Below are 144179 nucleotides of genomic sequence, written 5' to 3'. Positions count from 1 at the left end.
AAGGCGTCCTGTCTTTTATGGTTGAAGCCGAAGGGATGAAACAAGCCCTGGTCTCCTGTAGCGCTCCCAGGCTTATTAGGTGGAGGAAAATTCCCGCCTAATAAATTTGGTCAGACAGGTTACCTGCTCTCAAACCCTGTTTCCTGATAAGATGTTATCAATGACAATGCGTGCCCGAAATTTCATTAGCAATTTTAATTTCACCTCACCTGGTGGTCCTGTGATCTCACCCTGCCTCCATTTGCTTTGTGATATTTTATTACCTTGTGAAGTATACGATCTCTGTGACCCACACCCTATTCGTGCACTCCCTCCCCTTTTGAAAATTGCTAATAAAAACTTGCTGGTTTTACGGCTCAGGGAACATCACGGATCCTGCCGATATGTGATGTCTCCCCCAGACACCCAGCTTTAAATTTCTCTCTCTTGTGCTCTTTCCCTTTATTTCTGAACTCAGCTGAGACACTTAGGAAATAGAAAAGAACCCACATTAAACATTGGGAGCAGGTTTTCCCGATACACATGGACTAATGGGCACATCTGATACCATTGCTGAGCCTCCGACCATTGGAGCTAAAGTGTTAGAAGGATCAGGGAGATGCCCAAAGGAAGTAGAAAGTCTCCTAGCAAGTGGAGGCACCAGAAATATATAATATCTCTCTCCCTGCACGAGCATGGCCTCTGCCTTTCTGGATGTAGATGGGGCCCTGATGCATCTGGGGGTGTTTGAAGGACTTTGTGTCTGCCCATAGCAATCAGGTTGACACAAAACCAACCCTCTCCCTCGCACGTGTTAGTAGTCCCTGCATCAGCAAGTATGGAGAGGCCACTCCAGCAAAAATCCAGCCTGTCATCTCCTAGCCCAGCCCACAGGCATTCATAACAAGGCTTTGCTTAGCAGCCCTCATGGGCATTGGCACCACCCCACCACCACCACACCTGACTGGTGCACAGGCAGGACACTGCAGTGCTCTGGAGGGAACTGCAGTCAAGCACTCACACCCCCAAAATCCAGGCCAGACATGGACAGTCACAAAACTGTACTCTCAGCCTTGTGTTTCCAGTCTGATGCCTCCTTATTGGTCCTCAGCAGAAGACCCTCCCTTCCCAGCATGAGCCTTTGCTTCTGGGCTCCTCCCAGTGAGATTGACCCTCCTCCAATGCCTATATGTGCTGTATCCACCTCACCCTCACCTAAACCTTTCAGTAGGGGAAAGGCAGAACCCTGGAGAGCCAGAGTGCTATAGTTTGGATGCTTGTCCCCTCCAAGACTCATGTTGGGATTGGATCCCCAAGTATACAGGTGAGGCCTGATGTCCCATGTCTGGGTCATGGAGGCCAACCCCTCATGAATCACTTAGTGACCTCCCTGGTCAGGGATGAGTTCTTCTCTTAGTTCCTAGCAAGAGCTGGTGGTTGAAAAGAGTCTGGGCCCTCCCTCTTGCTCTCTCTTGCTTCCTCCCTCGCCATGTGACCTATGCCCAAGCCAGCTCCCCATCCCCTTCTGCCAGGAGTACAAGCAGCCTGAGGCCCGCAGAGGAAGCTGAGCAGATGCCTGCACCATGCTCCTATGCAGCCTGCAAAGTCACAACCCAAATCAACCACTATCTTCATGAGCAACCTAGCCCCAGCTATTCCTTTCCAGCCACACTAAAAGGCAAAGACCTGGCGCTTTTGTCTTCTCCCTCTGCTTGTGCTGCCTCGGGGAACAAAGGTGTGACCCTTATTTCACTTTGGCCCATTGTCCTCTCTGACCTCCTCAAAACCTGGCAATGTGGTAAAGACTCATGCAGTTTCCTAGGAGCGAGCTAAGGAGATACCAGAAATATAGGAAAGACTGAAAACGCTCTGAGTGAGAAGATTGGAACATATTAAGATCTCGCTTCCTGAGCAAAATCTACCCCAAGAGAGGAAACCCAAAGTCTTGGAGACTCACCTGAGCAGATGACACCAGCGTCTTCACCATGGCCACAGTTGTGGGAGAGCCAGCCTCTGTGGGGACAGTTCCACAGGTAGGACTCATTCCCCGAGCAGCGCACATCATCCAGGACAATGGGTCCTGAGCCCTGGCCAAACCGGGCATTTCCTGGGGCTGATGTGGCCCAGCCACAGCCCAGCTGCCTGCAGACCACATTGGCATCATTGGTGTCCCAGCTGTCATCACACACGGTGCCCCAGGAGCCTCGGTATAGGACCTCCACACGGCCCTGACACCTGTCACCTCCATTGACCAGCCTCAGGGCCAAACTGGATTCAGGTCCTACAGGGGAACACAAGAACTCTTCATCAATCCCTATCAGGAGGTCAAGGATCTAAGGAATGTTCCACACTCAAGGCACATCCTAATGGCTAAAGTTACCTGAGCAGGCAGTCACCTTTGAATATGACTGCAACCAGAGATTCAGCTTCATCAAAGTCAAAGGAGCAGTGACACCCTTTTCTGTCTGGGTTCATGAAGGCTCAAGTTTTGGGGAAGCACCTGTGATCCCACTGGAGTTAAAAGGAATTGATATTCCATTCCCTAACTTGGGCACACCCAGGACAGAGCTACACAGCTACAGTTGGCAGGCAAGACCCTCCCCATGCTCAGGAGCTTGGTGGCTATTCTATGGTCCTGTCTGCCTTCTGAAAATTTCACAGGTATGACAAGGCCTTGGCCAGACAGGTGCAGGGACAGTTATTTTCACTGACTCTTCACACCTCTGCAATGCATGGGCTGAGGGACAGGAATGAGGTCTTAGCAGGATTAGGGAATCCTCCAGGGCTTTTCCTCAGCAACTGGATGAGGATCTTTCCTGACCAGTTGGAACAGGATTCCACAGGAGACAAGTCGCCAGCAACCTTCAGCCTCCAACATCAGACCCAGAGCTTGGTCCCCACAGACTCTACCTTCCTCCCCCGCAACCCACAGGGACATGAAAAAGAGAGGGGCCCTCCTTGACCCTCATCATATAATTTTCAGACAAAACATTTGTCCAGAGGTAGAGAGCAAGCCCTAGGGAGGAGTGAGAGGACTATTTACCTACTGTCGATGCAGGTAAGGTGGTGGTCGGCAACGCGTCTGTAAATTGCAACAAAGACAAAGGCTAGAGTTAAACCTGAGGGTGAAAAGCCCCAAAAGGAAAGGTCTCTGGACAAGGCAAGCATCATGAAAACTACCCCATTTCTGGTTCCTGCCACTTGTTCCCTATGTGTCTGCCCAAGTCTTCAGCTCAGCAGGCTTGGCAAGGGACATAGGCCTCACGGAAGACTAGTTTGATCCCTCCTATCTCTGAAGTGTGGGATGTCCTCTTCTCAGTCACAAAGGGTTAGCCTGTTCCATGAACTGACACATGGACTGACAGGCACATTTGACACCGTTGCTAAGACTCTACTAGTTTGAGCTAAAATGTTAGGGGAACCAAGGAGCTGACCGAAGGGGTATCAAGTTTCCTGGTAAGTGGAATCACCAGAAATATTTATTATCCCTCTCCCTGCCCGAGCATGACCTATGCCTCTTCTGGATGTAGATGTGGCCCTGCAGAATCTGGGGTGTTTGAAGGAGTGAGGAATGGAGGTATCAGGCCTGCACTGACATTGCTTGCCCATGGCAGAAGTCATGTTTAAGGCTTTAGCTGATATTGGCTTCCCAGGAGACTTTGACAATCACTCTCAATTCTCAGGAAGGTCATATCAGCTCTGAATAGAAAAGGACCAAAGCTAATTAAATATGAGGCCACTTTCTAAACCTCTAAGGGTTGGCCATTGGGACAATATGAAACTGCTTCCTGAAAGCTGAGATAAATGGAACAGAAGACAGAAGCCTCCTGAACCCTATGTCTGGTTTAGAAGTGCCATGCTGGGGTCTCAGTTACAGAGCAAGGGAAAATCATATGCCCTGAAGTATCCACTCTGAGAAGAATGAGGGCTCTGTGGAGTGCAGAAAGGGATAATTGTGCAGAAAGAAAAGGGACATCCCAAGGAAGGACACTGGGGAATCACCTGACTTGGGCGTTGACCAGGAATGGGCAGCTGTGAGAAAGAGGAGGTCAGATCAAGTGCACTACGAAGCTGGCAAAACCAGAACAAACATGGAAGGAACTAAAGAGGCCATGCCTTCAGTCCACCCTAGGTCTCCATCACAGAGGGAGGGGCATTGCCATGCACATCCCCACAGAGATGCTCCTTGGAAGGTGTCTAGGCAGATCCTGTCCACTATTGCCAACTCCAAAGTGATTAACTTTGTGTCTGTCAATAGTAATCAGGTTGACACAAAACCAATACTCTCCCTTGCATGTCTTAGCAGTCCCTGAGTCAAAAAACGTGAGGAGGACACTCCAGCCAAAGTCCTGCTTGTGATCTTCCAGCCCAGCCCACAGGCATTCATAATAAGGCTTTGCCTAGCAGACCTCATGGGAACTGCACACTCCACACCAGACCGGTGCACAGGCACAACACTGCGGTGCTCTGGAGGGAGTTGTGGTCAAGGACTCACAGTGCCCAAATCCCAGACCAGACACGGACAGACACAGATCTGCACTCCTAGCCTTGTGTCTCTATTAAGACACCACCTTATTGGGCCTAAGCAGAAGACTGCACTTCCTCTCAGGAGCCTTTGGTTGTGGGCTCCTTCCAGTGAGACAGTCCCTCCCCTATCCCCTATATGTGCTTCATCCACGTAACCCTTATGCAAAATCTTTCAGTAGGGGAAAGTTGGAACCCTGGAGGGCCAGGGTGCTATACTTTGGAGGCTTGTCACGTCCAAGTGTCATATTGCAATTGGATCCCCAAGTTTAGAGTTGAGGCCTGATGCACCATGTCTGGGTCATGGAGGCCCACCCTTCATGAATAACTTACTGCGCTCCCTGGTCAGGGATGAGTTCTTCTCTTAGTTCTTAGCAAGAGCTGGTGGTTGAAAAGAGCCTGGGCCTTCCCTCTTGCTCTCTCTTGCTTCCTCCCTCACCATGTGACCTCTGCCCAGGCCAGTTCCCCATCCTCTTCTGCCAGGAGTACAGGTAGCCCGAGGCTCTCAGCAGAAGCTGAGCCGAACAAACCGGCCCAAGCTATTCCTTTCCAGCCACACTAAAAGGCAGAGACCTGGCTCTTTCGTCTTCTCCCTCTGCTTGTGCTGCCTCGGTGAACAAAGGTGTGACCCTTATTTCACTTTGGCCATTGTCCTGCCTGACCTCCTCAAAACCTGACAATGAACACTCATGCTGTTTCCTAGCAGAGAGCTAAGGAGATATTAGAAATATAGGAAAGGTTGAAAAAGCTCTGTGTGAGGAGATCAGAGCATAATGAGACCTCGCTTCCTGAGCAAACTCTACTCCAAGAGAGGGAGCCCAAGGTCTTGGAGACCCACCTGAGCAGATGACACCAGCGTCTTCACTGTGCTGACAGTTGTGGGAGAGCCAGCCACTGTGGGGGCAGCTCCACAGGTAGGACTCGTGTCCTGAGCAGCGCACGTCATCCAGGACAATGGGTCCTGAGCCCTGGCCAAACCGGGCATTTCCTGGGGCTGATGTGGCCCAGCCACAGCCCAACTGCCTGCAGACCACATTGGCATCACTGGTGTCCCAGCTGTCATCACACACGGTGCCCCAGGAGCCTCGGTATAGGACCTCCACTCGGCCCTGACACCTGTTACCTCCATTCACCAGCCTCAGGGCCAAACTGGATTCAGATCCTACAGGGGAACACAAGAACCCTTCATTCATCTCTATGATGAGGTCAAGGATAAGGCATGTACAACACTCAGAGCAGTAGGCAAAGTAGTCAAGTTTGAATACAAATGCCAACGTCACCAGGACATGCAGTCACGACTGAAGATTACTGTACCCAGAGGTTAAGCTTTGTCATAGTGGAAAAAGTGATGCCCTATTCTACTCAAGTCTATAAAAGCTCAAGTTATGGGTAAGCATGTATGACATCCCAGAGGAGGGGCCAGGAATGGACACCCCACTCCCCACTCTGCGGGCAGACAGGATGGAGCTGCACAGCTACAAATGGCAGGCCTAGACCCCTAACAATCTAGGGCAAGTTCCACACTCAGGGCATTTCCTAATGAACTAAGTCACCCAGACAGGCAGTCACCTTTGCATAATGAAGCCAGAGATTAGGCTTAATTACAGTGAAAGTAGCACTGATATCCTACTCTGCCCAGGTCTATGGATGCTCAACTTTTGGGGAAGCACCTGTGACCCCACTGGAGGTGATAGGAATGGATATCCCACTATCTAGTTGAGTACACAGAGGATGGAGCTGCTCAGCTCCAGATGGCAGGCCCAGACCCCTCCCTTATTCAGGAGCATGGTCCTGTCTGGCTGACTGAGAAAGTACCAGAGATGGCAGGGATGAGGTCCCCGTAGGATTAGGGAGACCCCCAGGGCTTGTCCTGAGCACACAGATGAGGATCTTTCCTGACCACTTGGAACAGGATCCCACAGGAGACAGGTCACCAGCACCCTCCACTCTCCAACATCACATCTAGTTCTGGGTCTTCAGAGACCCCAGCTTCCTCCCTACCCAACCCACAGAAACATGAAGAAGCAAGGGCCCACCTTGAGCCTCATCCTATCGCGAGTCTAATGAATACTAATGAACTTCTGGGAGGTCCTACTCCTGTTCCTAGTGCCGAGCTCACTGTTGAGCCAACTGTTTATCACCTGCTGCCATCCTCCCACCCTTAGCCTACTTCCCCACCTCTCTTCATGGCAATCATAAGTGAACTATGAAATCCGAAGTGTATCCAGAGGTAGAAAGTGAGCCCCAGGGAGTGTTGAGAGGATTCTTTACCTTCTGTGGGTACAGGTGATATCCTGACAGGCCAACTGTCTGTAAACAGCAACAAAGAGAAAGGATACAATTGGATTTGAAGGGAAAAAGGTAAAAAACAAGCAGTTCTCTGGACCAGGCAGCACACGTCATCCAGGACAATGGGTCCTGAGCCCTGGCCAAACCAGGCATTTCCTAGGACCTGGTTGTGAAAACAATTCCACTCCCAGGTCTACCCACTTGCTCCCCATGTGTCTGCCCAGGTCTCCTGCCCACAGAACTCATTCAGGGACAAAGGACACCATGCAGGCCCTTCCACCTCTCTCTGAGACAGGGATGACCTTTACTCAGTTAGGAAACCTTTACCACCTCCATCCCCCACCATCCGCTGACACATGGACTGTCTGACTCATCTGACACCACTGCCAAGACTTGACACTTACAGCTAAAATGTTCAGGGGACTAGCGGGCCCACCCAGGGGAAATCAGGTTTCCTGGTAAGTGAAGGTACCAGAAACATTTCTTAGCCTCTCTCTCCCCTGAGCATGGCCTCTGCCTCTTCTGAATGCAGACATGGCCCTGCAGAATCTGGGGGTCTTTCAAGGGTCTTTCGTGTAGTGAGAGATGGGGGTATCAGGCCTGTACTGACCTTGCCTTCAAAAGAACATTAGAGGGTCTCACCCTCAATTCTCAGAAAGGTTATGTCAGCCCTGAACATAAAGGGGCCAAAGCTCATTAAACAGGTGGCTTCTTTCTGAACCTGTAAGGGTTTTCCATTGGGACAGCATGGAACGATATGATGAAAGCTGAGATGGATTGAAGAGAAGGCAGAAGCTGAATCCTATGTGTGCTTAAGAAGCACCATGTTAGGGTCTCAGTTACAGAGCTGGGGGGAAAATAACATGCCCCAGAGTATCTGCAGAGAAGCAGGAGGGCTCTGTGGACTGGGGAAAGGGTAACCAAGCAGAAAGAGAAGGCGTATCCCGAGGAAGGATTCTGGGGACTCACCTGGCCTGAGCGTCGACTGAGGCTGGGCAGCTGTGAGAAAAAATAGCAACATTAGACACCAAACACTCAGTGACTCCAATTAGAGTTAAGGTTGAAGTGACTTGGGGTAGCCACACCCTCAGGTGACGCCCATCACATGACCACCAAGTGGGCCCTGCCAGTGCCCACCGTGAAGCCATCAGTCCCTCAGGGACCCCACAGCCCCTGGCATTGCCTCCCTCTCTGTGCCTGTGGCTCACTCTCCAGGGATATGAAGGTCACTTCGGTGCCTGGGACCAGCCACAACAACCTCAGTATCAACACCCAGGGAGCAGCAAACAGCCACCCTAAGCAATGAGTAGATGAAGACCCTAACTCTCCACCCTTGAACTGCAGTGAGTCTGAGGTTTGATGTGGATTCTTGGTGATCCTCTGGGAGGTCCCCTCGCTCCCCATGCTGAGCTCGCATGTGAGCCCACCGTTTGTGACTCACTGCCATCCTCCCACCCTTACCCCATTTCCCTGCCTCTCTTCACAGCAATCATAAGTGAACTATTTACAAATGTGTCCTTCCCTCTGAGTCAGTGGCTGACAGCACTCAAGGTAATACAGTGTTCAAGGGGAGGGGAGGTTTCACCAACCAGATCCCTGAAATATGCCATCCCTGAGTAGAAGCATCAGGGAAAATGGGGGTATGAGTTATGCGGATGTTCCTAGAGCAGAATAAAAAGCTCGTTATTTCTAATGTCAGCATGCTGGACCCTGTGTCTGAACACCGGTGCCTCAGTCACCCCCAAACTAATGTTGGGGCACTGCTTGCAGCTTGGGGATCCGTGCTGACCATGGCATTGTACCCACAGGCCAGTTGCCCCAACTAAAGTCCAGAGCCACCAGATAACCAGGAAAGTCTTGGGAGGGGGCCCTGGAGTGAGAAACCTGTTTGTCACTATATTCTCTGATTACAGTCTGTCCCCAGAATGGGCCCAAGTGATTTTCCTTTTTTAATAGAGACGGGGTTTGCCATCTTGCCCAGAGCTGGTCTTGAACACCTGAGCTCAAGCAATCTGCCTGCCTCATCCTCCCAAAGTGCTGGGATTACAGTTGTGAGCCACCACACCTGACCCTCCAGAGATCTTTGATGCCTACCTGTGCAGATAACACCAGCATCTTCACTATGGCCACAGTTATGGGAGAGCCAGCCATTGTGGGGGCAGCTCCACAGGTAGGACTCGTACCCTGAGCAGCGCACGTCATCCAGGACAATGGATCCTGAGCCCTGGCCAAACCGGGCATTTCCTGGAGCTGACGTGGCCCAGCCACAACCCAGCTGCCTGCAGACCACATTGGCATCATTGGTGTCCCAGCTGTCATCACACACGGTGCCCCAGGAGCCTTGATACAGGACCTCCACACGGCCCTGACACCTGTCACCTCCATTCACCAGCCTCAGGGCCAAACCATAATCAGATCCTAGAGGAAGGCACAGAATTTCTCTTGTACACTCCTACTGAGAGACAAGGTCTCAGGGCCTGCAGGGCATTCGGGGTCTTTCCCATAGGCAAATATCTTTGAGAGAATCTCTAACTAGGCTGGGCTCTAACATGCCTTAAGGTTAGAGTTCTTCGTGGGGAAGAGGACAGTGACTGCTTGGCCCAAACCCAAGTCTTAGAGCTTCTGCTGGAGGAGAATAAAAGGCTCCTCCTAATCTGCATCCTGGAAGGGGCCTAGAGATACACAAGATCCTTCTCTAAGCAGACCATGGGCTCTGCCTGATTCACTCAGACAGGGGACACATAACATCCCACACTGAAGAGCAGCGTCATGACATCAGGATGTGCTGGAAGGAGCTCTGATGTGTATCTGCAGCTCTAAGGTTGGCTTGGAGCACATTTTGCACGTGATCTTCCTGGCCTTATAGCCTTCCTCAGGACCAGGATGGCTGGGGTCAGCACAGAGCTGTGGAGATGGGGGAGCTGGGCTGTCACTCTGGACTGGAGACTGATCTCACTGGTCTCTGCTTCCAAAGCACAAAGGCTCTTGGAGATGCCACATTCTGACTGATTTCTCCCTACCCCCAGGAACATGGGCAATGAAGGAATCTTCACTCTAGCTGACCTCTGGGATCTAGCACTGTCTACTCACAACATTCCGTCCCATCCCATTCCCTAAAATGTTTCCTGAATAACAGTAAAGCCCATGGATATAGTTGGCACCATGACATACAGAAACAGACTCAAAATTACCGATTACCTGTCACAACAGTAGACTCGGTATTTGTGATGGTAGTCTCTGCATTTGCCAATTGTAGAAGATGAAAAACAAAACAAAACAAAACAAAATAAAAAACCAGAAAATATAAAATTAGATCTCCTTTGAGGACACTCATGGGCTGAAAGTGAACTAGGATCTGCTGAGAAGCCATCACTCCTGATCTGGATATTGTCTTGCTGTGTAACTTTGGGAAAGTCAAGAAACCTGTCTAGCACTGAGTTCTTCAATTCTAAAGGGCTGCTTGTGGAGGAAATATTTCTGTACCAACATACTCACTCTGATTCTGATATGCCTACATGTAACCTATATAGAACTCCAGGAGAGAGATGCAAAAATAACTTTTCCCATTATTATGCCTCTAATTGATTTCTCTTCTCTAATTGCATTGGCTACTATCTCCAGTATGACATTGAACAGCAGTGGGGATGGAGGGCATACTTGCCTTGTTTTTCACACTAGTGGAAATGCTTCTAATATTCCCCTTTAAGTAAGATACTGGCTTGGAATCTCTGTTTTTTAATTGCTCCAGAGCCCTGGAATTTGTCCAGGGCACCTACAAGAACTGACTGAGTGCTAGGACTTGGAGAGGAAGGGACCTGAGAGTTACCCTTAACCCACTGCAGCCACAACACTCAGCTTCTGTCTGAGCTCTCCACTGGGCTTCTACATGAGGTCTCTGGATCTAGAAGAAATGTGACTCCCACCTGACACTGGAGTTCCTGTTAAGAGCAACTCCGAGTAAGTCCTATCTGCAGTCCTGTGTGACAGGCAGATCAGTCAAATCCCTCCACCCCCTTGCTCCCATCCCTGGCCGGACCAGTTATACCAAAGGGCTTGTCAGGCCGAGGTGTGGTCCTTAACATGTAACAGGGTCCTCAGGGGAAACCACTCCAGAGGAAGGAACAGATTCTCCTCTTATAGCTGCTGCAAATAACAAAATGTGGGAATCTTGGTTAAGGGACATGGCTAAGTCAGAATAAAGCCAGTCTCACCCTCATTCCTAGTGTCTTCTCTGTCCTTCATCATAGGAAAGAGAAAGAGGTTAAGTCAGGCCTCACCCCATGGGCCAGAGGGAGAGGAAAGCAGATGATCTGAGGAATGGGAGGGCCTGATGCATGTACCATCAGCATTCCCAACTGCTGCATGCTAACCGTGGGCAGGGCAGAGGCTTTGGTGAGAATGTTGTCCTTGAGCTTCTCCTAGGGCCAAGGTTTCCCATGGGAAATGGAAAGTGACTTCCCTTCCCAAAGCCCAGACTGCCAGCATCCCAGGCTGTACTGACTATGTCTCCCAGATTTCTCACTGGAGGTACCCAAGGGGGAAGTACCTGACCTCTGATGTCCATGAGTTGAAGGATTGTGATTTCTCTCTGTTAAGAAGAAACAAGGGTGGCCTAACATGGGCTTAAAGAAAGGGCAAGGGCAAGGATGCTGTCCTAGCAATTTGGCTACGTTAGCAGGTAGGCACCTGCGTCTCAAGGCCCTGTAGCCAGAGATCCAGCACCATAGGCTGGCCAGAGATGAGCACAGCTGGGTGAGGAACATAGGAGTGAGCAACAAGCAAGGATAACAGAATCTCTAGAGACAGAACAAGAGGCTCCACTGAGAACTCCTTGGAGATGTATCTTCAAGTTGATTCCTCCTCAGTCTCAGACACGATCGATGCAAGAGATACCTGTTCAGACCTGAGGCCTTATGTGGAAGGGCCCCTCTTGGGAACTAAGCACCCTACTTTCTAGGCCCTCTACACCTCATCTGAATCAGAGATGAACCTATGGGTGCAGAGTGGTAACGAGCCCACAGGGATCCCTCATAGTTGACGTTACCTTCCGCTACAGTTGACTCCAGGGGCGCCTCTGAGGGAAACACAGAACCTGCAGGGTGGAGAAAGGAGGAGCTCATTAATGGTAGCCCTCACTTGGGGAGGGTTGGTCCATGGCTTCCTCAGCTCTGAAGCAAGGGCTGGAAACACAGGGCCGAAGGGCACGCTCCATTGCTAAAAGCCAACCATGTGCCAATCGCTCTCTCATTGTACTGGTCCCAGGCTGGCTAGGATGCCACATGAGCATACTTTACTCTTATTACCCTATCCCCACCTCCTCAAATGACAAAACACACCCTCAAATGACAAATATTCACCATGACTGGAATATTCCTGAGAAGGTGGTTCAACTAGAAAAAAGGTAGTTTCGAAAGCAAACCAACCTTTCCAGAATGCAACACTAAGCCACTCACAAAGCGGCTGCATGGAGGACGATGCCCCCTTGGGGAGCCCAGTCCCACTTGGTAGTTGGATTATCAAGGGCACACCCCAGGCATGGTAACCCGGGCTCAGTCCAGCCCACACTCCAAATGCCAGAGTTGCTCTCAAAGTAGACAGTTTAACCAGAAACTCCTCTTTGGGGAACACACGATGGGACAGTGCCCTTGTAGGTTTCTTTGTGGATTAAAAAACCCCTCCATCCTCCTCAGCCTTTAAAAGAGGAGAAACTGCCACTTAGGAAGATATATATTTGGTATCCTAGGCCAGGGGTGGTCGCGATGCTGCTCATCAGAACCAGCCTACGAGGTGATTGTATCAGCAGACTCCGGGGGGCTGAGACTGAAGCCTGCTTCCATCACATTCAGCTTCAGAAAGACAGGCAGATGATCCATTGACCTGCACTATCTATGAAAAGGGGCGGTACCACCTGCCCTCCAACATCAATTAAGACATGACTTACATCAAAGCAAGTAAACTATAGAGCACACTCATAAATATACACATGAGCTCATGTGTGGTGATATTGACTCAGAGTTGCACATACACAGTGTAAGGTGACATCCACACTACCTGAGCACATGACACCAGCACACTACTTTCTATGCCCTCTGCACCTGTTCTGGATCAGAGATGAACCTAGGGGTGCAGTGGGGTAATGAGCCCACAGGGATCCCCCATAGTAGATGTTACCTTCTGCTACAGTTGACTCCAGGGGTGTCTCCGAGGGAAACACAGAACCTGCAGGGTAGAGAAAGGAGGAGCTCATTAATGGTAGCCCTCGCTTGGGGAGGGTTGGTCCATGGCTTCCTCAGCTCTGAAGCAAGGGCTGGAAACACGGGGCCTAAGGGCACCCTCCATTGCTAAAAGCCAACCATGTGCCAATCGCTCTGTCATTGTACTGGTCCCAGACTGGGCTAGGATGCCACACGAGCATCCTTTACTATTATTACCCTACCCCACCTCCTCTGCTGCCACAGCCTCTATTCAAGAGGTTACCCAGTCCATTCACAACCCCAGGCTAGTCACAAGATTGAATGTCAAAAGACATCTGACTGTGTCTATGGCTCAAACACACCCTCAAATGACAAATATTCACCATGACTGGAATATTCCTGAGAAGTGGTTCAACTAGAAAAAAGGTGGTTTCGAAAGCAAACCAACCTTTCCAGAATGCAACACTAAGCCACTCACAAAGCGGCTGCATGGAGGACGATGCCCCCTTGGGGAGCCCAGTCCCACTTGGTAGTTGGATTATCAAGGGCACACCCCAGGCATGGTAACCCGGGCTCAGTCCAGCCCACACTCCAAATGCCAGAGTTGCTCTCAAAGTAGACAGTTTAACCAGAAACTCCTCTTTGGGGAACACACGATGGGACAGTGCCCTTGTAGGTTTCTTTGTGGATTAAAAAACCCCTCCATCCTCCTCAGCCTTTAAAAGAGGAGAAACTGCCACTTAGGAAGATATATATTTGGTATCCTAGGCCAGGGGTGGTCGCGATGCTGCTCATCAGAACCAGCCTACGAGGTGATTGTATCAGCAGACTCCGGGGGGCTGAGACTGAAGCCTGCTTCCATCACATTCAGCTTCAGAAAGACAGGCAGATGATCCATTGACCTGCACTATCTATGAAAAGGGGCGGTACCACCTGCCCTCCAACATCAATTAAGACATGACTTACATCAAAGCAAGTAAACTATAGAGCACACTCATAAATATACACATGAGCTCATGTGTGGTGATATTGACTCAGAGTTGCACATACACAGTGTAAGGTGACATCCACACTACCTGAGCACATGACACCAGCACACTACTTTCTATGCCCTCTGCACCTGTTCTGGATCAGAGATGAACCTAGGGGTGCAGTGGGGTAATGAGCCCACAGGGATCCCCCATAGTAGATGTTACCTTCTGCTACAGTTGACTCCAGGGTTGTCTCCGAGGGAAACACAGAACCTGCAGGGTAGAGAAAGGAGGAGCTCATTAATGGTAGCCCTCGCTTGGGGAGGGTTGGTCCATGGCTTCCTCAGCTCTGAAGCAAGGGCTGGAAACACGGGGCCTAAGGGCACCCTCCATTGCTAAAAGCCAACCATGTGCCAATCGCTCTGTCATTGTACTGGTCCCAGACTGGGCTAGGATGCCACACGAGCATCCTTTACTATTATTACCCTACCCCACCTCCTCTGCTGCCACAGCCTCTATTCAAGAGGTTACCCAGTCCATTCACAACCCCAGGCTAGTCACAAGATTGAATGTCAAAAGACATCTGACTGTGTCTATGGCTCAAACACACCCTCAAATGACAAATATTCACCATGACTGGAATATTCCTGAGAAGTGGTTCAACTAGAAAAAAGGTGGTTTCGAAAGCAAACCAACCTTTCCAGAATGCAACACTAAGCCACTCACAAAGCGGCTGCATGGAGGACGATGCCCCCTTGGGGAGCCCAGTCCCACTTGGTAGCTGGATTATCAAGGGCACACCCCAGGCATGGTAACCCGGGCTCAGTCCAGCCCACACTCCAAATGCCAGAGTTGCTCTCAAAGTAGACAGTTTAACCAGAAACTCCTCTTTGGGGAACACACGATGGGACAGTGCCCTTGTAGGTTTCTTTGTGGATTAAAAAACCCCTCCATCCTCCTCAGCCTTTAAAAGAGGAGAAACTGCCACTTAGGAAGATATATATTTGGTATCCTAGGCCAGGGGTGGTCGCGATGCTGCTCATCAGAACCAGCCTACGAGGTGATTGTATCAGCAGACTCCGGGGGGCTGAGACTGAAGCCTGCTTCCATCACATTCAGCTTCAGAAAGACAGGCAGATGATCCATTGACCTGCACTATCTATGAAAAGGGGCGGTACCACCTGCCCTCCAACATCAATTAAGACATGACTTACATCAAAGCAAGTAAACTATAGAGCACACTCATAAATATACACATGAGCTCATGTGTGGTGATATTGACTCAGAGTTGCACATACACAGTGTAAGGTGACATCCACACTACCTGAGCACATGACACCAGCACACTACTTTCTATGCCCTCTGCACCTGTTCTGGATCAGAGATGAACCTAGGGGTGCAGTGGGGTAATGAGCCCACAGGGATCCCCCATAGTAGATGTTACCTTCTGCTACAGTTGACCCCAGGGGTGTCTCCGAGGGAAACACAGAACCTGCAGGGTAGAGAAAGGAGGAGCTCATTAATGGTAGCCCTCGCTTGGGGAGGGTTGGTCCATGGCTTCCTCAGCTCTGAAGCAAGGGCTGGAAACACGGGGCCTAAGGGCACCCTCCATTGCTAAAAGCAACCATGTGCCAATCGCTCTGTCATTGTACTGGTCCCAGACTGGGCTAGGATGCCACACGAGCATCCTTTACTATTATTACCCTACCCCACCTCCTCTGCTGCCACAGCCTCTATTCAAGAGGTTACCCAGTCCATTCACAACCCCAGGCTAGTCACAAGATTGAATGTCAAAAGACATCTGACTGTGTCTATGGCTCAAACACACCCTCAAATGACAAATATTCACCATGACTGGAATATTCCTGAGAAGTGGTTCAACTAGAAAAAAGGTGGTTTCGAAAGCAAACCAACCTTTCCAGAATGCAACACTAAGCCACTCACAAAGCGGCTGCATGGAGGACGATGCCCCCTTGGGGAGCCCAGTCCCACTTGGTAGCTGGATTATCAAGGGCACACCCCAGGCATGGTAACCCGGGCTCAGTCCAGCCCACACTCCAAATGCCAGAGTTGCTCTCAAAGTAGACAGTTTAACCAGAAACTCCTCTTTGGGGAACACACGATGGGACAGTGCCCTTGTAGGTTTCTTTGTGGATTAAAAAACCCCTCCATCCTCCTCAGCCTTTAAAAGAGGAGAAACTGCCACTTAGGAAGATATATATTTGGTATCCTAGGCCAGGGGTGGTCGCGATGCTGCTCATCAGAACCAGCCTACGAGGTGATTGTATCAGCAGACTCCGGGGGGCTGAGACTGAAGCCTGCTTCCATCACATTCAGCTTCAGAAAGACAGGCAGATGATCCATTGACCTGCACTATCTATGAAAAGGGGCGGTACCACCTGCCCTCCAACATCAATTAAGACATGACTTACATCAAAGCAAGTAAACTATAGAGCACACTCATAAATATACACATGAGCTCATGTGTGGTGATATTGACTCAGAGTTGCACATACACAGTGTAAGGTGACATCCACACTACCTGAGCACATGACACCAGCACACTACTTTCTATGCCCTCTGCACCTGTTCTGGATCAGAGATGAACCTAGGGGTGCAGTGGGGTAATGAGCCCACAGGGATCCCCCATAGTAGATGTTACCTTCTGCTACAGTTGACCCCAGGGGTGTCTCCGAGGGAAACACAGAACCTGCAGGGTAGAGAAAGGAGGAGCTCATTAATGGTAGCCCTCGCTTGGGGAGGGTTGGTCCATGGCTTCCTCAGCTCTGAAGCAAGGGCTGGAAACACGGGGCCTAAGGGCACCCTCCATTGCTAAAAGCAACCATGTGCCAATCGCTCTGTCATTGTACTGGTCCCAGACTGGGCTAGGATGCCACACGAGCATCCTTTACTATTATTACCCTACCCCACCTCCTCTGCTGCCACAGCCTCTATTCAAGAGGTTACCCAGTCCATTCACAACCCCAGGCTAGTCACAAGATTGAATGTCAAAAGACATCTGACTGTGTCTATGGCTCAAACACACCCTCAAATGACAAATATTCACCATGACTGGAATATTCCTGAGAAGTGGTTCAACTAGAAAAAAGGTGGTTTCGAAAGCAAACCAACCTTTCCAGAATGCAACACTAAGCCACTCACAAAGCGGCTGCATGGAGGACGATGCCCCCTTGGGGAGCCCAGTCCCACTTGGTAGTTGGATTATCAAGGGCACACCCCAGGCATGGTAACCCGGGCTCAGTCCAGCCCACACTCCAAATGCCAGAGTTGCTCTCAAAGTAGACAGTTTAACCAGAAACTCCTCTTTGGGGAACACACGATGGGACAGTGCCCTTGTAGGTTTCTTTGTGGATTAAAAAACCCCTCCATCCTCCTCAGCCTTTAAAAGAGGAGAAACTGCCACTTAGGAAGATATATATTTGGTATCCTAGGCCAGGGGTGGTCGCGATGCTGCTCATCAGAACCAGCCTACGAGGTGATTGTATCAGCAGACTCCGGGGGGCTGAGACTGAAGCCTGCTTCCATCACATTCAGCTTCAGAAAGACAGGCAGATGATCCATTGACCTGCACTATCTATGAAAAGGGGCGGTACCACCTGCCCTCCAACATCAATTAAGACATGACTTACATCAAAGCAAGTAAACTATAGAGCACACTCATAAATATACACATGAGCTCATGTGTGGTGATATTGACTCAGAGTTGCACATACACAGTGTAAGGTGACATCCACACTACCTGAGCACATGACACCAGCACACTACTTTCTATGCCCTCTGCACCTGTTCTGGATCAGAGATGAACCTAGGGGTGCAGTGGGGTAATGAGCCCACAGGGATCCCCCATAGTAGATGTTACCTTCTGCTACAGTTGACCCCAGGGGTGTCTCCGAGGGAAACACAGAACCTGCAGGGTAGAGAAAGGAGGAGCTCATTAATGGTAGCCCTCGCTTGGGGAGGGTTGGTCCATGGCTTCCTCAGCTCTGAAGCAAGGGCTGGAAACACGGGGCCTAAGGGCACCCTCCATTGCTAAAAGCCAACCATGTGCCAATCGCTCTGTCATTGTACTGGTCCCAGACTGGGCTAGGATGCCACACGAGCATCCTTTACTATTATTACCCTACCCCACCTCCTCTGCTGCCACAGCCTCTATTCAAGAGGTTACCCAGTCCATTCACAACCCCAGGCTAGTCACAAGATTGAATGTCAAAAGACATCTGACTGTGTCTATGGCTCAAACACACCCTCAAATGACAAATATTCACCATGACTGGAATATTCCTGAGAAGTGGTTCAACTAGAAAAAAGGTGGTTTCGAAAGCAAACCAACCTTTCCAGAATGCAACACTAAGCCACTCACAAAGTGGCTGCATGGAGGACGATGCCCCCTTGGGGAGCCCAGTCCCACTTGGTAGCTGGATTATCAAGGGCACACCCCAGGCATGGTAACCCGGGCTCAGTCCAGCCCACACTCCAAATGCCAGAGTTGCTCTCAAAGTAGACAGTTTAACCAGAAACTCCTCTTTGGGGAACACACGATGGGACAGTGCCCTTGTAGGTTTCTTTGTGGATTAAAAAACCCCTCCATCCTCCTCAGCCTTTAAAAGAGGAGAAACTGCCACTTAGGAAGATATATATTTGGTATCCTAGGCCAGGGGTGGTCGCGATGCTGCTCATCAGAACCAGCCTACGAGGTGATTGTATCAGCAGACTCCGGGGGGCTGAGACTGAAGCCTGCTTCCATCACATTCAGCTTCAGAAAGACAGGCAGATGATCCATTGACCTGCACTATCTATGAAAAGGGGCGGTACCACCTGCCCTCCAACATCAATTAAGACATGACTTACATCAAAGCAAGTAAACTATAGAGCACACTCATAAATATACACATGAGCTCATGTGTGGTGATATTGACTCAGAGTTGCACATACACAGTGTAAGGTGACATCCACACTACCTGAGCACATGACACCAGCACACTACTTTCTATGCCCTCTGCACCTGTTCTGGATCAGAGATGAACCTAGGGGTGCAGTGGGGTAATGAGCCCACAGGGATCCCCCATAGTAGATGTTACCTTCTGCTACAGTTGACCCCAGGGGTGTCTCCGAGGGAAACACAGAACCTGCAGGGTAGAGAAAGGAGGAGCTCATTAATGGTAGCCCTCGCTTGGGGAGGGTTGGTCCATGGCTTCCTCAGCTCTGAAGCAAGGGCTGGAAACACGGGGCCTAAGGGCACCCTCCATTGCTAAAAGCAACCATGTGCCAATCGCTCTGTCATTGTACTGGTCCCAGACTGGGCTAGGATGCCACACGAGCATCCTTTACTATTATTACCCTACCCCACCTCCTCTGCTGCCACAGCCTCTATTCAAGAGGTTACCCAGTCCATTCACAACCCCAGGCTAGTCACAAGATTGAATGTCAAAAGACATCTGACTGTGTCTATGGCTCAAACACACCCTCAAATGACAAATATTCACCATGACTGGAATATTCCTGAGAAGGTGGTTCAACTAGAAAAAAGGTGGTTTTGAAAGCAAACCAACCTTTCCAGAATGCAACACTAAGCCACTCACAAAGCGGCTGCATGGAGGACAATGCCCCCTTGGGGAGCCCAGTCCCACTTGGTAGTTGGATTATCAAGGGCACATCCCAGGCGTGGTAGCCTGGGCTCAGTCCAGCCCACACTCCAAATGCCAGAGTTGCTCTCAAAGTAGACAGTTTAACCAGAAACTCCTCTTTGGGGATCACACCATGGGACAGTGTCCTTGTAGGTTTCTTTGTGGATTAAAAAACCCCTTGGTGTCTGCACACATCCTGGCACTGTGTGGACAAAGGAAATCAAAACTGGGATTTGCTGGGTCGCGTCCAGGAGAAGTTCTCTTTTCCATTGAGAATATTAAGTATCTTTTATTTGTCATTTAATTCCCAACAAAGAGAATGGCTTGGGTTACTCCTCATTTTGATGTTGGTATACATTTCTGTCTTAAGGACCAGCAGCTCCCCCATCCTCCTTAGCCTTTGAAAGAGGAGAAACTTCCCCCTAGGAAGGTATTTATTTGTATCCCAGGACAGGGATGGTCGTGATGCTTCTCATCAGAACTAGTCCACGAAGTGATTGCATCAGCAGACTCTGAGGGGCTGAGACTGAAGACTGCCTGTACCACATCCAGCTTCAGAAGGACAGGCAGATGATCCCTTGACCTTCGTTGTCTATGAAAAGGGGCAGTATCACCTACCCTCCAACATCAATTAAGATACGACTTACATCAAAGCAAGTAACCGCAGAGCACACACATATGAAACCACACGTGCTCATGTGTGGTGATATTGACTCAGAGTTGCACAGACACAGTGTAAGGTGACATCCACACTACCTGAGCACACGACACCAGCACCCTACCTTCTATGCCCTCTGGACCTTGTCTGAATCACAGACAAACCTAGGGGTACAGTGGGGTAAGGAGCCCACAGGGATCCCCCACAGTAGTCATTACCTTCTAATACTCTAGTTGACCCCAGGGGCGCCTCCGAGGGAAATGGAGAAACTGCTGGGTGGAAAAGGAGGAGCTCATTGATGGTATCCCTCTCTTTGGGAGGGTTGGCCCATGGCTTCCTCAGCTCTCAAGCAAGGGCTGGAAGCACAGGGCCTAACCACACCCTCCATTGCTAAAAGCCAACAAAGTACCAATCACTCTGTCACCATAATGGCCCCAGGCTGGGCTAGGATGCCACACAAGTGTCCTTTGCTCTTATTACACTTCCCCCACCTCCTCTACTGCCACGACCTCTATTCAAAAAGCCACCCAGTCTATTCACAGCCCCATGCTAGTCACAAGATTGAATGTCAAATAACATCAGGGTATTTCTTCTTTTTTTTTGAGACAGAGTCTTGCTTTGTCGCCCAGGCTGGAGTGCAGTGGCGCGATCTCTGCTCACTGCAAGCTCTGCCCCACCGGGATTCACGCCATTCTCCTACCTCAGCCTCCTGAGTAGCTGGGACTACAGGTGCCCGCCACCACACCCGGTTAATTTTTTTGTATTTTTAGTAGAGATGGGGTTTCACCGTGTTTGCCAGGATGGTCTCGATCTCCTGACCTCATGATCCGCCTGCCTCGGCCTCCCAAAGTGCTGAGATTATAGGCATGAGCCACCCCATACAGGCTTTTTTCTTTTTTCTTTCTTTTTTTTTTTTTTTTTTTTTTTTTTGTGAGACGGAGTCTTGCTCTGTCGCCCAGGCTGGAGTGCAGTGGCACGATCTCAGCTCACTGCAACCTTCACCCCTGCAGGTTTAAGCAATTCTCTGCCTCAGCCTCCAGAGCAGCTGGGATTACAGGTGCGTGCCACCACGCCCAGCTAATTTTTTTGTATTTTTAGTAGAGACAGGGTTTCACCATCTTGGCCAGGCTGATCTTGAACTCCTGACCTCATGATCCACCTGCCTCAGCCTCCCAAAGTGCTAGGATTACAGGCGTGAGCCACCATGAATATCAGGCTATTTCTATACCTCAAACACACCCTGAAATGACAAATACTCACTATCACTGAAATATTCCTGAGAAGGTGGTTCATCTAGAAAAAAAGGTGGTTTTGAAGGAAAACCAACCTTCCCAGAATGCAAAACTAAGCCACTCACAAACTGGCTGCAAGGAGGACGATGCCCCCTTGGGGAGCCCAGTCCCACTTGGTAGTTGGATTATCAAGGGCACATCCCAGCCATGGTAGCCTGGTAGCATGGTAGCATGAGCATGGGCTCAATCCAGCCCACACACTAAATGCCAGAGTTGCTCTAGAAGTGGACAGTTTAGCTAGAAACTCCTCTTTGGGGATCACGCCATGGGACAGTGTCCTTGTAGGTTTCTTTGAGGATTAAAAATCCCCTTGGTGTCCACACACATCCTGGCTCTATGTGAACAAAGGAAATCAGAACTGGGATTTGCTGGGTTGGGTCCAGGAGAAGTTCTCTTTTCCACTGAGGATGTTAAGTATCTTTTATTTGTCATTTAATTCCTAATAAAGAGAATGCTATAGTTTACTCCTCAATTTGATGTTGGGATATATTTATATCTTAAGGACTAGCAGTTCCCCCATCCTCCTCAGCCTATAAAAAAAGGAGAAACTGCCACTTAGGAAGATATATGTTTGGTATCGCAGGACAGGGGTGGTCCTGATGCTGCTCATCAGAACTAGTCCACGAGGTGATTGCATCAGCAGGCTCTGAGGGGCTGAGACTGAAGCCTGCCTCCACCACATCCAGCTTCAGAAAAACAGGCAGATAATCCCTTGACCTTCATTGTCTATGAAAAGGGGGCAGTGCCACCTACCCTCCAACATCAACTAAGACATCACTTACAGCAAAGCAAGTAACTGCAGAGCACACACAAGTGTACAAACACGTGCTCATATGTGGTGATATTGACTCAGAGTTGCACATACACAGTGCAAGGTGACATCCACACTACCGGAGCACATGATGCCAGCACCCTACCTTCTATGCCCTCTGCACCTCTTCTGGATCAGAGATGAACCTAGGGGTGCAGTGGGGAAATGACCCCACAGGGATGCCCCATAGTAGACATTACCTTCTTCTGATGTTACCTCCAGGGACGCCTCCAAGGGAATCAGAGAACCTGCAGGGTGGAGAAAGGAAGAGCTCATTGATGGTAGCCCTCACTTGGGAAGGGCTGGTCCATAGCTTCCTCAGCTCTCAAGCAAAGACTGGAAGCACAGGGCCTAAGGGCAGGCTCCATTACTAAGAGCCAATCAACTGCCAATCCCTCTGTCACCGTAATGGTCCCAGGCTGGGCTAGGATGCTGCACGAGCATCCTTTGCTCTTGTTACCCTCCCCCAACCTGCTCTGCTGCCACAGCCTCTATTCAAAAAGTCACCCAGTCCATTCACAGCCCCATCCTAGTCACAAGATTGGATGACAAATAACACCTGGCCGTTTCTATAGCTCAAACACACCCTCAAATGACAAATATTCACCATCACTGAAGCATTCCTGAGGACGTGATTCAACCAGAAAAAAGGTGGTTTCCAAAGAAAACCAACCTTTTCTGAATGCAAAACTAAACCACTCACAAAGTGGCTGCATATAGGACCATGCCCCCTCGGGGAGCCCAGTCCTACATGGTGGTTGGATTATCAAGGGTACATCCCATGCACAGAGGCATGGGCTCAGGCCAGTCCACACAGCAAATGCCACGGTTCCTCTAGAAGTAGACAGTTTAACCCAAAACTCCTCTTTGAGGAGCACGCCATTGGCCAGTGTCCTTGGAGGTTTATTTGTGGATCAAAGAACCCCTTGGTCTCTGTGCACATCCTGGCACTATGTGAACAAAGGACATCAGCACTGGGATTTGCTGGGTTGGGTCCAGGAGAAGTTCTCTTTTCCATTGAGGATTTTAAGTATCTTTTATTTAATTCCCTATAAAGAGAATGCTTTGGGTTACTCCTCAATTTCATGTTGGTATACATTTATGTCTTAAGGACCAGCAGTTCCCCCATCCTCCTCAGCCTTTAAAGGAGGAGAAACTGCCACTTAGGAAGATATTTATTTGGTATCTGAGGCCAGGGGTGGTCATGATGCTGCTCATCAGAACCAGTCCATGAGGTGATTGCATCAGCAGGCTCTGGGGGCCTGAGACTGAAGCCTGCCTCCACCACGTCCAGTTTCAGGACAGGCCGATGATTCCTTGACCTTCCTTGTCTATGAAGTGGGCCAGTAACCACCTGCCCTCCAATATCAATTAAGACATGACTTACTGCAAAGCAAGTAAGCTTCAGAGCACACACATACATACACACATGTGCTCACGTGTGTTGATATTGGCTCAGAGTTGCACATACACAGAGCAAGGTGATATCCATACTACCAGAGCATATGACACCAGCATCTTCCCTGTGGCCACATTCGTGGTTATACCATCCGCTGTAGGGACAGCTTGACAGGTAGGGCTCCCTTCCCGAGCAATGCACGTCACCCAAGAGAATGTTTCCCAAGCCCTGACCAAAGTGGGCCCCGCCCAGGGCTGACACGGAATAGCCACAGCCAAGCTGCCTGCAGACAACATCTGCATCCTGGGCATCCCAGCTGTCATCACACACAGTGCCCCAGTAGCCTTGGTACAGGACCTCCACCCGGCCCTGACACAGGTCACCTCCATTCACCAGTCTCAGAGGTAGACCTGCAGTGACACAGCGAGAAGCCCTTATCCTGGTGCTCTTGGCTGCCTTGACTTGCATCCCTACCCACCTCCCTCCCCCTTCTTCCTCTCACCACCCTGCCTATTTATAGTCCTTCTCCCCACAGGACCTTAAATATCCTTGTTCTTCCACGTTCTGTCTTTGCCCTCCTCTCATTCTGTATTTTCCCCCTGGAGAACCTCATGTACTTGAGAACTTTCCAGAAGACCCCCAAATCCACCTCTCTGATCCTGACTCAGCCCTGACAGCCCAGCCCTGAGCTCTAGACCAGCATTTTCAGTGGCCTCCTGGCCATCCCATCCCCCACATCATCCCAAACTCAACACAGCCTCTTCCCTCCATTTGAATTAAGGATGTCATCATGCTCCACATCAACCATGCTGGGAATGAGGGCATCATATTCGACTCCTCCTCCTCCTCACGTCCTACATCTAACATCACCAAGGTCATTCTTTCCTTGTCATTCCCACTGCCATTTCACCGGGATAAGCCTTCATCCCCTTGAACCTGGCCTCCTCCCAGCTGAATCCTCAGTCTCTGGTCTTCCTTTCTCTAGTCCATCCACATTCATTGATTCAACCAGCATTGATGGAGTGCTTACTCTGTGCCCATTTCTGTGCTAAGAGGATTCATCAGTCTCCAGGTGGTCTTCAAGTTTTATCTTTACAAAGTACAAATATATTCAATTCAATTCCTTGCTCAAAATGCTTCAATATACTCTCCAGTCCCATCAGGATCAAGTCCAAGAGCAAGCTTTGACCTACTTTTCCAGCTTCCTATCCTGGGAGGGGCTGAAACAGCCTGCTTCCCACCGTGGAGCTGGCCATGCTGGGAAGTCAGTAAGTACCATGTTCCTGCCTGACACAATGCCACTAGACCACCCACTGGGGTAAGCTGCATTGATGGTGTGAGGAAAAGAGGCACAGGTCCTGAGGGGTGCAGCCCACCATCCTGAGAGTACGAACCAGATCCTGGGTGTGGCTTTTCAATGGTGCGTTTGAGATTATGAGAAACTTGTGGTCACAGAGAGGCTGGAATGGGATGCAAGGGTAGGGGGCAGGTTGCTTTTTCTCCCAGAGGGAGGAAAGGCCAGCTGCACCATCTTCAGGGCATCCCCAAAATACATTCAGGACCTCGCATGCTCTGCCCCTCCCCAGATTCAGGGACATAATCCATGGAGAAGATGCCTGTTCAGACCTGAGGCCTTATTCGGAAGGGCCCCTCTTAGGAGCTAAACACGCTACCTTCTATGCTATCTGCATCTCTTCTGGTGCAGAGATGAACCTAGAGGTGCAGCGGGGCAATGCGCCCCCTCCTGGTCACCCTGTGAATGGTCCTTCCAGAAAAGTGCTCAGTCTCCCTGCCTCAGACTTTCCCTTGCTGGGTGTTGGTCAGAAAGCTGCCTTTCCCAGGCCATTTCTGGATCTCTCAAGTCATGTCTTGGAAAGGGAGGGACTGACCTCACAGGGCCAAGGGCCCAGGAGTAGAGTCATCCCAAGTGAACACATAGAAGACCCTGAAAAATCAAACTTAGGCACAAAGGTCTGCACACTCTCACTGGAGAGGCAAGGACATTTAGCCAAAGTCAAAGACCAGGGCAGGGGTAGGAAGAGGCACCCATCCTAGGCTCAAATCTCTGCCCTGCTACTCACCAGACACATAATCTTAGACATAGAAATATTGACAAATTAGCTAACTATGCCCTGGTTTTCCCATCTGCAAAATGGGCATAATCATATTACTTACCTCAAAGTGTTCTTGGGAAGATTTCATGACAATAGCACTCACTATGTGCATTAGTTGGGCACTTACTGTGTGCCAGGTGGTATTTTAAGTATTTTTTAAATATATCAATTCATTTCATACATGAAAATCATTTTACGAATGGTATATAGCAAGTACTTGGTAGAGTTTAGTGATCTTCAAGATACCTGTCATTATTAGTGAAAAGAAAGGTGGGCTGGGCGCAGTGACTCACGCCTGTAATCCCAGCACTTTGGGAATCCGAGGTGGGTGGATCACAAGATCAAGAGATCGAGACCATCCTGGCCAACATGGTGAAACCCCATCTCTACTAAAAATACAAAAATTAGCTGGGCGTGGTGGCGCGTGCCTGTAGTCCCAGCTACTCTGGAGGCTGAGGCAGGAAAATTGCATGAACCCGGGAGGCGGAGATTGCAGTGAGCCGAGATTGCACCACCGCACTCCAGTCTGGCAACAGAGCTAGACTCCGTCTCAAAAAAAAAAAAAGAAAGAAAGGTACTGACCTTTATTTTCAACTCTCTCTCCTCACACGAAACTGAAGCTAACCTCCTCTGATAAATGACTGAGAGAGAGCAAGAGGAAGGAGAACGATAGCTGGGATTGACCGAGTGTGCACTTGGGATATGCCCCAGGTCTTGGCACCCACGTCTCCTGTCTCCCCGGCATTCCTGCGTTCGCAAGGCGGGTGTTTGCTCTGTGACCTGGGCTGTGCTCAGCGTCAACTAGCCAACAGCAGCAGAGGAGAACTGGCCAACCCCACCAGGGAAGACGAGTGAAGAAAAGGTCTTACCGTAGTCTGTAGTACTTGGGATCCACTCACCTGGAAAGAACGCAAATTCGTCTTAGAAACACTGTTTAGAAATGATTTCCTATGAGTCACAGAAATTGGCTTTCACTTCACCGTACAACACACCAGAGGGCGCTGTGGCTCAATCTTGGGTTTGTGTGTCTCCGACGTTCTTGCTAAATGATTTTGCAATAGCAGATTAAAGCAAGGGGATTGGATATGAGGAGTTCGATCATTTTAGATGTAATGAAGCACATATGTCTCTTTACTAGGCCCCTAACGCTACAGCTTATAGCTACAGGATGTAATCTATGCTTAGAAAGAAGGGTTGGACAAGAGAAGACAGCTTAAGCTGGTTGTCCAGTCTGAAATTTGAGTATAGCTGGCATCGACAACAACCACTCGGATGCCCCCTAAATAAGAAAATATGTTAGTGTCAGATATTCTGTTCCTTCTGACCCATAACCTGAAAACATTTTATTCTATCTTGAAGCAAATGGAAATCTAGAGATCCCTGGATCTTTATATTCAGTGAGGCCGGACAAGGTCCGTCGGACTCAACTGGAGCTTTTGAGTTTCTTTTTGAGCAGTTCTAACTATACTTATGAGTGTTGATATTTCACAACTTTTATATATTTTAGAGGTCTTTCAAAGATCAGAGACAATATGTATTCATTTTTTTTAAAAGGATAAAACTCATTCTATCTTGTAATCACCATATGAATCCATTAGATCCTTTTATAAATCCAAGATTCATTATTGGCTTCTGATTTTATTTTTCCTATATCTTGAAACATTTCACTATTTCATCATCCAATAAATTATTGCATCATTATTCATCAATTATTAAATAGTAAGAAAATGGTAGAATGGTCAAGTTGCCTAGAAGGAAGATGAACGAGTGAAATAAGTCATAATTCTTCCATGGCCAAAGTATTGTATTATCTTTCAAGAAGATTTTTTTAAGACTAGAGATACTTTCTTCATAGTCTGCTTTTAGCTTTCATTGAATGCAGTTAGGAATTAGAATTTTTTCATTTTCTACTTGTGATGGCAAAGAGAAGAAAACTGACAAAGGAAGATGTTTTTGCAATGATTAGATGAACCAGAAGAGGAATATAAAGATACAAGATATAGCACTCTACCAAATAATGTTAGAATTGATTGTACAACAAAAATCTCAGACTCTGAGTCCTCAGATGATGATATCCTAGATGAATTTCTCAAATTCAAGAATCCAGGAGCCAATGATACAATTCTAAGGACAAAAATAAAATACAGTACTCTTACCCACTTCCATAGGGATTTCATCACATGATATTTTGCAGCAAGAACTTCAATCATCTTATTTTGCTAGAAAAAGACCTGTGATGGTGTTCTTTTATCTTTTGTGATGTTTATATACCAAAATCTATGTGATACAAAAAGGTCTGCTATGTTTAAATTTTTATTAACAATCCAATATACTTTCTTTCATTATTCCTTTTCTTTTTACTTCCTGGCAAAAGGAGGATTAAGGCATTTGACAAAATTATCAGATTATTATTTTATTTTTAGAGACAGAGTCTTGCTCTATTGCCCAGGCTGGATTCAAATTCCTGGGTTCAAGCGAGCCTCCTGCCTCCAGCCCTGGAGTAGCTGGAACTATAGGCATGCACCACCATGCCCGGCTCTTCAGATTCTTTGTAAATGTGGGTCCTGATAGCACTGACAATTGTGGTTCAGAGATATGAATTTCTCTAATGGAACCAAGAGGCCAGTGACAGGACTTGCTGTATATCAGAGAACCTCTTCACCTGCCTCAACAGTCTGAATGTGAGCTCCATGATGGGCTCCCCCAGCTGCCCTGATGGCTTAGGAAGGGGGCCACTGAAACCACGTGGCTACACATCCCTGAAAATGAAGAAGAAACTCACAGTAGAAACCAGAACATTCATGATGGAACGTATCTCAAAATAATAAGAGCTACTTATGACAAACCCACAGCCATATCACACTGAATGGGAAAAAACTGGAAGCATTCCCTTTGAAAACTGGCACAAGACAGGGATGCCCTCTCTCACCACTCCAATTCAACATAGTGTTGGAAGTTCTGGCCAGGGCAATCAGGCAGGAGAAAGAAATAAGGGGTATTCAGTTAGGAAAAGAAGAAGTCAAATTGTCCCTGTTTGCAGATGACATGATTGTATATTTAGAAAACCCCATCGTCTCAGCCCAAAATCTCCTTAAGCTGATAAGCAACTTCAGCAAAGCCTCAGGATACAAAATCAATGTGCAAAAATCACAAGCATTCTTATACACCAGTAACAGACAAACAGAGAGCCAAATCAGGAATGAACTTCCATTCACAATTGCTTCAAAGAGAATAAAATACCTAGGAATCCAATTTACAAGGGATGTAAAGGACCTCTTCAAGGAGAACTACAAACCACTGCTCAGTGAAATCAAAGAGGACACAAACAAATGGAAGAACATACCATGCTCATGGATAGGAAGAATCAATATCATGAAAATGGCCATACTGCCCAAGGTTATTTATAGATTCAATGCCATCCCCATCAAGCTACCAATGAGTTTCTTCACAAAATTGGAAAAAACGGCTTTAAAGTTCATATGGAACCAAAAAAGAGCCCGCATTGCCAAGACAATTCTAAGTCAAAAGAACAAAGCTGGAGGCATCACACTACCTGACTTCAAACTATACTACAAGGCCACAGTAACCAAAACAGCACGGTACTGGTACCAAAACAGAGATATAGACCAATGGAACAGAACAGAGTCCTCAGAAATAATACCACACATCTACAGCCATCTGATCTTTGACAAACCTGAGAGAAACAAGAAATGGGGAAAGGACTCCCTATTTAATAAATGGTGCTGGGAAAATGGGCTAACCATAAGTAGAAAGCTGAAACTGGATCCTTTCCTTACTCCTTATACGAAAATTAATTCAAGATGGATTAGAGACTTAAATGTTAGACCTAATACCATAAAAACCCTAGAAGAAAACCTAGGTAGTACCATTCAGGACATAGGCATGGGCAAGGACTTCATGTCTAAAACACCGAAAGCAACAGCAGCAAAAGCCAAAATTGACAAATGGGATATGATTAAACTAAAGAGCTTCTGCACAGCAAAAGAAACTACCATCAGAGTGAACAGGCAACCTACGGAATGGGAGAAAATTTTTGCAATCTACTCATCTGACAAAGGGCTAATATCCAGAATCTACAAAGAACTCAAACAAATATACAAGAAAAAAAAACAACCCCATCAAAAAGTGGGCAAAGGATATGAACAGACATTTCTCAAAAGAAGACATTCATACAGCCAACAGACACATGAAAAAATGCTCATCATCACTTGCCATCAGAGAAATGCAAATCAAAACCACAATGAGATACCATCTCACACCAGTTAGAATGGCAATCATTAAAAAGTCAGGCAACAATAGGTGCTGGAGAGGATGTGGAGAAATAGGAACACCTTTACACTGCTGGTGGGATTGTAAACTAGTTCAACCATTATGGAAAACAGTATGGCGATTCCTCAAGGATCTAGAACTAGGTGTACCATATGACGCAGCCATCCCACTACTGGGTATATACCCAAAGGATTATAAAACATGCTGCTATAAAGACACATGCACATGTATGTTTATTGCGGCACTATTCACAATAGCAAAGACTTGGAATCAACCCAAATGTCCATCTGTGACAGACTGGATTAAGAAAATGTGGCACATATACACCGTGGAATATTATGCAGCCATAAAAAAGGATGAGTTTGCGTCCTTTGTAGGGACATGGATGCAGCTGGAAACCATCATTCTTAGCAAACTATCACAAGAACAGAAAACCAAACACCGCATGTTCTCACTCATAGGTGGGAACTGAACAATGAGATCACTTGGACTCGGGAAGGGGAACATCACACACCGGGGCCTATCATGGGGAGGTAGGGGGAGGGATTGCATTGGGAGTTATACCTGATATAAATGATGAATTGAGGGGTGCTGATGCGTTGATGGGTGCAGCACACCAACACGGCACAAGTATACATATGTAACAAACCTGCACGTTATGCACATGTACCCTAGAACTTAAAGTATAATAAAAAAATAAAAAATAAAAAATAAAATAAAATAAAAAATAAAAATAAAATAAAATAAAAAGAAAATGTGGCACATATACACCATGGAATACTATGCAGCCATAAAAAGGATGAGTTCATGTCCTTTGTAGGGACATGAATGCAGCTGGAAACCATCATTCTCAGCAAACTATCGCAAGAACAGAAAACCAAACACCGCATGTTCTAACTCACAGGTGGGAACTGAACAATGAGATCACTTGGACACAGGAAGGGGAACATCACACACTGGCGCCTGTCGTGGGGTGGGGGCAGGGGGTAGGGATAGCATTAGGAGATAGACCTAATGTAAATGACGAGTTAATGGGTGCAGCACACCAATATAGCACATGTAAACATATGTAACAAACCTGCACGTTATGCACATGTACCCTAGAACTTAAAGTATAATAAAAAATAAAAAAGAAAATAAAAAAAGAAACCAGAAACCAGAACATTCTTTCAACAGAGATAGCAAACTAGGGAACATCTGTACCAGAACATCCCCACCTCATTTCTGACATGCCATCCCTGCTCCCACACTCAAGGACAAGCTGACAGATGTGCCTGAGAGAGCCTTCCATTCAACACTCTGTCATTTAAACACAGTCTACATGACACCATGCAATTCCCACTGCCAGGTCCCAGGTATCCTGCTTAATCCCATGGCAGTCGAACTCATCCAGCTCAGAAACTCAGAGCTCCAGAGCCTTGACAAGGCTCATCCACAGCATGGAACAGAACATTGAAGTTGTTCCTGGTTCTGCTGTCCACACATTTTGAATAGACCTTTCTGCACATATTGAGACCAGTTGGTAGTTTTCCAAGAATCAACCACATGGCTGTAGATTACTCCAGCTGCCATTGTAGGAATGGTGGTAAATTGTCTGAAGGGAGAAGCTTCCACTTGTTTGTTTTCCAGGAAATGGAGATAGGCTGGTCTCTACCACTGGGGATCAGTGTCCGACATAGCTAAGCCATCAGAATGGCCCAACCAGAAGTGACAAAGAGATCTGTCAAGGTATTTCCCAAAGATCTAAGCATTTTCCAAAAGTTCTGGTGCCTTTCCATTTGGACTTAGTCACTGTCACAAATCTCATGAAGGTGAGAAATGTACCTGCTGATGAAGAGCTTGAACATAAAAATAGGCAAGGTTTCATCAAGCCAGCCCATATCTACCAAGTAGGCTACTCCAATGATGCTGGGAGAGAAGCCTAAGGGGAGGAGCACTACAGGAAGAGAACCTAAGCAAACATTCATTGAAGACTTACTGTGTCTTCATAGTTTCTTGAAGATAATACCATTTTACTATTTATATATGTTATCGCTTTTAACCCTCCCATAAACCCTGTCATCTGCACTTACAGATGAGAAACTGAGGCACAGATATTTACAGAGTAGGCAAGGACACACAGACTGTAACATCCCTGTCCACCATTTTCCCCTGTACTGCCTCCTGCAAAACCACTGTCTGCTACCAACCCACTTCTTGTGGTTCTAGCTGATGCAAGGAAGGTGGTCCATGCCAACCTACTTTCCATAGCCCACCAGAGGTGGGTCTTCAATGGGAAGTCACCCAGCAGCCTTGACCAAAGCTCCACGATCCTCAGTTTTCATCTTTAAGGAGGTGGTAAGCCCTTCCCCTTCATCCATCACAAACACACAGGTTATCTCACACTCTCAGGCACTATCTTTTCTGCCCTATAGTCTGCCTCTGTCTCAGTACGGTTTAAGGACTTCGTGGATGGGAGCCTCATGTGAGCCCTTGCCATGGAGTCTCATTGTCCCCAAGTGAATGGGGACAGCCAGAGGGAATAGTGTGGAGGAGGTAGAGGATGACACAAAGTGGATGTAGTGGTGGATTGTTCATTGCTTAATGTGTCAGTTCGAGACATGACCAAGAATGAGCTCCCCAGAGATTTCCTCATTGATTATGTCTGCAGACTTGCCCCTGCCCTCTCCCTCCAGATTTAGACAAGGACTTAGAAAGCAAATAAGAACCAAGACTGACCACAGCTGTTCACACACCCACTCTTCACCCCTTTATCCCCAAAGACCAATATTTTCCCACCACCAAAAGCAAGCACCACTTTCAAAACCTCACTGATCAGCAGTCTTTTTCCCGAGAGCTTCAGCAAGTGTATCAAGAACACAGACAGAGAAATGGGACCTCAGGAGAGCCTCCCATCAGAGCATCACCCTGGCTAGATACACATTAGGGTAGCTGAGCAGGGAGGGGAGTATATGGCTGCTGGGGGACGGTGGCTACAGTCAACCTAAGTCCATGTCTGTTTCTTTCAGGTTCCTGACAACAGTGCCGGGGGTAAGAGGCAAATACTCTCCTTCCCCACTCTGCCTGGCTACTCCTGCACCTGCTCCCGACCTCAGCTCCCTGTGACTTCCCCAGGGTTGCTCTCCCAGATGGGCTGCTCACACCTCTCCTGCCATGCACTTCTGGCTCCAGCACTTCTTACACTTTGTCATTGTGCCTGTGTTATCAGTTGATGCGTCATCCCTGAAGGCAGGCGACGTGTTCCCAAGCTGTGGGCTCTCCTGCTTAGAAGGCTCCTAGGAGGACTGGGGTTCGCCAGATGAGGTGGCAAGGATGTCGAGGCCATTTTGAGAAGTCAATGTTAAAGGTTCAGTGTTACCAATCTGCTCGTGAAAAAGTCTTTAATATCAACAAGTCAAACTTACGATGTAGCCAAGAACTGTTTGGGAATATGTTAAAAATTTAAATTCACTTGACAATAAATAAAAGTAGGCAGCACTTAAAGGACACACACACACACACATACACACACACCCCTTCTGTCACTTTCTTTGTAAATTCTGAGCAAAGTAGTGCTTCCAAAATTACATTGTAGACACCAAAGTTTAATTCAGTATTGGGCCATGCAGGATGGTTTCTCAAAGTGTGGTCTGCAAACCGTCCTCGTGTGGTTCCATAGAACTGAGGATTCTTGAGCCTCACCTCAGGCCCTCCAAATCAGGGTCTCTGGAGGGAGGAATTCCAAGGACCTATTCGAACAAATACTCTAGTTGATTCTGACGTGCACTGAAGTTTAAGGCAGGGACAAAATAACATTGAAAAGAACACAATTTATAACCCATTTATGCTGCACTGAAAGAAGTTTCTATTGCCTTTGTATCTCAAGAAGGGACACAAATCCAAGTTTTATTCGTCCTTATACCATTCATTAAAGTTCAGTGAAGCAGCATTTATTCTTAAGATATAAATAATTATATTGGATTTTTAAAAATCATAGACTAATACAGGATATTCTTTTCAAAGTACTTACTGGGTATTGTGAGATGAGATGATTCAGAAGCTGCAAAGAAATAAAAGAAAAATCAGACACATGTGTTTCACCTACAGGAATCCTGACCAAAACACCCACCTTCAAACCAATACAGTGGGCTGTGAACTAGAGCTGTAGAGGCTACACATAAATCACCATCAACAGATCTATAGTCTTTTTTTGAAATGTAATTCAGATTGATAACAATTTCCTGAGTCTTTAGCATACACAAGGCGAAATACTAAACCAGCCCCAGGAAATGTGGCGATTAAAAAAAAAGGGGCTCTCAATATCTTAAAAATAAGTTTAATGAAACACTCGGTAATCACTTGTACATTTGCTCCTGTATATTTCCTGCTGAAGATACTTTGTTATTTTACTAAAATACAATTAACCCTTGATTCAGTGGAAAAGCAGATTAGGCTTGTGCACAAATGTGGGACTCGTTGCTTTTCTTTTTTCTTTGAAAAAATTAGCCCATCCAGCCATCCAGCTGGTATTTATGGGCCTGAGGAGTTGAGTTTGAGAGCTTTGAATTAATTTGCTAGCTTTCAAGGAACTGAATGAAATTGCTAAAATGCAGATTAGCAATTACTTGGTCATTTAATTCTAAAAAGTCAGGTGATGTGTTGACAAAGACCATGGGCGATGAAAATGCCTTTTCTTTCCCATAAAATGACAGAGATAATCATTTATTGAGACTTCCTACCTTTCATAAGGTTACTGGGAGAATTAAAGGGGACAATGCCCATGAAATTCTCATCCTACTAACTGGCACAAAGTCAGCACACCACAAGGGTTAGGTACTATAGTAATATCAATGATGATGATGACTGATTGTACAATTTCTACCACTCAGTGTTTTAAGCATTTCACCTGTATTATCTCATTTTGTCTTTATGGCAACTCACGATGGTAGGGTTTTTCCTCTTGGCTTATAAAGATGTAAACTGAAGCACTTAGAGGTAAAATAAGTTACCCAAGATATTAGTATTATTTCCATTTTCCTTTTGGAGAAACTGAAGTCTAGGGAGGAATAGGTATATTGACTATTATTACTCCGCCCTGTGCTACACATTTGCATTATCTCTTGGAGGCCCAACTGAGCAGATGACACCAGCATCTTCATTGTGGCCACAGTTATGGGAGAGCCAGTCATTGTGGGGGCAGCTCCACAGGTAAGACTCATATCCTGAGCAGCATATGTCATCCAGGACAATCAGCCCTGAGCCTTGGCCAAAACCAGCCACTTCCTGGGGCTGACACGGCCGAGCTGCCTGCAGACCATGTTGGCATCATTGATGTCCCAGAAGTCATCACACATGGTGTCCCAGGAACCATGGTACCTGACCTCCACCCAGCCCTTACACCAGTCACCTCCATTCACCAGCCTCAGGGTCAAATCTAGAGGGAGACACAGAGACTTCACTTCTCTGTCCCTTGCCCTACACTGTGAGCAAGGACCCCAAAAAGAACTGACGATCCGAAACCCTGATTTCTCAGCATGTTTTCCTGTTTGAATTTAAGCTCAACTTTCCTGACTCTTCAGTAGAGTTTGGCCAACCTTGCGTCTTGAGGGGGCCTGTGTGGCATCATCAATTTCGAATTCCACTGTGCCTCTGGCCTGACCTTTCAAGTAAGGTTCCAACTATGAAGAACCTGTCCTGCCCACGGCAACTCCTTTTCTCGCCAACGGAAGTGCCCCACGTGAGCCCAGCACTGTGATGGGAATTACTCCAGATGGGCTCCCTTCAGTAAACAAAATAGCCCTCCAGGTATCACTGGAAGAGCTAGGCTTGCTTCTAAGATGCCTGTAACCCTGCGCTTCACACTTCCACACTCCTGACACCTCTTCTCCCCACTCCCTCATGCCCCAAGGTGCCAATCTTGAAAGCTTAGTCATGGCAGATGATTTTGGGCATCTGCTAACATGGGAACCTCAGATCATGTACAAGAACTTCACACGTATCATCTTAGCTCATTCTCAACACAACTCCATGGAGAGACTGAGGCTCAAGAAGGTCACCCACTTGCTCGTCAACTGACTCGCAAGTGACAGAGCAAGACATGTCCTCAAGCTATTGCTCTTAACCATTTCACGCGTCTGCCTTCTGCTATATATTTTTTAACATTTGAAACATTTGACCCAACTCATGGCTTATGCTTTTGTACAAACAGGTCCTCACATACACACACAGGACTATAATAAGATGAGGAAATACTGAGTGGAGGCAGTTATCATTTGAAGTATTAACTAGGGTAGAGTTTTCAAGATGTGTTGCAAATTCTAGAAAAGAAGAAAAAAAATAAGGGATTATATCCAAAGATCCTCAGTTAGATGCTGCTGTACTCATGTGCCTCTGCTGCCCTGGTGATTGGGTACAATCCCCCAGACACCCAGTGGGGCAGCCTGGGGGCAGAGATCAGAGGCAGGAGGTATGCATAGGCAGGGGTGGGCATGGAGGCCCAGGGTCTGTCAGCTGGAAGGAGGAAGGGGCTGAAGGGCCCAACCTTGGTGACCCCATTTAAGGAGGCTCTCCCTGCCCTACGTCTAAAACCTAGCAGCAGTCGGATGCAGTGGCTCACATGTGTAATCTTAGCACTTCAGGAGGCCAAGGCAGGAGAATTGCTTGAGCCTAGGAGTTGCAGACCAGCCTGGGCAACATGGCGAGAACTTGTCTCTACAAAAGTTAAATAAAATAAAATAGAATAGCCAGGCATAGTGGTGTGCACCTGTGGTTTCAGCTACTCCAGAGGCTGAGGGAGGAGAAAGGCTTGAACCTGGGAGGTCGAGGCTATGGTGAGCCATGTCTAGGTCACTGCACCCCATCCTTGGCAACAGAACAAGACCCTGTCTCAAATATAAATATAAATATATATCAGAATAAGACATATATTTGAGATGTACACATATATATCTATATATGTATTTTCTTTTAAAACAAAATCCAGCACGATTTTCTGCAGCAGGCCCTCCTGATTCCTTGGGGGTAGTCTTGGGCAGCACCACTCCCCAGTCCCAAAGCTTAGATACAGCACTACCAGTCATCACCCGAGTCTCCTGAAAACCAGTTTCTGTGGCGTGTCTCATGCTTCCTGCTGCTGAAATTGCAAAGCAAAAAGGCCAAATGAGAGGTCACCTGAAAACAAGAGTTAGATCTGACACCCTTCTTAATTCGAGCAGGAGAGGGGGGCAACACCACATTTTAGTTTGGGGGTTCACTGGGTTTGTCACTTGTTAATTAAGTCACTCAGTGAATATGGAATAATCTCTGACTGCTCCATGAAGCATTAAACGTCAGGGAGAAAAGAAGGAATTTGTCCTAAAAGGTAAGACTCAGCCCTCCGGAGCTCACAGGCCACTTGGGCAGACACAGCTTGGTGCCTGATAACTTGGTTTTGGCCTCAGCGGGGCCCAGAGTAGAGGAGAAGTAGAAACATCAGAGGGAGCAATTCATGGGGCCCCTCTGAGCAGGAACTACCCAGAGAAGTGGATATTTCATGTAGGTTTGGAACGAGACATAGACATGTGTCAAAAGAAAATGGGGTAAAAATAGAATTGTCAGATAAAATATAGGGCGTCCAGTTAAACTTGAATGTCAGATAAACAAGAAATACTTTTTAAATGTAAGTATGTCCCAAATATTGCATGGGACAAACTTATACAAAAAAGTTATTTTGTATCCAAAATTCACATTTAAGCGGGTGTCCTGTATTTTTATTTGAGGAATCTGTTAACTCTGAATGAAAGGTACCCCAGAGGCGGCAGTAGGCAGGAAGCTCTCTTCACTGACCTTTAGCTAAAACCCAGCCAGGTCAACTGAAGCCCTCCAGCCTCTGTAACCTGCTGAGCACTAGTGTGGGTGGGCCAGGCACATTTGGCACACCTGGCAGTTTCCACTCCAACCAACTGCAATGCGTGGTCATCTAGAGTCAGATGTGAGTCCCAAACGTACTTGTGCCAGTGGTAGTTGGCATGAAATTAAATTAAATATTAAATACATTAATGAAATATGGGTGCAAAAAGAAAGATGTCTTTCTATAAAGATAAGGCAGAATGCTTTTTAGCAACTTGGTTTATTCAGTAGATGAAAGAAAATAAAAATAAGTAGAAGAAAGGTAAATAAAACAATAGAACTTTTGCACTTTTATTTGCTTTGCAAATGTTTTTAATGCCAGGTTCCTCTTTAGAGAAACTAAAATTAGAAATAAGAGATGATGCATAATGGGTGTGGTTTATGCCAGAAAAGCATTACAGAACTACTGAAGATCCCTGCAGAGAGAAATGCCTACGTCAACAAATTAGGGAATCAATGTATGGATTACATGTTTTAAGTTAAAACGAAACATCTAAAGTGTGTAGATCCTATTTTCTGATTTCCCATTTTAAACAATTTTTTTGAATAACCCATCAACTACCTGTCTCAGTTACATTAGAGAAGAGTTCTTCTTAGGCCAGGCACGGTGGCTCACGCCTGTAATCCCAGCACTTTGGGAGGCTGATCACAAGGTCAGGAGATCGAGACCTTCCTGGCTAACACGGTGAAACCCCGTCTTTATTAAAAAATACAAAAAATTAGCCGGGTGTGGTGGTGGGCACCTGTAGTCCCAGTTTCTTGGGAGGCTGAGGCAGGAGAATGGTGTGAACTCGGGAACCAGAGCTTGCAGTGAGCAGAGCCAAGTTTGCGCCACCGGCACTCCAGCCTGGGCGACAGAGCAAGACTCCGTCTCAAAAAAAAGAAAAGAAAAGAAAAGAGTTCTTCTTGAGAAATGATTCTCAAAGTGGATTCCATGACGCATCAGGCAGCGCCTGGGGACTTGTTGAAAATGTAAAGTCTTAGCCTCACCCAGACTTACAAAGTCAGGAACTTCAGATGTGGCACTCAACGCTGTTTTCAGAAGCACTCCCACGATTCTAACACACACTAAGCTTGAAAAATGCTGTTCTGCAGCGTGTGTAAAGGGCACGGTAGCAGCAATGTTATTAGTGTGGTAAGAAAGAATTCATTTACAACCACATACTGAGCTGTGGCTATAATAGATGCTCTTCCACCGGGCGGGGAGAATATTGAGATTATACAAAGCCTCCACTGCCCTTTGGAATTAGACTCTAGTGAGTGAAACAAACAGATAAGCAATTAGTAGCTACAGCAAACATGCAGGTAAGCAAGTAGAGCATAGCAAACTAAGGGCTCCAATGGACGGATGTTCAGGAGGACAGCAGAAGGTCACATGTGATTGACCCTCAAGTCAATCACTGAGCTATACCAGGCAGGATGGGCAGAGGAAAGCCAGGCAAAGGGGAAGGTCCAAGTTAAAATTAGCACTAAGGAGGCAGAGACACTATGAATGTACTGCTCCTTCAAAACAACCTCCTAAGAATTAAACTACAAACTGCAAAACTTCTTGAGCGCCTCATGGCAGACAGAGAAGAACCAGGTTTCTGGATGGCGACACTGAGCGTAGAAATGTTGATCATTCAAAACTAATTCATAGGTTTCGTATAATTTTTATCAAAGGGTTTTTCTTTGTTTGACTAGTTTTTTCAAAAAATAATTCTAAAGTTCACCAGGACAAACAAATAGGCTAAAAATAACTGATACATTCTTGAAAAATAAAAAATACTGACAGGGCAGGGTGTTAGGAGGATGGAAATGAGATGGAAGAACCTGTGTTCCCCATGGACTTGGGAGGCAGGTGACCGGGGTTCAAGTTCTAGACCCGCCATGTATTTTTTCTCTGAACACAGACAAGTCATGCAACCTCATCGGTCTTCATTTCCTCATTTGTAAAAGGGTGATTATGCTACTTCATAAGGTTATTGTGAAGACAAAATCAGAAAACATAAGTGTTTAGTACAGTGTTTGCCATGTAGTCAGTGTTCAAAAACATTATTTGCTCAAAATTAGTAAAATAAAGTGAGATAAACTAAAGTTATAAAAATTAAAATACAGAAAAAAAACCTAAGTCAGATATAACTCACACCAGAAAGTAAAATAATTTTCAGAACTCAAGAACTATTTTTTAAAGGCACAAAAATAAGAAACTAGTTACATTTTTATCTGATTCCTGTTAGAAATTTCTAGATTTAAAATCAATAGAAGAAATCAGCTGGGTGTGGTGGCTCACGCCTGTAATCTCAGCACTTTGGGAGGCTGGGGTAGGTCACCTGAGCTCAGGAGTTCGAGACCAGCCTAGCCAACATGGTGAAACCCTATCTCTACTAAAAATACAAAAATTAGCCAGGTGTGGTGATGGGCACCTCTGGTCCCAGCTACTCGGGAGGCTGAGATAGGAGAATTGCTTGAACCCGGGAGGCAGAGGTTGCAGTGAGCCAAGATCACACCACTGCACTCCAGCCTGGGCAACAGAGCAAGACTCCATCTCAAAAAAAAAAAAAAAAAAAATCAATCGCAGAAATCACAAAGGAAAACAGCAGTATATTTAATTACATAAAAATATAAAATATGTGTGCAGAAAAAATCAAGATTAAAAGGCAAACCACAAACTGGGAAAATATTTGTCATCAATATAATGGCAAAGTATAAGTATCCCAAATATATAGAGTTTATATAAATCAATAAAGAAAACACTAACTTTCCCCAAAATTGGACAAAATACATAAGCAATTCAAAGAAAAGGAGTACAGATGACTTAAAAATGTTCACTCTAAGAAAAGAAATGCAAGAAATGTGGACTAAGAAATGCAAACTTAAATGACTCTATGGCATTTTTTCATCCAGCAGTTCAGCCAAGATTTTTGAAAAGTGACTTCAGAGCTGGTGAAAGTGCAGGAATTGCTACTCTTGCTTTCTACTGGTAGAAGTAAGAATCGCTTCTGGAAAACGATTTATCGTTGTTTTTTTTTTTTTTTTGAGACAGAGTCTCACTCTGTCACCCAGGCTGGAGCGCAGTGGCACAATCGCAGCTCACTGCAACCTCTGCCTCCTGAGTTCAAGTGATTCTCATGCTAACAAACGAACACTGGTACCTTCCTACTAAGTTTACTCCAGGCTTTATCTGGATTTCACCAGTTTTTCCTTTTCTGTTCCAGGATCCAATCCAAGAGTTCACATTACTTTTAGAAAGCTGCTTTTGGACAAAACATGAGGAAAACGTCTAGAGTAGCAACACTAAATGGTTCTGAGGCTCTGTCCATGTGCCAGACACTGCATGGGTTGGAACACAACCCCCATTTATAAATGAGTAAACTGAGACTCGCAGAGGCTCCACAGCGGGCAAGTGGCAGAGGAGGGGCATTGCTGGGTACCACAGCCCTTCCTGCCCAGCACAAACCTGGGCATACTGAGTTTTTCTCAAGAGTTTGCATGAAGACCAAAGCTGACAGGTGCTTGCCACCTTGGTACTTCCAGCGCAAAGCTCTGTGACCAGGCTCCAAGCACTGAGTAAGATGCCATGGTTCAGTTCATCACCTCAGCTCCCTGCAAGGAGCAGCAAGGGCCAGTGGGCCAGAGCTGTCATCTGAATGCTAATGAATTCGATCCAGATTCAAGCCCTAACACAGCCACTCACCAGTGCTGCCTTTGGACAACCCAATAACCTTTCTGAGCCTCAGTTCCCCCACCTGAAATGTGGAAATAATTGTTCCTAACTTCAGGGATGTTAGCAGATTTAAATAAGAGAATACGGGTCCACTTCAGAGAGCATGAATTCCCACCTCTGAACGGCAAACACAGGCCTGCTTGCACATGTGTGCATGTCTGTCCATATGCATGCACATAACATCATAGGCAAACTACAAATTTCCTCCATCCAAGAGCATTGCTGCCTGTTGTTCCTCTGTGGATAAAGACAGGGCAATTCACTCCATCTACAGCGGCTGATGTGAATTCCATGTCACGGTTCAGAGACAATCTGGAGGGTGAACTCGGTACTGACAAGAGCTGGGGCTGAGGACACAGCCTCCCAGTTTCAAATGCTTCTGATGGAGGCAGGAGGAGGATGCCCAGTCTCCACTCCCCTGAGGTCCTGGGTCTGGTGACCCCCAGCCCCTCCACACGCTCATCACAGGGCATGGGCCTGCTCCCTACCACCCGGGTGTGATGGCTGGATTTTGGGGTGCTGCTTTCATGAAAGCAAACTCCCAAATGAACTTTAATCTTCAAAGCTTCCCTCACTGAGCCTAGGGGGAGAGTGAGAGTTCTGGAAGTTATCTGAAAATTAGGTGATTTTTTTACCCTGTCTCCTGAAATTCATAAATCTAGCAAAAGGTGACACAAAAGAAAAAAAAATGGCAGTAGGAAATATAGAAGAAGGAAGAAAGAAATGAATAAAAAGAGGAAGAGAAAGCAAAAGGGAGGGAAGGAAGGTAGAAAGAAGATAGAAACAAAGGGAGAGAGAGAGAAATAGGGAGGAAAGGTGATAAGAGCTGCCCAATAGATGAGGAGAAAGAGCGAGAGAGAAAAAGAGAGAGGGAGGGAAGGTGGTAATAGCTGCCTGATAGATGAAGAGAAACAGAGAGAGAGAGAAGGAAGGTGATAATAGTGCCCAATAGTTGAAGAGAGAGACAGAGAGAAAGGTGATAACAGCCCCCCAAATGATAAAGAGAAAGAGAGATGGAGAGAGAAACAGAGAGGAGGGAGGAAGGAGGGAGGAAAAGTAATAACTGCCTGATAGATGAGAGAGACAGGAAGATACGGTGCAGGGGGCGGGGAGAGAAAGGCAGAGACAGAAACAGAGGGAGAAGGAGGGAGAAAAGGTGATAGCTGCCCAAAAGATGGGAAAGAGAGAAAGATACAGAGAGAGAGAGAGAGAGAGGCATAGAGAGAGGAAGAGAGAGAGACAGAATAGGCAAACTGAGAATCACTTGTTCCCCTAGTATCTCTGCAAAATGCCATTGAGATGCAGCAATCAGCATGCTCTGCCGATGGCTCTCTCACGTTTATTATCTGACTCTAAGAACATACAGCTATGCTTGAGTGACTGGGCTTCAAGTGTTTGTTTAAAGCTGTGCATGACAGACAAACTTGGAATCTTAATGATTTTGTCTGTGCTCAATTACTTGACCTGATTTTGCTCGGCAAATATTAGCCATCAAGCCAGACACACCTGTAGAAAGAAGCCGCATAAAGGGCATTTACAGTGGGAATCCTTTCTGCCCGTTTTCGTAGCACACAAATTGTGTGTTTAACCAATTGCTGCAAAGTTTGAGGGCATCTTTAATAATACACATCCACCTTTCCTGAACTTCAGGGATTTTTCTAAGACCAATCAATCATTCCTTTAGTTGAATGACTTACTGAAAACATTGACATAATGACTGGCTTTTTCTAACTACAACCATTTATATTTCTCAGCCAGAAACAAAACAAAAAAGAGCCATTCCTCCTGAACACCTGCAAACAATTAGAATTATCAGCAAATGGCTACCCACTCTTTGATATAAAACTTCCCTTGAAATGGAAACTAGTAGATATAATTTGCCATGATTGAGTCTGCAGGAGAGAAATTAATGAATATAATAATTAAACGTAATACCTGTAGGTAGAACTTGTCCCCATAATAGACACATTTCAAGGATGACCGTGGAGATCCCCATTTTGCTGGGTTCTCAATTGAATAGAAAATCCTTGACATTTATAGGTACCTAGCTAAAAGGAGGTGTGTCCTCTAGGGTGGCATATTTCTACTGCTGCTATAAATCAATATGAAGGAAGTGAGGGCTTTTGCTAACGGTCAATGGCTAATCTGTGGGAAAAACTTAGGTGTGTTTGATTGATTGCCATATGAACAATCTGGCTGTTGCCCAGCTGCAAACGCACTGACATAAGTGAACAATTTCCAACTTCCTTCTAGGTGAACCTCGAAGACTCCCAAGTGTTTCCTGAATATGGGCTTGATTTTAATCTTGGGGAGTTCAAATTAACCTGTGGGAAGTTTGCCCCAAGGTTTGGGGCCAAACAGGATGTGGGCTGCTGAGCAAATACAAGACACAGTGCCAAGGGGGAAAGAATCTCTTTGGGATGGTTTTTCCTGGCAGGACATTCTCTCATCAACCCCTGTGCAGTGCAAGTAACCTCACCTTGGAAGAATGAAGATGACATGAGTGTGGATGTGATCGGAGAGCAGAAGGCATGAGGGATGATTCCATGGAGACCATGAGTCCATAATAACTTTGGCCACAGTCTTCTGGGTCTCACACTAATTCCACAACAGGAGCTGAGAAACGCATGACCTCAAACTGAACCACCTCCAACCATTTCCACGGCTTTGATTTCTTATACTTGACACGCACATTGTATGACCCTCAGAGCTTGGCAAACCCACAAAACCTGCCCCCAACCTCCACCTACACTGCACACAATCCCCCTCATTGGATTTGCTATGTAAATATCACTTCACTCTTTGGGACCCTCAGAAGTCATCACCAGAGTCTGACAATCCCCCCACACACTCTACCGAGAAGGTTGCCTGATATTTATTTTTTTAAAAAGACACTTGATGGCCAGTAACTCTTGGTTAAAAGCAGGCAGTTTTCCAGGACTTGCCTCTGTTTTCCTAGCCTGGGTGAGCTGTGCCCTGCTTCTCAGCTGAGAGGCTGAGGCCGTCAAATGACACTTGGCTTCTCTGCCATGCACTGCTCATCAGTAGTCTGTGCTGCATTCTAGAAGGGTACCGTGAACCCATGTCCTGTGTCAGCCACCAGTCAGAATTTAGGGCTGGAAGTCTGCCTTTGGCTTCATCTAGATGAAAGTTACATTCAATCTTTAATTTCTTTTTTAATCCTACAACTCTTCCTGTTGTTTCCAGGTGCCTCTTCACCCCTTGAGGAGAACAGGAACACAGAATAGGCTGACTGTGTTTCATCCTCCTACTGCCAGATCAGCAACTGATAAGCATTGAGTGATGACAGAACAGGGTTACTCACCTACCAGGGAATGCCCAAGACCAGACACATGCTGGATTCCTCTTAGAAGGGGATTGTGATCCCTTGGTTCCTGGAGTGTTGGACTGAGAATGATTATGCAGCTGGGTCTGGGATCCTCAGAGTGTCATGACAGATGAGCATTGTCCGCCGTGAGCGCAGCAGGGAAAGATGGTAAGAATACTAAATACCTGTGAACAGGAAGGGGTAATAAGTGTCCTTCTGAGACAAAAGCAGACTGCCTGGTCTTAGAGACAGACCTGCCTGGTGACAATGTCAACAGGGGGTAGCAAGTATTAGTACAAGCTACTATGAGAATGTAAAGAAGAGCATCTAAATCAGATGACAGAGGCCATCCCTCAGAGAGGGTGGCACCAAACAGTCTTGAAATACCAGTAGGGGTCAGCCCAGCAAATGAGAGTGAGAAGACTGGATGAGGAACAGGAGAGATTCTCCCAGCTGTGCAGGAATGGGGGCGGGGAGCCTTCTCCTCCAGGAAAGCGTGATGTCCCAGCTATCTCTCAGCTTGCCAGGGACACCTTTCTTGAGAATGTGTGGGATTTTCTGAACTGTGCAACCTCCCTGTTTTTGTTGTTTTGACTGCATCCTTTGTCCACGCCGGTTAGCAGAAAAGATCCTAAGACAACAAGGGCTTGTGAGCTTTTTATTCAGGAGACAGCAGGAAGAAGGAAAGGGTGAAGCCCAGCTGTCATTTCAATGCCAGCCCAGGTAGGCATCCCAGGTGGGAAATGGGTGACTTCAGTGGAACAAGAAGGATGTGGTGGTCCCGGGCGTGCGGGCAGAAGACAGTGGGGTTGAGGGCCACCTGCCAACACCGTGTGGGTCCTCGGGCTTCACCGTCAGGTGCCCCATCTTGTCCCAAGGCCATTTTGTGGCTCCTAAGACACCATTTAGAGAGGCCTTTCCTTGGAGGAAGAGAAGGGTTCCGGGGGGACAACCCCTTCCAGCAGCAGCCCCTCCCAGAGGACCCTCGTCTTCCCCTGCCTACTGGTTAGAAGTATCTGCTTAAACAGCGTGGGGTGGAAGACCACAACCACAAAGTTCCATTTGATTCACCCCAGAACTGCCGTGAAGAACAACAGGAAGCAAGAGAAGCCCATTAAAGCTCAGAGACTCGGCGCCCAGGCCCCATTTGCAAAGCACCTTCCCCACGCAATTTTAAGCAGTTCCCCACAGCACACTCCAGGAGGTCGGACCAAGCCCTGAATCCCAGCACCAGAAGACTGGTCTTCATGGGGAAGAGCCCCCTACAAGGGTCATATGTGGCTTTTTATTTATTTATTTGAGTCTCGCTCTGTCGCCAGGCTGGAGTGCAGTGATGCGATCTCAGCTCACTGCAACCTCTGCCTCCTGGGTTCAAGTGATTCTCCTGCCTCAGCCTCCCAAGTAGCTGGAACTACAGGCGTGCATCCCCACACCCAGCTAATTTTTGTATTTTTAGTAGAAACAGTTTTACCATGTTGACCAGGATGGTCTCCATCTCTTGACCTTGTGATCCACCTGCCTCGGCCTCTCAAAGTCCTGGGATTACAGGCGTGAGCCACTGTGCCCAGCCATATATGGCTTTTTTTAAAGCTACAGAATCTTTTCCTAAATTGGAATTAATGGGGAAGCCCCAAAACCTAAAACAGGGCAGTGGAATCTCCTGACTGTGGTGAGGGAGTCCCCTTCTAGGCCCCTCCCCTAGGGCCACCTGCCATCAGAGCTGAGAATTACCTGTGGGTGGCCAAGCCCTCCCTTCATAAGACAGGGCACTGAGAGGCCCAGCAGGGCCCCTGGGGCTGCCAAGCACACAGCCCTGCCACAAAGCTGAACTGGGGTCCCAGGCAGACTTCCCAAAACAGGCCGCTGTTCTCCGTCTTCTAAATATTCTTTCTACCCACAGACCAGTGCCCTAGGAAGCCAGAGGAAGATGGAGATCAGGAAGGCAGCCCAGGGCCCCTCCCACCTCCCACCTCTGAGGGGTCTCTGATTTCTGAGCCAGGAGCCAGTGACCTGACAGAGAGATGAGGAGGACAGAAGGACGGGAGCCTGGTGGGAAGGGTCGGGGCTGTAGCACCTTCTGGCAGCGGCTGATTACCTTCCAGTCCTTGCAACCCATAATTTGTGTGACCAGGGCTCCCCTTCAGGTGTCAATCTGACCGCAAACTCTAATTGTACCCTCATTGAGTAGCACACTGTAATTGTACCTTCACTGAGTAGCACACTGTAATTGCTAGTCATTGTTATCGTTGTAACTATCTTTTGACATTGTATGTCTGATATTTATAATGTCACTCATTTTGGTTGCTCAGAGAGCTGGTCTTCCCAATCAGGTTACAAGGGGACCCCTTCCTACCCTCCTTCACCCACTCCCCCTTGCCCCCCACCACCCCACACCTCCCTGCTGGGCTTTGAGGACCAAGCTGAGACCCATTGTCTCCTGCTGCCCCTCTGTAATTCCAGTGCCCCAGGCAGAGCAGGTGCTCGGCAGGCAATGACTTTGAAGGTGGGGATGGTGAGCGGCTCACCCATGCTGTCCAGAGGTCCCCAGAAAGAAGTCTTGTGGTTCAACGGGGGCTGGTGATGAGCCAGTTCTCCTTCACCACTCAGCCTCCAGCTGGGGACGATGAGGTCCAGAGAGGGGAAGTGACACACAGAGCTGAGACCGTGTCCAGGACAGCAGTCATAGCAGCTGCTGCCTCCCATCTGAAGGACAGATGAGCTCCACGTTCATCAGGATGCCATCCAACCACAGAATCTTCCAGCAACAAACAGCCCTCTAGGGACCCCTGACACACAGAAATCCCATTGCATGCCTCCCATCTTGCTCAGAGTAAGGCTCAAAGCCCCCCCATGGTTTGTAAGGCCCTGCACGAGATACCCCTGCCTCTTTCTCCCCCTTGCCCACTCTAACCATCATCCAGGCCCAGGGCCTTTGCACTTGCTGCTCCCTCTGCCTGAAGACTTTTTCCCCAAATGGCTGGAGACTCTCTCATTCCCCTTCTCCAGAGTTTTTCTAACATAGCACCTCCTCCATGCAGCCTTACTGACTGCCCCTCCCTAACACTCCCTAACACTCCCATCCTCTCCCCACGGCACTCCTTACCATCTGGCCTCCTTCTATTTCACTTCTTTATTCTTTTGCCGTCTGCTCTGACTAAAATGCAAGCTATACAAGGTGGGATTTTTGTCTGTTTTATCCATTGCTGTATACTCAGAACCTAGAACAATGCTTCACACATAGTAGTAGATGCTCAAGAAATATCTACATTCAGGCCAGGCACGGTGGCTCATGCCTGTAATCCCAGCACTTTGGGAGGCCAAGGTGGGCAGATCACTTGTGTTTGTGACCAGCCTGGCCAACATGGCGAACCCTGTCTCTACTAAAAATACTAAAAAATTAGCTGGGAGTGTGGCACATGCCTGTAGTCCCAGCTACTCAGGAGGCTGAGGCAGAAGAATCGCTTGAACCCAGGAGGCAAGGGTTGCAATGAGCTGAGATCATGACACTGCACTCCAGCCTAGGCAACAGAGCAAGACTCCATCTCAAAAAGAAATATATATATATATATATATATATATATATATATATATGCAGATTGAATTGACTGGATGAGCATAGGCAGATCTGGAAGAGGAGGACCAGGCCCCTCTGCACAGATGGTTCAAGTGAGTTCTGTGTTTGCCAAAGGATAATGCTGTTCATTCATCTGCTCATTCAGCAAATACACACTAATGCCTCCAATGTGCCAGACACTGCTCTAGGGAGTGGGGCTGCAGCCTGATGCCAGATGGACACGCTCCCTGTCCTCACAGGGAGGCAAAACAGACAACAGACAAGAAATCAACCAGTAGGGAGAAGGATTTCAGATTGTGGTAAGAATGATGGAGGAAATGAACAATGTAATGGCATAGAAAGTAGCTGTGGTAGAGAGGACGACTTTGGACAGGGTATTACATTAACCTACTAACTGCCCCTGGCATGAGAAATCTGAGGCTAAGAGAGGTTAAGTAACTTGCTGAAAGTCACACACCCAGAAACTGGCAAAACCAGAGCTTAAATCGATGTCTGACCCCAAAACCTGGTATTTTTCCAAAAGATGCTGAATCTTTCCCCTTCCCACCAAAAGACTGTGTTTCCATTCAAATGATGAGTTTGAGTCCCCTCCACCAAAGGACATCTTGCTATTTGGAACCATTCAAAGGAATAGGTAGAGAAGGAAAACTGGCTCTGAGGTCATCAGGAAGAGTGCAGATTTTTTGACATAAGCCCTACAAAAGGTGGTAAGTGGCCTATTCCCAAAAGAGTGAAGGGAGAATATTTTTAATGGCAACACTAGATCTACACTGACCTAGTTATAATCACAAAGGCAACTAGCAGTTCAGGGGAGGTTTACAGGAAATGGGGAATATAAAAGGAGGTTGAAGCTGTGACTCCCGCTCCCGGACCTTCTGTACTACCCTCATTTCTCCACCCCAGATCCCAAGAGCCATTCTGCTTCACCAGCAATCACTGTCCTCCCGAAGTTATTTTGCAACTCTTTCCCATTAAGGCACTTGAGGTTGGTGAAGCACAGGGTGCTGCCTCTCCAAGGGGGTTATTGGAACTGAGCAGAGAAATCCTGGTTACAGGTCCAACGACAAAGTCAACAAAGCACCAGCCAGGGGTAGCCATTTCAGGCGGGACAGCATCACTAAGCCTCAGCCTTTCAGAGTTTGCTTGGCCCAGAGTGATCAGGTTCCAGGAAACCCAGGTACACTAATTGTACTCACCAAAAACTAATTGGTACACCAGGAGGCCAATTCATTCATTTCCAATAGGGTGTATACTTTGGCTCCAGAATTAGTCTGCTTGAGGGACAAAATTGTATACCAACAGTTTGCTTGGGGAGCAAAGAATGAGAACAAGGAAACTGGATGGTGTCCAAAAGAAACTCTTATCAAGATAATGGAACTTGTCCATCCTGCATAAAGAACTGTTCTGGGCTTATCAGCATGACTGCCCTCTCAAATTCCAGACATGAAGCCCTGGTATGGGACACTCTTAAAGAGATATGGGACACTCTTAAAAAGGCCACCTCCAAGCCAGAGCACCCATGACCTTAGGCTGCAGTCAATTCAATTCACTTCATAATTATTCGTGTTCAATTCAAGTTGCTTCAGAAGGGTAGTATTTGTTGGTCTTTTTGTTGAATTAAGAGACTGGGGCTCAGTTCCTTTAGAGGAAGTCTTGTGAGTCAAAGGGGGCCAATCATGGTCAATGTCTACCCAAAGGATGTTTCCAGCTGTGGGACATTCTCTCATCCCCTGCAACACTTTTACCCATGACTTGGAAAGGACATAGATGGAGGGATGAATAGGAAGCCAAAGATATCAGCACTATGTATGTCAGTCTAGAAAGACTGAAATGAGTGACCAAACAGACATGATCAAGTGTCCCCCAAATCAGACCTGTCCTTAAGCCTAGCAAGCAACTGCACAGTTCCTGAACAATGGGGACAGTGGGGACAGTGGGGTGGATTTTACTGAGTTGTGTGAAAACAACCGCAGGGTTGCAATTGGCTGGAATTCCCTGGAAGTCCAGTAGAATAAGGATGTCACAAAAAGCAGATGGATTGGGCCAGGTGCGGTGGCTCAGGCCTGTAATCCCAGCAGTTTGGGAGGCCAAGGCGGGTGGATCACCTGAGGTCAGTAGTTCGAGACCAGCCTGGCCAACATCGTGAAACCTCATCTCTACTAAAAAATACAAAAATTAGTCGGGCATCATGGTGGCCTGTAATCCCAGCTACCTGGGAGGCTGAGGCAGGAGAATCGCTGGAACCCAGGAGGCGGAGGTTGCAGTGAACTGAGATCACACCATTGCACTCCAGCCTGGGTCACAGAGAAAGACTCCATCTCAAAAAAAAAAAAAAAAAAAAAAAAAATGCAGATGGATCTAAGGGCATTCTAATTGTTGCATGGACCCCTGAACCACTTCCATCTGAATGGACCAGACCATACCTCAAGTACCAGCATAGCTGGAACCAATCAGTCCATGCACGACAGTACTGGTTCTCAAAGCACAGGCCTTAGGCCACTAGCATCAGCATCACCTGACAACTTGCTAGAACTGCAAAATCTGAGGCTGCAGAGTGGGACCCAGCAATGTGTGTTTTAACAAGCCTTCCAGGGGGATTCTGAGGCTTGCACAACACAGAGAACATCTGCACGAAGCAAACTTGTAAGGAACACTGCTCTGTTTGCCAGGCCGGCTCCCCATCCAGGCACATGTAGGTGGGTAAGTCATGGACCCTGCACTCCAGGGATGAAGCAGAGCCAGCGGCTATGGGGAAGGAAGATATTTCAGAGATGATGGGAACTACAGTGAGAAACATGAGCTGGGGGCTGAATGGATATCAGGGAAGGAAGGACAAAGAGGACCAAGGAGCCCAGAATGACTCCCAGGTCTGATTGGATTAATTGCCACCAAGAGTGGATGCCACCACATGAGACAGGGAACCCAGTGGGAGGGGCGGGCTCTGGAGACAGTGAGTGCATTCCAGGCTCTGCTGCAGCCCTCTTCTCCCTCCCACTCCTGATGGGCTCCAGCTACTCCCACTGAGCCTAGCCCTCTCCACCCAGTGCCTGCTTCCTGTCCATCCTCCAACTACTCACTGGTCATCTCCACCTAAATGAAAGCTTAACCTGTACACCGAGGGCATTTAGCCCTGGCGAGGGTAGGACAGGGCCCTGACCTAAGGTACATAGAAGGACTAACAAAAGCCCATCAGCAGCTGGGGTTGGGCCACAAATAAAAGGAGCCTACGTCCACTTGACTATGGGGTCTTTGGCAGCCGCACTCAGCCCCACGGGTTAGGGTGAAGAAAACAGTCCCCGGTGGTTCCAGGGGTGAGGGTCTGGAAGGCGAGGAAACAGATGGTCATGGGTGTGATATCGGGGCCGGGTAATGGTTGTAAGAGGTATCAGGGAAATGGGATGTGGCTCCATCACCAGCCGTGTGGCTGCCATCAGGGGAGGGAGGGCTGGGGCCCAGGGCCGAGTGGAGACTGGCACATCAGACCACAGTCCTGGAGACTGCTATGGTCAGTGTGTGGTCATGGGGCTAAGGAGCCAAAGTGGAATAAAGACAAGGCCCTTGGGCACAGAAGCTGGAGAGATCCCTAAAAATCACAAGACATATCTGATGTTGTCCTGTGAAATAAACCCTTCAGTGGCAACCCCAGTGTGCTCCACATGAAGCCCGAGCTCCATGGCAGAGCCTCTAGCTAGGGCCACAGGTCCCAGTCCAGCTGCTTTTTTTTTTTTTTTTTTTTTTTTTTTTTGAGACGGAGTTTTGCTCTTTTTACCCAAGGTGGAGTGCAATGGCACAATCTCGGCTTACCACAACCTCCGCCTCCCAGGTCCAAGCAATTCTCCTGTCTTAGCCTCCCAAGTAGCGGGGATTACAGGTATGCACCACCACGCCCAGCTAATTTTGGATTTTTAGTAGAGACAAGGTTTCTCCATGTTGGTCAGGCTGGTCTTGAACTCCCAACCTCAGGTGATCGGCCTCCCAAAGTGCTGGGGTTACAGATGTGAGCCACCGTGCCTGGCCCCAGTCCTGCTTCTTTTTTCTTTTTCTTTTTTCTTTTTTTTTTTTGCAATGGAGTCTCGCTCTGTCACCCAGGCTGGAGTGCAGTGGCATGATCTTGGCTAACTGCAAGCTCTGCCTCCGGGTTTCACTCTGTTCTCCACCTCAGCCTCCTAAGTAGCTGGGACTACAGGCTCCTGTCCTGCTTCTTATCCCAGGGCAGTGATTGCTTCAGCCCCCTTCCCCTTAACCAAGCAAGGGGGGTGGGTTGGGATATTATGTGGTCACCTCCCCTAAAGTCATCCCCTGTGCACATCTGGCCCCTGCTCACGGTCCTCCTGCCCTCTGACCTACAGCCCAACCAGCCTGCCTTCTCCACCTCTCTTTCTCACCTTCAGCCAGAAGCACGGGCCTTTCAAGTCAGTGAAACCACAAGGGGGCAGAAGAGGAAGGCAGTGTGATCAACAGGAGGCAGGGGATGCTGGTGACAAACGGTGCTGTGCCTTTACAACTCACCATGCCCAAGGATTGGAGGGAAGATACACAGGAGCCCGGTCCTGAGCAGAAGCCCAGCAAGGCCCTTGTAGGGCCTCTGGGCAGGGCATCAGCCCAAGTCACCCATGCTCCAGTCATGAAGACGTTGTCATTGCCAGCCTATTTATTATTCCTACACTGAGGATGGTGGTCTTGGCTCTTGACTGCAAGCAAAGCAGGCCAAGTTGAGCGGCTCAGAGGACACCCACCACCCAGAAGGAAAGCCTTAAAAAAGGAGCGGGGGGGGGGGGGCAAGGATCTGTTGCCCATATTGGCTGAAGAGCCGACTGTAGTCCCAAAGTGAGCTCAGTGGCAGGTGTGGCCCTGGGGGCCCTGAAGCCCTGGCCGTGCCCCTCTGTCCCCTTGCTTGGTTAAGGGGAAGGGGGCTGAAGCAATCACTGCCCTGGGATAAGAAGCAGGACAGGAGCCTATAGTCCCAGCTACTTAGGAGGCTGAGGTGGAGAACAGAGTGAACCCCGGAGGCAGAGCTTGCAGTTAGCCAAGATCGTGCCACTGCACTCCAGCCTGGGTGACAGAGCGAGACTCCATTGCAAAAAAAAAAAAAAAAAAAAAGAAAAAGAAAAAAGAGCTGGTTCATATAGAGTTTAAGGCAGAGGCCCAAATCCACCGCTCACTCATCAACAACTACCAAGTCAGCCGTGGTTGAGAGCTTGGCAGGTAGTGTTGAAAACTACAACAAATACTCTAAGGAAATTGGAACAAAGGAAGAGTTTTAAACACGTATAGGGCAATGACGAGCACACAACACTCAGCCAAACCAAAGGACAAAAGAGCCACTGGTGTCACCAAAGCTAAAGAGGGGCATGGCCACAATGGGGTCCCTATGCCTGACCAGTGAGGAGGGAAACCGCGATGGATGGCCTCCATGAAGCTATCACTGGCACTCAGCTAGTTCCTTGAGTGGGAAATATTCCATTTATATTTCCTTCTTCCTCGTCATAGCACCAGGCCCGGGAGCCAGTGCCTCTGTGTGTGTGTGCACGTATGCTGTGTGTGCAAGTGCTCGAGTGTGGGCAGGTACGTGTGCACATAGGTATGGGTGCATGGGTGTGCATATATGTGTGCGTGGGCATGAGTGTGTGTGCACATGTACGGGGGCACATGTTTGTATGTAGGGGGTACATGCATATGTGTGTGCATGCAGGGAGGCACATGCTGTGTGGGAGCACCTGTGTGTGTGTGCACGTGTGTGAGCATATGTGTGTGCCCATGCATATGGCAGTAACTCACAGCAGATGCACAACCAACACCCATTGTGGATGTAACTGAATAAACACATTGTTTCATGGCATTCAAGGCCATGGTGGTGGTTTTGATGGGAATGAGGGTTCAGCACCAGGGGAACCAGGAGGTCCAGCACAGCAAAGAGCTGGTCCCAGCAGCTCCGGGAAGGTGGAGTGTCAGCCCCGTGAAAGGAGCTGCCACTCCTCCCCCCGGTGGAGTGGAGCAGCTGCACCCTCCATCACCTCTGCAGTCATACCCTCCCCAAGACTGTGGCAAGTTGGGCAGTTTGTTTGCCTTGCTCCAAAGCATTTGATGCCATTTTCACAATTTTCACAATGCAACAGCAAAGAATGAAGTGGTTAGGAAGACCACACAAATGGAAAAATAATGGTAGACTAGGGAAACAAAGGCAGGGTACATTGAGAACATAAAATTGAGGAATACCACAAGGCCTTCCACTAGAGGAACTTGGCTACAATAGATCAACTTGAATTGTGGAGCTAAAGTTCCTAGCAGCCAAAGCAAACAAGGAAACAAGATCAATGCTTATAAGACATAACCCATTTGCTGTTCTTAGGCATTACTTCTGTTCCCAGGGCCTGAAAAAAATGTTTCCCATGTGGCCTCATGGAGGGCTTGCCTGGGAGAAGGGCTGTGGCTTTCAAATCATGTTTCCACATCCCAGAGATGTTGGAAGTGATGAAACGGGGGAGAAGGGATGAGCTCAGATCCTGGGCCTTCTTCCTCCCCACAACCTCAGCTCCTGCAAAGCAGCTCTGCTTTTCTGGGTAACACTTAGAATGCTGCCCAGAGCTGGCAGCTGCTCATTTCAATTCACAGCTGCCAGAAATATCACCCCTTTGGCTTTGTTAAAATTTCTTCTGTCCGTTTTCTAGCATCCAAGACTCCCAGGAGCCTTTCCCTTTTCTAGGCCAACAGAGCTCTCAGTAAGACCCAGGAAGCCTGTATCTGGGTCCCTGTCTCCTTCTCCTCATCCGCCTCATCACTCCCACCATCCCTAGGCAATGTTCTCAAGCCTTACCTGGGCTCACAAGCCCCCTGGGAGGGTAGAGTTTCTCCTGAAATTGCTGTTCTCTCAAGAATTCTCCTGTAAGGCTTTTTTCTGCTCTCCTCAGTCAGCGAAGAGAAGGGAAAAAAGCTAAACACTCAACAGGGAGGGAAAGACTGTGTCCCTAACATAAAATATTCCAAGTGTTCTTGATTATAGTGCATCATGGATTATATCTAAAACATGTTAATGACCACAGTGAGAGAGGAAGGGCGAAACAGCACATTAAAAGTATATCTCAATTGCAAGACAATTCCCAATTTCACATTAAAATTGCATAAAAGACATGCCTATTAGAATTAACAAAATTGATTTATTAGAAAGGGCTGTCTTTTTACATTTTTTCCCAGCACAAGAATTTAGAGGCCCCTAATCAATGTCTCTCATTTTTTGAGGAGGATATTGAAATCCGAAAGGTTACAGACCTTCCCCCATCCCCCAGTTAAAGGTCTCTTGACTCACCTGCTGCCTCTTTATGGGTTTCCAATGGCTTATCACCTTATAACTCCTTGATAAGGCACTGCCTTTCCAGTAGCAGCTGCTAAGAAAGCTAGCAGGTAAGTAGAGATAAGATAGGAAGAGGTAAAGAGAGTCAGATTTTTCTACACTGGCTTCCTGGTTAGACTAGGAAACTACTATCTTCCCATCGCTTTGTGCCCCAAAGGTTAGGAGGTCCTTCCTGAGGATACAGGAGATAAGTTCCAGAACCTTCTGGAAAGTGTCTTAACTGAACCATGGAAGCTTACAGAGAATAGGAGCCCATTAAAAGCCCTTTTTGTGTTTCTGTGTTGCTAAATGCAGTGGCAGACTGACGAGGTTGCTGAGGACTGATTCCAAATTCGGGGCCATGAGCTGTGCTGGGCGGTATATAAGCATTATCAGGTGTGTTGGTTTAAAATATGCATGCCTGGGCCTCACACCCCACGGATTCTAATATGCTAAGGTTGATATAAGGCCTAGAGAGGTTGTTCGAGCTTCCCAGATGATTTTAATTGTGGTGAAATAGATACAATTCCCAGGCGATGGGGATGCATGGCCAGGTGTGTGAGAACTGAGGCCTACAGGTGCTGAGCATGCCCACCTGGCCACAAACCCAGGTGGAGATTCACCTTGATGCAGTCTCATATTCATTTGGGAATAGAAGAAAGGAAGTTTGAGCTGCAAGGCAATGATCTCAAAGAGCTCACAGAGGACTCTGTATTTAATTCAGTGGGAAATGGGGAACTCTGGCAGGTTCCTGAGGAGGGTAGTGGTAAGAGATGAATTTTGTAAAGACAAAAGATAGAACAGTGTGTCTGTATTGAGATGCATGGAGATGCACACATTTCTTGAGCACAACCACACCAAATAGCCTGTGCCAAGGTTCTGGAAAGCTACAATCCCTGCCTGAGAAATTTATAATCCAGTTGGGGAGAAAAGTCACTGGTGTATCGGAAAATAACCGATGCAAACCACTAAGCCACTTCAAGACCTGTGAATCAGAACTGGCACTAGAGATGTATACTACAAACCTCAGAAGACACTTGACTTTAAGAAAAAAGACTTAGGTGAAATCAGAGACCTCTGTAAGCTTGAATTTGGGAGAACAGCTAAGAGTTAGATGGATGATAGTGAAAGATTTCTGAGATGGTACCTGGCAGTGCCTAGACATTCATAAGTTCCAATCTTAATTTATGTTATGGATTACTTTTTTAGAAATAGAAGACCAGTGGTTGTTTTGAATTATTACTTGTAGAAATTGTTTTCTAAATGTAAAGGTGAAAATAAGGCCACTAACAGAGACCAGGTTGTCTGTCATGGTGTATCAGGAGGGCAGCACGTGCCAGCTGGCTCTGCAGAAGCCAGGACTGCATGGATTTGAGGGATCGGACGAGGTTCCCCAGAGCAGTGTAGGGCTTCCTCTGGGCCCCATGGGATGCTGTCACGGCGATCCTTCACATTTCTGGGAAACATGTCCTCAGATCTTACAAGTGTCTGACCACAAACCACTTCAGAAAATTCTAAGCTGGGTGCAGTGCCTCACACCTGTAATCCCAGCACTTTGGGAGGCCGAGGCAGGTGAATTACTTGAGCCCAGGAGTTTAAGACAACATGAGAAAACCTGGGCAACATGACACAACCTTGTCTCTACAAAAAAATTACCCAGGCATTGTGGAGCACACCTGTAGTCCCAGCTACTTGTCGGGGGCTGAAGCAAGAGATCGCTTGAGCCTAGGAGGTCAAGGCTGCAAAGAGCCAAGATCGTGCCACTGCACTGCAGCGTGGGTAACAAAGTCAGACCCTGGCTCAAAAAAAAAAAAAAGAAGGAAAAAAGAAAAGAAAATAAACGAAAGAAGAAAGAAAATTCTAATGTCATGACAAGAAAGCAGTTAGCACGAGTTTAAAATGAGGTATAATTTGACTCACACTTGGACTTAAAATGGTCTCTTCAACAAATTGCTGCAACAAGTGATTGAAATTTAATTCCCAAACCATTTTAAAATTTATAATGAAATAACAAAAGAAAGTCTAATTTTTTTAGAAGCAAGGGTCTCACTATGTTGCCCAGGCTGGTCTCGAATCCCTGGACTCAAGCAATCCTCTCGCCTCAGCCTCCTAAGCAAGAGTCACCATGTCTGGCTCCTTTTTTTTTTTTTTTTTTTTTTAAGGATAATATGTTTTATTTTATTATTTTTATTTTATTTATTTGTTTTTATTATTTTTTTTTTTTAGACACCAAGATTTTTATTTACACACCTTCCTGCTTTCTTTTAACATTATAGGCCAAATTATTCTCTTTTTGACCCAGGGTTGTGATAGGAACCATCTAGTTATAAAGTGGTGGCAGATTTCACGAAATCTGCCTGCATTCATTCATGTTTTTCTGGCCCCTCTCAACCTCTGGCTGTCACTTCTCTGTTCTTTCTCAGTTGCCCCTTAACAGTCTATTCTAACCCCTGTAAAACAGGGACTAAAAGTACTAACCTCATTGTTATGAGGTTTAAGACCCAGCACTATGCCAGACTCTCAGGAAAATTCAAACAACAGTTCCTCTTTGCCCTTCAATATACCCCCTTCTCATCTGTCGTGGGCTGAGGAACCACTGGATCTGTAAACCAAGCACACACGTATAAGTCCACAGACCAGGTGAAGGCCTAGATGGCAAAACACATGGGCTTTGTGACTCCACTACTGACTTCGAGGTTAAGGAAGGACTGACTTAGTGAGCTGTTCCAAGACCACTGAGTTCATAGTTCCCTGTGGCCGGGACCTCCATCATGACTGGGGCTTGAGGAGAGGCCTCCGTTCCCGCTGCCACATTTGGAACAGTATGACGGCTGCAGCAGAGGCCAAAAACTGAGCGATCGGCCCCAGAGAGTCGATGGGGGACACTGACAAACCAGTTACAAAGTTGGTGCCGTTAGCTCTTAGGGAGGAGAGGCAGGGCCTGGGCAAGGACAGCAGCTGGAGGGTGAAGCGCAGACCTGGCTCTCAGTAGCGGTAGTGATCCGGCTTGAAGGGGCCATCACGGGACATGCCCAGGTACTGGGCTTGCTTCTCAGTCAGCTTGGTCAACTTCACATTCAGCTTGCCCAGGTGGGCTTCAGCCACTGCCTCATCCAGCTTCTTGGGCAGGAAGTGAACGCCAACGGGGTACTTGTCTGGATGGGTCCACAGCTCGATCTGTGCCATCACCTGGTTGGTGAAGGAGTTACTCATCACGAAGCTGGGGTGGCCCATGGCACAACCCAGGTTGACCAGCCGACCCTCAGCCAGCAGGATGATGCGGCGCCCATTCTTCAGCTGGTACCAGTCCACCTGCGGCTTGATGTTCACCTTCTCCACAGCATTCTCATTGAGCCACTTGACATCGATCTCCACGTCAAAGTGTCCAGTGTTACACACAATGGCATCATCCTTCATCTGGTCAAAGTGCCGGCCAAGGATGATGTCAACACAGTCTGTGGTGGTGACAAAGATGTTGTCCTCCTGACAGGCCTCATCCATGGTGGTCACCTCATAGCCTTCCATGGCAGCCTGCAGTGCGTTGATGGGGTCAATCTCAGTGATGATGACACGGGCCCCAAAACCCCGCAGGGCCTGGGCACAGCCCTTGCCCACATCATCATAGCCTGCTACCACTGCTACCTTGGTGGCAATCATCACATCTGTGGCCCGCTTGATGCCATCTATGAGGGACTCCCAGCAGCCATAGAGGTTGTCAAACTTGCTCTTGGTGATGGAGTCATTGACATTGATGGCAGGCACCTTGAGGATCCCATTGGCCATCATCTTGTAGAGGTTGTGGACCCCAGTCATTGTCTCCTCAGAGATGCCTCGGATGCCTGACAGGAGCTGTGGGTACTTGGTGTGGATGAGGTTGGTGAGGTCGCCCCCTTCATCCAGAATCATGTTGAGGGGCCCGTCCTTGAAGTACAGCATCTGCTCAATGCACCACAGGTACTCCTCCTCCATTTCGCCCTTCCAGGCATATACTGGAATGCCAGCCTTGGCAACGGCAGCTGCCACATGGTCCTGGGTGGAGATGTTGCAGCTGGACCACTGCACCTCAGCACCCAGGACAACGAGAGTCTCAATGAGGACGGCCGTCTCCATCGTCATGTGCAGGCAGCCGGCGATACGAGCGCCCTTCAGTGGCTTGGAGGCCGAGTACTGCTTCCGCATACGCATCAGGCCCGGCATCTCGTTCTCAGCAATGTCCAGGGCCTTGCATCCCCAGGCAGCCAGTCCCATGTCAGCGACTTTGTAGGGCAGTTTGTCAGACATGCTGGCGGCGCTCGTGATAGAAACAGGCGAAGGGGGCTGGGCCTCAGTCTGGGGACACGCACTGGGCGGGCGACGCCGGATAGGATATGTTTTATTTTAAAGAGCAAAATGTATCATCCTTGAGGGTTCTCCTGCCTTGTCGGATCATGCCCAGGGTCCCAAGTGTGGTCTCATGTACCTCAGCCCCGACCCGGTCTCTCCCTGTGGTTCTCTGACGTTGTATTGAATCCTGGTCCTCTCCACTCTGCCCATCACTGCAGCCTTGTAGAAGCAGGTCTTGTGTGACATGCTTCCTGCCCAGGCCAGTTGGCTCAAGCAGTGGTGGGTGACTCTAGTGTCCAAGCATCTGGGTTTAGTGCCCATGCCTTTGCTGGCCCCCAGGTAGCCAGCCCCAAAACTCTGCTCTGTGATTTAAAGTAACCATAGCACTCTATTACTGAAGAAGGACCCACGCAAGTTTTCTTCCTGGAGCAGGGAAAGATACTATCAAGGCAGGAGAACGGCGTGAACCCGGGAGGTGGAGCTTGCAGTGAGCCGAGATCGCGCCACTGCACTCCAGACTGGGCGACAGTGTGAGACTCCATCTCAAAAAAAAAAAAAAAAAAAAATTAAGATACAAAGACGAAAAGTAAGTTTGCATTTTGATTATACCATGGATTATGTTTATTCAATGTATCAACCATACTAGTGAATTTCTAAAGGACAAATATAACTTTCAAATAAGGCTCAAAATAATAAAATGAACAACTCACCACCATACACATCAAACATTACCACCTAATCCCAAAAGATTTACGGGTCACATGTCATCCCTAGAGAGGTTCTTCATTACATTCTTCTTCACATAGCAAAACTGTCCCGGAATATGTAGCATTCTGTGAATGAAACTCTATTTTTACGGGAACTTAGGGAGGTTGGCTATTAATAGGAATCTGTGAGGACTCCCTTTGTACATTGAAAAATCATTTCCGAGTTATTTGGGGGTGGAGATTAGTCTGGCTTCCTAAGCATCAGCTTGCTCAAGGAAATCTTTAAAGTTTTCTTTCCATTGTAGCTGAGAAAATGGAAATAAAAGTGGCAGATAGGTTGGCCTCCTAACAAGAGAGGCTGGGTGTGGTGCTCACGCCCGTAATCCCAGCACTTTGGGAGGCCAGAAGCATGAGTTCAAGACCAGCCTGGCCACCATAGTCAGACCCTGCCTCTAGAAAAAAAAAGAAAAACTTAAAAATGAGCCGGGCATGGTGGCATGTGCCTGCAGTCTTAGCTATTCAAGAGGCTGAAGTGAGAGGATCGCTTGAGCCCAGGAGTTCCAGGTTACAATGAGATTGCACCACTGCACTCCAGCCTGGGCAAGAGAGCCAGACCCTGTCTCTAAAACAAAAGAGCAGTACCTAGCCTTAAACCCACAGGAGGAAGAAAGGCCCCATTCCTTCATGCATGGGTATTCTCCCTCGGGACCTCTTTCACATCCTTCCTATGCCACTTCCACTGTTTCTCTTTGCCTCCGGGAGGCATCCAGAATGTTGCAGCCATCTGTCACCATGAGCTCTGAAATAACACCTAAAGCTGCAGGGTGTGCATTCAGATGCTCTTCGTTAGGGCATCTGGCCGGGGCTTGCTGTGTGCAACTGTCTTCATCACAGATAATGTATCTGTAATATCTGAGGATCTCTTGACAAGAAAGGACTTGCTAAGAAGCCAACTTATCCACCTGTCAGTCTTCCAGTTAAAACACCTCTTCAACCACCCCCAGATGGTAAAATCTACATGTTTTCAAACATTTACAACATGAGCTTCTACAACTCTTAGTCACCCTTTTTTATGGGAAACAATGCACAAAAGTCACAAGATAAACGTTAGCCACTGCCCAAAATAAAGAAAGGAAAATGCTTCCTCTCTCTGTCCCAGCCCTGCTGGGGCAATATCCCTCTGTCTTCCTCTGAGACCTGCAGAAACAGGATTGGGCTGGACTGGTCAATGGTCATGCTCCTTCACTCTCACCTGGCTAAGCTGCAGCCTCTCCCCTAATTAAGCACATGTGCACGTGTGTGCATGCACAAACACACCCGGAGAACCAAAAGAGATTCAGGTGGAAGCCAAATATGAAATGAAGCCTATCATTCAGGGTTTCTTTTTTCAAAATTCATTTTGAACTTCTTATTTCAGCAGCAGTCTGCTCCGGTTCAAATATTCTGAGAATGTGTCTCCCGCCACATAACACGCTTCGTGTTGCCTTTCCTCATTCTAAATGGGCCACATTCATGGACTTTGAAGAATTACTGTTTTAACATTTCCCCTTTCCTGATTTTATAAACTTTTCTTCAATACCACTGCAGCTCATCTTTCTATTCCTAAGTGTCTTCCTTTGTCTGTCGTCAGATGGTGGCATATCTATATGTATGAGCAGCATTTTAATTCTTTGACCATGCTCACTTCCAGTATTCCTTTAAAAAGTCATGATTATGGGCCTTTGTGCTCACTCACACAGCCTCCAGAGAGTCTCTTACACTTTCTCCTGGCCCCTGTGCTGAAGAGCCTAGTGGCATTCAACCATTTGTCTTTTGGAGGGTTTTTGCTCTTTTCTTCATTCTCTTCCACTGTGGATTAGAGGAATTGTGCTGATAGGGCTGACATCCCATATGCCACAGCATCCATGACTAGAGAGGACAAGCCCTCTTTTTTTGTTGTTGTTCCTATTCAAAAAATTGGGGAAGGATTCTGATTGGGCTAATTTAGGTCACATGCTTACCCTTGAGCCAATCAGCTAAGTAAGGCCAATTGTGCCATCTTCAAGAATATGGCGATGCCCAATCAAATGGATAGAGCAGTTTCCAGAAGCAATCGAAAATCTATTCTCAAGAGAACTGAAGACAAAGTACTCAAAACAATAGACACAATAATTAGCCGGGCATGATGGCGGGCACCTATAATCCCAACCACTCAGGAACCTGAGGCAGGAGAATCGCTTGAACCCTGGAGGCAGAGGTTGCAGTAAGCTGAGATGGAGCCACTGCACTCCAGCCTGGGTGACAAAGCGAGATTCTGTCACAAAAAAAGACACTCGCAGTAAAGTATGTGTAAGCCTGCAGGTAGGTGTAATGAACTATGATAACTTTGCTGCCTGAAGACATGTTTATACATAATAAACACATCACAAAGAAGTTATCAAAATGCCAATAACTACTACACTAATTTAATATAGATTCTGAATAACTTTAAGTTTTTCTAGAAAAAGCTAGAGTTCAGTATTAACTTAAAATTTTAAATTTAAGGATAAGAATTAAAAATAAGAAATACACAATTTACAGCCTCCACATCAGCAAAGGAGAAAAATGGGGGACATTAAAAAACTTCAAAGACAGGCTGGGAAAGAAATGCAAACAACAAGGATGGTAAATAGAAAATACAGAAGATGTTTGAAATGAAGTTTAAATGTGTAAGAAATCACACTAAACAGAAATGGATTAAACTAACTTTTTAAAAGAGACTATCCATACGTATTGTTTTTAATCAGGCTGCGTCTGTCCTATCTGTAAAAGTTATGCCTAAAACAAAATGACATAGAAAGATTGGGAAAAGATGTACTTTGCAAATACTCAACAAAAGTTTGCATGGTGATACTAATTTGTAGTAAAATATTATATAATTATACTAAAAATTATTAACAGACATAAAGAGGATGGCTACATAAGAATAAAAGAAACATTGCACCAAAATTTGGCTGCATCTACCAAAATAATCTTGAAACATACTGAGCAAAACCTGACATAATTGCAAGCAGAAATTAATAAAACCACAACCATCATGGAAGATTTTAGCTCAGACACTATACATCAAGCAAGTACAAAATTCGTAAAAATATAGAAGGGTTATATACGAAAGGGAGCTAGTCACCAAATCATGATTGAAATCCAACCTGTGATGCAATTTTAGGCAAGTTATAAAAAACAGAAGCGTTCACACTGTGAGCCCATTGTCAGCGCCCTTTCTCTTATCACGCTGACAATCATTTACCCATGAATAGCATGACTGAAAAACTATTGCTGCCAGAAAATGATTAAATAATCTGTATTACAACATACATTTTCAAAACTTGCCAAAGGGTGACAGTTTTGTACAAACAAGAGGAAGGCAGTCCTTGGCTTTTTATCATATCATTGATTTGAAAAAATGGCATCAGGCTTAAAGAGCAAATAAAATGATAACATCTCCCATAGTCTCTGCCCGAAGACTTGCCACCTACTGACTGGGGGGCTGGTTACTCAGGAACTCTTTCTAGGGCAGGGCTTCCCGTCTAGAATTTTTGCAGGAACTTAAAGAATAAAAGACTCAAAACAACGCTAAAGATTACAATAGAGTTTTCATGCTGCCTATGAAAGAATCCACAGTTAGTGTGACCCTTGACTACTATTTACGAGAATATCCCTGGTCAGGAATGTTTATTGCCCTGTCTGGACTCTTTTATATACTCATGTTCACATCTGATTCAGGCTCAATTGTACACTAAGCCTCTTAACTCTTCCTCGGAAGAAAGGTCAGGAGAAAAGCTACTTCACTTGAAATGCCCTGCTTCATTCAATGAGCCTGTGATCAACACTATCCGAACAATATATATCATTTATTTTAACGAAAGGTATTTCAAATGTTGATCCAAATCCATTGACCCTCTTGAGAAGAATTCATAACACATCAAGGTGCCGTGGCCCAACACTTGATAACCACAGTCCTAGGGTCTCGCCATCCTTACATCCTTTCTGATGCTTCATAACACACAACATTTTGCTTTAGTTGAAACTAGCTCCTGGAAGGCAAAGGAATAGTTAACCACATCATCCATTCACTAATAAATTATAGAATACCTACTCCATGTCAGGTCTTGGCCCAGGCATTGGGAGTCAACACGAATAAAATAAGGTCCCTGCTCTTGCAGAGCTTATGATGCAGGTGGGGAGACCTAGGCAAGCAGGTAATAACAACACACTGCCATACAATCAGATAACCAAAGAGGCCATGAGGGCATCTAGGAGAGTCCCCTTGCTGGAGAGAGTGGCACAGAGTAAGAGCATCAAGTCCTGAAGGTGGTGATTGGGCCAAGTCATGAAAGAGTAGGCAGAAAGGAGGTGGGGAGCAGGTAATGACAGTGGTTAGAGCATTAGGGCAGAAGGTTTAACATGTGCAGGGCATAAAGATAGCAGCAAGCACCAGACACTGGGAGGATTGCGAGTGCAGAAGAAAGTCTAGGAAGTGAGTGGTAAGAGATGAAGCTGCAGAAGCCAGCAGGAACCAGGCACAGCCTTGTGTGCACCCCGAACAAGAGACGCACATGCCTGGCCCTACAAGGAGGCTTAGCTTCATCTCTACAGCAGTTCTTCATGGATCTCGAGGCCAAAATAGCCTACTTCTTTGTCTTATCTTCTTGGGGCTTTGAATCAATTCTTTAGCCTTTTGTCCTGTATTTCCAGCTGCCAGGAGAAGAATCTTCCAGACGTCTTCAATGCCTGTGGCCTAAAGCACAGACTTCCAAGTTTGACATTCCAGGTGTGATGCCAACTCCAGGCAATCCACCTGCCTCTCTGCAGACTTTCTTCTCCTACCCACCTGTGTCCTAGTAACAGAACTTACTCTTCTCCAACTCTTTTCAATTGCTTGCAGCAGCCTAGCTCCACCTCTGTAGCCACATTCACTGTCCAGGACTCACCTCGAGCTGACCCCTTTGGTGGAGCATGAGAAAATATCTTCCCAATAATTTGGCATTTTGTATGCACCACCTGGCATTGTCAAATTTCTTCGCATGTGTTTACTTCTCATGTTCTGAGCTCCTGGAGGTAGCGAATGTGCTCTGAAAGACACATTCTACATTTCAAAAAGTCAGTTGGGTTAGTATGGGTCAGAACCTGAGTTGTGCTCTCTCGTGGTTAAAAGGGAGCACCTTGGTTGTTAGACAGCAGTAAAGGCTAACCCCAGACTGAGATGTCTTGACCTAATAGACAAGTGCCGGAGACCTGAAAAGGACCCACTTCCTCCCAGTAAGATTCCAACTATTTAATGCTGGTTCCTCCACAGTCAAGGTCATCTCCAGGCCTGGTGACCCAGGGATCTTGGGTCACTGAATGGAAAACATGAAGACTATTTACCTCTGAAAGTGGCAATGTACATTTTTGAGGTGACCGTCCTCTTTTTCTGTATAAATTTTGGTATTGTTCAAATCTATGGCACATGTATAACATACATTCATAAGAAAAACAATTATTAAAGTTTTTTAATGCAAAATAATCAAGCTCATAAAAATGATGCCATAGTTGGATGATGTAGGAGGTTGTTTTTTACTCCCAAACACCTCAGCACCTAGGGGACAGAGATGAGAAAAAAAAAAAAAGAATATCAATCCTGCCATTTTAGAGATCAGTGTGCATGCATGTGTGAGTGGCTGTGTGCACATGTGGGGCTTTTCAATGAATGGTCAAAAGAGGGGTGTGAAGGAAGAGAGGAAGACTGAGAAAGAACACGTAAGAAGCAGAAACACCAGCAAAGACCAGGATATGGAAGAATATGGAAGTCCTTCCTCTAGCCCTTGAGAGAAACACTCATTTCTTGAAGCAGGAAAAGGCCCCGAGAAGGATGAAGTCTCAAAGTTTTTGGAGGAAGTTCTTAGGAAAAGGAATTGATTCTCCTTGTTGTACCTCCAGAGAGGAGACCTGGAAGTAACACCAGGTGGATGTTGCAGAAAAATAAAATACAACGCATCCTGGGAAGGTGCTTTCTCCCGGGTCAAGAGTTTCCAGGGAGCTGTGTGGAGCACAAGCTCCCAGTCCCGTGAAGTGTTGGAACCACGTGCAAAGGCCACCCAGCAGCATACAGGCTCCAGTGACCTCCAAGGCCATCCAAGGCAGTGTGGTACAGCAGAGGGCACTAGGGTTTCCCCTTTTCCCCTACTTCTTATATCTCCCATGTACAATCCATAGGCACATCCTGGTGGTGCCAGAACCAAAATATATCCCAACCCATCTACCGCTCCCACCTTTGCTGCCAGCTTCCAGCATCCCAGTCCAAGTCATTCCCTTCTCCCCTGGAAAGCTGGTGTTCTGGCCTCAACTCTTAGTACTCTGTGGTCAGCTCTCCCCACAGCAGCCAGAGTGGTGTTTCTTTATTGTGTGTGTGTGTGTGTGTGTGTGTGTGTGTGTGTGTGTGTGAACGAATACTTATTTGTTTATTTATTTGCATTGACAAATGAAAATTGTATACATTTGTCATGTATGACATGTTATTTTGAAGTATGTATACATTGTGGAATGGCTAAATTGAGCTAATTGACATATGCATAACCTCACAGACTTATTTTTTGGTAGTGAGACCACTTAAAGTCTACTTTCTCAGCAGTTTTCAAGAATACAATACACTGTTATTAACTACAGTCACCATGTTGTACAATAGATCTCTTGAACTTATTCCTCCTAACTGAAATTTTGTATGCTTTGACCAACATCTCCCTAACACTCCCCACTCCCAGCCCCTGGTAACCACCATTCTGCACTGCTCCTGTGAGTTTAGCTTTTTAAAAAATCCACATATCACGTGGTATTTTTCTGTGCCTGGCTTATTTCACTTAATGAAATGTCCTCCAGATTCATCCATGTTGTTAAAAACTATTGGATTTCTAGTTCTGTGAAGAACGGTGGTGGTATTTTGATGAGAATTGCATTGAATTTGTAGATTGCTTTTGGCAGTATGGTCATTTTTACAATATTGATTCTACCCATCCATGAGCATGGGATGTGTTTCCATTTGTTTGTGTCATCTATGATTTCTTTCAGCAGAGTTTTGTAGCTTTCCCTGTAGAGGTCCTTCACCTCCTCGGTCAGATATATTCCTAAGTATGTATTTTATTTTTGCAGCTATCATAAAAGGGATTAAGTTCTTCATTTGATTCTCAGCTTGGTCACTGTTGGTGTATAGCAGAGCTACTGGTTTGTGTACACTAATTTTGTATCCTGAAACTTTGCTGAATTCACTTATCAGTTCTAGGAAGAGATGGTATTTGGTTACACGAGTAAGTTCCTTAGTGGTGATTTGTGAGATTTTGGTTCACCCATCACCCAAGTAATATACACTGAATCCAATAGGAAGTCTTTTATCCCTCACCCTCCTCCCATCAAGTGATTCTCCTGCCTCAGCCTCTTGAGTAGCTGGGACTACAGGCATCCACCACCACATCTGGCTAATTTTTGTATTTTTAGTAGAGACACAGTTTCACCATGTTGGCCAGGCTCGTCTCAAACTCCTAATCTCAAGTGATGTGCCCACCTTGGATTCCCAAAGTGCTGGGAATACAGGCATGAGCCACTGTGCCCAACCTATATGTCTTTTTTTAAATGCCAATACCATGTGGTTTGGATTACTATAGCTTTGTATTATATTTTGAATTCAGGTAGTGTGATGCTTCCAGCTTTGTTCTTTTTGCTCAGGATTGCTTTGGCTATTTGAGGTCTTTTGTGGTTCCATACAAATTTTAGAATGTTTTTCTATTTATGTAAAAAAAAATCATTAAAATTTTGATAAAGATTGCGTTGAATCTGTGGATTGCTTTGAGTAGCATGGACATTTTAACAATATTAATTCTTCCAGTTCATGAACATGGGATATCCTTTCTATTTGTGTCTTCTTCAATTTCTTTCATCAGTATTTTATAGTTTTCAGTGTACAAGTCTTTTATCTCCTTGGTTAATTTTTTCCTAGGTGTTTTTCTATAGCTACTATAAATGTGATTGTTTTCATGATTTCTTTTTCAGATAGTTCATTGTTAATGTATAGCAATGCTATTGGTTTCTGTATGTGGAAGTTGTGTTCTTGACCAAGAAATGAACAATAAGTAAATCGTGGATCCACCAAATGCTATTAAAGCACAGTTGACCATAACCATGAAAGAAAGATGTTTATTAGCATCAACTGTATCAGCCTTGTTAGAATTTATATGAACTTTGGGGAAAATATATTGGGTGGCTTAATACTCTATATGAACATATGCTTTTTTTCTCAATAAATTTTTCTACAGCAAATAGAGAAGTCAAAATCATTCCATAGATCCTAGGTCCTCCAAACACAATCACAATCTACTGGTTGATGGCAGAGTTCCTCCCACAGAACAGCAGTTTGAGAATCACAGATTATCATTTAGTCCACAAATACTTATTGTACCTACTCTGTGCCAGGCACTGTGTAGTGAACAAAGAACACAGGGCCACTGCCCTCCTGGGGCTTCCAGACTGGTGGAGGAACAATTAAACAAGTAAACATGCAGACAAAGAAGAACTGAACCAATGTTTCTCCCCGTTAGCCTGTCTTAATTTAGTTACTCAAGTAACTTATTTAGACATTTAATGACCACCAGAAAAGAACGACGTAAGCTGTTCAAGATCTGGCTCCTTTCCCATGAGAGTTTTATTGGGCTAGCTTGCTTAAACGACTACAAAAGTACTTCTTGTTGAGTTGAGAGCCATAATGAAACTCTCATTGTATGAGTATTTGTTTTTCAACTTTTTATTTCATGGGTACACGTGCAGGTTTGGTATATAGGTAAACTTGTGTCATGGGGGTTTGTCGTATAGATTATTTCATCACCCAGGTATTAAGCCTAGTACCCATTAGTTATTTTTCCTGACCCTCTCCCTCCTCCCAGCCTCCTCCCTCCAATAGGCCCCAGTGTCTGTTGTTTCCCTCTATGTCTCCATGTGTTCTCATCATTTAGCTCCCACTTTTGAAAAAAACTCAACATCACTGATTATTAGAGAAATGCAAATCATAGCCACAATGAGATACCATCTCACACCAGTCAGCATAACTATTATTAACAAGTCAAAAAATAACAGGTGCTAGCAAGGTTACAGAGAAAAAGCAATGCTTATACACTGTTGATGATAGTGTAAAACATTGTGGAAAACAGTGTGGCGATTCCTCAAAGACCTAAAATCTGAACTACCATTCAACCCAGCAATTCCATTATTGGGTTTACAGCTAAAGGAATATAAATCTTTCTATCCTAGAGAGACATGCATGTGTATGTTCATTGCAGCACTATTCACAACAGCAAAGACAGGAGATGCCAAAACCAACTGCAGCAAAAGCAAAAATTAACAGATGGGCTCTAATTAAGCTGAAGAGCTTCTGCACAGCAAAAGAAACTATCAACAGAGTAAACAGACAACCTACAGAATGGGAGAAATTTTTATAAACTATGCATCTGACAAAAGTCTAATATCTAGCATCTATAAGGAACTTAAACAAAACTACAAGAAAATAAACAACCCCATTCAAAAGTGGGCAAAGGACATGAACAGATACCTTTCAAAAGAAGAAATACATGTGTCCAACAAGCATATGAAAAAAATATATATATGGGTATTCTAATCTGAGCATCCAGACTCCTCCAGGGAGCTAGGAAGACAGCTGAGAGATGCTCCTCTCCATTGAGTATCTAGATTATGATCCTGGAAGAACTGTGGCTCAAGGAAGAAGACCAGAATCAGCCTGCTGGACACTCAACTTCTAGAGAATAGAGGGCAAATGAGAAGTATAACAGTAACTGCCCGTGCAATTGTACATCCTACTGAACTGGAAGCATGGTGCATTGTAAGTGCTCCCCTAATTCCTGTATTATTCATTTCCTGAGTCAGAGATTCCCAAATCTGGTGCCACAAACAAATGAACTTCAGGTATCCATGAACTCCTAAAATTCAGGGAGTGTGTCTACACTTCCTACGTACAGAGTACATGGCTTTTATCCAATACTGAAAGTCTGAGCTTTAGAGGTTATGTTCTCATCTAACCAGGCATTATGAGCAGAGGCCCAGGTGCAGGATGCAGAGCAGTGAATCCACATTCTGCAGTCATGGTTATCCACAGGAGAGCCGAGCATTCAACTGATTGAGGAGAAACAGACAACGATGACAGCAATAAGCTTTCTTAGGCTCCGCACATTGTGCTGAGTGTCTTAGCTGCTGTATTTCATGCATCCTCCCCATGGCTTCTAAGACAAGTCCTAATATCATTACATCGACTTTCCAGATGAGGAAACTGAGGCTTGGGAAGGTTAAGTAACTAGCCTATTATCAGAACGAATGACAGCTCAGATTCAATCCCAGATCTAAATGATTGCAGGGCCGCTTGCTTAACCACTACCCTAGGCTTTCCCCATGGCCAGAAGCACTTGACATCTCTTATGGGAAGCAAAAAGCACTATTATTGTAAAGAGCCTCTAGCTACCCCCTTTGCTATCAAAATCAAGTCCAAAGACTGGTACCAGAAGGTCCCAGCAGTGTCTCTGGCAAAATCTGATTTTTTTTTTTTTTTTAAGTAAAGGGAATCCAGACAAGTTCCCAAGATTACAGCTGCTAGCAGCTCTGACACCTGGTATGTGTATACTTCAAAGAGCCATTGTGCATCTTAATTACAGATAAATAGATAGGTATAATAGTCTCTGTTGACTCTTTTGAAGTCTAACTACCTAATTGTGGTCTACTCAAAGGTGAAAATCCCAAGTTCCCCATGCCCTGTCAAGATTACTTTGCCGAAGTTTATAATTCAACTCAATTCAACCCAAACCTACATGGTACCTACTACCTACAAGGCAATAGACCCCAGGCAACTGTGGGAGGGAGGGTGAATCACAAAGATGAATGAAACATTTCATATATCCTTCCTCACAAGAAATAAGGATGCAGGATGCATTTGGTGTCATTGATACAGTCCTGTTCATTAGGTGCAAATCATTGCTTTAAATGTTTCTAAGGGATCGGATTGAAGAATAAGAACAAGGACCAAGAACAACATCGGGCCTGGCATATTATATGCAGTGTCTCAAAACCCTACAACAACTCTATGAAGGAGGTTTTATTGGCCCATTCTGCAGATGATGTACAGTTGAGAAAACTCCCTGGTGGCACACAGCTAGTAAGTGAGAAGTTGAACAAGAGCCTGAGCCCAATTCTCATGGCCTGGAGAGCCCTCATCCTCCCCATGGCCTCCTGCTGAGAACCCTTTGCTGTAAGGAGAATGCAGTGCCTAGTTTATCTCTTTTATTTACTTCATCTTCCAAGAAGCAAATTCAAAATAATGATATAAGAAATACATTTTAGGCTGGGCACAGTGGCTCATGCCTATAATCCCAGCATTATGGGAGGCCAAGCTGGGTGGATCGTTTGAGCCCAGGAGTTCCAGAGCAGCCTTGACAACATGGCAAGACCCCATCTCTACAAAAATATACCAAAAAATAGCTAGGCGAAGGGGTCCCAGCTACTGGGGAGGGTGAGGTGGGAGGATCACCTAAGCCAGGGAGGTCAAGGCTGCTGTGAGCCGTGATTGTGTCACTGCACTCCAGACCAGGTGACAGAAAACAAATGAAAAGATATACATTTAAATTCTAGATTGGAGCACTATGCGATATGGAACCATGATCTCGGGAGGGTTAGGGTTTGCATGTCGCACTTCCTTTTCAATGTCATTTTTAAGGAGTCTTCCATCCACCACTTGTGTTCACTTTTTCATGTGCAACTGACATTGTCAGCAACAAGCAACGGCCCCGTGTTCCAGAAGCCCCTCCTCAGGAGCTGTGCGACAATAGCTGATCAAGCTGGCTTCCTCTGTATGAAAATGAGCATGAGAAATGGTACCATGCAGGAATATTATCTAGCGAGCCCATCTTTACACTGCAGTTAATCATTGACAGTATTTCTCACAACTTAGACAATGCCAGTAATGTATAGCATAAAAATAATCTACAGAAAGATTAGTTTCCATGACCCTATTATGTTATAAAACTTCCAAATTACTGGCATTTAGATTATGAAGCACTTGGTTTGTGGGCAAATGCCTTATCCCAAGAATTGCTTTATTATTATGGATAACTCTAATTACCAAAAGTTTTCCAGGCAAAGTCCACCATCTTCTGTTATTCAAACATCAAACTCATTAGAGTCACACACTCTGAACTTACGGTATACCAAGTATTGCATAAGATCTGAAATGAAGTGTTGAACAGGTGTGATAATACATTTTAATTTACTGAACTTGATATATGTTAGAGATGCCATAAAATGCCCACTATTATCACACCTGATAATTGTTAATAGAGGACAATTATGAAATACTTTATTTGGACTTTTCTGTACTATATAGAAATTTACAAGGAAAATTAATCACAAGAATCAGGTGGTACAATGTGGGTATACTATGCCCCTCCAAACTTCATGTTAATTAAGTTCCTAAGCTTGCTAAGATTATTAATATTTTGAAAACCTTTGGTCCAATAAAGGGAAAAGTTACCCTGTTCTCAAATCTTAGGTGACATCAGAATCAAGGGGTCTGGAATAGGCATAAGGATCCTAATATATGCTCAGGTCATTCTAATTCAGGTGATTTGGGGGAATTGCACATTAAAGGGATGTAACCAGCCTATTTGAGTACAGGGCAATCTCTCCCCTGGCAAGATGCCCATCAGCAATGCCCTGGGGCTCACTCACACCCTGGCGCTGGGAAGTGATTTAAATCATTCCAGCCCTTGCTCTCCACTATCCTTTTCAGACGTAAGAGCTAAGGCAGTAATGATAAATGCCACCTTAACCTTGGAGAATATGGCTAATTTGTTTGCTTAGCAGTTCAAAGGCAGGGATAAGAGGTTATAACTCACAGAAGTAGGCATGATTAGAGTTCACCAAGCCCCTCCTCATCCCAGAAACTCCCAGCCCCTTGGCACCTACAGTGTTCATCTTATCCCTTCCTCCCACCTCTTGCCAACCTCCCCTTTCTTCGTCTCTCCTGGGCTCTGGCTGCCTCCCCTTTTCCTTGTTGTTCATCATTTGTTTGTCATCATAGTCATTCATTTAAGAAATCAAGAGTCCCCTACTTCTAGTTCATTTATAAAAGCTTACTAAATTTATTTGTGTTTTTTTTTTTATATTACCATATGTTTTCTTTGTTGTCACTAGCTAATTCCTACTTATCTCTTTTATGCAAGGTTTTGAGCTGGGACCTCTAGCCATGCAAAATCTGAGACACTTGTTTTCTGGAGGGCAGAGGTATGCTTTACTCATGCCTGCGTTGCCTCCCACACAGGCAGCGTGCTCAGAAATACAGCAAGTGTCCAAAATATTTCTACTGAACTGAATTAAGTGTGTCTATGCTGCCAGAACTCATATCCTGGCTGGGAGATGGATATAGATGCAGAGAAAGGAGATCACAACACAGACTATGTGTTTCCTGCAGCTGCTATAACAAATGACCCCAAACTAAGCAGCTGAAAGCAACACAAATGTACCATCTTACAGCTCTGGAGGGCAGAAGTCCTAAACAAGTCTTATGGGCTCAAGTCAAGGTGTCACAGGACTGTGCTCCCCTAGAGGCTCTAGGGGAGCACCCATCTCCTTGCCTTTTCCAGTTTCTAGAGGCCACCCACATTCCTAGGCTCGCGGCTCCTTCCTCCACCTTCAAAGCCCATCATTCCAACCTCTGCTTTGGTCATCCCATCTCCTCTTCTTCCTTCTGATCCTCCTGACATCTTCTTATAAGGACCCCTGTGATTTACACTGTGCCCACCAGAAAATCCAGAATGATCTCCCTGTCTCAAAATTCCTAATTCAATGATGCCTGCAAAGTCCTTTTGCTGTATAAGGTCACATATTCACAGGTTCCAGGAATTAGGAGACAGACATCTGTGGGGAGGGGCATTATTCAGCCAAACTTGCAGGCAAGCACAAATCTAGGAATTCAGAAAACAGGGTTGGGGCAGGGAGAGCCCCCAGGCACGATGGCAGGGGTTGGCTTTCTGGAGGGAAAGGTCTCCAGCTGAGCCATGAAGGACAGATCAAACTGGGGGATAAGGGCGTAAGTTTTGGAGTCAGGCAAACTTGAAGCCTTGATTTCCTTATTTGTAGGTTAGTATAATGTCCATTTCATAAGGCTATTTTGAGGATTCAATAAGATAATGTATGTAAAGGGCCTGGCATGTGGTGAGCATGCCATGTGACTAAAATCTAGGACATGAAACAGCAGACAGAGGATTTCGGAAACATCAGAGATGACAACCAGCTTAACTGCTCATTTCAGACTATTGCCCTCAAGGCTAAAAGGACATAGCAAAAGAGAAATTGTTGGGGGGAGAAATGTAGTGTCCTAAGAGTGACCACGAAAACAAACTTCATGCCATTCTCCTTCCCAGAAGTTGTGAGCTCCACATCCAGAGGTCCCGGTCTCCTGCCAACCGTACGTGGCTATTTCCGTTTAGAATCAAAGATGCTTGGGGTGTAGTCCAGTCAAAGGAAATGCCCATGACCACAATCAGGAAACCATTTCCACAACAACCCAGTGCCAAGCGGCAGCCCGGCAGCGGTCATCTTGGGCCACGCCTGGGGAGCTGGCTATTGTCCTCACCTACCGTGAGGGAGCGCCCTCCTCAGGTTTCCTCAGACCCGGTTTTCTTTTAGAATGTTGGGTTGGGTTCCTGAGAAAAAGAAGCCTGGCAGGGACTGTTGGTTATGATCCCAGTGGTGGCTGGCCGACTGGACCGTGACTCCTGGTGACCACCTCCTAAATGTGCAAAGCCAATGAGTTTGGGATTTGACGCTGCTGAATGTCTGTTACCCCCAAAGTTCACGTGTTGAAACCTAGTCCCCAAGATGATGGTTTGGAGGTGAGGCTTTGGGAAGGCGATTAGGTCACGAGGGCAGAGCCTCATAAAAAGGGTTAACTGCCTAACAAAAGGGACCCCAAAGAGAGCCCTCGCCCACATGAGGACACAGCAACAAGACAACAATCTATGAACCTGGAAGAGGACCCCCACCAGACACTGCATCTCCCAGTACCTTGCTTTTGGTCACACTGGACTGCTGGAGGTGGGGCAGGAAGGGGAGTGGACCTCCTCCTTAGGTGACATGATTTTTCCAGCAATTAGATGAAACCGATGGAAGCAGGCCCAGACATCGGCATATTTCCTGAAGCCTTGAGTTGGAGAGTTTTCTGGTTGCATAAACTTCAAGATAAGTTACAAGCACAGGTGTTTCCCACTGAGAGCTGATTTCCTTCTCTCTGGACCAGATGAAGTGGTGGAATGGGGTCCTTAACAAAATCCAGATTGACCCTTTTGTGCAGGGCAATGACTTGGCCCTACTTGAACTTCTGGTTCAGTTTCCCCTGTGACTCCTATGCTGTATTTATGTCAGCAATGTGTCCTACTGCCTTCCAAGTCAACAGAGATGGCTTAGGATAAAAACACATTACAAAAATGGACATTTAAAGGCAGAAGAATAGAAGCTATGCCTAAGGGTGGGGGTGGAAGGGGTACGAGGGAGCAGACCTGGCTCTGGAGGGGATCAGAAGATCGTTTTAGCAATAGAGTTTGTGTGACTTCATGTTTGCATGAACCAAGACTCTTGTGGTTGCAAGAAACAGAAACTTAACTGGAACCCCCAAGCAGAAAGGGTGTTTTCAATGCATATCTAGGGTGTCTCACGGTCCCCAAGGGCTAGGGTGCAGTCAGCCCTCAGGAGTGGATGGGAACTAGGGGCTTGGGCTCCTTCATCATCTCCCAGTCCCTCGTCTCTGCTCCCTCAGCACTCTGAAACTCCCGTCTTGCTCACACTGCTTCCTTCCCCCTCTCTCTTACTAGTTTCCTCAGCAAGGAAACCTCAGGCTACCAGCAGCTCTCCAATTTGGATCTGCTCCTTTTAGGAAAGCAACAACCGTGAACCGAGAATCTCTTAGTTGCAACCTAAGAAAATTGGTGCTGACACTGTATTTAAATGACAATTTATGTAAGTTGAGAGTCACTAATTGTCTACATCAAGGAATGGGGCCTCAGAGGGAGATTAGGGGCTTTGGGAAGGAGAAGTGGAGGTTTTAACCCCTTCTCAAAGTGGCCATTATCCTGGTCCAATTAACTGTGCCAGGAGGCAGAGCCACTTTGCCGAAATGGCTGCCTGGGTGTTCACTGCATTTTCCATGAGAACTGAGTAACGGAGATCTCCAAGGACGATTGTGGATGAGGGAAAGAGAACTAGGCAGAAAAACTAACAGGTGCTCAGTACCAAGCTGTCTGTACTTAGGCAAAAAGCTTCCACCAAGGAGGGTACCTCAGACTTATTTCTGACGTAATACTGCAGGCAGGACCAAGCATTTCATCAGGAATTCAACCCAAGCAGGAATTTATCATCTAGTACTGGAAACAGGAACACATTCAGAGGATGAACACAACAGTGAGGGCATGAGAGCCCACACTCTAGGAAGGCTGCTTTCCTTTTTTATTTTATGTTTTGTTTGTTTTTGTTTCTTGTGGCTGTTGGTTTTCTATAGTTTCAATGGCTAGAAATCGTTTTTAAATGGTGGATGTTTCACCTAGAAAATTAAAGACGGGAGTCGGGATGGGCATAACTGTGGCCTTTCAGTTTGCAACAGGCTTGCTGCCAAAGTGGGATTCGGTGGTTCTGGTTGGCCCCATAGCCACAGCTGGGCCACAGAAATGGAACTTACCAGGACACAGATTTTTCAACCCAATGTAAGACTGAGTTGCCTTTGGGTACAGAAGTCTCCTTTCCTAGGTGTGTGCGTTCAAAGGCAGACGCCTACAGTAGCACTTTTAGGGATGCCAGGTCCCATTCCTGGAGGTGTTACTCAGGATGGGCAGCTCACAGTGGTAACTTTTTGGGGGAACTGGGTCAGAGGACTCCCCAAATTCCCTCCAGTCTTAGCATGGAGCCCCTAGTGCCAGCCCTATTCTCTAGGTCACAGCCCTCCTTGACGGGTGCAGCCTGAGAGACTGCCATTGCCGGACACGGGGGAAGACATGGGGGCACAGGTGTTCTGCAACAGCACTAGTCCTGGAGGCCAAAATCCCCTCTCTATGGGAAGACCTGAGAAGGTTCTGGGGCCAATCACCTTGGCCAATCCCCTGTGCCCCTCATATAGCCCCAACATATGGGAAAGGTGTAAGGATCCCCAATACAGATAAACACAGTGAACCCCAGCACCATAAAAGCTTATCATCCAGGAAATAGAAAAATGGGTTGTGGCATATGCACGTGATGGAATACTATGCAGAAGTCAAATGGAGCGAACTATAAATATGTATGTATGTATACACATGCACATATACGTACCTATACATATATCTCTCAACAGGATAGATCTCACACAATAAAGCTGAGTGAGAAACAAAGTTGCAGAATAACACACACTACAATATCATTTATGAAATTCTTAAAACCTGCATAAGACAATGTGTACTGCCCACGGATGCGTATGTCATATATAAACGTATGAAAAAAACAACACGCTAAAGTAATAGCAGTGGTTGCCACTAGAGTGAGGAGGCAGGAAGAATGGGATTGGGTGGGAGTGATCAAAGAGAGTTTCTTTTTCACTTATAAAAAAGCAAATACAATGAAGTGCAAATTGTTAAATCTGGTTAGATGGAGCTTGGATGTTTGCTATGTCGAGAGGCAGAAACAAACTGAAGCCCTAAGAGATTAAATCATTTTCCCAACATTGGCTGGGATGCTGCTTAACACACACTTTCCAGGCTGTTCACAAAGCAGCAGTGGATATTGATCCCAGGCTGCCCAGAGGCCACCTCCACTCCACTCTGGACTAGGACCATCATGCTTGACCACTTCTCCTCCACACATGCCTGCCATCTCTCCCCCATTCATCACCTGGAACCCCAGCACCTTCAACTTTTAATAACAGGGAAGGCTCAAGATGTTGAGGGAAGGTGAACCGCTTGCTCCACGTCCCTGTAAGAAGTGACTCACATCAGAGCCTAGCTGGTGGTAGGGAGGCCTGGGGGCTGGGTGGCGGATGGGAACAGAGGAAGGCAGAGGTGGCTGTAAATTAACACTCTTGCCACCCTGGAGAAGACTAACTTATGACCACCAGTTCCCAGCATTTCTTTCTGGGAGGAAGAGGGCCCAGCATGAGGTGGAAACCGATTTGATCTTTGGCATCAGGGGTTCTCGTGCCGAGTACCTCAAGTCACCCTGGGCCATTGAGGCAGGAATCCCTCTGTGCCCTGAGTGGGTCTGGGTAGGTCAGGAATCCATGGTGAAGGGGACCCCAAACGAGGTGTGTCCCTATGAACAGACAAGGAGTGGTTTAAACCAGATCACAGCCCAGTGCCAATAGGGGAGATTAAGCCCTGGTCATCAAAACAGGAAGAAATGCTTAGCAAGCAAAGAAACCACGAGTAGGGAAGATGAATACAGTGGGAGAGGACAGAAGCCACCCAAATTAGGGAACATAAAGGTGCTCCTAGCCCTAAGTGATGCTCCCCTGCCCCTTAGGGCCTAAAGTAGCCTCATGTTTCAAATCACATGGAGCCAGAGGCAGCAGATGCTTCCCATGGAGCAAACAGGAGGCTGTAAATGTCTGTAGGTCCCTGTGGACGTCTCCCCACAGCCCCTCCACTCATTTTTCCTTCATTCCTCAACTGTTCATGTACGGGACTCTGGAGAGTCTGTGCACAAGGTCCCTGCTCCCATAGGGTTTATATTTTAGTGGGAGAAAAAGCAATGAATAAGCAAGACAATGAGGCTGGGGTGTACAGAAGGGGCCAGATGTGGCTGGGGCATAGAAGGGAACAGACAGGGCAGGTGGGCTTGGAGCCACCTCGCCTGAGCCTGACAGTGCTGCCCACAGTCCGGCTGGGGGAAGCTGCCGGCTCCTGCTAGCAAACTTGTGTGTCCATCCTCTCTTGATTACTTCCTCCAGATATCCGTCCCTTTCACACCCAGGTCGTCTGACACCTCCCTGGAGTTTCACGAGGCCAGCTCACCCCCTGGTGGACACACCTCCACCATCATCACAAAATTTTTAAAAAGTGTTTGCTTTTCATTTAATTTTTATTTTAAATTCATGGGTACATGTGTCTGAACAAGTTTACCTATACAGCCACAAATTTTAGTAGGGCCTTGCCTTCTCTCCTAGCCCAGTAATAAACATTTGAAGTGTTCTGGGTCTCCAACGCAATATACCTACCTCATTGTACTAGTCAGGATTCTCCAGAAAAATAGCACCAATAGGACATATAGAAATCTACAGAAAGAGATTGACTATGGGGATTGGCTCACGTGATTATGGAAGCTGAGGAATCCCACAGTCTGCTGTCTGCAAGCCAGAGCCCCCGGAAGCCACTCAAACCTAGAGCGCCAGAGGTGCTAACGTCAGAGGGCAGAAGACAGATATCCCAGCTTAAGCAAAGAGAGAAACTTCTGCCCTTACTCGGCCTTTTTGTTCTATCAGGGCTCTCTGCGGGCTGACTGATTGATGCCCACCTGCAGTGGAGAGGGCGAATCTTCTTCACTTGGTCTGCTTAATAAAATGCTAATCTCTTCCAAAAACACCCTCAGAGATACATCCAGAAATAATGTTTTACCAGCCCTCTGGGCATCCCTTAGCCCAGTCAAGTTGACACATAAAATTAACCCTCACATCCATGAATAAAGAGGAGGTAATGTGGTCATAAAATGAACCAGTGGGAGGAGGGGTCCCTGTGTGAGCAAGGACCAGGTTGTACCAGATACAGCAGCCCTGGGCACTGCAGAAAGGACTTGGCAGATGAACGAAGGAAGCAGGGAGAGCACATTAGTCAGGCAGGTGCACCTGGGGTGGTGGGCAGGGCACGGGGGCAAGAGGCACCCCCAAAGAGCCCAGGAGGGAGGTGATGGTGGCTGCATGGAAGAGAGGCAGCTCAGGTCTTTGTCACAAGGACAGGTCACTGCCCCCCACCCCGCCACAGGAGAGAGGTTTGTGTGCCCAGGATGTAGGACTGCATGGGGAAGGCGGCCTACCTGGAGCACCTCCCAGAGCCACACTGACCCAAGGCACGGTGCATGTATCCATCTTGTCACAGCCTCCCAGTCCTCATCAGTCAAGAACAGATTTTCTTTCATGGGAATGTATGTTTCTGTCATGGGGAAAGAGTGGGGTTAGGAAGCACTGGCAGGGCAGGTCGGGAGGAATGCACCTTAGTGCCACGTGGGAGCCACATGAGAGCCACCTGCCACACTCTAGCTATTGCAATGATTTCAGGCTTAAATTCCACAACTTGAACCTGTTTGGGGAGTCTCTTCCTTTGGGAAGTTCCAAAACCGTGAGAAAAGTATGACAGTGAAAGAGATCTGACCGAACCAACCCCCCTGTTGCCTTTAACCTCAAACTGCCTTTAGTCATTCCTGTACTTGGGCCAAATAAACTTTAGGAGAAATTTAGTTTATAGTTTAGATGATAATAACCCTTCCCCAAAACTAAACCACCACCTGTGTAAAGCTAATAAAATTCCCCCAGGTTAGGAGGATGACAGGCACCTGAATTCTGCTAAGGTGTAGACAGGTGTCCTGAGCAAATGTGAGCAGAGAGTGCTCTTTAGAGAAGAACCGTAACCACCCAATGGATTTTTCTTGCCCACTGCCCAGATAGAGCCAATTTATAATGATTAAATTGATAATTACCAGCTGTTATTCTGGCGGTCACAAGATTTGCAACTTCCCCAATTACTCCTGCAGACAACAGCACTTTTGTAGAACTTAAGGTTGGCCTTTGAGATGTCTTTTCAGGTTTTTTGCATTTCTCATGACCAATGGCTCCACCCAGACCCACCAACCTGTCCTATGGCCACACCCAGAAGCAAACTCAGCACACATGATGACAATTTCCCACACGCCTAAGATTGCACCCCCTAACCAATCAGCAGCACCCATTCCCTAGCCATCCCCAAACTATCTTTGAAAAACCCTAGCCTCCAAATGTTCAGGGAGGCTGATTTGAGTAATAATAAAACTCTGGTCTCCCATTTAAGCCAGCTCTATGTGTGTAAAACTCTTTCTCTATTGTAATTCCCCTGTCTTGATAAATTAGCTCTATCTGAGCAGAGGGCAAGAAAAGCCCACTGAGTGGTTACAGTTCTTCTCTGAAGAGCACTTTCTGCTCACCTTTGCCCAGGACACCTGCCTTAGATCTGCAACGTGGGCCAATGCAGGATGCTGCTGGAGGGCCATCACAGGGTCTTTTTCTGGGTCATACAGGTGCTTCTTCTGGCTCTAGAGCTTGATAATGAGCCTCATATTATTTCATTTTTAAATTTTAATTAATAGACATTTTTAGAGCAGTTTTAGTTTCACAGCTAAATTGAGTAAGACGTATAGATAGTACCCCTATGCCCCCTGCCTGCCCCAACACCCAGCCACTCCCTTTGTCAACATCCCTCACCAGAGTGGTACATTAGTTACCTAATGATGAACCTACATGGACATGTCATCATCACAAAATCCATAGATTACATTAGGGTTTATTTTGGGGGTTGTATATTCCATGGATATTGACAAATGTGTGTGCCTATCATTATAATATCATACAAAATAGTTGCACTGCCCTAAAAATCCTGTGTTTCACTTCCTTGTCTCTCCCTCCACCCAACTCCTAGCAACCACTGATCTTTTTACTGTCTCTGTAATTTTCTAGAATGTTACTGTTTCCATAATTTTCCAGAATGTTATATAATTGGAATCATATACGATATAGCTTTGTCAGACTGGCTTCTTTCACTCAGCAATATCCATTCAAGTTTCCTCCGTGCCTTTTCATGGCTTAATAGCTCATTTCTTTTTAGCACTGAATAATACTCTATTGTCTGGGTGTATTGCAGTTTCCTTACCCATTACCTGCTGAAGGACATTTAGCTGCTTCCCATTTTTCGGTAATTATGAATAAAACTGCTATAAACGCCCATGCTTGGGTTTTTGTGTGCACATAAGTTTTCTATCCCGATGCTTTTAAACATTTTTATACTTCGTGGATTTTCAGCTTAATATACTTTAAGTAATTTCTACTGATGAGAACACTGTGACCGACAAATGTTTACCCCTTAGCCCATTCAGGACAAGACTGTGCTCAGGCAATCTGACCAATGCCCAGTGGTCCCTGCAGTGAGAACCAGCGTACAAGCACTAGAGGCAGACAGCCTGGTTTCCACCCTCTGCTCTGACTTCAGTAGTTCTGTGTCATTTGACAAGGAAAGCTGCCTCTCTGGGTTTGTTTCCTTCTCTAAAAAGATGGGTAGCAACGTTGACTAAGGTGTGGTGGGAATTTAATGGGTTGGGAACTGTATAGACTTAGCACAGTACCAGGCACAAAACCAGGGCTTGATAAAAGTTAGCAAAAATGGGTGCGTGGCCAAGGTTAAAAGTAGACACTGATGTGACAAGCCCCTAACTCAGTATCCCAGGAGAACATTCTCCTGACACCTCCCTTCCCTTGGATGTGCCTTGTGCACGTGAGAAAGCTGCTCATATTCTTCCATCTCGACTCCACCTTTCTCAACAGCAGTCCTTACACTGAAGTCAGTGCAACTCATCTATGAAGGAAAGGACAAGAGTGATAAACGGGAAAATAGCTTCAAAGTTGAGGAGTCTTGGTTGTTGGAATTTCCGATGCAGTTTGAATCCCACACAAATGACTTCCTTGGGCTTCTCTTTGTTGAGGTTCCTAGAGCCTGTTTATGCTCAGCATCCATGCAAGGCCTTTGCTGATGGTGCCCATTTTCTACACTGGGTATCATCTCAGACTTTGTGTCTGAATGTAATGACTCGTCAGAAGAGAACACAATGGAAAATGCACAAAGACAGACCCAATACTCAACAATTAACAGAGCCAGGCATTTGAGATGGGGAGACAGGTGTCCCCACGGGCTCTCCCTCTTATTGCCTACAGCATTGATTACCTTTCACAGGAGGTGATGCCCATGGAATGTGGTGTGAACTTTTCAGTCTTACAAAATCATTCTCACAAATCAACCACTAAACTTGTGTTGGGCCGACTTCACCACTTCAGAGTTAGACCAGTAGAAAATTACACCACGGTGCAAAGTGGGTCTTCAGTCACAAACATCAATGAGCATCAGACAAAGGGGAAAATGGCATGGGGGTTAAGAGAGAGGGCTCCAGAGCCAGACATCCTGGGTTCCAATGTGTCAGCCACCCCTCCTCCCTGCTGTGTGACTTTAGGCTGGTTACTTAACAGCTCTGTGCCTCAACATCCTCATCTGTAAAATGGCGATTCTAACACGATCTCATGGGGCAGCTGTGAAATGCTGTATGTACATCACATGTCATGGTGGTAGGAGGTGCTGACAATGGTGGTGGGTGAGGGGAAGAGGTGGGCTGAAGGAGGACCAGCTGGTGTGCATAAATGCTTACCTGACCGGGTGAGACACAGTTAACTGAACGCTGTTTCCAGACAGTCTGTGCCACTTTTTATCCTTTTTTAAAACTAAAAACGCATTTGTTAGTGTTTATTTCATTTGATCCTTGCTGATTCTTGGCAGAGCCCTACACTGAGGCAATGTCTTTTAAAAGTTCTAAACGAAACAACTGACCACTGGCAGGAAGGCCCCTCCTCTGTGTGTGCCCCACCCGCATTCTGACGGAAGCAGCAGAGCCTCGGCCTCCGAGTTGGGAGCTGGCACTGGCAGCAGTGAGTCAGCGCAGCTGGACTGCCCCCGACACAGGATGCTGAGGGGGTGGGCAGCCCAGGTAGGCTCTCCCAGAGCCAGGCCCAGTGCCCTGAAAAGACTGGGGCCCTACTGATGGGTTTCCAACCTGCAGACATGATTTGATTCCAAAACTGGCATCCGCTTGGCAGTCAGACTCCTTTCTGGGGGCCGTGGCTGAGTGATGCCACCCCTCGGGTATTTCCCAAGATCTCCAAACGACAGAGGAGCCTGGGACCCTTGTGCGTGGTGGAGAAAGGTGGGGCCCAGGGAGAACAGTCCACACCCAGACACACCACGGGGTGACTTGAGAACTTTTTCATGGACATCTCTGAAGGAAGCTCATCCAATCAGATCAGATAATGACTGAGGAGGTGGGAGAAAGAGAGAGGCAGGCAACATAGTGTTGGAACTTTGAAGAGTCTTTGGGGTATTAGCAAATCAGCAGTTTTTAAACTCAAATGACCATTACTTTTATTGCCTTGTGAAGTACAGGAGCTAGATAATAATTATAGGGACAGTAAAATAGACAGAGGTGAGTGTGGGACAGAACCTGACCTGTCCTCCTACTAGCTCCAGGCACTTCTGTTTCCCCATGTGCTAAGATAAATACTTGATCTCATGGCACAGACAGCCCCCAACTTCCAACAGTTGTGGTGTGGAAGTAATATGCGTTCAGCAGAAGCCACACTTTGAGTCTCAACACAACCACTCTGTTTCTCATGTTCGGAACAGTACTCAATAATTGATTACACGATTTATTCCACAATTTATTGTAAACAGGCTTTGTGTGAGGTGATTTTGCCCAGTGGAAGGCTAACATCAGTGTTCTGAGCATGTTTAAGGTGGGCTATGCTGAGCAACGATGTTCGGTAGGTGAGGTGTATTAAATGCATTTTCAACTTACAGTATTTTCCTTTTACAATGAATTTACCAGGACAGAACCCCATCCTGAGTCAAGGAGCATCTGATCTGCTCACAAGGTGCCTAGAAGGAGTGATGTAAGACAGCCATGGTGGTATCACTTATGACCAAGATAAGCACATGGCCGGCGCCCACACACCATTCCCCGGAGCCTCAGACCCGAAGAGGAGCGGACACCAGTTATGACCAATCATGGGCACGTGGCTGGCGCCCACACACCACTCCCCAGAGCCTCAGACCCGAGGAGGGGCGGACACCGGCCACTGGCCACTTTTTACAGATAAGGACAAGGAATCTCAGAGAAATTAAAGGACTTGCCCCAAGTGTCATGGTCAGTAAAGCCCAGAGCTGGGACTGAACCCACGATCGGGAGTATTCCCTGCACTGGGCCTTGCCCGCAGTGGTTTTGAGAGCAGCTGTTGAAAGAAGGGAGGGGATCAATGGTAAACTCAGAGATCCCTTCTCACCTCCACCCGAGGTCCCCCTCCCTTCCAAGGTCAATGTGTGAGGCTCCCACAGGTCCTGTTGTTTATCCCTCACAAACTGCCCAGTTGAACTACTCTGAGAGTGAGGCCCCCTTGCTTGAGCCCCTGGGCACCCCACTGGCCTCTCTGTTCTGGGCCCCCCACTGGCCTCTCTGTTCTGGGCCCCGCTCCCTCCCTCTCCAGCCTCACCCCCTCCTCGCACCCCCACTCTCAATGTGCCCAGCACAGTCCTGGGTGCACTGTGGTTACACAAAAAGATGGATTCCATGGAAGAGTGCGTGCTAAGAGGATCCATTCCTCCAATGGCAGATGTGACTGTCCAGGGAGGTGTGGGCCCACCTCAGCTGTCGGCTAATCTGTATTGATTGACACCTGCTTTCCAGGCTGGGCTTGGCCCTATGGCCTCAACAGTGGAAAGGCGAGTGGACTTGGCCCCCTGGAGCTGCAGCCCCACAGTGAGTCCCAACAAGGGAACGGGCAGTTAGGACAGCACGTGGCCAGCGTGTGAGCTCCTGGCAGGGGAGCCCTATGGGGCAGATGGTGAAGAGATGAGGAGGAGCTTCCATGCACAGGGCAGGGAGGGTACTAGGATTTAGGTGTAGAGACAAGAGAAAGAACAGCCTGTTCAAGGAATGGAAGTGAATTCCACATTACAGAGCCTCGAGAGCAGGAGAGGAATGGAGAGGTGAGAGTGGAAGGAAAGTGGGAACCAAGTCGGGAAGGGGCTCAGATGTCCCAGAAAGGTGTTTAGACTTGTTCCAGGGAGCCTGGGGGTGAGGCAGGGCTCAGTTGTGTGCTCCTGACCTGTTGCAGACATGGGAGCACTTGCCTCCTCTGGTCAGACACACCAGGCCAGGGGTTTGGGGCCCCCACTCTCCCCATTCTTCCCCACTTCTCTTCAAAGGCATGTCCTACCCCCACCAGAGACAAGCTGGGTGGCCTTGGGCAAGTTACTTAATCTCTCTGAGCCTTCATTCCTTCATCTATAAAATGCTATAAAAATAGTTTCTGGCTGGGCGCGGTGGCTCAAGCCTGTAATCCCAGCACTTTGGGAGGCTGAGATGGGCGGATCACGAGGTCAGGAGATCGAGACCATCCTGGCTAACACGGTGAAACCCCATCCCTACCAAAAAATAAATAAATAAATACAAAAAACTAGCTGGGCAAGGTGGCGGGCACCTGTAGTAACCTGGGAGGCAGAGCTTGCAGTGAGCTGAGATCCGCCCACTGCACTCCAGCCTGGGCAACAGAGCGAGACTCCGTCTCAAAAAAAAAAAAAAAAAGTTTCTATTCCCTGGCATTACTGAGGGGACTAAGTGAGATATGTGTGTAAAATGCTTGTACTGTGCTTGGCACAGAAAGCCTTAGCGACAGCACCTGCTGCCACCTTCCACACCCTTCACGCCACATCCACACTCATTCTACGGTAGCATTTACTACATGACACTGCCATTTCTATTGTTAACATCACTCCTCTCCCCTGGATGCAGCTCAGATATGACGCCCCCTCTCACCGGCCCTCCCTTTACCATGGCAAGGAAGCCTCCAGTGCCCAGCTGTTGGGCTCCAGAATGCTAAGCAATGTGCGCACCTGTCCCAGCTGGTCCAGGGCAGCAGTGAGTGGGCCTCCAAGGCTGGAACACTCACAAAGGTCATGAAAAACACATGTCTCTAAATGGGAATGGCTCTCCAAGAGAGATCTGATTGTTCTCATGCCTCAAGAATAGAAAAGAGTCCATCTCCTGAGCAAGTTACCCTTACCCTGGAGGTGGGGGCAGTGCAGCAAAAAGCAGCCCCCAGGGCAGCCTGCCTGCTCCCACGAGCGTGCTCCAGACTGTCCTCAGCCTTGCCTGCTCCCTGGACTCAACCAGGGAGCTGATGCTGGACACACACCCAGAGCAGGGACCTCATCAGAAGGTCAGGGAGCTGAGAGGGAGACCCAGAGAGTAGGTCTCCTTTTTTTTTTTTTTTTTTTTCTTTTGACAGGGTCTTCCTCTGTCGCCCAGGCTAGAGTGCAATGGTGAGATCACAGCTCACAGCAGCCTTGACTTCCCAGGCTCAAGCGATGCTCCCAGCAAAGCCTCCCAAGTAGCTAGGACCACAGGCACACACCACCACGCCTGGGACTGAACCCACGATCGGGACGGGGCTGGAGTTTTGCCTGCATATGTGGTCCCATACAGAACACAAATGGCAGCTTGCCACTTTGTTGCGTATTACATGTTTGGTTACATGGTTGCACTTACCCGTGAGACTCTGTGTCCCATGGGGGCTGCTTGTCCTGGAACCCCCACCTCACATTTGAAGACCTTCAGAATAGTTGTTTCTTCTGCTTGCTTTAGGCTGTGATGCAGGGTTTTGCAACATAAATTAGTCCTAAAGCCTGGAGGCAGAGCACTGAATTGAAAGAGCATAGCTTTTGGAGTTATAGATGGATTTGGATTTGTCCAGTGTCCTGCAGAGATGTTGCAGAAGTTTACAGAGGCCTCAGGCCGGTCCATCACCAGGCTAGTTTCTTCCAGCAGAACCATCTGTGATCTCCCGGATGCCTGACAGGCTGAACACCGATAGGCTCAGGCCAGGACTGGGTCTGACCTCAGTGCCACCCAGGGCATCCTCCCCACCTGTGGCAGCACCTCAGCTCCGGGGACCACCCAGGAAAGCAGGCCCACATATAAAACATCTGAGAATGAACCCCTGAAGTCACAAGCCATTCTGAGTCATTACCTTTAATGGAGAAGGGAGGGAATGCAAAACACACTTCCAGAGCCAAAGGACTCACTGGCTCCTTCCTGACTCTACTAGGTCATCCAACCAGAGAGCAGAGACACGCCAGGGTTGCAACGGGCCACAGGCTGCTCAGATGCCGAGCACCAACACTGACGAGGACTGTGCTCAACTGGACTGCCCCTGCATTTAAGTTGGCCCTTTGGCCTTCTGCAGCCTTCCCAGTAATGAGCTGGACCTTATACCTCTGTTGATGGAGGAAGGATTCAGCTCTCAATCAGGAGAACTGAACCTCCATCCGGTCCAAGGCCCTCGTTTTGACTGCTGACAGTTGGAAAGCTTTGACCCACTACTCTTGGCGTAAACAGCATCCTCTCTGGTGTGTGCTCCCCACAGGGACATAGGTCTGTGCAAACTTCCAAGCTAAAGTTGTGCGAGTCCTCTTGGGTCAGCTTTCCAAACTTTTGGAAAGCTTTCATGGAGATAAAGGTGCCTACAGCTGCTTTTGGTTGCACCTGTTTGAGGGCATGTCAAGGGGAGTCTTCCTCTAAACTCACCAAGGCTTAAGGCCTAGTTTTATTTCACAACCCAGGACAAATGAGATCAGCTGCAGCCTTGTGCATCCTGGGCCCATTCCGGGGTTGCATCCTGGTCTCCTGAGCTGTCTCCCTTTCAGAAAGAGACTTGGCTTCTAAACTGAAGCTCTAGGGAAGGAGAGCCTGTGTCTTTCCTGCTCTCACTGACCACACACTTAAAATGCCTGGCACAGAGCAGAGGCCCAGAAAATCTTTGTTGACTAATTGCATGCTGTATGATGTCAACAGATTATCTTTCATTTGACAAGCTCCGGATGCGAGTGCAACTGTCCTCAAGTCCCGCTTCATAAAGCCAGGGGGTCCGAGCAGAGCTGTTCATAACCTTGGTAAATCCCATGGGATGATTTTGAAATAACTCAAGACTAAGAGCTCAAACCTGCATGGACAATGCAGTCTAATGAGGAGCCCACTGACATTAGAATCATGAATCATTCCAGAAAGACTGCAACAAGCTGCTCTTGGGAAAGGAAAATAAGCACTGCAGAAAGCAATGTGTAAGAAGTACTTTAATAGCTCAAACTCAGAGTCATCGTGCTCCCAGTTCCAAAGAGATTCCTAAAAGAGGCAACTCTGGCCATTTCAGAAGCCAGCGTTCACCCACCCGGGGTCTCTGTGCATTGACCTTTGGGTGCTGACTTGGAGAAAAGCACAAACGTACCCCGTCCCATCCCGGCTCCCATGGGGCTTCTTCTATCTACGCATTGTATCGACTGCATTAGTTGGTCTAAGATGATGACTCAGTTAAAGGAGGAGACAAATGCTGGCTGTCTAAGCAAGAATGGCCCAAGCTGGCAAGAAAAAGCACATTGCATACATAGGATACGGAAGGGCAGAGCTTCTGCCTGCGGATCTGCAACATTACATTTGTTTTGCCTGAAAACTATCAAGAAGGATTCTGTTGGCCAGGGAGTCTCCACTGAACAAACAAAATGGCGGTCAAAAGTCTTGAGTGTTCTATTCCAGCAGCCCAGAGTCCTCATCCGTCATCCATGGGAGAGTCTTTGAGGGAAACATGAAGTCCAGCTCATGCCTCTGCCTATGGGTCGATTTCTTCGGGAATCACTGTGATCATGATGTCTTCATTACCCCTGCGGACCACCATGTTCAGGGTGCTTTCCCTTTTAATGACATCGCTGACGTCATTGGCGGAGACCACCGACTGTCCATTGATACTGATTATGACGTCATTTTCCTTGAGGCCACCACTGCAACACAAAGGGAAACACAATGGTAATGTTTCCTGTTTCCATTCCTCCTGATCTGACTTTACATGGACAGAGGCACAGTTCAGAACCTAAAAGCCCAGAGCAAACAGGACTGGATGGTGGTGAACTTAGAATAATTCAAACCATCAGTGGTTCGGGCACAGTGGCTCGTGCCTGTAATCCCAGCACTTTGGGAGGCTGAGGCAGGTGCATGACCTGAGGTCAGGAGTTCAAGATCAGCCTGGCCAACATGGCAAAGCCCTGGTTCTACTAAAATTACAAAAAGAAGAGCCAGGTTTGGTGGTGGGCACCTGTAATCCCAGCTACTCAGAGGCTGAGGCAAGAGATTCACTTGAACCCAGGCGGTGGAGGTTGCAGTGAGCCAAGATTGTGCCACTGCACTCCAGCCCGGGTGACAGAGTGGGGTTCCGTCTCAAAAAAAATAAAATAAAATAAAAAATGAACCATCAGTAGATTGGATACTTTTTAAGGTATTTTTTTTTTATTATAATGTTCTTCCCCCACCTTTTTTTTTATCTTTGAGATGGGGTCTCATTTGTTGCCCAAGCTAGTCTTCAACTCCTGGGCTCAAGGGATCCTTCTGCTTCGGCCTCCTGAATAGCTGGGATTACAAGCATGTGCCATGATGCTGGGTTCCTTTTGAGATTTTTAGGCTAACTCATCCATTATGTCCACTCTAGAAATGCCTATTAACACTTGCATGGCCTTATGACCCCCAGGAGATCAAAGGTCAAGATTGACCCCAAAGTGGGGAAGGATGTACCAGGTACTATCTGCCACGTAGCGTGACCATGGCCAACTTGCTTATAAAGGGTATTGCAACTCAGAATGCAGTTCCTACAGGGGTGGGCAGAATGCTTCTGTTAAGAGGCACTCCCTTTGTGTGGTTGCCACTATAACTGTAGCTCTTATATAGGTCAGTGTCAAAACGCTGTCATGGTCCTTCATATGGGCCAGCATAAGGGTCTGCAAACTTTTTCTGTAAAGAGGTCCATAGGAAATATTTTAGGCTTTGCCGAATATATGGTCTCTGTTGAAGCTACTCAACTCGGCTGCTCCAGCACAAAAGCCACCAAAGATGTCATAAACCAAATTTCAGTGGACACTGAAATTTGAATTGCATACAAATATAACATGTCACAAAATGCTATTCTTATTTCAGGATTTTTTCAACTATTTAAATGTTCTCACTCATAAGTGGGAGCTAAACTATGAGGATACAAAGGCATAAGAATTATACAATGGACTCTGGGGACTCAATGGGAAAGGCTGGGACAGGGGTGAGGGATAAAAGACTACAAATTGGGCTCAGTGTGTACTGCTTGGGTGATGGGTGCACCAAAATCTCACAAGTCACCACCAAAGAACTTACTCATGTAACCAAATACCACCTGTTCCCCAAAAACCTATGAAAATAAACAATTAAAAAATAAGTAAAAATAGAAATAAAATGCAAAAATTATTCTTAGTCCACAGCTTCATATAAAAGCAGGCAGTGGGCCAGATCCAGCCCCAGGGCACATTTGCTGGCCCCTGGTCTAGCACTTTTTTCTGGATATTCCACCAATACAGGTAACAAACCCTGATGGATGACTGAGCTACTTCTTGTCATGTTACTTTGATATTACTTGGGTTATTTTTCTGGAGGTGTTGACAGGTATGGGCCTAACTGTCAGAGACAATCTGGAAGACTTTAGGAGAAGGGTCCCAAAGCCTAGAACAGGACCACCACGTGAGGGCTTCGGGACACTGTTCCTGAAACCCTCTCTCGGGCCAGCCAGGCCATCCCAGAGACTCATTATGAGTCTGCCATTGCTCTGTCCATCTGGAGGGGCCTAGTGGAGCGAGGACTTTTGAAGACAGAAGGCACCTTCCTATGGATGAGTCTCAAGCCAAGCCAGGTCAGAAGGCCTGGCCAGCAGGAATGACCAGCAACGTCCGGCCACGTCTGTCAGGGATCAACACCGTCATCTGAGCCAGTAGAAAAGGAACAGCGCTCCCTCTTCCTGCTACCCTCACAGGAACAACAAGAATATTAGGAAAAGGGAAAATAAGGGAAAATGACTCTAACTCACGCTTCTGCTGGGGTATCAGGAATTACTTCAATGATATACGCTCCTGAGGTCACGTCTGGGAAGTCCCGGTGCCGGTCCTTCAGCTCTTTGGCTTTGCTGCTCCAGAGAAAAAGCACCCGTGTTAGTGTGAAGAAACACCAGGCCTTCCCCAGGCAAAACTCAAGCTCTCACCAGTTCCCTTCTTCTCCCTGGGTCTGATGTAAAATTCTTCCGGGAGTTCTGATCCTATTTTAAAATTGCCTCTCTACCAGAGTCAAAGATTTACTTGGTAACAGCAAGGAAAGTGCTTTCATCATTATTATTATTTCTTTTTTCTTTTTTCTTTTTTTCTGAGACAGAGTCTTGCTCTATCACCCAGGCTGGAGTGCAATGGCGCAATCTCAGTTCACTGCAACCTCTATCTCCTGAGTTCAAGCAATTCTCCTGCCTCAGCCACCCGAGTAGCTGAGATTACAGGTGCCTGCCACCAAGCCCAGCCAAATTTTTCATATTTTTAGTAGAGACAGGGTTTCACAAATTGGCCAGGCTGTTCTCCAACTCCTGGCCTCAAGTGATCTGCCCGCCTCAGCCTCCCAAAGTGCTGGGATTACAGGTGTGAGCCAACAATGCGCAGCCATCATCATTGTTATTATTTCTTAATTAATAGTAGCTATTACTAAGGAGTCAGTAAAGTATAGTGGTTGGCCCTGTTTGTAACCCTAGCCCTGCTATTTGCTAGCTGTGTGACCTCAGACAGTTGCTTAACCTCTCTGTGCCTTCATTTCCTCACCTGCGAAATGGGGATAATAACAGTACCCTACAACATGAGTTGTGAGGATCAGATGAGGTCATCCCAGTAAAGCACCCGGCCTAGTACATGTGATACATAGTGGCTGGCATCACTGTGGCTGGTGATCACCGCTACCACTCCCTGATCTGAGCCTGGCCACACATCAGAAGAAACTGCGCTGTCATCCCCATCCTGAAGAGGAGGAAACTGAGGCACTCAGGGGTCATATCGTTCCCAAGGTCACAAGGCAGGAAGTATCAGAGCTGGAACAGGAACCCAGGAAGCTGGGCGCCAAGGGCCTACCATCTTTCCCTCCACCTCCTAGTTCCACAGGCAAACAACTGAGGAGACACTTTAACCTTGACAAGTGGCTCCATCTTCTGGAGTGCTAAGAAAGGAACCACCATTCATAATGTGTATCAAAATATATTAATACTTTCACAGTGAGTGAATCATTAATCCATCATAGTAATGAACACATTAATCTACCTCTTAGTATATTCTAGTCTTTTCCTACTTTACCTCTGACAGTTTTAGCGATGCCAGTTGAGTCTACGACCAGGACTCACGAGATTACAGCAGAATTTTTCATCCAGGTTAAAACACCAGGATGCCATGAGCCTGCCCACCACAGGCTGCAGTTCCACCAGCTCGGGGAAAACAAGCACATCAGTCATTCACTTCCCTGCCCTGGGCCTGCCCTGGCCTTCCTGCAGCCGCGGCCCACGAGCTGCTGCAGAGCGACGAAAGCAGAGTGCCTAGAGCTGTGGGAGGGGCTTGGGGCCCTCCTGGAATGTGGCTTTCAACAGAATGTAGGGTAAGGAAGACATGAGCCAGAGTGAATCAACAGCCCCACCACACACACACTGCTCAGGCCTGCCTTCAAAGAGGAGGGCAGAACCTTCTACACTGGAGGGCCAGCTGCCAATGAAGAAAACCAGCTCAGAATGCAAAAACACACGATAAAACCAAACAAAGGGGCCAAGGCTAATGACCTGTCCTCTTTCCCGATGCTACTTCATTATAAGCAGAAACTGAGATGTCTTAAGGCTGCATAAGCTTTCTCTTTCAGGGGTGCCCGTGAGCACCTTCTGAAGTTCAGGTTTATTAAAATTTAAGACACAGACGCGCATCCTGTTTGCCCACCTGGACGTGAGTGACATCATTCGGATACCAATGTACTTCTTCTTGGTGATGGCTTTTCCTGGTGAGACAACCAAGGGACAGCAGAAGGTCAGCCCAGGTGGTGGGAGTGCTGCGGACACCAGGGGCCGGGGGCCCAATCCCCCAGGTTGCAGGAAGGGCCACAGAAGGGCACACTGAGGTTGCGGCTCAAATCCTGGTTTGGACCCCTCCCCTCTGGGGGCCCTCGGGAAAGTCCCATCGTTCAGTTAACGGTCAGATACCTGGGCATGATCCTCAATTCCTCATGGCCTCATCCTGACAGCTGGCCCTTCCCCAGGCTTGCTCTACCCCCATGTATACCTGGAATGTGATCCCTCTGTCCCACCTCCACTGCCACCACCCTTGTCTGAGCCCCCAGCATGTCTCATCCAGATGACTGGGAGAGCTCCTTCTCCAGTCCCCAACTTCCAGCAACTCCTCCAGCAGACTGCCCCCAGCCATCAGAGTGTCCTTTCAGTGACATCAATCAGATCACGAACTTTCCCGTTCTTAAATGCGGTTAGGATGCAACCCAGGCCCCTCACCACGGCCTGCTGTGAGCCTGCTTGCCTGGCCTTGGCCAACTTTCCACCCCAGAGACCTCCATGCTGTCACTGTGCTCCGGCCCCCAGGCCACTCCAGGGGCCTTGTGTTCACTCAGCTATGCTGAGTCCTCTGTCTTTCCTTCTGGAGTGTTCCCCCTACATCCCTGCCTGCTGGCTCCTCCTCACTCAGACCTCAGTTTGGGAGGCATTTCCTGGCCACACCATCTCCACCAACTGCCTCTCCAGTCACTCCCTTGCCGGCCACCCTGATCTGTTTTCTTGGGAGCACTAATAGTATCTAATGTGTCTGATTATTTACTGTCAGCCTTCCCATCCCCCAACAGAACATAAACATCACACCGGCAAAGGCCTCAGTGGAGCCCCAGGCTCCAGTTGGGCAGTCTACTGCCAAGCTCCCTGCTTGACTTAGGCAATAAACGTTTGTTGAATGATCTCCCTGAACCTATTTTCTCATCAGCAAAATGGGACTAGTAATTCCTAACTGATAGGGCAAAAGAATTAAGTAACACACATAAACAAAGTGAAATAATGGACAGAAGTCACCTAGGATCGTGTCGGGTACATATTAGACTGACTCAAGTGACATTGTCATGATCAGAGGACAAAAATGGCGCAATGTCTGTGACCTTCTACCAGGGATTTAGTAATGTCCATTCCTGTTCACTTCTGGATCGGAGACGGCTTGGCTAGTCTTAGGGGCTGCCACTTTTCCCTTCCCCAATTCCCAAAGGGCAGTTGAGCGTCAGGCCGAATCTCCGGAGTCCCCGGGGCTATGTGGGCCTTGCCTACCTTTGGCCTGTCGGTCATGGGACTCGGTGAGGAACTTTTTAATCTTATCAGATGGGATTGCAAAGGAGATTCCAGCTGTCACTTTCAAAGTGTTAATTCCAATCACTTCACCGTCCTGAAAAGCAAGAAGGACGCGGCTTACTGAATGGTGAAGGTATACCGGCAGGCACACACCCAAAGAGAACGTGCGTGAAAGAAGTCCCTGAGCTATTGCAGCGATTGAAGCGGGGAGCTGCACGGAGGGGATCCCCGGGGGAGCAGGGAGAGAGGCATCAGGACCTCCAGGCAGCGTAGGCCACGCGCAGCTGTGGAAGAATCGCACCCACTCCAGGTCGCCACTGGGTGCTCACCTCGCGGTAAGCACAGATAGTTTCAAAATGCATGATATTATTTGCTCCTGTTTCACAAGGAATACGTTTCCAAAGGCTCAGAGTCCTTTAGGTGGCTGCCTACACCTTCCTGCTTCTCTCATTTCTAATGATCTTAAGATGACTCTGCTGACTTGAGGGGGAACCACCCTAGAGCTTAGGGCTGTCATGCTTCATTACCTGCAAAGCCATCTCCACTCCATCCCCAGGGTGCTGCGGGGGAGGCGGAGGGCAGAGCTGGGAGCACAGCTGCCCCTCTGCTGGGAAGGGAAAGCTGCCAAGCGGGGATACATCGCCCCGTGCACACTTCCCACGAGTGCTGAGATGTCAGTACCTGATGCCAAGGCCTTGCTAAAGACGGCCCCTACAAATGGCCCCGGAGCTGCCCTCTACAAATGGCCCCGGAGCTGCCCTCTAGCGCTGATGGTCTATGTTCTAAGGCTTCACTTTTTCTGCTCAAGTATTTAAAGGTAGACTTAAATGATATCTTTGTGGGTGGGTAACTCCTCCTCATTCCAGCCAGGCCTTAAGGGAGGATTCCTGGCCAAGAGAAAGTGTGTATGAGCCCAGCCAGCTCCTTCAGCAGCCCAGGAGATTTAATTTGGAGAAGGCGCTTTCAGTGACTGGCCAGCACTTTTGGTGACCTTCACCTTACTCCTGCATTGGTCCTGAATTTCACGGTGTTTACCTGTAACTCTGAGACACAAGTGTGCTCTCTGGCATAACATTTCCAACCCTCACCTCCAGCCTGCCTTACTCTTTCCAGAAAAGATCCGTAGGGTCATTTGCAAGCATGCAGTACATTCACAGAGCTCATTTTAAAGAAACTTGATAACAGGCTTTGGCAAGCTTATGTTTGAAAAGACCCCCTGTGTCAAAAAACAAAACAAAACAAAACAAAAACAGCGTGTACATAAATAAAAACAAACGACATAACGTTTAAAATACGTTACCAGGTTTACTAACGGGCCTCCCGAGTTTCCATACTGCAATTAAACAGAAATGGAAAGGTTACAAATTGTGTCATAACGTGGTCCAATCTATGTCCCTGCCTGGCCGTCTCCTGAGCACGGTGTCTACAGTGGGGGGCATGATTCTTCTCTGAGATTCATTCCCATTCATCTAATATTTTGCTGGAAAAAAATGACCTTAACAGTTTTCAGAAAGTTTTAGAGCTGCTGTAAACGGGGAGATTTTCTCTCTGAAGCCCAGAAGCCAACTGCAATCACCCTAAAGCACCCAATACAACTTCTTCCTCCTGGGAGGCTGGCTGTCCAGCTGCTCCAGCGTCACTGTCCCTGCCGTGTGACCCCTGTCATGCTGCTGGCACTAGAATCCACATGGCTTGGTCTAGTTCCATCCTTTAACCCAGACTACAAGAAAGTCAGAGACCGATGCTGACTCCTCTCCTCTGGCAAAACCCTGCCCCAACCCCCACCCACAGAGAGACAGAGGCTCACGTTGATGATGGCATCGGTCTGGATGTAGTCCATGTCTGAGTTCCGGAGCCCCAGCTCTTTGCCGCCTCGCTGGGTGGTGCTCACGATCCCGGTGGTGACTGTGTTTTGAAGGGAAAATGGGCTTCCGATGGCGACCACGAACTCTCCCGGCCGCAGCTCTGAGGAGCGGCCAAGCAGCAGGACAGGCAGCTTACCCTGAAACCACAATGGCTGGCATTGCTGAGTTTGTTTAATTTAACCAAATGGGTAAAGGCACAGATACCATGGAAAACCAAGCAGGGACAGTGCTGGGCCATTTGGAAACACCAGGCCTGGTGGGGAACTGAGCTCACGACTAACATCCGTTTACTGTGGGCAGGACCGGACTTCCCTCCCACCCGTAATCCACACATTACAAGCTGTGTGGGAGCCAGTGAACACTGAAGCCGCACACACGCCAAGGAAACCGTAGGGAGGGAACTGGAGGCCAAGTCGGGGTCTCATCACATCTTGAAGCTATCAGCACAGACTCACTCTGAAACCTTGAGGCCAAGAGACAGAGGAAGACAACATGAATTTAGGGTTTGGGGTGAGACTGCCTGGGGCAGCCTTCAAGAACCAAGCCCCGGGAAGGATCCCAAGCTACAGGCGGTGAAACCTGCCCGGCTCATCATGTGCACACCCGTCCTGAGCCCTGGAATATTTGGGGTGCTCTGTGGACAGGGAATTGCATTGACTCAGGTGCACGCCTATGCTGAGTACAGGGCCACATTGGTCAGGGGCATGGATGGAGCATGGGGACAGCAAGGCCTCCAGGACCCAAGACAGCAAGACCCAACAGGCGGGCTGTCTCTCCTCTCCTGAAAAGGCCCTCCATCAGACACCTGTGCTCCCTGCTCTGGGCGGGCTAATTGGCCACCTCCAGAAGCCCTGATCTCCAGTGCCCTACAAAGGCCAGGCAGAGCCAGGAGCCCCAAACAACTCTGCACAACAAAATGGAACAGAAGCCAGCTCCAGGGTCACCCAAGCCAAGGAGCTGGGGGGAACCACAGAAGGGCCTCCCTAGCTCTATCAGGGAAGGAATCGGCACCCCTTCCCTCTCTGCCATCCTCGGAGCCGAGCAAACCTCCTGAGTTCCTTCAGCCTTTGTTCACTTAGAACGAGCAGCTGCCCTGGAAAACATGGACCAGACCCAGAAAGCAGACAGCCACCCCAGCCCTCGTGGGAACTGCAAATCCAGAGCCTCACGTTTGTCTATCTCAAAAAGGAAAGAGCCAGGGGTCCAGTGGGGTGGGGCAGGTGGAACCAAGGGGTTTCTTGAGCCATCTCCTCCACCAGGGATGGAGCAGACACCAGCTGATGAGGGGGGTGACCACCATGCCCATTTAATAGATGAGGAAACTGAGCCTCCAAGAGTCTGGGTGACTTGAGACAGAGCAGGGATTGAAACCTGGGACTGAAACCGAAAAAACAGACTCTCTCCTCCACTACACAGCGCCACATCATGCCACAAATATCCCCCAACACATACTAGATAAGGAAGGTGCTGGGTGAGAGAGCTCCCGAAAGGAGAAAGGGGTGTGAAGAAAGAGTCTAAGACCTAAAACTGACTATACAAAAACTGAGGAGGAGGAAGGTCCCTCAGATCACAGATACCAAGAGGACCAGGAGAGCACTGTCCACGGTCAAGAGCACAGACCTGGGGCCAGGCTGTGTGATTTAGATAGGGGTCTGAGCTTACAACCACTCAGGTCCTCAGTTTTCCATCTGGAAAATGGGACTAACATACAGCTACCTCAATGGTCCACTGTGAGAAGGAAGCAAATGAAGATCTGAACAGCTCTTTGAATACCCGCTGGCTCCTGTAAGCATCATCTAGGTGTTAGTTTTGCTGTGAGCATCTGCGCCTCTGCAAATCCAACAGGGGGAACCTGAAGGTGGGAACCAACCACATTCCCACAGCCAGCCCATGTCACCCAGCCATGGTAAAGCTCTGCCCTGACAGTGGGTGACCCATTCCCTGTGGGGTTGCCTGAGGCTGGAGCGTGCAGGGCAGCTGGATGGAGACGCAGGCCTGCAGCATCCCTACTCGGCCCCACACTCACTTCCCACACTCCTCAAGCTCATCAGCATCCAGCAGCACACCAGCGCGTTCAGCGCAGCCTGTTTCCTCTGGGCCTGGGCCAGCAGCCCCTGCCAGGCATGACTTCAGCATTCATGGCATGCAGGCGGGGCAGGAGGTAGGGCTGGGATATGCACTACGCCATGCCGGGGGAGGTCCACCAGGGACACTGCCATCCCTTCAGGCCCTGGACTGGCTGGAAGGCCAGGCCTTTGAGGCCTTCCGGGCTGGGCTTGGGACAGGTAAAGGGACGGGGTGGCACAGGTTGCTGGAGCAGGGTGGCCTGGCTGCCTAAGGAGGCAGACAGGAGGCAGGAGATCAAGCTCAACTCAGGAAGGGGGCCCAGCAGGCGTCTGCTTCACCACACATTGAAAACCCATCAAAAAGTTATGAGGCAGGGCTTGCTGTGGTGATCCTAATTCACATCTCACTTATCCCCTATCCTTACCACCCATCGGCACCTCCTAGAAAGGGAGGCAGGCCCAGCCTGTATGTCTCAGGAGACCTCAGAAGGCAGACAGATCGAAAGGCAACTCTCCTTCCAGCTCTTCTTTTCCACCATCTGAGCTCGGGCCCAGAGGATGCGGCAAGGAGACAAACACTTTTGGAGAAGCTGTGAGGCTGGGGCTGGGGAGCTCCGGGCAGGGAGGAGGAGATGGAAGCTGCAGGCTGCTTATCCATGGGCGCTGCTCTCTATGCTCCTGGGGAGGGGCAGGCCTCCAGGGGATGCTACCTGCTGCCAAAAATGGGGCCCAGAGCACCCCGTGGTTCAGTCACACTTGGGTGACCATATGGGCTTTGACAAGATGGACACGCATGATGTGAACCCAGGGAGTCTCCCCAGGAACCAGTCCTCACCTGAACACAGACGAGAAAATGTGGCTACGTAGTGGCCATTTAGGCAAAGGCTGCACCAATGGGCACCACCAGTGATCATCTCGTTTATGTTTTTATCCACTCGGACATTTCCTAGCTCATGTAGGGCAACCCTAAGACAGAAAAAAGCAAGCAGATACATGCGGCAAAGTGGGGAGGGGTCTCACATTGTAAACCCTGCATTTCTGTGAAAGGAATGAGCCTTTGCCTGGCAGGTGACAAAGTACTTTCATGGCACCCTTAGGAGTTGAGCTGTATTTTCCCCCCATTTTAAAGATGTGGAAACTGAGGCTCAGAGATGGGGGCAATTCTCACAGCTGATGGGAAGCCTGGCTAAACAAGAGAACAGGCTTCCCAGCTCTCAGACCCACACGCTCAGTACATGTTCACCCAGAATTCCAAGTCACAGGCAGAAATCTTTGCAATGGAATAATGTGTTGCAGAGATGTTGACCAGGCCAGATTTATGACTCTCCATGAGGTCAAACTGCCTTTTGGGGGTCACTGCCCCAACTCCGCACAGGAGCCACTGGCTGCAGGAGCATGGGGCCCCTCAGCTCATTCCAGAGCCAGGTGGGGCCCGTTCTCAGCCGTGAGCCTCACCTCGAGTCTGTCTGCTCAGCAGCTATACCTCTTCTGGCCAAATTCCTACTCGGTAATTGAGCATTTAATTCCATAGCTGTCTAGACATCAGCTCCACAGGGGAATGTGGAGGAGATGCAGCACAGATAAGGCTGGAAGTGCACAGCCACAGGCGCCGTGAAGCCCCTTGGGGCCCATGCACTCTGAGTCCAAGGCCTCTGCACTGCTGTCCCCACGCTGGTTCCCGTGCCACCCACAGCAAAGCATCTCTGAGTCTCCCTTTAAAGCAGCACTGGCCACAGGCCATCTTGAAGGTGGCAGCTTCTCTCCTTGGCCACTTCACCATCTCCCTGGAGCCCCACAGTGAGCCTAGAAGTAAACGGGGCAAACATCTGTCCTCCACTGGCAGATGAAAAGGCCAAGGGGAAGAGGAGAAGAAAGAGGGCGCGCGAGTCCCACTCCTCATGCCAGATCCTCACATGGCTGGAGAGTGAAGAAAATGCAAGTGAAGTGGGGGCATGACAGCAGTGAGGGGGCAGAAACAGCCACTGCTGCTCTCACAGAGCCCAGGCGGAGACCTCAGGCCCCCCTAAAAAGCTTGTAGCTCAAGTTTGGCACAAGACCTTTGGGGACGACAGTCTTTCTGCAGTGAGCCCAGCACAGGCCAGTTCTCACAGTCTCGGGAGCAGGAAGCCTGGGAGGCCAGAAGAAGAGAGGGGGAATCTAGAAGGAAAACGGCCACTGGCCCCCAGCCTGCAGGGACTCACAATGCTAAATAGTGTCCTCTCAACAGAGCCAGAAGTCTCTCAACAGAGGGACTTTAGGAAGACACGAATCCCCTAATGTCCTAGAGAGCCACCCAGGGTAGATGTAGTTCCAGTGAGGGTGTCAGAGTCCTGGCCATGGGCTCCATGTTTCCCCACCGTATCTATGTAAATTACAAAGTCCTAGCCATAGGCAGGATGCTGAGCAGGTAGTGGAAGTAATGCTAACACCTTGGAAGAGGCTGGTCCACAGCATGATTAAAGATGGCTCTTTGCATTCATGCAGACAAACAACAAGCAGGCCTGGCAGCATCATTTCACAAAACACCACCTCCGTGAAAGAGAACTCTCTCAACAACCATTCGTTGAGTGTCTCCTATGTGCTTGGTGCAAGAAACATACGATTAAGAAAATCCGCCCTTGCCCTCTAAGGCTTTTGCCTCATGGGCAGAGACACATACAAGCCACCAGGACACAGAGTGGTAAGAAGACACGAAGTCCGTCTCCCTCACCATAGGCAGCTCAGCCCAGAGTCTTCCATAAGGGCCAAACACAGACCCGCACTAAAAATAGTTTGTGTATATCAGTTAGGGTGTTTTCAACTGCAAGTGACAAAAAAAACCAACTCCAAATGGAGTATATAGAGTAGACAGATGTCTACTCCAAGGGCTGGGTGGTGCCAGGGCGATAACCTGAAGGCTCACAGCGTCAAGAACAAGGATCCTTCCTTCCATCCAATCAACCTCAGCCTGTTCTCACAGCCACACGACGGCCACCACCATTCCAGACATCACATCAAGACGTGACTGTGTCTGTGACCGTGCTGTGGAAGCATCTCTTCAGAAGAGTCAAGTCCCAAAAGCACCCTGGCACCCTCCTCCTCGCAGGTCATCAGCAGCATCCAATCAAGCAGCGACCTCAGCACCCGTTGGAGGAGGGAACGTGGCCCCCCTGACTGCATTGGACCCTGCGGATTTGCCTGAGTCAGGAATGCGGTGGGGTCAGGGGTGGAACTAAAACAAACCCAGGGTTCTGCCAGCAGGGAAGGAAGTTGGAGGGTGGGCAACCATGAGTGTCATCCAAAGCCTGGGGAATATGGTTCATTTTAAAAGAAGATCCCAATACCAGCACTTAACAGTGTTTAGAAAAGACTGTATCAGTTCATACTCCTTCAAGCACGTTTTTTGTTTGTTCATTTGTTTGTCTGGTGGGGTGGAGCAGGAGATGTCTGTTAATCTGTTTAAGAAGAAAGCAATGGTCACAGCAGTTCCGTGGTGGTGACAGGGAGGTTCAGGTGATGAGAGCAAAGTCTGAGCAAGGCAGGGAAACCACTCCTAGTGCGCATGTCCAGCATCTTCCCAGAGCTTCTCCAGCTCTGCCAGGTATGCAGCCTTCACAACCCACCACCCTGTAGATGGGCAGGATGGCTTCACAGCTGTTCTGCTGATGAGAAGACTGCAGGTCCAACAGCAGGTGGTGATGGTACCGGGACTGGGGCCCTCCCTAATCCCAACCTCCACTCCAGGTGTTCCTCTCCCCAGCCCGCTCCCCACCTCCCAGATGCTTGGGGCACACGGCAGCCAGCAGGGAAACAGCTGCTCTTGTGCCCTGGATCACTCCACAGGGACAGGGGACCAGAGTGGGTATAACACAGAGCAGGGCAAAGGAGAAGTTTAGGAAGAATCCAAGCAGGGGCCCACCACGAGAAGGGAGGGGAGGTCTGTGCAGGCAGCCTCGGCTTTGGGGGCACTACGTGTGGTGTGGGTTCCATAACTGAACCACAGATGAACCATAACTGCTGGAACTCCCCCAGAGCAGAAAAGTTGGGCCTGTGCTGAGTGAGGCCCCCAGGCTGACAGCACGCCTCGGGCTCATTCTCCAAGATCAACCAAGGTGGGGCAGAAGTGAAAACTTAGGCAAAACACCTATGTGTATATGAGTACATGCACACACACACACACACACACACACACACACACACACACACATTACCCCTTCAGGCTCCACGTGTGCTGGGAGAACACTGTCCCAGACAGCAGGACATCAGGGCTGGGTCTTGGTCCTATATGAACTCAGTCTACGACCTTGGACCACTTGATCAGCTTCTCTGGGCTGCGGTTTTACCACCTCTAAAATTAGGAGTTGAGCCCAGTGATCTCCAATGGTCATCTCAGCTCTGACAATTAGCTGTTCTTTACAGAAAACGTGGTTGCTTTCCAAAAAATCCATTAGCAAACAATAGCTAAATTGGTAAGATCCAAACAGGCAACAGGGTCCCTAATAAATCCCTTTTTTCATACAATTCCCCAGTGGGGTGAGATGATTCCTGCAAACTTATACCGCTGTAAGAGGAGGGGGGATTCCTAGAATTCTCCAGATGCTGGCTTGGCCAGTAATCTTTCGTAGAGGACTGTGAAAAGCAATGACCCATCGGTATTTCAGCTTCCTTCCATTCAGGGTTCTGCCTAGTAGCACTTGAGTGCTCATTTAATCTCATTCCCTGAAGCTTGGAGAAAAGAAAAGAAAAAAAAAAAAAAAAACAATAACACCAAAACCAAAGAAAAAATTGGCAACTCTTTTTCAACCTCATAAGCCAAGTCAATTACTTCTTTCTCGCCTTTGAAAATTATGAAGTGTTCCTGAGTTACAAAAATATTTTTGTTGCTGAATCTGCAGAATCCACGGCATCGTTTCCGGAGGCTGGGACTTCCAGGCTGGTCCTGTGTTGGTTCAAGTTTGCTTCAAAGGCTAACGCTGCAGCAACTGGCTGGGACTCAACTGAGTGATTCAATGTGCCTTCTGGAAACAGTTATGCTAACCTTTCATTTTCTTTAAAAAATATGCAATGGACAAAATAGCACATCCTCCATACCCAGCAAGAAGCAGTGCCATAGAACTTGCATGCCTGCTAAGGACAATCAAACAGGCCGCAGAAGGGTTGTTTAGGGGGGATGTCAGCATCCAAAGACTTGCTTGAGAGAGTGAGCCAAGCTGGGTAAGGAGGAAAGTGAGCACATGGGCAGGGGAGGAACTGTGAAAAAGGGCGGGTCAGTGCACTGTGGACTCAGATGACCCAAAGATTTGCTGACTCGGGCTACTAGGGAGCAGGACCAGCAACAAAATTAGCAGAGCCCAGTGCAAAATGCAAATGCAGGCTCCTTGTTCATAAAGCATATAGAAAGCACTGTTAAAGGTACTAAAATATAAAGCTTTTTCCCTTCTTCCACATTCTGTCTCTCTCAACCTATCACGCTGTTTTTGGTTTGCTAGCTATTGCTGTGGTCACTTACGGGACAGTGAGTGCAGACACTGGAGGCCTCACGACTTGGCCTCGTGCCCACCAACCCCTGGACCTCGGATCGTGCCCTGGCTAGGGGTGGGGAAGTTGAGCCAAGCGTCTTCCCTAAGGGCCCACTCCTCCAACACATGGATAATGGATGACCCCAAGGACACTGCCACTTCTGTGTCAGGGTGCATTAGGTACCTGGATCAGGGTGGGAGCGGCTTGACCCTGCCCAGTAGCCCACAGAACAACCATGGCATCATTAGCCTGAGCCCTGCACCACTAAGATGTTATGCGGTGCCCAAGTTGGAACCTAGAACTGCCCTGTGCCTACACCCCTTCCAGGGATGGAAGGTAGCAATGATCCCTGCATAGAAACAGGGAAGGGAAGGTCAGGTGGGGCTGGAGGTCTCAGGGGACCAGGGAGTGGAGAAGCAGTAGGAGGAATCCAGCCTGAACTAAAGCCCCAAGTTCTCTGAGCATGCTCCATTAGCTCATAGGACTTTATTCACAAAAATACAAATTCAAAGATAAAATTAAAACAGCAAGCTCAGGGCACAGGGCCTGTGAGTACATGGGTCACATGCCCATGCAGCTGACTCTTCCAGCTTCTCCAGACGGGGAGGTGGTAGACCAGGAATTCTCCAGATGCTGGCTTGGCCAGTAATCTTTCACAGAGGACTGTGAAAAGCAATGACGCACTGATATTTCAGCTTCCAGTCAGGGTTCTCAACAGCTTCAGAACCCTTCCATTCAGGGTTCCATTCAACTTCCGGTCAGGGTTCTCAACAGCTTCAGAACCCTTCCGTTCAGGGTTCCATTCAACTTCCGGTCAGGGTTCTCAACAGCTTCAGAACCCTTCCGTTCAGGGTTCCATTCAACATCCGGTCAGGGTTCTCAACAGCTTCAGAACCCTTCCGTTCAGGGTTCCATTCAGCTTCCGGTCAGGGTTCTCAACAGCTTCAGAACCCTTCCGTTCAAGGTTCCATTCAGCTTCTGGTCAGGGTTCTGAGCGGATGAGGAGGGGAGGTGGTGGGTCAGGAGTGAGAAGCTTGGGATTCAGATTAGAGAAGGTGAAGGTTATCAGCGATCACAAAGTCAAGGGTGGTTGTGGTGAGCAGAAGAGCCAGGGCAGGAGGGATCTGCCAGATGGGCACTGAGATCACCGACATACACAGACTGAGAAGAACGGTGTGACCAAGTTGCCATCATGTTTCTCCAACTGACATGTGGTTACTACTGTCTAGGGAGGGGAGTAGAGGAGGTAGGATGGATGGGAGGGCAGCAGTGTAGAAGGGGTTCAGGTGGGAGAGATCAGAGAAGTGGGGAGATGAAGGGAGAAAAAAGGAAAAAGAAAAGGAGAAGGAGAACAGAGGATAGTGTGCCAAAACAGAGAGAGAGCACACAAATGAACAAAATGAACGACTTTCCTCCTCAGTGTTTATGAACACCACCAAAATATTTAGTCTCCTTTACACTACATCAGATGTTTGCCATTTCCAATATTCCCTTACTCTTCGGTGTTTAAACCACAAAATGTCAACAGTGCTTCATGGGGGCCCAAGAGCTAATGACTGTATATATTCGTGGCATCCAGAGGAGGAATAATATTGTCTTGGTCAAGTCTAACTTGTGTCTCCTCCATACATCAGCCCCTTTGATCTGTCCCCTTTCATCCACCAACTTCAGGGTGGCTGATGCTGCTACAACAGCGTGTAGCATGGCAGATGCTCCATAAATATTTACAAAATCAATGAATAAGTAAACAAATGAAAGAATGAACAAGCCAGGTCTTAAAAGATACATTAGGATCTTAAAATTAGGTGATAACTGGGGTTAGCCAAGACCTGGCATTTGGGTCTGAGTAACTGACTGGGTAACCAACGCAGCCTGCTTTTCAGCTGTCTATAGGTTATAAAGCTCAGGGCTCAGGGAGGCAAAGGGAACAGCTTATATCTCCAGGCTGTCATGGTGGGCAGGGGCTCAGCCCTACTCCATTTGGTGGGATCAGAGTCTAGCACACAGCAGCCTCTCAGCATCTGCTGAACTACACTGAAGGCACTCTGACTCTGCCTTACCCATAACCACATAGAGCCTCTTCGAGCCCCATATGCGGGGAGGTTGCCCAGGATGTAGTATTCTTTTCGGATTTATTTTAAAATGTTTAAAACATGTATAACCTCTTCTATATAAGAATAATTTGATATGTCCATGACAAAGGGCCTTTTATAATAAGTTAATTAAACATATATTTATGACATAAAATGGGAACACAGGGAAGGCCAGTGGTTTCTGTGAGCTGCCTGGTAGATAAAGCAAAGAGGGAAATACCGTGAGTCACATGTTCCCATTATCAGATTCTGGTGCTTTGTTTAACCAAAGGAACTGTTAATTCACATGTTTATTAGGATAATTAGTCCTCAGTTCACCAGAAGGTCTTATTTCTCTCTTGCCACAGAAAGAGGTCTGGATGGCTTTAGGAAACCAGCTACGGTACTGCATCGATGCTGCTATGATTGAGAGGTGATCGTATCATTGTGAATCTTTGTGCTTTCAGACTCTTGGGAGACTGACTACTTAAGACATTGGAGCTTTCCGGAGTATGAGTAGGAACCCCAAAGAACCAGAACCAACAAGAAATGAGACAACACACAGAGAAACTAGCTAACCAGAAACTTGTTCTGGAGGGTTCTAATAAACTCACAAGGAAATGACAGTTTGCAATTAGTCCAAGATCCAGGTTCTGCAGGCTGAGCAGAAATGGGAAATTAAGCAACTCCACCTGCAACTCTTGCCACCCAGCTTGTTTCCTTGGCTGTTTCCTCACTGTCCTTTCCATCTCAGCTTAGATGTCACCCCCTCAGATAAGATTCCCTGCCTACACTATCTACTATCTTTGCAGCCCGAGGCCTTCTACCCCTTCACCTGTTTGCTTCATGCACTGTACTTATTGCCATATTTACTTTACTTCACTCGTTTCCCACACTAGATCTTAAGCCTCATGGCTTTGCCCACTGTGGCTGCATCCTCAGCACTTAAGAAGTATTTGGCCAAGACAGATGTTCAACACACATTTATAAAATCAGGGAATTAACAAGGAATCACTAAAAGAATGAACAAACTAGACCTTGAAAGATCCATTAGGATCTCAAAATTGGATAATTGCCAAATAGCTTGGAATTCTGACAGACTCCTTTCTACCAATGTCATAGAGAAATGGACAAAAATAAGGCCTCCCTCTGCTATTGTGGCAAGACCAAACCTTCATCTCTGCAAAAAAAAAAAAAAAAAAAACACAATCTCTGGCAAAAGAAAGGGCAAACAAAATCAGCTAATCAGCTTCTCTTCCTGCTCCCCGCAGCCACCTAGTGCCTCACCTCGCTTGGTTCTTATGAGCATTCCTGCCTCCAGCCACTTTCAGCTCCTCTAGGACAAGGTGTTAATTGCCTACCACTGGGGCTGGCAAATTTTTTCCTATAAAGGGCCAGGAAGCAAATATTTTTTACTTCATGGGCCATGTGGTCTTCATCCCAACTATTTAACTCTGCTGGTGCAGAATGAAAGCAGCCATAGACTCTACCTAAACAAGTGAACATGACCGGGTCCCAATAAAACTTTATTTACAACAACAGATAGAGGGCCAGCTTTGGACTACTGGCTGTAGTTGGCCAACCCTGGACTCAAACACTCTGTCGCACACTTGATAAACTGTCAAATGGAACCGATTTGTATTCCCCCCTCAATGAAGAGGACAGGAGACATTCCTAAACAAATCCAGTCCCAGCAACTTGGGAACTGCTTTTTCAGAACCATAAATAATAGTCTTAATCCGATTCCCTGAAAAGAGAGTGCCAGAGTGAAAAAAGCCATTACCATATTAAGAGAAAAATATAGCCAAAGAATTTCCTTGACAATCAACTAAGTTCTTGAATCCAGGCCAGAGAACACACAGGGGCTCCAGTTCTGAGAGTTTGGGGAACTGAAGCGTTTCCCATGCCAGAAGGAGCCGCAGTCAAGAGCTGAGGAGCCATGTCCCCACCCGCCTCTGGACAAAGCCTGGCACAAAATAAAAGCCAGCTTCTACTTCACTGTCTGGCTTCACATTCCCTCATGAAATATTGATTCCTGTCCCCCTAAAAATGGTAAAAATCAATACGGTAATAGAAGCCTCATAAGGTCAACACCATCTGTGGCATCGTTAGCAAATGCAATGGTAGCCCTCAGAGTTCTCAGAGAAAAAGAAGAGACCACAAAATGCCCAGTACAGAAGGAGTGGGGGGAAAGCATCCAAAATGGAAAAACACAGAAACAAGAGGGGAGCTGGGGCGGTGCGAAGTGCATTCCAGGCTCCCAGGCACTTCCTTCATGAGGATGAGTGACAGATGACTCCAGGAGAGGGCAGTGGGTGAGCCCAGGCCCTGCGTTCTCTGATTCGCTTTTGGACGAGCTCAGGCCACTGAGTCAGCAGGTCTGACCATCAGCTTGCCTGAGGAGAACCAGAGTGAGTCATGGCAAGCACCACCCCACTCCCATCCTCAGCCACTGCCACATCCTGGGGGGCTGCCTGAACCCCCCTCACTCAGCTGACTCAGGAAAGATTCGCCACATGCAGGGCCAAGTTCTGGTGGCCTGGAGAAGAGCGGCCTGCTCAGCAGCTCCCAGGACATGTAAAAGGCCCCAGGCCCCTCACCCGCGGTGACTCCCCTCTGAACTTGATGAGGATCAGGGGTGTCGGCCTCCCCGCTGCACCAGCCAGCTCAGCAGTAAGAGGACCCTCTGCAAACACAGCGGCCCCAGCGCCCAGAGGGTTCCCTCTCAGGCCACTTCAAACAGGTCTGTGGGCGCCATCTGGCCTGAAGGTGGCCGGGGGGTTGGAGGGGTGGTGCAGGCCTACAGGGGAGGGAGGAAAACCACCTCACAAGCCTCAACAAGGCCGTTTCCAAATATTTACCTGGTTGTTGGCGTCAGGGAAAAGCACCCACAGGAAAGCTCACTGTTTCCCCAGCGCTTTGCATTACCAAAGACCACAGACCTGATATAGCCTTGACAGGACCACATGTCCATCAAACTCCAGGCAGGCAAAGCGGGAAGGCAGGGGCATCTGCAGCCAGCCTGCTGCAGGGTCATTTCCTCATTGAATATAGGACAGAAGCTCGATGCAGGAGCCACGGGTGCCTTCCCCTCAATTCCATCCACGTGGTGGGTGCCCTTGCTTCCTCCAGGGCAGACAGCTGTGAACGTCCTACTCGGGACAAAGTTGCCAAGCACCTCCTACGTGAGGACCGATCAGCCAGATGTGCCCCCAGCCCCGCAGTCTAGCTGCAGAAATGGACTTCATTTGACAAATGAGTGAGGCGACTCTAAATTGTGATAAATAGACGAGGAGGGAAGAACCAAGAGTGGAATGCAGTTGTCCCTGGGGTGATGTGTCCCCAGAGTGACGCGGTAGGATTGAGGAGACTGGGGCATGGGGCATTAGCTCACACAGTGGGGTGGGCAGAGATGTCTAAGACAGAATTTAATCAGAGGCCTGAAGGACGGGAAGGTTGGCTCCATGAGGAGCTGGAGAGGGGCGCTCCTAGGAGGGAAACAGCCAAGGCCCCAGGGGACAGCCCTGGCCTGTGGGAAGCAACCGAGCAGGGGGTGTCTGAGCAGAGCAGGTGGGGGCAGAGGAAGGAGGGGAGGAGGGGAAGAGGAGGAGGGGTGGAGGGAGGGAGGGTGCCCAATCAGATGGGGCCCTCAAGGCCCTAGTAAGGAGTTCAGATCTCTCTCAGAAGAGCAGGAGATCTGCAAAGGCTATATACAAGATGGGAAGGACATGATTCCAGAGATGCTTTTCTCCAAGTTTCTTAATCAGCACAGCTGGACAAATAGCTGTAACTAAAGTAACTTTCCCTCCTACTCTCTTCAATACACCCCCATTATCTCTACCTTGTACTCCAGCCTGAAGAAACCAAACCTCTCTCTTTTGCTTTTTCTCTCTCCCTCTCCCCACCCCTGCCCCAAACTGCTCAGGAAAAAAAACCCATTGGGACAAAATGCCACCACTGGATGAAAGCTTGACATATGCTGCACACTGGCAGTGGCTCATGTTAAACACATTTGGAAAGAGTTTGTAACTAAAGCTGAACTAGTTTGCCCTCAAAGCTGCTTTCTATTAACATGTTTACACGCACACTGTCCCGACTTTCTGCAGCTGGGATTCCCTCCCCAGGCAGGCTGGCCACGGTCGTGGGTCCCAAGGAAAGAGGAGTTTCAGATTTGGGCAGAAGCGCAGAAAGGGATGCCCAGCCAGGGCTGCGGGTGGACACCTTGAGGGAGTCAGCAGGGCCGGCAAGAGGGGGCTGCTTCGTGAGCGTCTCCCAAGAGCTCTTCCAGGTCCCAAGACTCAGCAGGCAAAGTGAGCGCACATGTGTCTGCTCAGCAGCGAGAAGCAGAAAAGGAGTCATTTGGTCACAAGCCCAGAAACATCTCTGGCAACTTCAAGCCACTGGAGTTGTGAGGGGAGCTCCAAGAACAGGAGGAAAAGCAGATATTAAACTGGACTCAGAAAGTGCAAGAACTCAGACAGTGCTGGGTCTCAAGAGCAGGGGCTGCAGCAGCTTCACCATGTTAGTCTCTGTGGGTGACATCCAGCTTCACTTTGCAATTCCAGGGAGCCTCTGCTTGCTCTAACTTGGTCATGTGTCCACCCCTTGGCACCAGAGGGTAGGACACCATGACTGATGGGCCCACCTACGCTGTCCGATGACGGAGATGTGAAATGCTGGCTGCTGCTGCCAGTAAGGGGGGTAGGTGGGTGGCAAGTGGACAATGACCACAGATGTCCATGGTAATTTTTATTTCACTGAAAGTCTCAAGAATATCACATTTATAGCCGCGCACAGTGGCTCACGCCTGTAATCCCAGCACTTTGGGAAGCTGAGGCAGGTGGATCACCTGAGGTCAGGAGTTTGAGACCAGCCTGGCCAACATGGCAAAACTCTGTCTCTACTAAAAATACAAAAATTAGCCAGGCATGGTGGTGCATGCCTGTGGTCCCAGCCACTCAGGAAGCTGAGGCAGGAGAATCACTTGAGCCCTAGAGGTGGAGGTTGCAGTGAGCGGAGATGGCACCACTGCACTCCAGCCTGGGCAACAGTAAAACTCTGTCTCAAAAAATAAAAATAAAATAAAATAAACACGTTATGAAGGACAATGGAGGACCCTCCAAGTGAAATCAGGATGCCAGGGGAGGAGCTGGGCCCAGATGATAAGCCACGAAGCTAGTCGCTGGGCCCACGGACGCGGCAGGCAGTCTCACCAGCTTCACTGGGTTACTCTTAAGTGGCTTTGGGGGAGGCTGGGCCACAGTCTCATACAACAAGGAGCCATGTAGGTGATTTTCACTCCTCAAGCACAGTTTCTGCTGGTTCTGTTCTGCCTTCTCTGTTTTCCTGATCTCTTTCATCCTCTTTGTTATCCCTAAGATGACACAAAGCAAGGCCAACCAGTGCCTCCCCCGAAATAACCCATCATCAAAACAAGGGAACAAAAGAGAAAGAGCTGGAAGAGATGCTGTTACTCTCCCTACTTTCAACTACTATCAGCAAAAAAAGCAGTTTAGTCAGTGGAAACCAGTCTTTTGTGTGGTTGTCTGCAATTTAATATCCTTTCATTTCCAATTCCATTTTGAAAAGCCACATCAGTTCAATTTTAAATTTCAAGCACCCTTTCTTGGGGGACTAGAAACACATGTCAAACAGCATGCTGCTGGCTGAAGAGCTCAACTCCCAGGACAGCAGGAGTCAGGTCAGACACACTCTGCAAAGCTCGTCTATTGAGATCGTTCGCATCTTGCCAGGACATGCCAGGGATGACACGAGGAGACAGTCTCCACCTTGGCTCAAAATTGGAAAAGAATATCCCCCGGCCAGAAGCAGCTGCACGGTATGTGCCCACGCATTCCAAACACGAAGTTACTCAGTGGGGCGGCATCCAGGCCAGCGCCTTGCCTGCACACAGCTCATGCCCTGCTGCTGGCTGCCTCCCAAAGGCTCTGTGAGGCTGAACAGGCCCCACGCATGGCCACAGGCTGTGCTATTCTGACTGGCTCCTTCCGGTGAGACTACCACATCCTGGATACCTTTCTAGCAGCCTGTTCCTAAACCAGATGCACCCACCTTCCCATGGGCTGTTTAAGGTCAAGCTGTCCCATCATTCCATGGGGCCAGCCTGTATCCCTCCAGCAATAGCCATGGGCTTGGACACGCTGGGAGCAGTAGCCTGGCTGCCTTAGGAGGGCAGGGTCATGACATGTTTGCTGTGTGGTCTCAGACAGGTTACTAGACTTCTCTGAGTCCCTGTTTCTTCTTCTCTAAAATGGGGATAATACAGCTATTATGCAGATTAGGTGAAAAAGAATGAAGGCAGAGCCTGGCCCAATGATTCTGTGACCAATAAACACACTTTGAAAGATGAGTTGTTGCTAGAAATTCCACAGTGACCTAATAGAAATAACACACAACTGCAGCCTCACTCAAGGCCAGTTACACACACCGGACACAGAGCCTATATCTACCCTGAGCCTCTTCGGCCGTGCCTGGCCACCCGGCCATAGAGAGGTTACAGGAACATCGGGGAAGGAGAGTTGTAAATGTGTTAGCTGGTGGTTTTCTGAAGACTGGCCGTAAAAGAGCCTAGGCTGGGCAACAACTTTATGCCATAAAAAGACGGAGGAGACCCAGAATCCTAACACCCAAACAGCACACGCAGAGCTGTTTCCAGAAGGAGATGTACCCAGCATGCCATCCACCAGCACAAATAGCCTGATTAATTCTATGCTTGTCTGGAATTACTCAGACCACACCCAGGTAGAGGGAGGCAAGCAGAGGGCTGGACAAGAGACCCCACCTGGCTCGGTCTCTGGTCTTTTCCTCGGCCAGAGGCAGGATTCCAACCTCCTCTGATTGTTGACTCCATCTGAAGTCCAGAAAATTACAAGGATGTGAAGAAACTAGAAACCACGCTTTCACTGAACATGCCACACAGCAAACAAAACCTCTCTCATCAAAGTGTCGAGTGGGGGTTTTTGATGAGTCAGTAAGAAATGGATATTGTCCTAGACATGAAGACTTTGCTAAGCAAATCAACAGCAAAAATGATTGCAAAGAGAATATTTAAATAGAAAGCATTTTCAAATACAGCATTTCCCAGATTGATCTTGGTATGGCTCAGTTCTGCCCCTCCCCCCTCCAAAAAAAGCTGTATACTCAAATGATTATAATTTGGGCAAATTAGTTCAGTCAACACCCTTTTGTAGGCAAGCCACGCGCACACTAGCATACTAAAAGCTCTGAGAAGGTCTGGAAAGAAGAAATCCATTAGCTCTGTTTTAATTCAAGGTTTCCAAGATGTATAAAGTATGGAATATTGTTCTGGAACACATCTCATAATCCTGCAAAACCCCAATTTGGGAGAGCTGGTTTGTTTTCAAAGTAATTGTTGACAAGTTAAGGATGGCTCAGTCTAAACCCCAGTAAATTCTACGTTCACTGTGAACGCATGGCATATCTGTGGAGGATAAATAAAATCTGTGGCAACAAGGGTTGCCACAGGATCGGGAATGGGAAGGAAACTCAATTTTCACAACTTACCTACTAATTTCTTTACAAATGTATTGCTTTCTTTGATAAACATTTAAAACATTATTTTAAAAACTTGTATCTGGCTCCTTCCAGAAGCTTTCCTGAGCCCCTGCCTCTCCCACACGCCCAGGCCATACTCAGCATATTCTCAAGGCCCTCCTGTGACTGGTTTAGACCGGCTTCAGTGCCCCCTGAGAATCAGCTACAATCAGAGAGCTCTGGCGCCTTTGCCAAGGGTGTTCCAGGGCATCTGAGAACTCACCTCTGTAGGCAAAAACATACTCACCTGGTGGTCAATTTTGATTAGTGCAATGTCTGCTTTCTCATCCACATCCTTGATTTTGGCTTCATAGGTGGCACCATTCTTCAGCTCGACTTTGACCCGGTGCTTGTTGGTCACCACGTGGGCATTTGTCACGATCAGTCCATCTTCCGACACAATAAACCCAGACCCACTAGCCACCGGCACCTCTCGTTTAGAAAACGGAAGCCTAAAATCCAAAGGAGTACACACTTCAGACTCCAGCCACCTTAAAATGAACGCTTCAACACATTGATTAATGAATGGGTTCTGCAACAGCAACACACACCTAGCAATCGCTCCTTTATATATCGGGCTTAACATTTAAAAACTAAACATCCTGCCAATTTTTTGCATGCATCAAACAATTCCACTTACAAAATATTCTTAGGGAACCTCTTCAGAGCCCGAGGTTCTTTAAACATTTAGAAGGGTTAAGACTGTAGATTCATAGAGTCGAATAGGGCAGATGTTCGAAGGGAGACACACTTATCTTAAAGTAGGAAGATATTCAGTGACACTTTGACACTTTAATGTATCTCAAAAATAGCTCTCATGTTTTGCTAGTGGCGGTTAAAGCTTCAGAGGTTATAGGAAAAAGGAAGGCTCTCTTTACTTGCGAAACAATTCAATATGAACCACGGCAGGGGCGATCTTCTCCACCACGTCCGCAATAAAGTTATATTTATGGCGCAAACTATTGGGATCTTCCTGCCCTGAGAACAAAAGCAAAGAATAGATACTTAATGATACTCTGCTGTGGTCACCTAGAGAAAGACATGGGTTAGAGGAAGCCAAAATGCATGCTCAGCCTTTGGAATTCTGAAGGCGGAGTGAGCACAGTTCCCCCACCTGGGCTCAGCTGCAAATGTCCATCGAACTCCCAAGGGAACACCCACCCAGGTAAGGCAGTCAAATCCACTCATGATAACCTCTTTGCTCAGGTTCTCTGCTCTCAACAGAGTCACCACAAAATCACCTCTGCTCTGGTGTTGAGCAGAGGCACCAGCAAATGCTTCTTCCTCACACCAGCCTTTCCAAGAAGCTGATGGCCCAAGTTTTGTTGTTGTTGTTGTTTGTTTTGTTTTGTTTGTTTTCTTTTTGAGATGAAGTCACGCTCTGTTGCCCAGGCTGGAGTGCAGTGGCGCAATCTTGGCTCACTGCAACCTCCACCTCCCGGGTTCAAGCGATTCTCCTGCCTCAGCCTACTGAGTAGCTGGGATTACAGGCACCCACCACCATGCCTGACTAATTTTTGTATTTTTAGTAGAGACAGGGTTTCACCATGTTGGCCAGGCTGGTCTCGAACTCCTGACCTCAGGTGATCCACCTGCCTGAGTCTCTCAAAGTGCTAGGATTATAGGCGTGAGCCACTGCACCCAGCCAAGGGTCCCTTTGTGATGTGGTATCACCCTCTGCCTGCGTCCCTTCCCTGAGTCCCCACCATTACAAAGAAGCAACCCTCCTGAACCACCAGATGGGTAGATCTGAGATTATTATGAAGAAATATGAAGGCAAAGGGGCAGCTCCTATCTCTCCCACTGACACCCCAAGGCAAGCTGAGGCCATCGTCCGTCCCCAAAACCGTTTCCACCATGCCTTAACCACGCGTTCCAACACTGCCCGGGACATCCCAGACAAAAGGCATAAGAGGTGCCTTAAGACTGTGGGTGAGAAAAAGAGAAAAATCAAATGACCGTAATGCTTTATACATACAGTCATGCACCACATAACATTTCAGCCAACCGTGGACCGCAACGCCATTGTTTTTACTGTACCTTTTCTATGTTTGGATACACAAATACTCACCATTGTTACAACTGCCTACAGTATTCAGTACAGTAACCTACTGTACAGGCATGCAGCCTAGAAATAACAGGCTCTACCATCTGGCCTAGGTGTGTAGTGGGCTATGCCATCTAGGTTTGTGTAGGCGCACTCTGGAACATTCCCACAGTGATGAAATCGCCTAACAACGCATTTCTCAGAACGTATCCCTGTCACTCACTGGTGCATGATCGTTTATACTACAGTGAGTGGCCCCACGTGGTGGGTGTTTCCAAAGCTACTTTCAACAAAGCTGTCACATGTCCCGATGTGAGGCTCTCACCCAGCAGGGCTAAAAGTTAGTTTCCATCAACCAGAGGCACACACCCAAGGTAACTGATTCAAAAACGGGCTGCTAGAGATTCAGAGTTCTGGGCTCCCATTTTGGCGGCACAGGTGGTGGCAGAGGCAGTCTGTCCCTGGAAGTGCAGCCTTAGCCTACTACTCCGGCTCCTAATCTCTGCCACCTGCTGCTACCTCTTAACAAGTCCCTGCTCAAGCAGGCTGGAGGGCTTCCAGGCTGGTCTGCAGCTAAGAGCCATGCACCCCATTCTTGCCCCTTGGAGTAGCTCCGCGTTGCACAAGCAGGCTCCAGAGACCCGCACTCCTTTGTTAGCTGCTCGCTACGAATTGACAGGAAGCTTTTGGAAACTTTCACAGCAATTTCACATGGTAATCTTATGTCTGTTGCGTTGAAAAATGAATAACTGTGGCTTGTATTTCCTGTCTCATATTTTGTATTTTGTAGGTATTTTGTGTCTCATTTACCAACAGGCCTGTGTGCCTGCCCCTAACACACATGCACATACACACAGAGATGCACACGCACACACACACAAACTCACACATACACACTATGCATACACACCCACACACGTATGCACATAAACACACCCACACACATACACCCACACTCATACAGTCACATAAACACCTATATACACTTCCACACAATTCATATACTCACAGATGTGCACATACACACAGAGTCACACATATATACATACAAATGCACACACAGACACACACACACACACACAAACGTGCCTCTCTCACCACTAGGGTGGCAGCCCTTCCCCAGGCTCTAGGCTGTAAGTAGAAGCTGTGAGACGTCCCAGCCCTCTTGTGACCCATCACAGTTTCATACCCACTGGCTCCCACATCCCTACCACGCTGGGTCACCAGGGGCCATAGTAACCCAACTTGACACCACAGGGCACAGGGACATCTGGAGGACCACCTGCCTCTCCCACGCTTGCTTTCTCGGAAGTGAGAGTGCATCTGTGAACAAAGGGCCCCTTTCTGTCCTGGCCCCTGACCTCTGAGCTGCTTTATTTAAAGATTGGAATCATCTCTTTTTACATAGCATGGTTTTCTAAGGTACAGAAAAAGATCTGCAACTACTAGGAGGAATAATTTAACAAATTCAGGACAATATCATATTATTATTTTTGCTTTCAAAACCCTTTCATCAGCTGCCTTAATTTAATTTTTTCTACCTTCCTGTGGAACAGGAAAATCAGGTATCCTTCCCATATTATATATGGGGAAACTGAGGCTCGCAGACTTTAAATAACTTCTCCATGGACACTAAAATTTCTTAATAGAGAGTACAAGTAACAAGTAGATCTGGGTAAGCCCTCCCAAGCCCACAGTGTCACCAGATTTACAGCTTCTCGCTTCAACACTGGCCCCCTACAGATCTGCTACCCTCCCAGGTTTCTAGGTAGTTGCAAATAATTGGTGTGTCTCCTCGAGCACTCCAGTAGGAGGTGTAAATAAGGGAATGGAAATGTTCCTTCTGAACACAGAGCCTGGCGAACGTCACCAGAGACAGCTGTAAACAAACGCATCTGGGCTTCCTCAGACCAGCTTCCTGGGGAAAGGCCAAGAAGAGGTTTAACTCCGGCCAGGCCAGCAACAGAGAGACAGCGTGGTGTTTCAGAAACTCACGAGAAGGACCATTACTAGCGCCTTCCCGCTAAGGATCATAACTGACTTCCTCTTTCTGGCTTCCCGAATTAGGTATGGGAGAATCTGCCCACACCAGAGGCAAAAATGAAGATGGATTGAAGATGGATTTTGCTGGGCAGTTGCCTTCTCACACAGTCACAGAAAGTGGCTCCAGGGTCTGCCCACCAGGAAAGCAACAAGGGAGACCAAGGAGGATCTGGCCTGGCCACTGGAAGGCCCAGTTCCAGCCCCAGTCCCCTGGGCAGCCTCCATTTCCTCATCTGTAAGATGGACCAAATGCCTCTAGAATGAGCTGTGAAGTCTGCTCCAGCTCCAACCTTCTGTGATGGAATCCCTGTCTCTCCCTCTCCCCAGCGTGCTGCAGGAAGATAAAGAACATGTGAAATTTGAGATCAGGTCCAGGACTCTCCAAATTCTGTAGATGAGGAAACAGAAAGAAGGAGCAGTGGGATCACAGACCATATGACAAGCCTGACTGACAAGCCTTCGTGACGCATCTCAGATGAAAAAGCAACCATTGACTTCCATTCTTACCATCCCTGGGTGGACCAGCGGCAACAGGAAAATAGAACAGAAATAACTAAACAGAAGAAACATCAACTAACTGTTCAAAGATGGACAAAATGTCAACTGAAAGAAGAAGAAATACTTGGCTTGTCCAAATGTCATTTCAGAGTGAGGAATAAAAGTGTGTCTAAAAGCAGCTTGGTTTAGTGTTAGATTCCTGTTCCATTAAAAAGGCTCATCCATGAAACTAGATGGAGTGGCCACTGCCTGATGTTCTACAGAAACCCTGGCTGGCCCATCTGCTGTGATTTTAACTGTGGGTCAACTGTCTTCCTTCCAGAGGGGTCAGTCCCAATGGAGAATCCCCATAGATGGGCCCAGGTTGGTTCTGCCACTGCCCACTCTCCAAGGGGTTCAGGGGACAGAGGGTGGGGGCATCCAGGCCACTCAGCATGAGGAGAAGGCTGTGCACAGTATCTGGCCTCAGATGGACCAGAGTGTGACCCTCAGCATAGTGCTCACTAGCTGTGTGGCCTTGGACGTGTTACCTCACTCCTCCAAGTGTTAGCCCCTCATCCATAAAATGTGGTAACACCATCTACCTCAATGTGTTTTCTATGCTGATTTCATGATCTACTGTATATGAAATGTTTGATCAAGTCATGGCATACGATTTAGAAAGAAGAAAATCCACAGGACTGGCCACGGTGCTGCTTAGTGGCAGCTCTGCATAGGTGAAGGACGTCACACATCAGTGGCACAGCAGAGAGGTAAAGGGAGGTGTCTGGAGACCCACTCAGCCACCTCCGCTCCTCCTAACAGTGTCGTCATATCACTGCAAAGGTATGATCCAGGGAAGCTGTGTGGCAGGCTGGTTTTTCCGGCCTTCACCTGTATCTCTTCTCCCTAGCTTACAAGGGTACCCCACTACAGAAAGGAGACAGGGCAAGGTCAGCAGATAATCTAGCCTGACTGCAGCCCAGGTGAGCTCTTAAACCTGACGAATCAACCAACCTGAAGAAGGCCAATGTAACGCCCTAGTAGGTAAGGACCATGCCTCCTCCCCACACTGTTCTGTTAAGCCAGAACTGAGGAAGCAGAAGGCAATGAGGATGGGAAGCCTCCAGCAAGGTCAAGGCCTGGCCCTTTTAACTGCTCCTTTATTGAACAGAAAGCTGGAACTGGCTGCTGTTCAGTAATGGACCACACAATGAGGCATGAGAAAGAAAGAAAAGGCATCGAGATTGGAAAGGAAAATGTAAAACTGTCTTTATTTGCAGATGATACATATGATAGTCTTTGTAGAAAAATTCTAGAAATCTATGAATATATGACTGCGTTTGTCAATGTCACAGGATAACAGGTCAATAAATAATTGCATTTCTATGTATTAGCAATAATTGGAATCAAAAATTTTAAAATATAACTATAACAGCATCAAAAATAAATATCAAATAATTGGGGAAATATTTAACAAGATATTTGCAAGATCTGTACACTGAAAGCTACAAAACGCTATCAAAATAAAGAAGACCTAAATAAATGGAGAGAAATACCACACTTGTGGATCAGAAGATTCACTATTGTTAAGCTATCAATTTCTCACAAATTGACCCATAGATTAAGCACACTCCCAGTGAAAATTCTGAGCAGGATTTTTTGTAAAAATTCACAAACTATTTCTAAAATATATGTGGAGAACACAGAGCCTAGACAATCCAGAGTAATTCTCCAAAAGAAAAAACTGAATGACTTATACAGTGCTACACGATTTCATTTTTAAACAGAAAAACTGAGTAAGATTCGTAAAATGATAACTTACAACAATTTATAGAGATGGATCTTTCCACTTACCTAGTAAATATTTATCATTACTGATATTTAACACAATAAATGGCCCATTAAGAGAAGCCAACATTTCCTGTAACTTTATAGTTTAAAAACTGCCAGGATTCAATCCCAATATAATAAATGATTCGTCTTCCCTCTTTATAAACTACTAGTCAAGCACACAACTTCATAAATGTTGCTTCCTTGAAGCACATCATCCCTGGAGTTTTACACATAATACTTCTTAACAACTTTCAACAACTTCCTTCAAGGAGGAAGAAAAGAGACATATGCAGTGCAGATAAGCTTCAGTCATTATTCTCCAATATTTCATGTTACTGAAAAGAGCAAGGCATTAAGTGTTTGACATTCATTATCCCACTTAACACAATTTGTTGCAGTAAAAATGAAAATCACAGTATGGGGAGTATGAATTAAAGGATAGACCTTTATCTGTGTTTCTCTCAAAAGAATAAGCACAAAGTTGAATATGTGCTTTTTTTTTTTTTTTTTTTTTTTTTGAGACAGAATCTGACTGTGTCACCCAGGCTGGAGTGCAGTGGTACAATCTCGGCTCACTGCAACCTCCGCCTCCTGGGTTCAAGTGATTCTCCTGCCTCAGCCTCCTCAGTAGCTGAGATTACAGACACACAGCACCACACCCGGCTATTTTCTGTATTTTCAGTAGAGACGGGGTTTCACCATGTTGGTCAGGCTGGTCTCGAACTTCCGACCTTGTGATCCACCCGCCTCACCCAAAGTGCTGGGACTACAGGTGTCAGCCACCATGCCTGGCCGAATATGTGCTTTAAATACATCAAAATGTATGCTGCTTTCATCTTTAAGGCAAAAATGCCAGGTAAAGACTAGATCTGAGGCAGGAAGAAGCCTCATGTCCTTATGGTTCTAATGCCATGGTTCCCATAGTCTGCCCCAAGGGACCCCAGAGTGCCACAGAAAATTCATTGACATTTCAGGTTTTCTGGGGAAATACAGTGATATGGGATCACTGTTAGACACCTTGTAAACTAACTCTAGACCAATCATAGTTTCGAAATCAGATCACACTACATCTCTTTTCATGAGTCCATATGAAGCTGGATTTCTGGCAGTCACTGTGATAAAAAGAATGTACCACACAAAAATCAGTGTTGAACTGGAAATGGGGATGGTGGTGTCCAAACTGATTCCAAGATTTGAAAGGTCATGTGACACCCAACAGGTGCACATATCCCATTCATAAGTAATCATGCTTATTGAATAATGAAATTAAAATGTCTTTTTTTAATGACCACTGTGCTGTAGGGACACAAATAGTTATGAAATTGTTTGGACCTCACTAATTGATCAACAGAACTGTTGGGTATTTTTGGGCCTTACTGAGGACCATGAAGAAATGACTGCACTACTGTATTCATCCATTTTCACACTGCTGATAAAGACATACCTGAGACTGGGTGATTTACAAAAGAAAGAGGTTTAATTGGACTTACAGTTTCACGTGAATGGGGAAGCCTCACAATCATGACAGAAGGCAAGGACGAGCAAGTCACATCTTACATGGATGGCAGAAGGCAGAGAGAGCTTGTGCAGGGAAACTTCCTTTACAAAGCCATCAGATCTTGGGAGACTTATTCACTATCATGAGAACAGTGCAGGAAAGACCTGCCCCCATGATTCAATTACCTCCCACCGGGTCCCTCCCACAACATGTAGGAATTCAAGATGAGATCTGGGTGAGGACACAACCAAACCATATCAACTACTAAAGGTGCCACCAACCATGACAGTTTGGGAGCCTGATGCTCTTGGGCTCTCTGCAGTGGTTGGGCCTGAATCCCTGCATAGGCACAAGGAGCAGAAGTGGATAGACAGCAAATGTCCACAAAACTTCAGAATGGAGCTCTCCATCTGCCCTGTGAGGGGCCCTAGCAAAGTGCTATCATCACGGCTTGTAGAGAGTATGTAGAATTGAAAGAGTGAAGCTGCAGCTGGTTGAGGCCACGGTCTCCTGCCCTCTGTCACACATCTATCCCATCAGGGTGGCTGCCGGCATTTGGGGGAAGAGGCTAAGGGAAAAGTAAAACTGGATAATCATTTTGTTTGGGTTAAATGAGATACATTTGTGTGCTTTGAAGTCCCTTCTGTGTCTAGTTAAATTGCTGTGTCTATCCTGCTATATGTGTGGTCTCCAGGGACACCCTACTGCTCACCCTGCTGGTTCCCCTGGTGCAGGCCAGAGGTTGTACAGAAGACAGTGAGTGTGTGGGTAGCAGAAAAATATTGACTTGATTATAATAATAATCCAAAAAATAATAAAAGTAATAATAAATTATTCTATTTTCTCTTTAGGAAATTATTACAAAAGCATTGTCACATGAAAAGGTGAGCAGAGTTCACAGCCAAAAAATAGAGGAGGAGACAGGGACATTTTCGAGATGAAGGAGTGTTCAGCAGTTAGCTTTTTTTAATCTTGTTTTTCTGGATTTTGTGATGTTTGCAGTATTTGTATATTTTCTGAAATTTGTCATTTTGGGCATTTTCTCTTTTCAATCTATATAAATAATAGTTTCATCCCTAATGTTATATTCATAATTTTGAGGGTTTTTTTTCTTGAAGAGGATATCCTGAATTGTACAAGTTTCAGATTCCATAAAACCTGGACCTGCCAGTGGGAGAAGGTACCAATTCCTGCTCAGGTGGCAGTTCCCACTGTCCCTCGTCCTCCCACCACCTCCCTCCAGAGCACAGAGCTGGCTCCCAGCTTGAGGGGCACTCACGCCATGCCAGCAGGACACCAGAGCTACACCTGTAGGACACGCTGCCTCGGCCAGACAGCTAGCAGGGACCCTCAGTCACCAACACTCCATGGCCAGCATGGGGGCTTCACTTTAGGGGACCAAGGCAGCTTTCCCTGGCATTCCCATTAGACTCCCAGGCCAGCTCTCTCCCCACACTGGCCAGCAGCTAACCCAGGTGTGCCAACCCCCTTCATTGTCCCTGCACGGGACCCTGGGGCCCTGTCCCCGTTTTTGGCTCTGTCTCTTGTCCCTTCTCCCTGCAGAGCTTCCTGCCCTCACCTGCCCGGATGTGGCAACTTGGGTTCATAAATGCAGAGCATCTGGGATGGGTGGGAACACCAAATTGTACTCCAACCCACACACATTCCCCGTGGGGCCAGCCACCCTAAGGAAGGTCACACCTTTCGGCTCTAAGTTAATGCCTCCATGCCCACTTCTGCCCCTTACAGCCGTGTGACTTCAGACCGTGCCTGTCCCTGCTTGAGCCTCAGTCCCCCTTTCTGTAACACGGAGCTAATATCACCTACTCCACAGGGCTTGGGAGTCCTAGATGAGATTGCACATAAAGCACTAAATATCATGCCCCATCTTCAAGGCCAAGGCCACCTGGGTTACCATCTCCCAGCTCTCAGACCAGAGCCAGGTCTCCACATCCCTCCCAGGTACATTTCAACACCTCCAAGTGGCTCTTCTCAAGCTTCTGAAGCTTCCAAGAATCCCACTCTGCGCTAATTCAAGCAGGCCTCACCTCTGTCTTCAGTGTCTCCCCCTAACTGACAATGCCACTTTGGGGTACATAAACTTCTTGCAGGATCCCCACAGCCATCTCCATCTCCTCGGGCCCACGATTACCTCTCATTTGCCATGTGGCACTGATTCCTCCACTCTCCCCAGAACTCCTTAATGCACACTCCCACCCTGCAGACCTCTCCCCACACCTCCAAAGTGCTTCACCCCATCCGCCTGCATTCATGCCTCTTTTCCTTCCGGCCTGGATGATCTCATTCTCCTCCCCACCAGCTAGTCAAATCCCACCCAACCTTCAATGTTGGCAATAAAATAATATTATCAATAAGAATAACAGGACCTATTTATTGTATAGCATCTACTATATGTCAAGCCCAATAATAGGCACAAATATTATCTCTAATTTTTCCTGCAAGCCTGCAGGGTGCATCTTATCACCAGTCTACAGAAAGATGAAAAAAACAAGGATCAGAGAATTAAATCATGTTGCCCAAAGCCTCAGAGCTGGCGAGTGGCAAAAGCGAGAGCCTGACCCCATCTGTCTGGCTCCCAGGCTGGCCTCCCTCCTTCGTCCCCGCCTTCTCAGCCAGCCTCCAGCCCCCTGCAGCCCACATCATTGTGGGAACATGCTTCACACTTTGTGAGATCAGGGCCAGGACGCAGGATTAACAATCTAACCTTCCCTTCCAGCCAGAACAATCCCGCCTTCCAATTTCTCAGCAGAGTTGATAAGTAGAGCTAATTTGGAAAACAGAACGCAGTGTATTCGAGGGAAAAGAAATGAATCCTCCTTTATTCACAGGGAACAGCATGTTCCCAAAATTCAAATCAGTTGTAAGAGCAGATTGATCCAATCAATGGCATTTTAATGCACTGTCCTAGATTCAAGACTAGCTACATAATATGCAGTGCCCAGTGCGAAATGAGTATGTGGGGCCCTTTGTTCAAAAATTATTAAGACTCCCAAGAGAGCAAGAGCAGAGCATTAAAACAGGTGCGGCACCCTTCTGAACACGGGGCAATGTGTGACTGCATTACAAATTCATTTAATACCCAAAATCCAGATTTAGCACAGAAAAGCATCTCAGGAGCTGCTCCGGTGCTACTGGAGATGCTGCCTTAATCTGGTCAAACCCAGGAGCCCAGGAGCAGTCTGCAGGGGCTGACACAGTCCCCCACCTGCAGGGAGGCAAGGTAGCCATCCTCCCTGCAATGCCAGAACAGTGCATACTCCAGCCAAGGCAAGCTGTGCAGCCCAGGCAAGCCCCTCATGCTGACGCTTCCTCACATTTACATTCTAATGTCTCTCCCAGCTTGCAAATCACTTGTGACTCTTCACCTGATTTCCTCTACTTTAAATACCAGCAAAGGTACTCCTACTTTAAAGATTACAAATAAGAATACAACCCAGTACCAACAATTGCCAGGATCCCGGGGAAAGGATGAGATGTGAAGATAGAAACTCAGCCAAAAATATGGCTGGATTGGGCCAGTGTCTGCTCACCAGGATGGAGGCCGGGATGAGCTAAGAAACTGGGCAGGTCCGTCAGCAGCAGCTCCTCTGCTTCCCCTGTCCCAGCCTCCCTTCCTTCTGCCATGTGGGTTTGGGCATAAGTGACAAGAAAATAAAAGTTCTTTCAAAGGCAAGAGCACAAAATGCATCATGCAGAGGTTGGAAATTAAGGCCCATGGATAGCACGTTCCATCCTCACTTGAAAAGCCAGGCAGCAACCTCCTGACCATGTAAGGACAAGGAGAAGTAACTGTCCAGGAGACTGCCTGCTGGGCCCCCACTGCTCTATGCTCAAAGTCCTGCCCTAAAGCCTGGGACATTTCTCCTGGTCGCCTGCAGACACACTGCCACTCTCTCTGGCAAGGCTGCTAGACACCAGTCAGAAACTGTAAATAAAGAAGGCCAGCACCGCAGGCCTCCAGTGCGGTGTCAGGAGAACTTGAAATAATCTCTGGGAATGGCTCAGTGAAGTCTGGGACTCACTCCCCAGCTGCCATCAGTACTTTCCCAGCCCAGCAACCCAGCAGGAGTGAGGTCCAGCCTCGGGGCCCCAGCCTCCAGGCGCCAGCAGCTTTTGGGAGGTCCAAAATCCAGTCACACTCAGAATTTCCTGGGGTGTACGTGGGGGGTACATGCTATAGGCTTCATCTTCACCTTTATGCTGTCTGAGGGGCTCATCATATATTTCTTTGGCATCCCCTTCAGCCCCGAGCATGGCTAGATTAAAAGTAACTAAAAAGAGGCTACTTGCTGAATAAATAAATCCAGAACCAAATCCAGGTGGGACTCCTAGGAGACAATGACACACCGGGAAACTTATTGGCAGGTGCCCGGGGCCACTCTCATCCACTTGGTTCCACTCACAGCTCAGCACCTTTACAGAGAAGCGGGGGAGAGCGAATGCAGTCAAGGCTGGATGCAAGCTCAACCATCCCTCTAGTGCTCCTCTTACTTCCCAGCCTCTCACTTCCCAGCGGAAGGCCCCCCAACCTGCATTTGTGATGGGGCAGGGGTGCAACAGCAGAGACAAAGCCGAGAGAATGCAAGGACTGCAGGCCCAGGGCAACTGGGACCGAGTGCCTGCAAACAGCCAGTCTCTGGGTGGCAGAAAGAAAGGACCTGGAATACTGATCTTTACACTGAATGCAGGGTCCTCACCGCTGAACTTGAGCTGTCAGGACTGGAATGTGGGCTCCACCCCTCTGGACAAGCCACAGGCACCTGAGGGCAAGTCGGACGCCTGCAGCAGGTGTGAGTAGGCCTGTCCAGACAGGAGCCAGATGGAGGCAGGTGGTTAACTAACCTGATGCTGTGCAGCTGGGGAGAGGGGCTGGTCCACGTTCAGGAGGCCAAGGATGACTTTTCCCTAAGAAAAACTCCCTTTGTGAGGTTTCTCGCTGAATTTGAGAATGATCCTGAGAAGCACAAGGGGAGCAGGCAGAGGAGTGGGGAGAGACAGCACGTGGGCTGCATTTAAATGAGCCGTGAACTGCAGAGAAACACAGAGCGCTTCCTCTTCCTCCAGGGAACTTGGACTATGTTCTCTCAGAGGGTCAGGAGAGAAATCAATTTTAAAAGGTTCCTAATGGCCAATGAGGCATGAAGCGAAAGGAGATGGGGCCTCCTGTCTGCAAGAGGGGTTGCCTGGGGAAAGAAAAAGAAGCATGTATGGCCCAGCGAATCCAGCAAAGCTGCCCCAGAACACACATTTCTTTCCCAAGTTTTCAGTTTGAGTGGCTGCATGCTGTCTGCCCCGCTCCATTAAATTCCAAGGAAACTTGTCAGCCAGGGCTCCAGCCCAGAGCCCGGCCCAGCACTGGTCTGGGGCATGGAGGCAGCAGAAACAGAAGTGAGACCTTGCACATTCCGGGAAACCAGACCCCCATTCTAATCGCTGCTGCTGGTACTGCACATTCCAGGGCGCCGGGGACATGGGCGCAGAGGGGCCTGTGCTACTGGATTTCCTCGAACTCTGCAGAGAAAATGCACAGGAAAGACAGTGGCATTGCTAAGTGGCGGCACAGGCAGCCAGCTGAGGTCTAAAGGAAACCTGAAACCCTATGCACCATCAGGGCCACTGTCTGCAAATCTAAGGAAAGCCAGCCTTCGGTGTCTCCCACGGCCAATGGCCCTCAGACCTATTCTTGTTAAAATACACTGAATTCACAAGCAGGAATTATTATTTGTCTAAAAAGGTTAAAATTTGAATGATGAATGACCACGCTTTGTCTTTTGTATAGAAATAAATGAAATTCAGGAGAGTTTCGTGTGCCTTCTTTCTTTCCTTTTAACGAATCAAGGAGGAAGAGGTGGGGGAGCCGGGAGCCTGTCCTCAACTTTCAGTCCACACTGGCACTTCCAAGTGTTGGCAACCCTTCTCTTTCCGGGACAGTCTCCCAGACGGCTCCAAGTGGGAAAAGCTTGCCGGACGCCAGACCTCAGGCTGCTCCCCCGTCTTGCATGTCCCGGGTGCCTTCAGCAGTAACTGTTGCAGGGGCTGGGCCAAGACTACAGCAGATGGTGCCTGGAAAAGTCTGTGGCAGGTGAAGTGAAGGAGGAAGACTTACCCAAACAAGGCTAAGACGGTCTCTCTCAAATAGAGCAGATTCGAAATGCGCTTTCGGGGTGCACTTGGCCAGCTGGCTGTGAACCCCTCTCTGTGCTGTCAGTCACAAGCACAGCCTAGATCTGCATCTTTGGCTTTACTGGGAAAAGATGCTTTTTCCAGAACAACTATGTTGTTGTTTATGTTGTCTATGTTTAAAGGTGCCTGGCATTGAAAATCACTTTTCAGACTCACTGGCGGGAAAAAAAAAAAAAATCGTGTTTTTCAGTCCTTGCTTGGATCTATGGTGAGTGCTTGGGTTTGATCAGTGCTGTTACATTTGATAGTCTTTTCTGGCCTATTTTATGTATTAGGGAAAAGCTTCCAATCAATTCCACTGCACAATTTTTTTTTTTCAGATGCCTCCTGAATGCCCAACATGATGTATCTATTATTATCTTCAGGGAAACAGCTGACTGCTCAGTTCACAAAAACACCATTAACTTTCCTCTTGATAAGCGTCTGGCTCCGGTCCTGACCTTCGCAGATTTCTCAGCTGGGTTCGCTTCCTGCGCTGACTCCTCAACATAGGTTGTTATGTCTGGAGCTGCCGGGGCTGTTCAGTCTCCCCAGCCCCCCAGCCTCTGGCCGCAGGCTGGGAGGCAGTGCCCACCGGGGTTGAGTCTGCCCCCCTGGTGCAGGCGGAGGGCCTGGGGCTGCAGAGGGGCAGAAGAGACGTGAGGGAGGGAGGTGACAGTGAACGAGCCCCTGTATCAAGAAAGAGGCCAGTTCTTCCAAGCAATACCCAGCACCCATGCGACGGGAACTTGTGAAACAGAGACAGACACCAGAAGGAAGCTTCGGCTCAAATAAGAAATGAAAAGTGGTCCCGGACCCAAAACAAGCCACTTCCCCTTCCTGGGCCTCAGTTACCTCAGTGGTAAGATGAGGGGGTAGGCTAGACGGTTTCCGAAATCCTTTCCAGCTCCAAAGAAGTTCTGTGATCTAATAAATCTGAAAAGTGCATTTCCTCATGTTTTCCCTTCAGTGCGTAATCGCCATCCGTATAGAATATTCTTGGTTTTAATGTTGGCTTCCCGAGTCAGGTGCTACAGTTTCTGCCAATGGAACCAGTTAGTATCACCTGTGCGTTTAGACTTTCACAGTGACCTTCTGGGCTGAAATTAGGATTCCCCATCAGGGAGGGGAGATAAAATAGAAGTCTGGTCTCCCTGTATCCATAAAAAGGCATATTTTTAATCATAAAATGGAATGAAATAATGATCCATGCTACAATGTGGACAAACTTGAAAATATTATGCTAAGAGTCAGAGGCAGTTACGTATTGTTTGATTCCATTCATATGAAATGTCCAGAATAAGCCAATTCATAGAAACAGAAAATGAACCAGTGGTTGCCTAGGGCTGGACAGAGGAGAAGTATGGGGTGGCTACGAATGGATACGGGGTTTGTTTTTAGGGTGATGAAAGTGTTCTGGAGTTGGTAGTGATAGGTGCATGACTGTGAATACATAAGAACAGCAAATTGTACACTTGGGGCAAATTTTATAGTATGTAAATTATCTCTCAAGCTGTTTTAAAAACAAAAATAATAATGTTCTTTGTTTCTTTTTACTTTTTTTAATGTGACTACTATAAAATAATTTTGTATATGCAGCTCCTGTTATACTTCTGCCTATGTGTACAAAACATTTGAATAAATATTTTCATCACTTTTCAAAACAGACCAAATCAGTCTGGCCTCCTCCCGCATCCTGGACAGAGCTGGCATCCGAGAGGCTTACTGCAGCGAGCCCTGGGCTGGGCTTCCTGAGACCTGGGTTATCTGTCACCTCCTAGTTTGTGACCTCCAGCCTTCAGGTCGCCTCACTTGTCCCAGGCTGCTCGCCTGAGACACAGGTGTTGGATAGGACAAGCTGACAACCACCAGAGCCCCTCCCAGGTGAGACTGCCTGTGATCACAACTCAACCAGGTAGAACCAAATTTGAAAAGTGCTCATTATTCTACCCCAAATATTGCTCAACTCTTAAGAGCAATCAACCTGAGAATAAAAGTAACCTGTAAGACCAAAAATGCAATCTAACAGGGAGCAGAATAGCTGGGGTTTGGCACCATCTTCTTCCATTACTCCTGAAGGATTGCTTTTGGGATAATTTCTTTCAGTGACTTACGAGGTTGAAACTCTAGAGCTGATGGCAACAAATATGGCTACAACCTTTCTGGAAAATAATTTGGCAATTTATACCAGAACCATAAAAATTCCATATCCTTCTTTCTAGTTTCTGTACTTCTTAGTACCTCTCCTAAGAGAATGACCCTAGATACAGAAATAGCCATAAACATGAAAATGTCCATCTCAGGATTGTTTAACATCGCAACCTTGGCCTAGATGGATGTGGACAGGGGAACAGTTAACCAAATGGTGGCAACACTTGGGACAGAAATGATGGAATTAGGCCAGGCATAGTAGCTCATGCCTGTAATCCCCACACTTTGGGAGGCCGAAGCAGACCAATCATTTGAGGCCAGGTGTTCGAGACCAACCTGGCCAACATGGCAAAACTGTCTCTACTTTAAAATATAAAAGGTAGCTGGGTGTGGTGGTGCAGGCCTGTAATCCCAGCTACTAAGGAGGCTGAGGCATGAGAACTGCTTGAACCTGGGAGGTAGAGGTTTCAGTGAGCCAAGATCGTGCCCCTGACTCCAGCCTGGGCAACACAGCAAGACTCTGTCTCAAAATAATAATAATAATAATAATAGTATTTCTGGAGAGATGGTAATGGTGAAATATGAATCTTCTTTTCTTAATTTTTCATAGGATTAAATTACATTTATAATATTAAAGAATTGAGATAGTACAATATGTCATCAAATGTATAAATGCTTTTTCTGTCATGTCTAAACAGTAGAGAGAAAAGATACAAAAAAAAGTCTTTATGCTAGGAGAGGAAAAACTTGGGTACTCTGCTCAAAGAAAATCTAACCACAGCTGAAAAGACATGAAAGCATTTCAGTCCTCATTTACCAGTGAGTCCACCATGATATCTATATTGATATTTTCCCTTCAGCAAAATTATTATAATTACCATTCAAAGGCATTTATATGTGCTTATAACTCTTGAAGGGAGACATCAGTCATCAGATGAATAGCTTTTTAGTCATCTTCTAACCCAAGGAAATTATTTTAGGGAGAAGTAGGGAGAAGGGTTTTCTGCAACTTCATTTTGATTAGAGAGACTAAGGGAGCAAGGCCTGTTTCTCCAGCTTTACAGGAATACCATGAATATGGACCATGGCCTCTCCCAAACACCTGCTCCAACAGGAGGATGTGGCTGAGATGGGGAGGGCTCAAAGACTCAGCCCTGGGTATCAAGATAAACAGACTCCACACTGGCCCCTACAGATGAGCTGTGCGGCTTGTGAAAGTCATGTTCCCATTGGCTCCCTCAGTTTCCCTACCTGTGAAGTGAAGGGTTGGGCTCTAGGACCTGCCAGGACCCTTCACCCTCAGGTTTCACACTCTGGGATTCTGTCTTCTCTACAAGTCAGTTGGTGGCTTTGAGAAGCCACCAGTGTCCTTACAGGTAAGGTGGTGTCCTCATCCACAAGATGCATGAAAACAGGGAGTTGATGTGGTCAGAGATGGTTGTCAAAGGTAGGAGCAGAATGATACTTTTCAGAGGACAGAAGGACTATATGTTTGGCCAATGATGGGACTTCCAAGGGAACAGACTGTAAATGAGAAGTGTCACACAATCCCACAGACAGAACAATATCCACACACATGGTCCATCCCAGACACTCTCAAATCCTCACCCTTCCTCCTATCCCTCCTCTGCTATTATCAGACTTTTCCTATTGGGTTTCATCCAGTGGGGCTAAACCACACTGGGCTATATTTTTCAGAGCCAAAAATGCTGGTGGAGAAAGGTCAGGCTGGGATCTGAGGAGCCTCAGCTCAGGCCACTTCCTGACCAGCAAACATTAAACAGAAAGTCGGCCTGAGAAGAACACAGGATGCAGGACACAGGATGCAGGCCACCCTGGGAGGAGCATGCGCTCTCCACGGTGCAGGCAGAGATTGCAGCTTGCTTGGTGTAATGACTGGGATGCTGATGTTCTGGACCAAAGCATCTGCCCTTGGACATGACGGTGGTGAACTCTGCATTTGGCCTTCCTGAAACAGAGGGTCAAGTTCAGTCACTTTGGCCAAGAGCTATCATGTCTCAGTAGGACAAGAGAACATGCCCAGAGGAGACCCACACTTTGACACCCAGGAGGCATATTACTATTTGCATCCTTCCGGCTTCACTATTCTTGGTGTTGGCTCTATCAGGAGTCCTGGAAGAGTCTGGAATTGTCAACTAGAGGTCCTAATCTCTTAAAGCTTCAATGCTTTAGGACTCCTGAAGCACTGAAGCTTTAGGCGTTGACAAAGTTCCTTCATATTCCTTATATCATTGGACTTCAGTGCTTTAGGATTCCCAGTACTGAAGCTTTAGGAGTTGACAAAGCTCCTTCATATTCCTTATATCATTGGACTTCAATGCTTTAGGATTCCTAGCATTGAAACTTTAGGAGCTTCTTCATATCCCTTATGTCACAGTATCCTGTTGATGTCTCCTGGGAAGCATCATTGTCCTCCTGTTGTAGTTGAGGAAACTGAGGTGGAAAGGAGTCATCCCAAAGGCCCAAATGGGGCTAGGACTCAGGTTTTCTAACTCTAGTGGTTCATCATGGAGACTGCAATCCAGGGTTTCAGAATAGACTCAGGAGACATCAGCACTTCTCTTTCAGGAACTGATAGATCAGTAGGCAGAAAATCAGGAAGGATACAGTTGACCTGAATGGCACTATCAATCCACTAGACCTAAGTGACATTTATAGAACACTCCATCCAACAATGACAGAACACACATTCTTCTCAAGCACACAGGGAACACTCACCAAGACAGACCACATTCTAGACCAGAAAATACCCCCTAACAAATGTAATAGAATAGAAATCATACAAAATATGTTCTCAGCCCACAATGGAATTAAACTAGAAATTAATAACCAAAAGATAGCTGGAAACATCCACCAAATATTTGATGAATAAACAAAACATTTCTAAATAACACTTGACTTAAAAAATCTGAAGAATAGTTTGGGAGTGAGACAGACATGGGCTCAAATCCTGGCTCTGCCTCCTTGCACTGGCTGGCCTTGGACAAATTACAGCTAACCTCTAGGAGCCTCTGCTGTAGTCTCAGCTAGGAAGCAAGGATAATGCCCTACCTCTCTGGGTGGCTACAAGGTAGGAACAAAGCAAGGCCCATAACACAATGAGCACAGTGCCCAGCTCCCACAGAGCACCCAGTGGCAGCAGCTCTTTGGGTCACTGTTCTGTTTGGTGACATTTCCCACTGCCCTAACTGTCCTGGAGAATACAATATTCCTGTATAGCTCACTCTGTGCCACAGAAAAGCAGATGTGACCGCTAAACATTGAGCCTTCCCTCCCCTATGTCTGGTTGGCAAGATTGCCCATCTGCCTGGGCAATCCCAACTGTGTCCATCCGTCTCCACCAAGTGGTGACTGTGCTTACAAAACTGGCACCAAAGAGACAGCTCTTCTTAGTCACAGGATATGATATGACTCATATGTTGGAAGATCGGGTAAAATCTTGCCCAAGACTATGTGAGAAGGAATTCTACAGCGAATCTCATCAAACTTTGAGGAAAAAAAAAAAAAAAAAAACAGCTCATCACAGAGATAGGCCTACCATCTTTATTGCACAACTAATGAAAAAGATGTTCCTGAGGTTTGAAAATATTGCACAAGCTTCTGACTCATTAGGACTGAGGTTGTTCAATTTGGAAATTATCAGAAACTCCAGCCGCAACAATATGCCCTCGGAGACTTTTGTGTGCACAAGGAGACATAATTATCCTGTGGTGAGGGACCAGCTGCTGTCACGGGATGCCGCGGAGAATTGTTTTTATGAAATGTGCTTATTCGACAATTTGTCCTGGAATCTAAAATAATAGGGTATCCATGGACTCCCAAATTTGCCTTTTTTTCCTTCCTTAAGATGTGACAAATCTTTCCTTGTCAGAAATTCCCAGAGCATGGAAACCAAACCAAGCATCATTCAAGAAGGTCCCAGGGCTTCTATAAACTGCCATCTCCTGGGTGTCACAAGCTCCAGGAAGAGCTAACGAGATGACATCTATAAAATCCCAGGCAGTCCAGACATGCAGCTCTGAATTCAAGAGAAGCCACACACTGGTCACATGATATAGGCAACAACTGGGACCTCAGAGGGTGATAGTCAAGGCAACTTTGGATACCTCTGCCCAGAGAACCTTTTCCAACATAGTAGATGGCAAATTCCGAGTCAGCTCCCAGACACAAGTCTCACATCACCCTCCTTCTCTGTGAAGGTTTCCTAACCCACCCACCCATCTCATCCCCAGGGAGACAAGAGCGTCTCAGCACTCCTCCCATACAGCTGACTCCTTTGTCAGTGTCTTGAAGATGATGATGATGATGATGATGATGACGACGACAATGACAACATGCTAATATTGCCTGAGTTCTAGCAATGCATCAGGCACAGTGCTTTGCGTTTCATATAAGGAGGTCCTTCCATTCTGCAATGCCCTAAGAGCTATGTATGTATCTGCTATTACTTCTATTATCTTACTGATGAGGAAACTGAGACTTAGAGATGAAGTTACCCAAGAAAAGCCACACATCCAGAAAGTGGCAATCCGACTTCAGAAGCCCAGCCCTTAAGCTGAGCATCATACTATCTACCACCAGTACCTTGAGATCAGGGGCCACTAGTCCTTACCTCTGAGTCCCCGTACCTGGTACACTTCCAAGCACACAGTAGGTGTTAAATAAATGCTCTGAATGAATTTAGAAGTGGAACTCTCAGCATTGACTCCAAAAGCTGAACTCTGCGCCTTTCCAGCAGTGACGGACATGCCTCTTCACAGCCACTTACTTCTGTCCTGAGGCGTGTTGTCCTGGCTAATGTCCCCCTATGGTTCTAGGCACACGTCACCAAGTAGTGCTGAATCACTACAACTTCTATGCCACTTCCAGGAGCCTTTTGGAAACACATTCAGAATGGCTACCCTTCTCAGTTTCTCTATTAATAGGATTTTTCTTTCCTTCTTTTTTCTCCAAGGTGGAGATGGAAAAGATAAAATGACACAAAGGTATCTCACTTCTGACTACCTAAGGCCTTGAGGCTCCAGGGAAGGAGCAAGGGGTATGAGGCTCATGGAAGCTCATCTCTTGGGGATGAACATGTCACCCCTGTGGTCTCCCGGGGACTTTGAGCAGCCAGTACAAAGCTGAAACACAAAGCAACCAGGCTCAAGATGGATCACATCCATTCGATGCCAGCCTTGGCTTTAGCCGTCAATAATTCAGGAAAAAGAAGTAGCTCTTAAGGAAGCCTCCCCAGCCTTTAAATTAGGAATGAGGTGACCACAACCTCCTCAGAGACTTGTTTTCTTACAAGAATCACAGACCATTCCAGTTAAAAGGAGCCTCAGAGATCAACTGGCCCAATCCCCTCACTGCCGAGGCTCCAAGAGGTCGAGGGAGCCGTTACCTGATCAGGTAACAACCCGGGAAGGGCCAGAGCCACTTGTCCTCAGCCCCTCCACCCCAGCTGGCCTTCCGAGGAACCCTTACCCACTGCCAAGCTTACTTCTTCTTCAAATTAAGCCTGACCAGAGCTATTTATTCACTTGAAATATAAGCTCATGGAAAGTCTGATTTCTGAATCCAAGGCATGAAACTCGTCCAGGATCACACAGCTCCAAACGGAGAATCCAGCCCCAAGCGGAGGCTGTCAGGCTTCTGACCACAGTTAGCTCATGGTGCCCGCCACCATCGCTTACTCAATGCAGTTATTTTAAGTTCCAATGCAACCCGTTTACAGCTCTCTCAGTGGAATGAAGTAACTCAAACACTTGGTTTTTGAGCTTGTTAACGTCCTAATTTTACGAAACCTTAATATTTTAACTCTTTAGCAAAACCAACAGAGCAATAAAAGAAGGCAGCTGACCAGAGCAGGCAGAGCCTCATAAACTGCTCAAAAGACTTCCAAGTTTCGAAGTTTCGGGTGACTAAAAACTGGAGACTCACAACTGTTTCCACCCACCCTACCCTAAGATGAAGCTCAGGTCCCCAGCACACTTGTTTTTTAAGTGACAAAAGGTGTATTTGAATTGCCAATAGTGGAAATGACTCTCTAGCAAACTGCCCACTCTAACAATGGAAAAATGCAACCCTGTGGGAAGCAGTGATTGTATTGAATGTATTGAATGTAAGTTCCCTATGGGCAGTGATTTTATTTTATTCAACCCTGTCTCCCCAGAGCTCAGCACAGGGTCAGCACTCAGCACAGGGTCAGCACTCAGCTAACAATGATGGCTTGTTTGAGGCTCCCATGAAAGAATCACCTAAATAAAGTACATTTTGGGCCGGCCCGGTGGCTCACACCTGCAATCTCAGCACTTTGGGAGGCCGAGGCAGGCGGATCACGAGGTCAGGAGATCAAGACCATCCTGGCTAACACGGTGAAACCTCGTCTCTACTAAAAAATACAAAAAAAAATTAGCCGGGCATGGTGGCGGGCGCCTGTAGTCCAAGCTACTCGGGAGGCTGAGGTAGGAGAATGGCGTGAACTCACGAGGTCTCGGAGCTTGCAGTGAGCCGAGATGGCGCCACTGCACTCCAGCCTGGGCGACAGAGCAAGACTCCATCTCAAATAAATAAATAAATAAATAAATAAATAAATTTTTACAAACCGTCCAGGCCTCCAAGAAGTAAAGCAACCGTCTAAGCCCTTGGTTCTTCACCAGGTATGTACATACAGCCTCTGCCTTCAGAGGCTCTGGGATGAGACCAGGAGTAGGCAATACTAAAAACCACCAGAAGCAGAGTTTCTGGGCACCCCTGCAGCTTGCAGACCTCCAAGCTTGTCTGGGCTGCTATAAGGAGTAGGGTGTGCTTTCCTGTAGGATGTACTAGGAGGAGAAATGGATGAGGCTTCTGCTGTTTGGGAAGTCTGTTTCAGTCTTGATCCTGGCTTCCTGTCCGTGTTTTAGCAGAGGTCCGGAATCTTGGCTGGTCTTTTGGGACATGGGGGAGTCTGGAAGGGCCTTCTCTCTTCAAGGGCAGTTTGCTGTCTGGATCTCTGGCATGGAAACAGCTTTCCTACAGTCCCTCGGCTCTTTTTGCTTTTCTTTAGTGAAGGCTGCACGGATGGCAACTGGAGGCAACCTTGTCAACCTGAGCCTGCCGAGTGAGGGCTGTGATCTGTCCTGTTTCATCTCAAGGCCACAGCCATCTGGAGCTCTGTTGATTTCAGCTATTAGCTGGGGCTTAGCTGGGGGTGGTTTATAATCTCTGTTGCTCTGTCAATGGCACGGCATGCTGGTTATGAACGAGACTCTGGATCCAGTTGTGTGGGACCAGCAGTCCTGAGCAAGGTACTGCTCTGTGACACAGTTGCCCAGCTGTAACCCAGGGAAGACTACAGCACTCACTCACAGGACTGTCAGGAGGATCAAATGAGTTAGTATGCACCCAGCACAGAATAAGCACAACATATATGTTAGCCCTCATTATTTGTATCCTATTAGTATTTCAATTCCTTTCTTTTCTTTTTTTTTTTTTTTTTTTGGAGACGGAGTCTCGCTCTGTCGCCGGGGCTGGAGTGCAGTGGCCGGATCTCAGCTCACTGCAAGCTCCGCCTCCCGGGTTTACGCCATTCTCCTGCCTCAGCCTCCCGAGTAGCTGGGACTACAGGCGCCCGCCACCTCGCCCGGCTAGTTTTTTGTATTTTTTTAGTAGAGACGGGGTTTCACCGTGTTAGCCAGGATGGTCTCGATCTCCTGACCTCGTGATCCACCCGTCTCGGCCTCCCAAAGTGCTGGGATTACAGGCTTGAGCCACCGCGCCCGGCCAATTCCTTTCTTTTTTGTAAACATCTGACCAGCAGAGCTGGAGATGACAGATCTTTGTTCTCTAGTTGAATTGTATACTTTGCCATCCAAACCCTGCCAGTGCATTGACTTCTGAAATAGATGATTTGCCTTCATTTCCAGAGTGGTGAACAGAGATGTTCTCTGAGGTCTATTCATTAAACAGCTTACAAATGAAAGTACCTTCCTTTGAATGGTGACACATTCCTCTATCCAAAGATCTACTGTGACCCAAAGTACTGGTCACCTGCCTGGAGACCCCTGATCTGATGACATTTCTACCTCTCATCCCCTCGCATGCTCTGCCCCAGACAAAGCCTCCTTATAATATTTGAAATCACAGCACCCACTCCTGCCTCGAGAGCTCTGTCTTCAGATCCGTGTGTGACTTGCTCCAACTTCAGGCCTCTAGTCAAGTGGCACCCCTTGAAAAAGCTCATGTCCATTGCAGCTAAAGTAGCTCTCCCGCCAATCTTCGAGCCAGAGCAGGCAGCCAATTCACCTCATTTAACAGTGACGTCAAGTGACCTGCCCGTAGGCACCAGCTGCTGAGTCCTGGAGCCTGGCTTGGACTGAATGAAGTCTGCTGGCTCCCAGGCGCCTGTCCTCGGAAACACCTCCGGAAAGTCAAGGGTGGAGAGTGAGATCCAGAGAGGGGGCGCAGCAAAGCAGTGCCTTCCACTAAGGAAAAACAGAATGGCTGTGTATCGAAAGCACCTCCCATTTGTCTTCATTCATTCATTTATTCATTCACTAATCCACTTGTACCAAGTGCCTCTGATGTGCCAGACAAACATGCAAACGGTGTCAGACACCCTACGGAGCTCAACAAATATTTGCAAAAGAAGGAGGGAGGGATAAAAACAGCATTGTACCCACTCTGTCTCTCCCTCCTTTCAAAGCCACCATGCTTATCCCTCTGTGGCTGTCCCCTCACTGGTACACCGGGGCCCGCTGTGAGCCTGATGGCCAATGGGGGACCTGTTTTCCTCCACACAGGGACTCAGCCAACTCCAAAGCTTGTTAAGCAACTTGACTCACTAGCAATAAATTAGGCGACTCGCATGGTGCCAGCAACTCAGGACCCCGTGCAATGAGACCACAAACAGCGAGACCAGTAACAGCTGGCTTGTTTTGGACAAAAACATGCTTTTTCAATGTTGTTGCCTCACACCCAGATTATTGCAGTAGTCTAAACTCTCCACCCTGGATGCATTCCGCACTCCACTGCTAGGTCAGCCCTACACTACACTAGGCTTTGAGTTGCCCCAGTTCAAGAACATCTGCACACAGGGCCCGGGGCACAGCCAGCCTCTTCAGCCCTGGGACTCTGGGCCACCAGCCTGGCTCACTCCTGCTGCCCTCCCCAAACGTCCCCCAGCCACACTGATCTAGTCACCTCCAAACAAGTCTTAGGCTTTGTGTATGCTGTTCCCAGCTCTGAGGGGGATGCACGTCCAACCCACCAGGAAATTTACAGCACCTGACCCCTCTCCCACACCCTTGGAGTTAAGTGCTGGCCTGACTCCTCTGAATGAGGCTATCTGGGTTTAAATTCCAGCTGAGTGACCTTGGGCAAGTTTTTCAACCTTAGTTCCGCTATCTGTAAAACAGGAATGAGAAGCTGGGTGTGGTGGCATCTGCCTGTAGTCCCAGCCACTTGGGAGGCTGAAGCAGGAGAATCATTGAGTCCAGGGGCCGGAGGCTGCAGTGAGCCATGATCACAGCACTATATTCCAGCCTGGGCGACAGAGGGAGACCCTGTCTCTTAAGAAGAAAAAAAGAGAGAGAGAGAGGAGAAACTCCCTCCCCGTGAGACCAAATGAGGTCACAGAGGTAACACACCCGGCACACAGACTGAGTGCTCAAGAGGCGTGTGCTATCATCATGCCCATTCTCTAGTCTGCGGGATCACTTGTCTCCGGGACAACTCTCTACTGCCTAACTAGGCTGAGTTTCCCCAGGGCTGTGCTCCTGCGTTGGTGAAATACACAATCTCGAATTTCACCCAATTCGGCTCTGGTACCGTCCCGTCCATGTAAGCCAAACTATGCCAAGCCCTAGTTGGTCATACTGAACCATATTCCTATAAAGTAAAATCTAGACCAGTCTCTGCACTGTGCTCTCCTATGCCCCTCTCCTGGCACTGCCCGAGTTGAGGAGGCAGTGCTGGGGTCGGGCAGCAGCCGCACGGCTGCGCCTAAGCGCACTGCCAAGCCCCGCTGTCTGGTTCCTACACCGCGGGACTGGCCGCCGCTGAACTCGATATTCTTCCACATGGCCTCTGCCTGAAGATGAGAAGCATCTCTCCGGAAGGTCCCGCGAGAGAATTAGACATTGCTCCACTCCACTCCTTCCCCCATCACCACCATCTCCCCTGCCGAACAGGTCCTGTGTGCGGCAGGAGGGAGGGGTAGACTCCTTCCTCATTACTAACCCGGTCCCTTCTACGCCTCTGCAGATTTCGTGATCCAAAGCCCGATTCAGCTTATTCAAAAGGAGCCACTTTCATTTTTGTAGGGCTGGCTCAAAACGAGGAAAGCCACACAGGCAGCAACGCCGCCGAAACGAGTGCGATGCCAAACCGTTCCCTGCCCGGGGTAGACTTTTTGGGGAAACTCCGGCGGGGGCCGGCAAACACTGCTCCTTTCCAAAAGAGTTACATACAGTTTTCACGGAGCGGTCCCGTGATCAAAGTAATGCATTTTAAAGGGGACGTAGGAAGCAAATAGAAAAAGCAACAGAAATGACTTCTTGTGGTCCTGAAGCCGCCCTGCAAGGCTCCAGTTCCTAGTTCTGAACTTCTCTCCTCCCTTTATGCCCCCACTCCTCTTATTTGTCCTCGGGTCCCCGCGCTGTGTGGCTGCCCTCAGGGCACTCCGCGGCAGGTCGCCAGGCGTCTCCAGCCCCAGAGTGCAGGCCCGGCGCACCGGCATCGTCTGGGCGCAGAACCGGCCCCGGGCTGGGCGCGAAGCTCGTTTCCCAGGCAGCCTGCGGAAAGCCGCCACCCCGGGGCCCACCTGCCTGTCCCCGAGAGTTGCCCTGGCCACCCCACAACGCTTCGCTGCCCCTCGGTCTGCCCACCAGTCCCGCAGAAGCAGGTCCGAGCTGGGATGGAGAGAATGGGGTGCTGCCCAGGAGCGCGGCGGAGTACCTTGGCCGCAGGCGCCGCGCTGCAGGACGATGACCGGCGGCCGGTGCAGCCTCTCGGAGCGGCGGCTGGCGGCGCGCAGCTGGCACAGGTTGGCGTAGGTGTTGGCGTCGCTGCCGCACACTGGTTCGCTGCTGGCGCACACACAGAGGCCAGCCTGCGCGCGTCGCCGCACCGTGGCCGAGGCTGGCACCCCGAAGGGCACCACGCACTGCAGCCCCTCGCCGCACGGGCCCTCCTGCAGGCCGCACGCGGCGCCCTCCGGCGCGCCGCACACCTCGCAGCAGCCGCACGCGTCCCGGGCCCGGCCGCCCTCGCAGTGCTCCGGCTGCGGCGGGCAGCGCGCCGGCTCGCAGCGCTCCGGGCACCCGGTGGCCAAAGGCGCCGAGCGGCCGGCCCGGGACAGCTGCGCCGAGGCGGGCGCCGCCAGCAGCAGCAGTAGCAGCAGCGGGAGCAGCGCGGCGCGCGGGATCTGCATGGCGACTCTGGCGGCGGCGGCGGCCGTGGCGGCTGACAGGGCGAGGGCCGGAGAGCGGCGCCGGGGAAAGTGCGGGAGGGCCTCGGGGGCAGCGGGTGCGAGTGCGCGCGGCCGCGCGGCCCAGCCCATTGGCCTCGCAGCGGTGACGAGCCGCCTTGGGGACGGGCACGGCGCCCGGGAGGGGGGCCGACCGGATGGCGGGAGGGCGGGCGGCTGGACCGGGACCGCCCGCGGCGGGGGCAGGGCGGGCGCGCCCGGGCACGGCGGAGCTCGTGGGGCGAGGGCGGGGCAGTGCACAAACCCGCCCTCTCGTGGGACTCAGTTTCCCCGTCTGTGCGCCCCACATATTCGCCTTCCGCAGGTTCTCTCGCTGCGATTCGCGTCCTTCAAACTAAAGGAACTTTGCAAGGGGGCCCTGCGGCGTCTCCCCGCGGGAGCGCCCGGGAAGTTCCTGCTAATCGCCCGACTGGGGGCCTGCCCGGGAGGCTCGGACTGGGCCAGGCAGGGACTGCAGGGGCCTCTGCGCAGACCCGGGGCGTTGGCGGCACCGCGGACCCCGGTCACGCGCTGGTTCTGCCCCCGGTACCCCGCATGCGGGACCCTGACCGCGGGGCCTGTGCGGCCGGACGAAGGCAGCGTCCGCGGAGCTGCCAGAAAGCCCGCGCCCGGATCCACAGTGAAGTGATAAAAGCAGAAAGCAGAAGTAATTTGAATAGAATCCTTCACACGTCTGATTCTTTTAAAAAGTTGTTGTGGGTGGCACGCGTGTCCGTACTCGCAGAGAGCTCAGGAAGCAGCTCGGAGGCTCGTAACTGGAGAGGGTGCAGCGGTCTCAGATGGGAAAGGGGTTTTCTCCTGTTTGAATTTTTCACCACGTGCATGATTATTTGGAAACACTTTTGTTATCAAAAATTTGATTTCCCATTGGAGAATCTTTGGTGCAGCCTTTGGGACAGATGCGAGTCTGAGAGTCATCAGGAGGGCCGAGGGCGACCCTGGAGGTGGGTCTGGGTGCCCAGGCAGCACCAGGCCTGTGGGCAGTAGTCCTGGGTCCACAATGAGCAGATGGGTACAGCTCGCGTCCAAGGACCTGAGAGGAGGCGGTTCGTCCAGCCCTCATCCGGAACCCTCAAACCTCCACCCCCACTCTGGGCAGAGGCATCCAGGGTTGGGTGGGCCAGCAGAGCTGACTTTGGGATAGAGTAGCAAGGGAGGGGGCTGGGGGCTTGGAGATTTTAATATTCTTCTGTATTTGGGTTGCTCCCTTGTGCACACGTTACTTTTCCAATACAAATAGTTTAAAAAGTAAACTCCAAATACTTATAAGCCCCCTCAAAG

General features: G+C 47.8%; 3 protein-coding genes across 3 annotated transcripts in view; all 3 read right to left on the bottom strand.

Moving 5' to 3' along the window:
* Positions 1-43734, bottom strand: part of DMBT1 (deleted in malignant brain tumors 1) — a 164637-nt gene extending 120903 nt beyond the window's left edge. Inside the window, 12 exon segments of the mRNA XM_030940142.1 lie at positions 1937-2260; positions 3023-3061; positions 5342-5665; positions 6775-6813; positions 7762-7791; positions 8887-9210; positions 11837-11884; positions 12964-13011; positions 14183-14230; positions 19057-19104; positions 26746-26775; positions 43674-43734. Coding sequence (XP_030796002.1) covers positions 1937-2260; positions 3023-3061; positions 5342-5665; positions 6775-6813; positions 7762-7791; positions 8887-9210; positions 11837-11884; positions 12964-13011; positions 14183-14230; positions 19057-19104; positions 26746-26775; positions 43674-43734 — 1363 coding nt within the window.
* A 15095-nt stretch (positions 43735-58829) lies between these two features.
* Positions 58830-60263, bottom strand: LOC104657481 (adenosylhomocysteinase-like). The gene has a single exon (XM_010357307.2). The coding sequence runs from the start codon at positions 60246-60248 to the stop codon at positions 58953-58955; it is 1296 nt and encodes a 431-aa protein (XP_010355609.2). The 5' UTR covers positions 60249-60263; the 3' UTR covers positions 58830-58952.
* Positions 60264-89988: 29725 nt separating this feature from the next.
* HTRA1 (HtrA serine peptidase 1) lies at positions 89989-143067 on the bottom strand. The gene is made up of 9 exons (XM_010358000.2): positions 142367-143067; positions 116066-116165; positions 115435-115639; positions 97918-98112; positions 97411-97443; positions 96090-96204; positions 94717-94774; positions 92802-92897; positions 89989-90705 (listed from the first exon to the last, which is right to left on the bottom strand). Exons 1-9 carry the CDS (start codon positions 142968-142970, stop codon positions 90537-90539), a joined length of 1575 nt encoding a protein of 524 aa, XP_010356302.2. The 5' UTR covers positions 142971-143067; the 3' UTR covers positions 89989-90536.
* Positions 143068-144179: the final 1112 nt, after the last annotated feature.

Source organism: Rhinopithecus roxellana, chromosome 11 (assembly GCF_007565055.1).
Source record: "Rhinopithecus roxellana isolate Shanxi Qingling chromosome 11, ASM756505v1, whole genome shotgun sequence".
NCBI classification, from domain to species: Eukaryota; Metazoa; Chordata; class Mammalia; order Primates; family Cercopithecidae; genus Rhinopithecus; species Rhinopithecus roxellana.
The sequence above is the reverse complement of the archived record's forward strand: the minus strand, read 5'-3'. Positions and strand labels throughout refer to the sequence as shown.

Bases quoted from the DNA above. Each gene is read 5' to 3' on its own strand.
- LOC104657481 (XM_010357307.2), bottom strand. From the start codon at position 60,248: ATGTCTGACAAACTGCCCTACAAAGTCGCTGACATGGGACTGGCTGCC.
- HTRA1 (XM_010358000.2), bottom strand. From the start codon at position 142,970: ATGGGCTGGGCCGCGCGGCCGCGCGCACTCGCACCCGCTGCCCCCGAG. The intron at 115,640-116,065 runs GTAAAGAGAGCC...TTTGGATTTTAG, and splicing joins CATATTGAATTGTTTCGCAA to GCTTCCGTTTTCTAAACGAG. The intron at 96,205-97,410 runs GTAACGTATTTT...CTTGCTTTTCAG, and splicing joins GAGGCCCGTTAGTAAACCTG to GACGGTGAAGTGATTGGAAT.